The sequence below is a fragment of the Pyrus communis genome, chromosome 14, assembly GCF_041283825.1.
Source record: "Pyrus communis isolate YQ-2024b chromosome 14, ASM4128382v1, whole genome shotgun sequence".
NCBI classification, from domain to species: Eukaryota; Viridiplantae; Streptophyta; class Magnoliopsida; order Rosales; family Rosaceae; genus Pyrus; species Pyrus communis.
The window spans coordinates 18,697,523-18,841,701 of record NC_142578.1 but is presented as its reverse complement, the minus strand read 5'-3'; the positions used below and the strand labels follow the sequence as shown (position 1 = coordinate 18,841,701).

At 36.7% G+C, this 144,179-nt stretch overlaps 8 protein-coding genes, 5 long non-coding RNA genes and 1 pseudogene across 24 annotated transcripts; 9 read left to right on the top strand and 5 right to left on the bottom strand.

Annotated features, from left to right (window-relative positions):
• The first annotated feature begins 31,505 nt into the window (after positions 1 to 31,505).
• LOC137712787 (BTB/POZ domain and ankyrin repeat-containing protein NBCL) lies at positions 31,506 to 34,382 on the top strand. The gene is made up of 2 exons (XM_068451949.2): positions 31,506 to 32,368; positions 33,313 to 34,382. Exons 1-2 carry the CDS (start codon positions 31,871 to 31,873, stop codon positions 34,309 to 34,311), a joined length of 1,497 nt encoding a protein of 498 aa, XP_068308050.2. The 5' UTR covers positions 31,506 to 31,870; the 3' UTR covers positions 34,312 to 34,382.
• A 7,160-nt stretch (positions 34,383 to 41,542) lies between these two features.
• Positions 41,543 to 49,752, bottom strand: LOC137712835 (L-galactono-1,4-lactone dehydrogenase, mitochondrial). 3 transcript variants are annotated; one of them, XM_068452008.2, is made up of 7 exons: positions 48,990 to 49,735; positions 48,301 to 48,551; positions 47,682 to 47,867; positions 44,695 to 45,097; positions 43,499 to 43,639; positions 43,011 to 43,185; positions 41,543 to 41,986 (listed from the first exon to the last, which is right to left on the bottom strand). In XM_068452008.2, the coding sequence occupies exons 1-6, from the start codon at positions 49,647 to 49,649 to the stop codon at positions 43,027 to 43,029; spliced, it is 1,800 nt and encodes a 599-aa protein (XP_068308109.2). In that variant the 5' UTR covers positions 49,650 to 49,735; the 3' UTR covers positions 41,543 to 41,986; positions 43,011 to 43,026. The 3 variants fall into 3 exon arrangements, with proteins under 3 accessions (XP_068308109.2, XP_088540365.1, XP_068308107.2); XM_088684239.1 differs by having other exon boundaries at positions 41,941 to 42,818; positions 48,990 to 49,752; XM_068452006.2 differs by having other exon boundaries at positions 41,941 to 42,270.
• LOC137712836 (uncharacterized) lies at positions 41,730 to 42,325 on the top strand. The gene is made up of 3 exons (XR_011065248.2): positions 41,730 to 41,771; positions 41,851 to 41,950; positions 42,135 to 42,325. It is a non-coding gene; the product is annotated as an uncharacterized LOC137712836 (long non-coding RNA).
• A 9,698-nt stretch (positions 49,753 to 59,450) lies between the features above and the next one.
• On the top strand, positions 59,451 to 60,543 carry LOC148691334 (uncharacterized). The gene is made up of 2 exons (XM_088683988.1): positions 59,451 to 59,717; positions 59,875 to 60,543. Exons 1-2 carry the CDS (start codon positions 59,451 to 59,453, stop codon positions 60,541 to 60,543), a joined length of 936 nt encoding a protein of 311 aa, XP_088540114.1.
• A 9,459-nt stretch (positions 60,544 to 70,002) lies between these two features.
• LOC137713565 (uncharacterized) lies at positions 70,003 to 73,126 on the bottom strand (annotated as a pseudogene). Its single transcript, XR_015955424.1, has 3 exons — positions 72,748 to 73,126; positions 70,913 to 71,177; positions 70,003 to 70,400 (listed from the first exon to the last, which is right to left on the bottom strand). The product of XR_015955424.1 is annotated as an uncharacterized LOC137713565 (transcript).
• Positions 73,127 to 74,068: 942 nt separating this feature from the next.
• Positions 74,069 to 78,696, top strand: LYC (lycopene cyclase). 6 transcript variants are annotated; one of them, XM_088684306.1, is made up of 2 exons: positions 74,069 to 75,833; positions 76,429 to 78,696. In XM_088684306.1, exons 1-2 carry the CDS (start codon positions 74,528 to 74,530, stop codon positions 76,461 to 76,463), a joined length of 1,341 nt encoding a protein of 446 aa, XP_088540432.1. In that variant the 5' UTR covers positions 74,069 to 74,527; the 3' UTR covers positions 76,464 to 78,696. The 6 variants fall into 6 exon arrangements, with proteins under 6 accessions (XP_088540432.1, XP_088540431.1, XP_068308370.2 ...); XM_088684305.1 differs by having other exon boundaries at positions 76,418 to 78,696; XM_068452269.2 differs by lacking the exon at positions 76,429 to 78,696 and having other exon boundaries at positions 74,069 to 74,227; positions 74,476 to 76,117.
• Positions 77,003 to 78,632, bottom strand: LOC137711899 (UPF0481 protein At3g47200-like). Its single transcript, XM_068451056.2, has one exon. It carries the CDS (start codon positions 78,630 to 78,632, stop codon positions 77,253 to 77,255), a length of 1,380 nt encoding a protein of 459 aa, XP_068307157.2. The 3' UTR covers positions 77,003 to 77,252.
• Positions 78,697 to 86,484: 7,788 nt separating the features above from the next.
• On the top strand, positions 86,485 to 87,231 carry LOC148691333 (uncharacterized). Its single transcript, XR_015956041.1, has 2 exons — positions 86,485 to 86,851; positions 86,975 to 87,231. It is a non-coding gene; the product is annotated as an uncharacterized LOC148691333 (long non-coding RNA).
• Positions 87,232 to 87,543: 312 nt separating this feature from the next.
• On the top strand, positions 87,544 to 89,850 carry LOC148691332 (uncharacterized). Of its 3 annotated transcripts, none has more exons than XR_015956001.1 (5): positions 87,544 to 87,651; positions 87,935 to 88,083; positions 88,512 to 88,734; positions 88,817 to 88,900; positions 89,487 to 89,850. It is a non-coding gene; the product is annotated as an uncharacterized LOC148691332 (long non-coding RNA). The 3 variants fall into 3 exon arrangements; XR_015956000.1 differs by having other exon boundaries at positions 87,561 to 87,768; positions 88,544 to 88,734; XR_015955999.1 differs by having other exon boundaries at positions 87,561 to 87,768.
• Positions 89,851 to 91,118: 1,268 nt separating this feature from the next.
• On the top strand, positions 91,119 to 91,868 carry LOC148691331 (uncharacterized). The gene has a single exon (XM_088683987.1). It carries the CDS (start codon positions 91,119 to 91,121, stop codon positions 91,866 to 91,868), a length of 750 nt encoding a protein of 249 aa, XP_088540113.1.
• A 3,215-nt stretch (positions 91,869 to 95,083) lies between these two features.
• On the bottom strand, positions 95,084 to 96,793 carry LOC148691330 (UPF0481 protein At3g47200-like). The gene has a single exon (XM_088684610.1). The coding sequence runs from the start codon at positions 96,530 to 96,532 to the stop codon at positions 95,312 to 95,314; it is 1,221 nt and encodes a 406-aa protein (XP_088540736.1). The 5' UTR covers positions 96,533 to 96,793; the 3' UTR covers positions 95,084 to 95,311.
• A 5,749-nt stretch (positions 96,794 to 102,542) lies between these two features.
• Positions 102,543 to 104,864, top strand: LOC148691329 (uncharacterized). The gene is made up of 5 exons (XR_015956029.1): positions 102,543 to 102,749; positions 102,915 to 103,063; positions 103,525 to 103,715; positions 103,798 to 103,881; positions 104,506 to 104,864. It is a non-coding gene; the product is annotated as an uncharacterized LOC148691329 (long non-coding RNA).
• A 490-nt stretch (positions 104,865 to 105,354) lies between these two features.
• On the top strand, positions 105,355 to 106,086 carry LOC148691328 (uncharacterized). Its single transcript, XR_015956028.1, has 3 exons — positions 105,355 to 105,623; positions 105,733 to 105,804; positions 105,887 to 106,086. It is a non-coding gene; the product is annotated as an uncharacterized LOC148691328 (long non-coding RNA).
• A 7,036-nt stretch (positions 106,087 to 113,122) lies between these two features.
• LOC137712176 (UPF0481 protein At3g47200-like) lies at positions 113,123 to 114,985 on the bottom strand. 2 transcript variants are annotated; one of them, XM_088683853.1, is made up of 2 exons: positions 113,912 to 114,880; positions 113,123 to 113,764 (listed from the first exon to the last, which is right to left on the bottom strand). In XM_088683853.1, exons 1-2 carry the CDS (start codon positions 114,797 to 114,799, stop codon positions 113,360 to 113,362), a joined length of 1,293 nt encoding a protein of 430 aa, XP_088539979.1. In that variant the 5' UTR covers positions 114,800 to 114,880; the 3' UTR covers positions 113,123 to 113,359. The 2 variants fall into 2 exon arrangements, with proteins under 2 accessions (XP_088539979.1, XP_068307401.2); XM_068451300.2 differs by having other exon boundaries at positions 113,123 to 114,985.
• Between the last annotated feature and the right edge of the window lie 29,194 nt (positions 114,986 to 144,179).

The following is a 144,179-nucleotide window of genomic DNA, read 5'->3' as shown; positions in this document are numbered from 1 at the left end:
ATTCCAACATATAGCTAAAAATTTCACAAACTTAATTATTAATCCATCAACAATATACTACTAATAGTTCATCCATCACAACATTCTTCACATTCCTGGGCACATCTTAGATAAAAGTGTTTAGGGTTTGAATTGTATTATTTTATTCTTCTCCTTTGAGGAGGCTAAAATATAAGATACAACTTGTAATACAAGTAATATTAAAAGAATTATAACCAAACTAGGAAACATAATTATATCCCTAATCTAATTTGGGCTCACGCCAACACTCCCCCTCAAGTTGGTGCATAGATATCACCTAGGCCCAACTTGTCGAGTGAGTCTTGAAACCTTCTGCAGAAACTACATGAGTTAAGAACATATGCCAATTGTTCTTCTGTCTTCACGAATGGAATGTCAACCAACTAACATCCAACTTTTCTTTGATTAAATGTCAATCCACCTCAACATGCTTGGTCCTATCATGCTGCACCGGATAGTTAGCTATCTCCCATGCTGCTTGATTATCACAGTACAACATCATAGAACCTTTTGGTTTAAACCCTATCTTAATGAGTAGAATCTGAAGCCATAGAAGCTCACAAATACCATGTGTCATTCCTCTGTACTCAGCCATGGCCGAAGATCTTGCCACCACATTTCTTACTTTTCCATGTCACAAGATTACCAGCTACAAATGTGAAGTATCCCAATGTAGACCGTTGATCAGTAATATATCCAGCCCAATCTGCATCAGTATATCCTTTCACCTCCATATGCCCATGCTTTCTATACATCAACCTTTTTCCTGGAGCTCTTTTTAAGTCTCAAAATCCGCATTACTGCTGCCATATGATCTTCACTAGGAACATGCATAAATTGACTCACCACACTTACTACGTAAGCAATATCTGGCCTTGTAAGCAACAAGTAAATCAACCGCCCTACCAATCTTTGATACCTTTCCTTATTCATAGGGACTTGATCCTGATAAATTGCTAGATGATGATTCTGCATAATAGGTGTATCCACTAGTTTACACCCTAACATACCAGTTTCAGACAAAAGATCCAATACATACTTTCTCTGTGATAAGTATATTCCTTCTTGAGACCTAGCCACTTCAATTCCCAAGAAGTATTTAAGTCCTCCAAGATCTTTCATCTTAAACTCAGAAGACAAATGCCCTTGCAAACGTTCAATTTCCATTGTATCATCACCTGTGACAATCATATCATCTACATATATGATAAGTAGAGTTACCTTGCCATGTTTACGTTTGATGAACAACGTATGGTTTGCGTTTCCCTGTCAATACCTATACTTCTTCATCGCCTGGGTTAATTGCCCAAACCACGCTTTGGATGACTGTTTAAGGCCATACAATGCCTTTCGAAATCTACACACTTTCCCATTGGAGTTTGCAGCGCCATAACCTTGTGGAATATCCATGTACACATTTTCCTCCAAATCACCATGTGGAAAAGAATTTTTAATATCAAACTATCTCAGAGGCCAATCATGGTTCGCATCAAGAGATAATAAAACTCTAATGGCATTTATCTTTGCAACAGGAGCAAAAGTCTCTTGATAATCAACCCCAAAGGTTTGGATAAAACCTTTGGCCACTAGCCTCGCCTTGTATGTATCAATTGTTCCATTCGCCTTATGTTTAATAGTGAACACCCACTTGCACCCCACTGATTTTTTTGCCTTTGGGAAGTGGGACCACACTCCATGTATTATTCTTTTGTAGTGCTTCCATTTCAACTTGCATTGCTTCTTTCCATTTCGAATCTTTCAAAGCTTCCTCCACTCTGGTGGGTATTTTGATGGTTTCTATTTGCTGAACAAATACACAGTATTTTGGTGAAAGTCGATGAGTAGAGACACAGTTTGAAATGGAATACCGCACCTTTCCTTTTGGAGAGTGCCTGTCTGGTGGCCTTCTTCAATTTTGTCGAGGAGGCAACATATAAGATGGTTCAATAATTTCCAAGTAAGTTACTTACCTTGGGAATATCCATTGGATCATAGATTGACACTGAAGAAGTTTGAGAGGGGTTTTTATTGGAATTGTGACAGATAACAGATGGCTAATTTGGGCAATTTGACGCAGCAAGAAACCAATTTGGGTTATTGGCAAACATAAGAGAGGGCCCAAGCCCAGTTTGGTTGTCGGCTGGTGCAAGAGACGACCAAGATAAGATATTCGTAGCAAGTGGCCCACTAGGCGATGTTCTATAATGGTCATGTGGTCTATCTGCAGGCCCGCGTTCATTATCCTCAAATTCCAACACGTGTCTTGGGCCTTCATTATCCTCTAGATCCAGCCCGTGCCTTGGGCCTTCATTTGGGCAGTCAATACTTAAACCAATAGGGATATCGAACCAGCCATAATCTTCACTTACGATTATCTCCCCATGAGGAGTATGGCTGGGAAGAAAAAATAATTCATCTTCAGATAAGATAACATCCATAGTGACGTATACATGTTGAGTATGTGGATGATAACAACGGTAACCCTTTTGTTGGGGACTGAATCCAATGAAAACACACCATACAACACATGGATGAAGTTTGCTTCGTTGATTTTTGTGAAGATGGACATGTGCCACACAACCAAAAACTCGAGGCTTGAGATGAAGGGTGAAGGGGAGCAAAGCATGATCGGCAAGCACAGCCAAAGGTGTTTTAAAAGAGAGAACACGCGATGGCATTCGATTAATGAGATAAACAGCATAGGTGACTGCATCAGCCCATTATGTCTTGGGTGCACAACTACCAAGAAGAAGAGCACATTTAATCTCAAGTATGTGCCGATTTTTTTGTTCAGCAACTCCATTTTGTTGTGGGGTTTGAGGGCACAAAGTTTCATGGAGAATGCCTTTTTCCGTAAAAAACTGAGAAAGTTCCTGATTAAGATACTTACCACTATTGTCTGATCGAAGCACTTTAATAGTGAGTGAATATTGAGTACAAACCATGTGATAAAAACTTCTGAAGAGACTACCCACATCGCTTTTATTTTTCATGAAGTGCAACCAAGTCATTCTGGTCAAGTCATCAACAAATGTTACAAACCAACGCACACCGTGCTGAGTAGTAACTGGAGATGGCCCCCACACATCAGAATGAATTAGCTCAAAAGGAATTGTTCTTCTATTCAAACTCGGGGGATCAGAAGCTTGATAACTTTTGGCTAATGTGCAAACATTACACTTTAATGAAGAATCTGAAATATTACCAAATAATGACGGAAGTCATTTTCTCAAATAACCGAAGGAAGCATGACTAAGATGATGATGCCACAACTGAATGGTCTTCAACTTCCCACTATCACGATCTTGAATTTGATGAACATGGCCCTGTGCAACATCATCAACATAGTACAATCCCCTTCTCTTAGTACCACGCCCAATGATCGCCTGAGTTTGGATATCCTGAAGTAAACAGAAAGACAGAAACATTTGCATAACATAGTCTAATTGCTTGGTGACTTGTCCCACATATAACAAATGGCTAGAGAGTGTGGGAACAAGTAAGCAGTTATGTAAGAAGAGAGTAGAAGTGAGTGCAATCGTACTCGTCCCTGTAACCAGGGCAACACCTTCATTAGCTGTGATAATACTATCCCGTGGTGGTGGTTGTAGAGTTAAATAAAGTTTGATCATAAGTCATATGATCAGTGGCTCCAGAGTCAATGATCCAACTTGTATCAAGATCAACAGATGCAATTAAGGCTTTGCTCGTGTTACCTGGATCATCAGATTGCTTTCGGGAAGCAATCAAATTCAAAAGTGATAGTGATGGGCCCAAATTGTCTGAGTTCGGGTTTAATTCCTGCTTGTTTTCCGCTGGTGGGCTGAGTAAGTCCTTACCTAAGCTACTGCCGACATCATCATCTGTGCGTTGTCCAACCTGGTTGTGGGTTGCAGATGAACCTGCTTGCTGCCCAATTGAACTACGGGTGCCAGACTCGACAAACTCAGTTTCCAAGACTCCTACAGCCTTGAATTCGAACGGCAAAGCCAGATTGGAGGATGCACTCAAGACAAGCGCAAAATCCGATGAGGGAATTATTATTTGGTTGTCTGCCAAGGATGGAATCATAGCTTGGTTGTCATCGTCTCTTGCTTCAAGACACATGGCTTTAGGTTTCATAGGTATCCTGTGCGTTGACCTTCCTTCGGTTAATTGTACAGGAAAAATTGATTTCTGTCAGCGGTGTCTCTTGCTTTGAGACACTGCTGGAAAATTTTCTTTTGATTCTTTTCAGAGTTTTGCAACTACGGTAAAGAGAAAGAGTCAGGATCGAAACTTGCTCTAATGCCAAGATAAAAGTGTTTAGGGTTTGAATTGTATTATTTTATTCTTTTCCTTCGAGGAGGCTAAAATATAAGATACAACTTGTAATACAAGTAATATTAAAAGAATTATAACCAAACTAGGAAACATAATTATATTCCTAATCTAATTTGGGCTCACGCCAACAATCTTACCAAGAACGCCACTTAGCAGTGGGACAATTATTCCCTATGGCTACAGCGATCGCATGCGCAAACTCAAATTGTTCCCTCAAATCATGCAGGTTGGCATTGCACGCGTACACTCTCATCCTTGTTTTTATCTGCCATCCCAACACGAACAAAATTTTGAAGAATAAGGATAATAAAATTGTGAAGAATCAGGACAGCAGAAATGCATATTTATAGGAAGGTTAGGACCTTTGCGCATCGAAGCCTTTGTCGCGCAAACACCTATATTAAATGCGGTATTAATTCCTCGGATTCACCTGCAGTAAATGGTCAAAACTGACAGGAACTTGCTGACAGGCTCATATTTATATATATTTTATATCAAATTCACTTGTCTTTTCTTAGTTAGTTCCTTATATTTTTGAGCTATTTACTTTGTTTTTGTGTTTTGTAGGAGCTGTCAAGCAAAGAAAAGAAAAATAGCATAAGTGGGATTTTAAGTAACAAATTCGTCAAAACTGCCTATGCACATCAGCTGATTTTGGAAGCAAGTTGCGGACAGATCAGAATGAATTAGAGAATGAGCCTTATATGGTTGGAAAGCTATGGATGTCTATTTTCTGGAGCATTTCACGGATTGTTAATATCATTTTTCTACAAGAAGTTATGGCCGTTTTAACACTAAAAGGTTTCCAAGAGGCTGAGCAGTTTGTAACTGACAAGAAAACATTGAAAGCAATAAATCCAATAAATCTAGCAGCCAAAACTGATGCAATCAAGAACAAACCAGCTGACACCTATTCATATATCAGAGTAAATGGAATTAAAGATGAGGATTAAGAGGGAGTAATTAGCATAAAGGCTACCCAAGGAGTTATAATTGTTTCACCATTTCCTCTCACTTATTGTCATCACTAAATGGCTATTAGTGGATGAGTTAAGGAGAAGAAAATGATGCAGCAAGAATTGGTTTAAAAGTAGTGTTGGGGAAGGAAGGAAAGGAGGGAGCCTTAGTTAATTTCTTTCGGTTCTATTTTCTCAAACTCATGTTTATCTTTTGTTTTAACTTAAGAATTGTGTAACTAAATTTTTAGTAGTTAGGGGCTGTTTGAAGCCCCGAATATGATTGCAAGTTTGTTATGACATTTCGTTTGAATTACTTTTATGAATGGATGAAAATTGGTTCACTACTTGTCTCATTGATGAATTCTTTATGTGTTTTCTACGGATGCATACTTAGTAAGCATATCTATGATTCTAATGCTATGAATATGTGTGTGTCTGCCCTTGTCGAATGAGGACCTACATATGTTCTAGAGTAGTACTTGTTAGTTGCGATTAACATGTGAACCAATTTCTAGGATAAGTAAGACAACGTCAGTACTTACGATGCCTTGTGATGACTCAAACTCTTTTCATTCTTAATGATTTCTACTTGTTAAATCTATGAACACGCCATTCTAGATTGCATGTTAGGGACTAAATTAAGTTGAAAATGCCATTCTCTTAACATACTACATAAGAAAGAGTAATAGGTTGAGTTCTAACATTGAGCCAACTTGAGCATCTTCATCCGGAAATAAGAGGAATTTGAATGAAACATAACATGTTTGCATGATTATTTGGTGGTGGATAACAATTCCCCTAACTCGGTTTTCTTAATTTGTGAACTACTTAAAAATCTGTTTTGTCCTGTTTTTGTTCTATTTAATTTAAATAGTTAATCAACTCCAAAAATCCCAAAAAATTTGTGTGAGTGTAGCTCTGTGTGTCTAGTATTTGCATATAAAATTTCGTAGACTTTAGATAAGTGTAAGTCGGTCTAATAATTATTTTTCGGTGACTGGTCAGTAGGGACAGCAACACAGCTTTTGTGACATTTTAAGTAGTTAAATAAAACAATCTTCTGCGGGAAAGACCCTTATTTTCATATGCTACAATTGACAAATCTTAGTGTTAATAAGGAAAATCAATAGGACATTTGTGTGCTACTTTGTGGTGTGCTTTTAATCCTATCAATTGTGCGATGAATCATTGGTCGAGCAGATGCCTCATTTTCGTCGCGCAAGTTTTTCGCACCAAACAAAATTACCCCGCATTTTCTTGCTGACTTTACCCGACGTCAAGAATTATTCATCGCGCAAATTTTTTTTTTTCTCCTATCTTTTCTATTTTGCATCACGAAGTATATTTTTCGTCACTCAAGTACGTCTTGCGTGACGAAATACTCTTCGTTGCGCAAGCTGTTTTTTCTACTAGTGTTGGTGGTAGTGTCAGTACTTGTAATGGATTGAATTCACTTCTAATTATTGTTAGTTCATTCAGAACATGCAATTAAACATTAGACCTAAATATTTGACAACTATCTAATGATATTTATCTTCACTTGTAAGTAAGAGGTCTTAGGTTCGATTCTCGCCAACTGCGAATTTGAATCACATTATCATGGCTAACCCATTGTGAGACTTAGCCCACTCCCCCACTCCCTTTGTATATATAGATAATATTGTTTGTTAAAAAGAAAAAATTTGACAACTATATTTCATTAATGAACAATTAATAACAAAGTTGGGATTTGTTGTAGTAGCATGCAAAGTTTTGGCAAACAGCAGGTTTAATGAGAGCCTTCATTGTATACACAACACTTATTTGCATATTCTTTGCACAGCGAATAAAATCTAAAAGACAACGTAGTAATCGTACGCGCATGTTTCAAAAGTTTTGTTCAACAAAAATACGTGGCACATACGAAATAGCACGATACAAATACCCGCTAAAACAAATTGTGACCTCTAGTTAGTAACAGATGTTATGAAGAAGAAGAAGGAAAAAAAAAAAAAAAAAAAAGAAAAAACCCTAAGGAGAGACGTTTGTGATCGTCAAAAAACGTGTCAGCATTAGGTACTTTAGGTTTCTCTCTGTGCACCAAATTAGGGATGGGAATCCGTCCAAAATAAAATTAGGGTCAGGGAAACAACAATATTCGTTTCAACTTTCAGTCTGCCTGCATTGTCGTTTATTATACAAGTGACTTGACTTCTCCTCCAAAATGAGGTCTGCATTTTGGTGGCCCTTCCACGAACTCCACGATTCATGTCACTAATTGAGGACCATTTTTGTCCTCTAATTCCTTATTTTCATTGTTTCCTCATCACTTACATATATGCACTCTATGGGTATACCAAATTAAAATGTTAAATTATACCCTACAAACAGTTTCCATATTTGTATTCTTTTGTTGGTCTGGAGAAGGGGCCAATCCATAACATATTTCTAAGTTAATAGTATAAAACTTAAACTGTCACCTGTCTAATATGCGTTCATTATCCAACTTGTAAACATAATCAAATCTTTGAATTTCGGTATTTAATTTCGACATGATGTAGAAAGCCTGCATGGGTATACAAGGATTTTTTTTTTTTTTTTTTTAATGACCGAAATGGGAATAAACGGGAAGGTTATTATATCTGAATAATGTGTTAATGGCTAATGATTTAATGGAAGACCATAGGGCTAATTTGCACTTTCAGAAGTTTATGTACAGGCGGCTGTCTGCATATTGCCAAATGCTTGTCATCTTTAGGTCAATCCGCACACCAAGTCAAAGCTGGCCAACCTTCCAATATTGGAGAAAACAAGCGAGAAAGAAAATATCTTATCGGTAACCCATTTGAGAAAGAAAAAAATTTGTCTTCTCGGAACCCTAAGGTTGGGAGGGAGAGAGAAGAGAGATTTGATTGGTGGAATGTGCATTAGAAGAGGATTATAGACTTTGAACTGACTCCAATAACATTCCACCACTAGATATGGAAACGTAATTGTGGATTTTTGACCTTTTAACGTCCACACAAAAAGCCTATTTGTGATTGATCTCACGCACTTCCCAATTATGCAATATTATTCTCATTTTTCCAGAGTACCAAAATATCTAATCACCGAAAGAGATCGTAGAATTTACTAATTGAGGTTGAGGTTTCACTCTAAAATCAATTAATAATAGATAGAAGGAAGCAATTTCAATAAACTCTTGTAAAATATATTAATTTTTTGTTGTGAAATATTTCTTCATAACCTCACATTCAATGAATGCAATCAAATACACACTAGCCCTTAAAATAAAAGCTCTAGTTGTCAACCCTATGCCTTTGATCTAGGGGTTGGAGATGATCCTTTTATATCTCATTCCTCTCTATTTTTAGTTGTGGTCGCTCTCTTGCTCTGTCGATATAATTTTTGTGGTTGTGACCACTCTCTCGCTTTGCCAAGGAGAGTTCTCATATTGTGATCATGATCATGACTTTGGCATATGTTTTTCAGATCTATTTTTATGGTTTGTACGCTTAGCAAAGGATTACGAGGACATCAACATTTGTTGGAAGGGAGTCATAGTAAGGCTTCTTTGCCAACAATTGCAAGATCATCAACAGTTAATGCAATTCTTACCTAGTTGTGCCTTTAGTTCTCCAACTTGAAAGAATTTGTCTTCGTGACTAGGGTTTTGGGTATATGACTAATATCCTTTGTGGTTGAGAAATTGTATTATATTTTTAATGACTTTGTAATTGTAGAGAGATTTTTCAGAGTATCGGAACATGGCCAAGTACAGTAAGTGTCATATAACAAGTGGTTGGATACTTGAAAAAAAAATTCAACAACTTGTATTGTGACACTTAGTGTACCGAGCCATGTTCCCGACACATTAAATAATTTCTCGTAGTTGTGGAGATGTAATGTTTTGACATGCGTGATCCTCTTACATTGTTCTGAAGACCACTTTGACATGTCCATACATTCTTGAATATATTTTTAATGAAATTTATTTTGATTACGTATGATTTATAGTAAGAAAACCCTAGCCGTCTAGAGCAAAAATCAAAGAAAAATTCTCTACTGCCAACCCATACCTTGGCTTTGGGGTTAGCAGCAATCTTCTAGAAAATCATTCTTGGTCTCTTCCTTCTTCCTTTCTGTTTACTTTGTCTGGTGTAGAATTGTCTCCTCAAAACGCTATAGTCACAGTGATAGTTGTCGTTTTTTGGCCCATACACAGTAAATACAAGGTTTGGATCCAGTTATCACCCTCGATATAGATTTGAAGTTGGAAGCCATGGAAGATATCGGATTGCGTCAGGATTGGGTTTAGGCAGAATGACAATATGGACTAACCAGTGTTGGGATATGGTTCTTGGAGTTGGGTTTTTTCTAATAATTTTTGTTTCTTTCTAATAATTTTTCAGGAGTTGTCTTGGAGTTGGGTTTTGACATCTCTCTTTAGGAGAGTTTGTTAGTTTTATTGCTTTCTACAGGAGAGTAGCTAGATTTTATTTTTCATTTTGGTAGGCAACCCCTTTTGAATCTATGTGTGAAGGGTGAAGTTGTTTGATTTGCTGGATCTACTTCACTTGGTGTGGTAGGATTGTAGCGGTGATTAGATGATGTGATTGACTCATGAGTATCGTACTCTTTGTCTCAGTATATGATATGAGATTTTGTTCTAACATGATCTCCCTAGAACACGAGGTTTAACGGTTTTGTTAATCTTTATAATCTTGCGGTTCTCGATGAGATCGGATGAGTGCTTAAAGTATTCTCATTGCTTTGCGATTAGTGATGTTTTATTATAATATTTTTAGATCTAACTTGCTAGACTTCTTTGGGATGCCGAATTATTCATAATATGTATTTATAAACACATACCTTTTTTTTTCAATAAATAAAATATCATACTTTTCTTTAGGAAAAAAAAAATGATGGTTGAAATCATCCGATTTGGTTGACTTTTGAGTATATATCTTGTGTTGTTCGCATTTGAATTCTCTCACTCTCAAAAGTAACAAAATGATTTTTGAAGCTGGCTTTGATCAATCTGGGGATCTTTACGTTTTTCTAGTCTTCTAGACATGACATAACCTGTATGAGGGTCTACTTTGAAGACTACAGACCAATTAAGTTCACTGCTGGATGGTCCATATCCAAATGATTTTTTTTTTTGGTCAACTGAGATTTTCATAAAAGCCTCAGACAAGGCAAGAGGAAAAAACATCAGAGAAATGCAACGTTCCATATCAAAATGATTAATCAGATAAATATTGTCATGTTCGTCGATAAGAATAAGTGAATAATATGTTTTACTCATTCAATGATATAAAGCTGTACAAAATTATGCACATCGGTATACAATGTTACACTTTACGAAGGGCAAAGACAAGAAGTACAACCTTTATTTGTATGCCAAGCCAAGAAAATAGAAAAAGAAAACAAAAATACATAAATTATTGCTCATATATAGTGAAACCAATCGATGATATTGCTGCAATGCCCATTTTAACTAACATATAAAAAATAAAAATTGCTATTAGCATTTTAAAAATCATATTATATACTCTTCATAAGTATAATTTCCTTACTAATTATCAAAAGTTCAAAAATAAAAAATAAAAATTTTAAAATGTCGATAATATATTTTTTTTAAATTAAGAAATTAATTTTTGATACAAGCCGTGTTAGTAAAAAAAATTTTAGTCAAACAAATTACGTTAGTTAAGCGAAGGGATAATGTGAAAAAAAATAATAAAAGGTTGACAAGACCCTTCAATAGACAGAAAGGACCACATAACATTTTCTTTTGTGATGCCTATAGATTTTCATACCCTAATTTTAGGACACCTGCAAAAGGAACGTGTAGATAGAATAAAGGCAATACCATCCATTTTTCGGGAAAGCGACCGCTAATAATACACTCTTGTCTGCGGGGCTTAGATGCATCTCCTAACCTATCTCAAGTTTTAGGACATGTCAAATACTCTCCGAATATCTCGTTTTGTACAGGAAATTAGATTGAAATGAATAATTTTTAAAATTTTAGGTATTTTGAAGGTAAATAGGACTGATTTTTTATTTTAAAAGGATTAAAAAAAAGATTAGACATTAAAAAAAATGGAAATTTTAACAAAAAATTTATAGTACTGTTCACTTCAACGAAAAGTCACACTTTTACACTAAAAAGTCAATCCTGGTACTATTCATTTCACCATTTATTTTGTCATTTTCTTTTTGAGTAATCCATCATCTACCTCTATATTAGCCACAATATTTTTGTTTTTTCTTTTAACATACCTAAAAATAATTATTTTTCCATTCCAATCCTATCCTTCATACCAAAAGAGGCCTGAAAATAAAAAATAGTTTTATAGTACGGATATATCGTTATAACAATACACCACTACCATCACGTATAAATTTATCTTAAAATGACTTTATTATTGATATGAAACATCACGTTAACAATATACTCGTGTTATAAAATGATATCTTCAAACTTACTTTAAGCAAAAGTTCCCTCTTTCACCTGCTGCGTTGAGATAAATAAGTTTGGTGGTCGAGTAGCCAAAATTAGTATCGTGATCAAATAGGATATGAATCATGTGATGAGGTTTTATTTTTTCTGTAAATGGAAGCAATTTTGAAGATGTTTAGTGGACGGTTTATTTATTTATTTATTTATTTTCGGTGAACCGGAGATTTTCATAATCAGGACAAATTGTCAATCTTACAAATGTAGCCCACAGAGAGAGGCAAGCAATAGACAAACTAAAGACATAAACAAGGTAGTGGAGGGGGTACAGAGGGATAGGACGCTGCAACAAATGCTAAAACGTCACTCCCTACACTATCAATTACAAGAAATTAACGAGGACAAAGTAAGCTATTATTGTTCAAAATATAAACCAACGAAGATGGTTTCGGTTAACTTCTTTGACAAGCCTTAGAGTTTGGAAGATGTTTCTATCATGAAAAGGATTTGACAGTCATGGATTTGATATCTGTTCAAAATATGGGCTCAAAGTGCAGGATCCAAGGGTTCGGTAGCTGTTTTAATCAACACAGGATTAAATTCGTTATGTCGTATGGACCGTTGTGTTAACTTGGTCATGACGTTCAGGTTGTAAAAAAGTTAGGGAACTTTGACCGATGCTCAAATTTTAGTAGCTTTTCTAATTGGTACAAGAGAACTTGCATGTTTTAGTATTAGACATATCAATTCAATTCTGTCGCTCATTTATTTTATTAAAAAATTAAAAATTAAAAAAAAGATTATAACTAATATAAAGTATAGAATCCACAGTATAAGTTCATAAAACATTTCTACACATATAGAATTGTCTTTAACGAGCTTTCGTTGTTTAAAATCTTTTTATAATCACTTCATTATCAAATATTTACTAAGAAAATTCCAAATTTAGGGTTAATTAGGGTATTACCTAACCGAGTTTGTTGTTGTAGAGCTTTTGGGTTGATAAATTATCTTACTATTGTACAAATATTAAATAAAAAAGGAATACAATAGATTAGTTGTTCTCTGCGGGTCAACTAAATGTTTTTTTCCCCTTTTTTTTCAAACGAGTCACATGGGCCAAATTGAAGATTTATAATACATAACAGTTGAAATATGATATAACCTAACACGAAAAGCTGTAACATGGTTATGTGACCACCCTAAACCTATGTTTTGGCTCTGCTACTGCTTGAAATGATATATTACATAGGAAATCTTTTGAGTATGTACACATAAACTTTCTCCTAGTTAAGATTTTGACTAAAAACTTGGATTCAGTACAACGCATATTGAGAAAATTCATATGCTCTCGTACCACATTATACATTCACATGAATTTTTTAGTACATATCTAATGATTTTTTTTGTATAGAAGTAATACTGGTTGGAGGAATCAAACTTAAAATTTAAGATGCAAATAGTAAAGCTCTCAAATATGAAAAGTAAAACATACAAATTTTGTTTCATGAAATTGTATATGCAGCAAGGTCAGGAAGAAATGGTTGAGTTCAAGTATGAAAGCCCTTGAATTAGCAATGGAGTTGTGTTACTAATGTTATATTAAACAGTTCAGCTAATTAAGTGAATGTTATTCGTATCTTACAGTTTGCCATTGTTGATATCAAAAGTAAGTACGTAGGTAGTACCAGTGTTGGCAATTGATATTGAAATTTATGTAAATCTTGTTATATGTGGTATGCACTACACGCAACAACAGATGGATTAATAACAGTATAGAGAGAGAGAGAGACAGAGAGAGAAAGAGAGAGAGAGGCACAAAAGGAGTGGTGGGGAGAGTGAAAAGACAAGTCCAATGTCATATCGGAGGTCTTTGGTATCATAAGACAGTAAGTGGGTTGTGCTGTCAATCCAAAGGATTTGATTTTCTCTTCTTTCTATTAGGGGGCAAAACAACAGCTTCCTTTTTTATATATTTTGGCTTGTGTTAATGATGCATAGTTCAATTCCGTAATTAATTAACGATATTTTAATGTGCATCATTTATTTCCATAATTAATTAACGATATTTTAATGTAATTAGACTAAATTACCAAGAGGTGAATTTTTTAGAAATTGTACGGCATTCATTAATAACAAACATAATATGTACATAGATGAAGATAGAGTCCGTAAAATGGATCTCGATTAAAATCTTGTCAGGAATTTTAACCCCATTGAAGGAAAAAGAACGTCACACATCAAACAAATAATTAAGAATTACTATCCTCAAAGAGAAAGTCTGATATTACATTAGGGGGTTCCTCAAACCATATAACAGGGTTGTCAATACTCAAGCTCAAACGTGCTATTCTATGTGCCACCTTATTCTCCTCCCGTCTACTAAATACGACCTTCCACTTGGGCATTGAATGTAGGAATGACAACGATTCGGTTTGGGATGAAAATGTTATATCCATTCTATAACCACGAAAATTAACCATATCCATAATCGCAAATTAATCATCGGAGATTATCCATAACCATACCCACAGGGTAACGTATTCTCCATCGTTAACAATTATATTCATCTTCGTCAATACAAAAAATATATTGGTTCAGTTGACGCATTATAATTTAGTAGATATTAATACCCCCCATTTTTTTTTGGAGTCTAATTTAGAGAAAAAATAGATAGAGAATAGTAAAGAACAATTGATTTTGAACAATAGATGTCTTTCACATCCAACCGAAAAACCTATTATAACTTTTTAATGGCAGTTCCAAAAAAGCGCACCTCTATTTCAAAAAAACGTATTCGTAAAAATATTTGGAAAAGGAAGGGATTTATTCATTAAACATTTGATGTATAAAATGATTCAATGAACGGATCTTGTGGAGTGTAAAAATTAAAGGATTGAATTTAAAACATTGATGATATTGGTTGATCTTTCATATCCCTCATAAGTGTTATTGAATTATCATTGATTTTGATTCAAAACTTTTGAATTTTCCCATAAAATGCAACTCACACAATATGCAAATTTTTGTATTGTCAAGGTGATGAACACACACACACAGATATATATATTCATTATATAATACTATAATATTATATACTATTCAGGTTGGATTCGAGGACGGATATAGATTAGGAACTCTTATAACCATATTCAAAACCATAACTGAATAATATTTATGGTTTTTTTCTCATATCCAAAATATACTCAAATTTTCATACCCAAATCCGTTTTTTATTCGGGAAGTTATCCACAATTATCGAGTTTAACAATTAGAATTGCCATCCCTAATTGAATGAATCATCGTACGATAATTATTTGTAATGTTTCCAAAAGGCGAGGTATCATCTATACCTTCATGTTGCAGTGCCGCCATAACGAGCAGCGCATCACCTTCAAAAACCACGGCCGGAATCTGCTTCTCTTTGACAAATAAAGCCGCGTCTCATGCTGCCATCATCTTGGCCAACAGCGAGGAAGAATTGGCAGCGTGCAGTGATGCCATGGCTACCACAAACTCCCCCTCGTGCAGTGATGCCATGATAGTCACGATTTTATCACAAAAAAAAAAAAAAAAAGCAAAGCATATTACAACTTAACGATCATCATTTGATGAATATGTTGAAAAATAAAAAGGAAAGTCTTTTGGGGAGAGAATTTAATTAGTAAATTTATATGATTTAATTAGGGTTTTGATATATATATATATATATGATTTGATTTGGTTTAGGTTTCCTTGTCTTGTAGACAAAGAATTGTTTTGAATTATTTCCTAATATTTCTCCTTTGTAATCTTATAAATACCTCCTTATAGAGAAGAATAAAGTATTGAAGTTGTATTTAAGAATTGTGAGATTGTAGAGAATTATAAATTTATCCTAAACCGTTTATTTTCAACTTGATATCATAGCAGAGGTCGATTTTTTGTTGAACTTTGCTGTGAATGCTTCCCTGTGGATGCACAAAGCTAACTTTCTCCGTGCATTAATAGGCTATGAACCTGAGGGTGAAGATTGTCTACGATCATTAGAAGAAGATAAATTTCTGCTATCATGAAGAAGAAAAAAGGGAAACAAAAGTGCATGGTTTCGATGCTTTGGAGGAAAGAGATTAGGAAAAAAAAAATTCATGGTAGTATCTGTTTCCTATCATGTAGTTTTTTTGTGTTTTATTTTATTTTTTTCTTGTCAATTTAGGTTGTTTTTTGAGTTTGAAGAAGAAAGAAAAACCAAAAAAGAAGAATGAAAAAAAAAATTAAAGGAAAAAAGAGGTTTGGTGATTGGGGATTCCGAAAAGAGGCATTAATTTCAATTGGGCTTTCAAAAAGATTAGCGTTTGTTCCAACTGAACTTTCGAAAAGAGGCATTAGTTCCAACATATATATAAAGAGATTTATTTATTGGGCTTTTGAAAACAGATGTTAGTTCCAATTAGGCTTCTGAAAAGATTAGCGTTAGTTCCAATTAGCCTTTCGAAAAGAGGCTTTAGTGTGCTCATTTTAGTATTTAACAAATCTCTTACAATTTATTAAACAAAATAAAATGCAAAATGAAAGTTATCTATTTTATGTCTAAGTGAATCGCAACTTAGGCGAGTGCCTAGGCGGGTGCCTAAGTAGTCTAGGTGGGCGCCTCAGTAGGTATAGGTGCCCTTTCTTAATTTTCAAATGCCTAAGCATTAATCGGTGCGGTGGCTAGCCACCTAGCGCCTAGGCGGCATTGGGCGGGGATTTTTAGAACAGTTCAGCACATCAGTGAAGATTTCCGACACGTGTGGCTCACTTAATGCGTGGTCTAATGTGAGGGGAGGTGTTGAAAAATGAAAAGGCAAGTATTTTAGGGATAGGATTTAATTAGTGATTTTATATGATTTAATTAGGGTTTTGATATGATTTGATTTGGTCTAGATTTTCTTGCCTTGTACACAAAAGATTGTTTTGATTTATTTCTTAGTATTACTCCTTTGTAATCTTATAAATACCTCCTTATAGAGAAGAATAAAGTATTGAAATTGTATGTGAGAATGGTAAGATTGTAGAGAATTATAAATTTATCCCAACCCTTTATTTTCAACTGAATAATATTAATAAATGAGTAATGCTATACTTACCATCTATTTGTACTATCTTTCTAATAGAGGTAGGGCCCACCAACAATGTAGATCTTATCTTTATTAGAAATATCATACAAATAGGTGGCAAAAATAACATTTTTATTAATAAATAATGGTCTCTCCCATTGCACGTGTCAGACCTTGTCTCGTGTGGGCAGTACCATGCAAACATGCACATGTCTCTCTTGTTTTTTTTTTTGGATGAAAATTGTGCACCGGTCTCAAATTTACTAGAGGTGTTTGGTGGTAATAGTCCCTATATATGAATCTTAAACCTCCAAAGACCCAACTGACACACTTCCCCGTGCCCACTTTAATCTCTTGTCCATTCTTGCTGCTCCCATCTCATATGCCTCTTCCATGTTTGTTTAACAAGTAATAAACCCAATATAAATAATATTTTGTTGTAGGCCTATTTGACTGAACTGTATTTAGGACAGAGAAGGAGAGGGGCCAGCTGCAACAGAGAGAGAAGAGAGAGATGTAATTCTAAAGTGTGTGTTGTATTACCCCATTGTGCCTTTATTTATAGTAGTAGGGAATGTGTAATCCTTTCCCTAATAGGTTTGCAACTCTAATAGGAATTAAATTACTAAAGGGAATATACAAGATACTCATAGATACACTAGGATTTACACAATCACATTCCTAGTCCAATAGGACTGCAACACTCCCCCTTAAGTCTGTAAATACTCAAACAAAAATCACATCAGATCTTCAGCAGATAAGGTAGAACAATTGATGAAGTCGTCGGCACAACAGGTAAATGCGAGTCTCAAATTTAAAAGAAAGTATGTATTGGTAGTAAAACTCACAAAATCTCGCTATGGTAAAACCCAAGGCAGAGGAAAACCCATAGACTAAGGAGAAAAGTAAGAAGTATGCATAATGTCTTAAACAAACGTCAAATAGGACGAAAGTAGTGAAATCAACGGAGTATGAGCATCCCAGGATGGGTGCCTTGTTAAAACCTCGTTAGGCAGCAAAAACCCAGTGGGAAAAATGCTCCTAATCGTAGGAAAAAGAGTACATTAAGATCAAGTGAGTATGCTTCAAGATACTCCCCATGAGTTAGACATAACTTCCACATAAGAGAACTACAAGCAATTCAACTCAGATAATTTACGCATACCGATTCCTTGGACAAGCTTCTAAAAAGTAGACTTGGACAATGACTTAGTGAAGAGATCAGCTAGATTGTTTTGGGAATGGATTTTCTTGACTTCAATGTTTTGATGTTGTTGTTGTTGGTGAGAATGAAAGAACTTTGGCGCTATGTGCCTGGCGTTGTATCCCTTGATGTATCCTTTCTTTAAATGCTTCCTACATGCTACATTGTCTTCAAAGCTTGTCGTAGGAAGGTCAACAATGGAAGAAAGACCACTAGTGCTTCGAATATGTTCCATGATTGCTCTCAACCAGAAGCACTCATGCGATGCTTCATGCAGGGCGAGAATCTCAGCATGGTTTAAAGAAGTCGCAACTAGCGTTTGCTTGGTAGACCTCTAAGATGTAGCGGTGTATCCAACGGTAAAGACATAGCCCATTTTAGAATGTGCCCTATGTGGGTTAAACAGATAACCAGCATCTGCGTAACCAACGAGGCGAGAATTAACCTGAAGACCGAGGGCGGTGGCGGCGGCGGCTCTTCTTGAGGATTCATGGTTGTAGAATAAGCCCAAATCCATCGTACCTTTAAGGTAGTGAAAAATGTCTTTAACACCATTCTAGTGTCTGCGTGTAAGCGCATTGCTGTATCTAGCCAAAATATTAACATCGAATGAGATGTCGGGTCTAGTGCATTAATCTAAGTACAATAAAGCACTAATTGCACTTAGGTATGGAACTTCGGGCTCCAAAATCTCTTCCTCATCCTCTTTGGGACAGAAATGATCTCGTTTATCATCTAGAGTCCGAACGACCATAAAAGTACTCGGAGGCTTCGCTTTATTCTCATTAAAATGTCGCAACACCTTCTGAGTGCAGTTCAATTGATGTACTAGGATTCCATCCGAACAATGCTCGACTCCAGGCCGAGATAATATCGAGTTTTTCCAAGATTTTTCATCTCAAATTTCAATTTCAAGTGAACGGTAATTTCCTCAAGCTCTGCGGGAGTTCCGAAGAGGTTCACGTCGTTGACATAAACTGGAACGATCGCAAATCCGGAATGTGACTTCTTAATGAACATGCATGAGCATAGTTCGTTGTTCACATAACCCTGACTTGTCAAATATTCACTCAGACGGTTATACCACATTTGCCCAGATTACTTCAATCCGTAGAGTGATCCCCTCAATCTAATAGAGAGAGTATTCCATGGTCTAGAACTATTTGAACCAGTCAATGGAAGTCTTTCTGGAACTTTCATATACATTTTCGTATCTAGATCCCCATAGAGATACGCGGTTACCACGTTCATAAGTTGCTTATTCAATTTTTCAGAAACTACCAAACTGATAAGGTAACAGAACGTTATGATGTCCATTACGAGGGAATACATCTCGTCGTAATCAATCCCAAGGCGTTGAGAGAAGCCTTGCGTTACGAGGCATGCTTTGTATGACATTATTTCATTCTTCTCATTACGCTTCCTCATGAAGACCCACTTGTAACCCATGGGCTTCACATGTGGTGGAGTAGGAGCTCCAGGCCCAAACACCTTATGTTTCGCGACTGAATCAAGTTTGACTTGGATTGCTTGTTTACAGTTTAACCAATCTGTTCTATGTTGACATTCATTCACGGAACGTGGCTTAATGTCATCGCTAAGCATGATGTTGGAAGCAACGGTATCCGCAAATGCATCATCGATAATCATATCATTCCGATTCCAAACCTCATTCAATAATGCGTAATGGACCGAAATATCACGATTCTCAGAAGGCTGGTATGTCTCATCTAAGACATCACCATAATCTAGAATAACCTCATGCGTTGGAACAGATGACTAAGCAATGGTTGAATTCAGACTAGGGTCACTAGTTTGTGCCGTTTTCCTCTTCTGAGGTTATGAATCCTTTGAACCAGAGGGCCTCCCACGCTTCAGGGTAGGAGCAGGTGATTGACTAGTTGCCAGTAAACCATGCTGTGTGGGAGGTGCGGCCACCCCACCCTTGGCGACAGTCCTGCCTTCCACGACGGTGTTACGGCGGACGTTAAGTACGTTCATCCTTGCAGGTGCGTTTGCAGTGGGTATATGTGATCTCATCATCTTTGCTAGATTAGTAAAAGCATCCGACATGCTTTGAGCAATGCTCTAAAGATCTAGAATACGTTGCACTTCAGTTTCAGATTGAGGGGTGAGAGGATCTAAATAAGACATAGTGGGAGTAATCCACGACAATTCGCGGCGTTATAAAGGAACGTTAGTGATCTTATCTCCCTTTAACGACGGAAAGACTGTCTTATCAAAGTGACAATCTGCAAAACGTGTAGTAAAGAAATCTTCTGTCAACAGCTCTAAGTAGCGAATAATGGACGGCAAATCATAACCCATATTTATTCTCATTTTTCTCTGAGGACCCATTTTAATACATAGTGGCGGCGCTATTAGCACATAAAATGCGCACCTAAACACACGTAGGTAAGAGACGTTAGGCTCGTATCCAGTAATCAACTATAAGGTGAATGAGGTTGGGTAGCGGTGGGCTTTAGGCGAACCAACATAGCTGCGTGTAATATTGCATGGCCTCAGGTAGATACCAGCAAATTGGTTCGCATAACTAATGTCTGAGCTATCGTTTAAAAGCTCTTTATGAAAGTTTCTATTAGGCCGTTTTAGGTGTGAACATGGGGTACAAGATGTTCAACATTAATCCCAAAAGACATGCAATAATCGTCAAAAGTCTGTGACATAAACTCTCAAGCATTATCCAGTCAAATTGACTTAATCAGATAATCAGGGTGGTGAGCCCTAAGCTTAATAATTTGTGCTAGGAGTTTTGCAATTGCAGCATTACATGTAGACAATAAGCAGACATGTGACCATCTCGTCGATGCATCAACGAATACCATGAAGTATCTAAATGGTCTGCATGTTGGTTGGATAGGTCCACAAATATCCCCTTGAATCCTTTGAAGAATCTTAGGGGGGTCGTGAATAATCGTTGTAATTGAGGGTTGAATGTTCAACTTCCCTAGGAAGCATGCTTTGCAAAGTGGATGGCCAGGATAAGATGTCAATTGATGCCCATGTGATACTTTAAGGATACAACGCATCATATCTCATCCAGGGCGTCCCATTCGATCATGCCAAAGTAGCAAAGTGGTCTGGAATTCGGCCATAAGGCCGGCCATGTGATAGATCTCAATTGCTCGAATGGTTGTTATGTACAACCCACTTAGGAGACGTTCCAGCTTCTCGTGAATACGTTTTTGGCCATATTCGTAAGAAGGGATACAAAGAAATTAAGAACCATTATCTTCAGTGATTTCAACATGATATTGATTATCTCGGATATCTCTAAAACTCAGCAACGTTCTTCCCGAACGTGGAGAATGGAGTGCATCTTTAATGGTTAATTCAGTAACATTGGACAACATAATATGGGCCTTTCCATATCCTTCTATCATGTTGGATGGGCCTAAGAGGGTTGTCAGAGGTGCATTTTTAGGTACGAAGTTAGTAAAATAGTGTTTCTCACACAATATGGTGTGCATGGTGGCACTACCAACAAGACAACTAACTTCTCCACTAGTCATACATAGAAATAAATTAATTGAATTGGTCATATGTATAAATATAATTCCATTAATTCAATTAATCAATTCGAGAAATAATATCCATAAAATGATTATCCATAATTCAAAACAAACCAAAAACCAAACAAATAATTCCAAACTCCTAGAAAAATTGTCCAAAAATTAAACCATAAACCTAAAAATTTGGTTCTGTTGGGGAGGAGGGGGGTAGGGTTGGGTTCAGTCATTAAGGGTGTAAAACACCCTTAACATGTCTTTAGAAAAATAAAACTGTATTCTTCCAGAGGAGTCGATGCCTCCAAAGTTGTAATATCTTCGAGAAGTTCTACAAGCGTGAAGTTAGACTTACGATGAGAATGATACTTAGCAATAGCCTTGGGGTTAGCTCGGCATACACATGGCCAATGATCATTTGATCCACAAATATAACACATGTCCATTTCAGTGGAAGCCAATTGAATAGTAGATTTTCCCTTGTTCTTGAAGTTTAGGGCCTTAAGGGCAAGGGGTTGGCGCTTCTGGTTCAAATTTCCTCCCTTGGGTAGGCCTCAATTTTGTTAACCTTAGGCCAGTGGTAGGGCTTGCCGCCCATTGCCACGGCCACGACAGGGTTTTCATCGGTTGTGGCTGCTAGAATTGGTCAGATGCACTTCAGGCATAACGTTGGAGCCAGTGGGTCGAGCTTGATGATTCTTCATCAAAAGATGATTCTTCTTTTCAGCAAGAAGTAAAACAGATATCAAATCCGAAAACTTGGTGACCTTTTGTGCCCTATATTGTTGCTGCAGGACAATATTGAGGGCATTAAAGGTCGAATAAGTTTCTCCAAGAGATCATGTTCGGTTAAGTCCTCTTTACAGAACTTAAGTAGTGATCGGATTCTACAAACTTTAGAGTTGTATTCATTCACAGACTTGAAATGTCTTTTTGGTGATCGAAGTGATCGGCCATAGTGAGGCAGAGGGTATGTGGATCCTCCTCTGTGAGGTACTCGGTCTGCAGTGCATCATGGATGTGTCTGCGGATGAAGATCATATCAGTAACTTTATGAGCTTCATCCATAGGTTTATCGTCGATGGATTCCTTGATAGTAGCTCAAAGACTCTTTGCAATAAGGTGGAGCTTCACGTCTTGAACCTACTTCTGGTAGTTTCTTCCATAGACTTCCAGAGCGGTGAAATTGATCTTGTTCAAGTTCGACATGTCCCTAAACAGAGGGTACATCAAAACGTGGTTAGTCAAATGGAAAGCCATTGACATATATCATAAAACATTCGGGTTCTATAGACATGTATTGGTTTAATTTAAGCATGAAAGCTATGGGTTTCATGTGGTAAGTTTTGAATGAAAACTTCGGGTTTCAAAAGCACTAAATTTGAAACTATAGGTTCGATTTAGTTATGAACGTTTAGTTCATATATAGAAGTACCTGCAAGAACACAGAATACAACATACAATAAAGTGTATTGGTTTGTGGATTGCTTCAGGAACCCAAGTGTTAGTGCTTTGGGACTACAAAAGATAGTCAACGGTTCAAAGAAGCGAAATAATTTATTGACTCGTTAATTGCCAAAAAGTAAACTTCAGGCCAATAATTTTGGATTAATTGTTAGATTAATGGACTGCTGGTCACTTTAATTAATTTAATAGATCGGACCATACATGGTCGATTGTATAAGCAAAAATAATTATAACATTCGGGTTACAATTATAGATAATGCCCAAAAAGATAGCATTGGATTCGACAAACCATAGCCCAATTATGGTGGGCATGGGTACCGTGAGTAGGGTAGAGCCCTAAAGGGTATATTAGGCCTTGTGTGGCTACGGAGCAGCCCAAACATGGCTGCAAGCCACGAGCTGTGTGTTTGGGTTTAGCCCAGCAAAGCTGGCTTTGGTTTTGGGCCGGTCAAGGCAAGCCCAGCCTAATGGGCTGGCTTATGGTGATCACATGCCGAGACTATTGGCAAGCCCAGCAAGTAAAGCTTGTTAGAGGTGGGTCGAGTCAAAGGAACGAGCCCAGCAGGCTTCAGGCATGTTGGTGTGGGCTAGGGCTTTAGGCCCGTTTGCAATTCAACTCAGGCCTAGGCCTAGTTGTAGTTTAATGGCAACAAGCTGAAAAGGCTGCTCTAATCAATCCAAGGTGTCGAAAACGACACTGTTCCAAGGGTTTTCTCCATGCGGCTGGGCTGCAGGCCAACGCGGTGCTCCGCCAGTGGTGCGACGATGGTGCCACATAAATCCCAATTTTTTCTTCAAATTGCTTCTAAAATAATTTCGATGACTCACAAATTCCACATATCATAATTGCGTATTGCATGAACAAGTGTATATATTGACAAAATATATGAAACTATATACAATATATATAATTGAAAGGAAAATATAAATATAGGGGGTTCATGCATCATGGGGAATGTTTTCGTACTTCAAGGTTATTTCAAACATCTTAATTTATTTTAGAAGAACCTAATTGGCAGAAAATAATTGAAAGCCTTTTGATATTATAGAAGAGAGCCTTCTCCACGATCCTTCAGTTCCTTAACTTCTGGTAAGAGCGTGTTAATAACGTATTGTATACCTAGTTGACTGAACTGTATTTAGGACAGAGAGGGAAAGGGGCTGGCGATAACAGAGAGAAAAGAGAGAGATGTAATTCTGAGGTGTGTGTTGTATCACCCCATTGTGCCTTTATTTATAGTAGAAGATAAAGTGTAATCCTTACCCTAATAGGTTTACAATTTTAATAGGAATTAAACTACTAAGGGGAATATACAGGATACTCCTAGATAGACTAAGATTTACACAATTCCTAATCCAATAAGACTACAACATATTTGACAGTTTATCTCTAAATACTTTTTTTTGGTTAGCGGGAAATTTGAAGTGTGGCGTGGGGATAACAGATTAATGAATATTATGGTTTTAATTTACTTAATTATAGAGGTCACTTGTATACAATATATATTGAAAATAAGATGGATAATCTGTATTCTTTCCTTTCCTTTCCTTTCACCGTTTTATGCAAATGGTAATCATTATCATAAACAAGGTATATAAAATGATCCAAATACAAAGTTAACACCAACAAAAGATATGGATCAGTTTTACAACAAAATAAAAAGCCTAAAAAAAAGATTTAGACCCAAAATCGAACAAATTTTTTGGAGCCCTAACTACTCCTCAGCTGTAAGAACCCCCACCACGGCCATCAGCAACCAAGGAAGAGGTAAAGAGCAAGCCTCGATGAGAAATTTGTACTCGAGCCAACTTGCGTCATTCTCAACAGATCAAAGCAAGGTCAAAATTGACATTCAATCCACCTGATGGACCATAGTAGACTCGAAGTCTACAAGTGTAGAAGAGTGGGGATGAACACCAACAACAATCTAAGAGCATCTCCAATGGAAGTCCCTATTTAGGGACTCCCACCACCACTTTTGAGTACTCATTTAAGGACTAAAAGGGAATCTTTATGTCCCTAAAGGAATATTCCCTCCAATGGTAGAGTCCTTATAGTATAATCCCTAAATTTGAAGTTCTTATGATAATTTGATTAGGTGCACATTTTTTGCTTATGTTAACCTTTTTTAATTAATTAAAACCATTAAAAGCAAAATCTTCATCAAAATTGTGGGTATCGTTTTCCACTCAAGGTACACATTTTTTTGTTTATGTGAACCATTTTCTAATTAATTAAAAGCATTCAAATGAAAAGCATTAAAAACTACAATTAAGATTGTGAGCCCCGTTTTCCACTCAAGTTTGTCCCTATACAGTCTCTATATGTGAGGACATACACTATGTATCCAATGAGTCCCTATGCTTTAAGGACTCACTTTCCGATCCATTGGAGATTCATTTTGTCCCCATATTTGTTTTATACTCATTTTATACGGTGGTTGTCCCTTTTAAGGATTCCACCGGAGTGAACATAGAGTGAAAATTTTAGGGCATGAGATCTAATGGATGAAAAAAGGGGAAAAGGCAACACTATAGGAAAAGTGAATATTAGGTGCAGTCAACTAGGGGATAATGGAAGAATTCGCCTCTATTAATAAGATACTAGCATATGGGCACACACAAAGTGTGTGAGAAATTTTTTTTTTTTGTTTTTGAAATAGAATGAGAGAGGAAGAGAGTGATAGAGAATGTGGGAGCGAGAATGTTTTTTTTTTTTTTTTTAATTAGAGATATGTTAGGATTACATGTAGGTGAGACTTTGAAAAAAAAAACAACAAAATTTGGTTGTGTGAAATTATATTTTTGCCCCATATTTCTTATCCATGTTCTATTTTAATTAGAGGATTAAACTGGTAATTTTATAGGATTTTGGTTGACAATGAGTGTTTTATTAATTAGTAGAGATTAGATGCAAAAATATTATTTGCCCTTATTAGTTTTATTAGGGGTGTTTAAATCAGCCCTTAATATGGGAACAATTTCCAGCTGTTAATTTCAATAACTAGTAGGGGAAACAACCGCCCCTAATATTTTTTTTTAATTATTTTTTTACATTCCGCCCCTTTTGTTATTAAGATTTAATTATTTAACACCCTAACCCTAGTCCTCAGTATTGCATTATGACTCGCCACTTTCTCTAACTTTTTGGTTTTTTAATTTATTTTAATTTGTATCGCTTAAATGTATCAACACCTAACCTTATGGGAATGATAAGAGCAACTCCACCATGGTGGATTGCTCGGGGGACAGGCCAGAGAAAAGGGCCTGAGGCCCTGTGGATTCGCTCCAACGTGAAGGAGCCCGAGTGGAGGTGGAGGTCCGAGCTCAAGGCCTGTGAAGAATTGCCAGCCCAAGAGCTCGAGTGGGTGTGATGCCAGCACTGACGTCAACTTGGTGTCAGACCCTTTTTTTATTTTTTTCCGTCAGGCGCGTGCACCCCACTTGAGCATGGGGGCGCGTCGCACAACATAATTTTAGAAAAGTCAGCCCACTTTTCAGAATTGAAATGTTACCGTTGGAAGCCACGTGGCTTCCTACGGTCTGTTCGATCTCAACGGCTTTTAATTTGGACAGTTCGATCTCAACGGTAAAAAAAATAAAAAAAAATAAATTTAATATCAACCGTTCAATCTGAGATCGACGGTTGATATTAATTTGCTTTATAAATAAAAAAAATAAAAGAAAAAATAGTTTTAAAAATCTTATCGGAAATCCATCCCCAATAATTATCTTTTCGGATTTTATGACAAGTGGCGCAACGAGACGATTAAAAATCTTATCCGAAATTACAAATAAAATTATTTTGTATTATTTAATAATACTTCGGATAATGACACGTGGCGCAACGAGAACGATTAAAAATCTTATCTGAAATTACAATTAAAATTATTTTGTATTATTTAATAGTACTTCGGATAATGACACGTGGCGCAACGAGACCGATTAAAAATCTTATCCGAAATTACAATTAAAATTATTTTGTATTATTTTATAAATAAAAAATACTAATATTTTATTGTCTATTGCCAGGGCTATTGAAGTGTAATGGTGGAGATGCAAAAGGCGATTACTGTTCATTAAGGGCAGTTACTATTCACCAGGTGGATTGAATAGTGAATAGCCTGGGGGAGGCCTCCCACGTTGGAGTTGCTCTAAGAGAACGAGGTGGAGGAAGAAGGGAATTGACAGATCGAGATTGAGGGCGGAGGAAAAACAAAAACAAGAAAAAACCACAAAAAAGACATATCACCTTATGTTATGCAAATTGGGCTCGATGCTGTGACACTCGACGTTAGTTACCGGGTACTAGATATTTCTAGGAAAGTCATTGGTCTCTTGGAAAACCAAAAAAACAAGCTACCATATTACGTTCAAGCACAAAAGCGGAAATCGTTTCATGGCATCTACATGTTGTGAAATAATTTGGTTGAAATCCATCTTGAATGACTTGGGCATTCTGCATTTATACCCTATCAAATTATATTGTTATAGCCAGGCCGCATTTCACATTGCTTCAAATCCCATCGTCTTCCATGAACGGATCAAGCACATAGAAACCCTCTGTCATCTTATACGTGAAACAGCTCACATATCAACATCCCAAACCAGTAGACAGGTTCACAAAGCCACCTGGACTCTCAAAATTTACTATCTTACTTGGCAAGTTGGAAACATCAACATACATTCCAACTTGAGGGCGAGTGTTGAGAAAAAATGAATGATTTCTATGATTGATCCTCTGACTATTTGCATATACGTTTGCTTCCATAATTGTAGGAATACATGCTGACTTATAGGATCTAGATTGTTTCCTGTATTCTATAAATCCTTGTACCAGTATAATGGAATATACACATTCAACTTTATATATTTTAGTTCATTATTTAACAGAATAAACAATACTTAAAACCTAAGTATGTAGTCATAAGGTGGGGACCAAACCAATTCTATTACATAAGAACGTTATTACTTAACAGAGGTGTTAGAAAGTTAGTTATCCTTAATCAAAGAAAAATAGATATGAAGAACTACCTTAGTAATTAATGAAGCATGTCAATTTCTAAGATGTAACGAAAAATTAAAGAGAGACACCTAATTTCTAAATGCGTATTAAAAGTTTCATGCCAATAAGCTGTTAACATACTTGAGAGCTAGAGACATTTTGGCTTCGACAATAAGGTGTTCATGCAAACGAGATATTACATATCTGTAAGCTCAAAGATGTGACATCAACTCTAAATAATAAGTATTGTCCCAAAATATTTTAGTTCTTCTTAAACCTTTATTTGTAATATAATATTGCATACTTTTAGACTTATTGAAAATTATTATTACGTGAACACAAATTTTCTTAAAATGGGATTAAAAAAATTATAACTGACTCAAGTTGGGACTCTATATAACTGATCAAGTCTATTAACCAAACGACAGATTTTATCCTCTTGTTGAAAATGAATGACGTCCAGAGCATTTCAGATTAAAAATACATGATAGGCATAACACATTATTGGTGTGAACAAAAGTTGGTCAAAGATATTTGATGTGTGGAGTAGTAGCATTGCTTGAGAATTAAAAAGGTGAAGATATCTTTTCAAAAATTCAATGCTTATTTCTTTCACCAAAAATGCAATGCTTTTTTTAATCTGTTGATTTGTTACGTAAGTTGAGTCGAGTTATGTTTACGCGTGAAGCTATCCAAATGATTACTTTCTTGATCATTATTTTCAACCCATAACATTTGGTGGAATTTCAAATAGTGCAGGAAACGAAAGAAGTTTGTATGACATTGCAGTAGCAGCATGTTCATATTGGCATAATCAAGGTTCTTACTGGATGATGTATGTAAATAACATATGTTGAAAGGACACTTGGAACTGCTTGAATGGCTGACAAAGTCTCCCTAGCCCACATTTTCCATTTGATTGAGAAAAAAATGAAATAGTAAAAGCTTAAACAAACACCTAATTTGTTTATACATCTCCAACCAAGGACATTTGGAAAATGTGAGCCCTAAAATTGAAGAAAATAATCTCTAATCAAAGAGCATTTTGCAAATGTGCTTATTTTGCGGGCACAAATGATTTATTTATTTAATTTTTTTTCCTAAACAAACGATATTATCTATACTAAGAGATTCGAAGAGTGGGTTAAGCCTCACAATGAGCTAGTAATAATGTGGTTCAAATTCGCTTTTAATGAGAGTCGAACCTAAAACGTTTCTTTTACATGTAAAAAAGAATATCACTAGACTCTAGAAAAGTTAAAAAGTGCCGGTCCTCAAGCACTAGGGCGTTTTTTTTTTCATGGAGCCACCGCTTGATGGCTTGGTGAAGAGGTGGTGCAGCACATCGCCGAGCATGACTTTTCATGCACACGTGGGAATTAGCCCTCCATAGTTGTAGACGGGAAAAATTAGCGTGCTACTATTCCCAAAAAAATTATATTTAAAGGGCTAAAAATGAGCCCATGACTTTTATTAGCGTTCCATGGTTGAAGATCTCCTTAGTTTTTTCAATATAAAATAATTTGTTTCATTTTGTTATTGTAAGGACTCATTTAATAATCTTGAGTTTTAGTTTTTAGTTTTTAGTTTTTGTGTTTGAGATATGAAGAAAGTATATGGGATAAAGGAGTGAAGAAAAAACGGTGTAAGAGGGAAATGAAGAAATAAAAAGAAACAATGAAAATAAAACCTTGAAAATGAAAACAATTTTAAATTAGTGATTTTTTGCTTTTAGGTTTCACTTTGTGTATCTTTCAAACATAATTCTTCTCCTCTCTCATCCACAATCTTTTCTCCACTCTTCTATTTCTCTTACACTCCCATGTATTTTTCTCATATTATAACACAAAAAGAAAACAAAAAATTAAAAAGGGATCTTTTGATATAGGCGCCTTGGTTTTGAATTTTCTATATCAAACATCCATGCTTTTTAGTGATTTGATTAAACTTTTTTTTGTCATAATTTTGGTGCTATATGCACATTATATCTTAACAAATTTCCTATAATCTAGCATTTTGATTACACTCTCTTCCTTTAGAGATAATTGTAAAAAAAAAAAAGAAAAAAAAAAGTTGGTTAGATTCAATTTATTTTCACAATAATGCTACAATTTAGCAATAATTATCTATGATTTTAAGATATTTTCTTTTCAAAATAGTTTAAAATATTTTTAAATCCCACAAAATCAAACGTACCAAAATAAGTTTTTCTTTTAGTACGTTAAGAGAAAATAGGATTGAGAATAATATAAACATACCAATACATAATGTGTACAAAATAAAACGTACCAAAATAAGTTTTTCTTTTAGTACGTTAAGTGAAAATAGGATTGAGAATAATATAAACGTACCAATACACAACGTGTACAAAATAAAACGTACCAAAATAAAATTAATGTACCAATATTAACAATATGTATCAAATCAAACATACCAAAATTGCAAATAAACGTACCAATTAATGATTTTTGTAAATTCAAACATACCCGCAGATAATATATACATAATGTATTGTACCTAATAATAATTCGTCAACAACTATACTTAAAAAAAAACAGCAAAAAATATATATATATAATTTCATCAAAAAAATTGAAAAAATTACACGAAGCTTTTATGTTGATCAACAACTATTTGAAAGAAAAAAAAAACATTTGGAAAAAGAAATAACATTAAATGTTTGCATAACAAAAATAAAAATAAATAATTGTCATAAAAAAAACATATCTGGAAGAAGAGAAAATATAGTTTAATTACTATATCTCCACTAAATAAGGAAACGTGCATCACGCAGATAAAATGATAAATTCAAAAATTATTTTAATTTAAAAAAAATATAATAATGACATGTAATTTAACTTGAGGTGACTATTGGTCAAAACATTTTAATCAAATTTTTAAAAAGCACAAATGTTTAATTTAAATGATATAAAAAAACGGTAGTGAATTCTAATTTTCTTAATTAAAAAAAAAAAAAAAAACAGTTACTCGAAATGATACGACTAAATTAAAGATTATCCTCCGATTTGAAAGTGCAATTTTGGTTATAATGCTGTAGTGCATGAAAGCAACCATAGTACCATTGGCTACATCAAGTAATGTCCTACTAAGAACAATCAAAAGATTAACTGCTATAAAGGGCAGTCTAAACTTTGCCTTATATGATTGAGAAAGTTAAACATCCAGAGATAATTGAGGCTAAAAGTGGTTCCGACCTCATTAGTCCATTAAACATCTAGCTCCAGTCAACACAAATCAGAAAAATATGATATCCTATTATTCTATATCCCCCACTTCTATAAAAGGGTGAAAATTTTAATTCAATTTTCTGACAACTCATTTTATATTGAGGTAATTACTGTAACTAGGGTTATTGCTAATCATCCATATAAACTATATAATAAACCTTTTGCTGATTTCCTGTTCTTCCATTCCTCTCTACCCCTGACCCCTCCCCATCATTTTCTCCCCTTTCCCATCATTTTTTTTAACTAATCAATTATTTATTCTATTAATGATTTATTTTTAAATACCCCAGCCGCCCAGAACAGCCACCCAATTTGCTCTCTCTCCAAAATATCTACCAACACACACAAACACAATATCACTCCATTGAGACAAAAGAATCTGTCAAAAAACATTAACAGTAGAGAGAGAGAGTTCATCTTCTTCATCACATCCTTCAACAACAAAACCAATTGATCCTGAAAGAAAAAAATTACAGATAAAAATGAACCCATTACTGTTTTAGCCCCTCTTTTCAACAATCCCTACCTTTCTCTCTCAACCCTAAAACAGTTTGTGAATAATTACCACCATATCCAAAAAGCATCATATCATGAGCAGCCTTGAAGAGTCTCTAAGATCTCTGTCCTTAGACTACTTGAATCTGCTCATCAATGGCCAAGCCTTCAGTGACGTCACCTTCAGCGTCGAGGGTCGTCTCGTCCACGCCCACAGGTGCATCCTGGCAGCCCGGAGCCTCTTCTTCCGGAAATTCTTTTGTGGGCCTGACCCACCGTTGGGTCTAGACCCCTCGGGGTCCAGGATGAGTCCCGGTGGCACATCGTCATCGTATCACCGGGGGTCAGGTAGTTCACCGCAGCAGCAGCAGGTGATACCGGTGAACTCGGTGGGGTACGAGGTGTTCTTGTTGCTGTTGCAGTTCTTGTACAGTGGACAAGTCTCGATAGTGCCTCAGAAACATGAGCCGAGGCCTAATTGTGGAGAGAGAGGGTGTTGGCACACGCATTGCACCTCCGCCGTTGATCTTGCCCTTGACACTCTTGCTGCCGCTAGATCCTTTGGCGTTGAACAACTTGCATTGCTCACTCAGGTACCACTAGTCTCTCTAACTTCTCTCTCTCCCCCCTCTCTCTCCCTCTGCTCCCCCTCTTTCTCACTTTTTCTCTTGGTTCTTCTGTGTGTGCAGTCTTATGTTTAGTGGGTTTTGGGAATTTCTACAATTCTTGGGTTTTGATTTTGTATTTGGGAAGTAAAAGCTTTTCTTCTTTTTCTATTATTTTCATTTTCTTTTTGGTACTGGGATTTCTCTCTCTCTCTCTCTTTCTCTCTCTTTCACATCATTTGTTCTTGTTCAGTTATAATTGAAATTGGGATCTTCCCCTTTCCAATCCCAGTTCTTTTTTCCCCTCTCAATTTGTGTTTTTATTTCCTCCATATAAAGTAGCAAAGGCTTAACTAATTTATTTATTTTTTCAAGCATTTGATCCAACCATACTACTTTTTCTTCTATAGTAGTGTGTTAATAATCCATAGGCATCTCTCTTCTTCTTCTTCCTCTTCTTCAGGATATTATTCATGATTAAGGAGCATTACAATCTTCAATAAAAACATCCCAAAAAAATCAGGAGGTTTCTCCAACCAAAAAGACAAAAAATCCAACAAATGTTTTTTTCTTCCTTCTTGATTTCATGTACCATTTCAATTTTCTTGAATTGGGTTTTTTTCCTTTCTTTTAAATGCACATCATGACTTTCTAAATTTAGATCTTGATATCCAGTCTTGTCTTTCCACAGTAAACACTACAAATCCATCCCAAACATTCACTTTCCTCATTTGGTTTAACTGGATAAACGATTACAAAATTCAAGAAAAAGACTCAAACATCCCATCACTTTATCAATACAAATATTGTTAATGTACAAAAAAATCCCAAAAGTGCTTATATCTAATCTATATATCTCAATAATGAAATTCCAACTAGTAGTACCATTAACATCATTATATACAATGTCCTTGTTTTTTTGGGTTTTACAGAAGCAATTGGCTAGCATGGTGGAAAAGGCCTCCATTGACGATGTGATGAAAGTCCTATTAGCTTCCAGGAAACAAGACATGCATCAGCTTTGGACAACGTGCTCTCACCTTGTTGCCAAATCTGGCCTCCCACCAGAAGTCCTTGCCAAGCACCTCCCCATCGATATCGTGGCCAAAATCGAAGAGCTTCGTCTCAAATCCTCCATTGCCCGCCGTTCAATGATGCCTCATCACCACCATCATCACCACCATGACCTCGGGGCAGCTGCGGATCTTGAGGACCAGAAAATCCGTCGAATGAGGCGGGCATTGGACTCGTCAGATGTCGAACTTGTCAAGCTCATGGTAATGGGGGAAGGCCTAAATCTCGATGAGGCATTGGCATTACACTATGCAGTCGAAAATTGCAGCCGGGAAGTTGTGAAAGCGTTACTAGAACTTGGTGCAGCTGATGTAAACTACCCGGCAGGGCCAGCCGGCAAAACCCCGCTTCACATTGCTTCCGAAATGGTGTCTCCGGACATGGTGGCAGTCCTACTCGATCACCACGCTGACCCAAATGTCCGAACGGTCGATGGGGTTACTCCTCTGGACGTACTCCGAACCCTAACTTCAGATTTTCTATTCAAGGGGGCTGTCCCGGGACTAACCCACATTGAACCTAACAAGCTCAGACTCTGCCTTGAGCTCGTACAGTCCGCTGCTCTTGTTCTTTCACGCGAGGAAGGCAACAGCAATGCAAACAACAATCCTAATTCTTCGAATTCTACGGCGATTTACCCACCACTAAGCGATGATCACCATAGCAGTGGAAGCAGTGGCAGCAACATTGGGAACCTTAACTTGGATTCTAGGTTGGTGTATCTGAATCTTGGAGCAGCTCATCAATTGGGGTCTAGAAATATGGAGGGCCATGATCATCAAGATCATGATCATCATCATAGGGCGCAAAGTGGTTGTGACCCATCAACAATGTACCACCACTCTCACGACTACTAGTACTACGTAGCTATATTATTAGCTAATTAAGACTCGTGATCATCACTTATAATAATATTATTATTATTTTATATCTTTTTAATTATATGCATCCCCTCTTGGATGGCGAAGGAGAAAGAGTCGTCAAAATTCATGAAATATGATCTTATTTAGTCTAAGGAGATTAATTAATCGGTAGTGGTTAATTACATGTTTTGATTTCTTCTCTTTGTTTCTTTCTATTGTCTCTGTTTTGTATGGTTGTGTCTGTATTTTTTTGTAGGGTTTTCGTTCATCTTCATATGAAATTGGAGGCATTGGGGTGAATGTTGATGAGACATTTGGAGAATCTAAGATCTTTGCTAATGCAATGCATGGGGTGGATGGAGATCGGAGACGCAGGTCCATCTTTTCTTTTCAACCTCTTTGGTTTGGCCTGTCATCTCCTTTGTATTTATTGATCTATCTAATTTCATCGCGTATTTATTATGCTCCATATATTTTCTTGTCCCCCACCCACCTCTCATCATCCCTCTATGCATATTATATTCGCATTATTCGATATTATTTAAGTTAAAAAAAATATCATCATTTCACGAGCTAAATCAGTATAATAATTCATTATAAAATGTTTCATATCTGACTAAATGGTTGAGGTATTATTATTTTTTTAATTTAATTATGTATATAAATATGAATTGGGTATCATATGGTAGGGGTATCTTGCTAGTTATTTTTGTCTAAATTTTATTAATTTGTAAGGCATTGTTTGGACAAGAGTCACTTGACACAGGGAATTTTAGGGAAATGAGCTGTCTCGTCTCATCCCAATAAGCTGTGTGAAAGAAAGTTTTGTTTAGCTGTGATTTTGGCTAATTAAATTATTTTTAAAAAGGAGGTATGAGAACACATTGCTGTTGGACAAATTGAGTGGTTGTCTTGCATGAATGCAACAATTGAGTGTGACAGCACCCTACAGACTACTGGAGACTACTTAAATATGTATATGTATATATACATATTTATATATATACACACATATAATATTTTTTTTCCATGAAAATCTGTCCCGATTCCCTCGTTTGTAATTCTAAATTTCTAATCCTCTTTTTTGTCTCCCAATACCTTACCGATTTTCTTATATATGCAGAGTTAACATGCATGCTTCCACAAAGCTTACAGCTAAAACCCTAGTTTTTTTATTGTACCATATGGCGGTGACTGGTCTCTTTCTAGATGTAGAACCCTAAATTATTTAGCTACACTGTCGTCTCTCCTGTATTGTACAGGATTCTTTGTTATATTCCTTTTGAAATAATTTTTTGGTTAATTTTTCTGTCTTTCATCAACTTCGAATTAAAAGAAACTAACGATATAATAAAGAAGAAACGGTGTTTCTTGCACTCAGTAATCTATGCCGATTTACTTGGGAAAACTGCCCTACAAATCACAATAAAATCTTAATTATATTTGGTAATTTAGTAGAATAAGGAAGATAAATCATGCCTTAATCTAATTGAGAACTCGTGAGGACCAAATGCATATTAACCACAAAATCAAAACCAACTAAAAATTAGGTTGTTACTCTGGAGTGCTATCTTCATGATATTAGGTTGTTAGCTGATCAAATTGGCGTAGTTCAGTTTCTTTTTGTTCGTAGTTTAAGGGATATGGCAGCTCACAAGGTTGCTGCATTTACTGCTCTGCATGGGATTGGTCCAGAATTCTTGTTTAATACCCTTACAAAGGATGTAAACGTTTCTATTCATTTTTAATAAATTCTACTCTTTTGACCAAAAAAAAAAAAAAAAAAAAAGAAAACCTTAAAATCCATGAACCATTGGATTACTCATTTTCTTGTTTTTGATTGATTAAGTTGTCAAATATTTTAAGCATTTGGATCTAAACTAATATAATCATGTTGTCAATTAGAATTTGTCTGGTATCCTTCTTGGATTCAATTTTTTGTTTTTAAAACTATTGAGTATTAAGTAATTTAACTACATTCATTATTTTCAAAAGAAAAATTAGATCCGAGAAGAAGGAACCATACCCTTAGCTTCCTGCTTGATTCCACCATTTTAATGCATGCGTATGAATATTGGAGAACAATCTAACGATATAATGAGTGTGGAAAAAATAACAAGTGATCTAATAAGTGCATATACTGATATACGAATTGACATTTGAGCTGAAGATTTCGGGTATCAAGATACATATATACATATTTACGATGAGTAATGCTAGGGAAACCATTTGATGCAAGGCATCCAGGGAAAATAGAAGGAACATGGGGAATCACTCAATTAGGGGCAACGGAATTACTTACATCGCTAATTGTGAATTCACTTAACACAGCCAAGCCAAATGCTTGACTATAGAAAGAGGAAACAATCACTCACTTCAATTGCACATAGTGAATATATTTTTCAATTCATTCAAATCTCTCCTTCAAGGCTTTCTAGTACATTATTTATAACCTCTACAAATTAATAGACCTCAAGTTTCTATGATATCCTTACAACTCCCAAAATAACTTGAGAAATTTTTATGGGACAAATATTTCAAACTTAAATATAAGGTTTAGACTTCCAATATGCATGGGTTGTCAATTAACAGACTATAGTTACTACATCACCATCTATTGAAACTATATTTTATAAACCACATAACGTGAATATTGATGATTGAATTATACTTGATTAATGAGGTTATTTTATATTAGTGACGATGATGCTAGAGAGACAATCTACTTGAACAATATTTTTGTAGACAACATAATGTAGCAATCATCAACCGCCACATCATGTGGTCTATAATATGATCTCCCTAACATTTTTTATTGGTAACACATCATATTTTATGGTCTAACTAGGTTGTCTCTCTAGTATTTTTCATTTATATATATTTTTTCTAGCCTTTAGGCATACGTGAATATATTGTTTGTATCTCTCCTTACTCAGTTGTATGTGAATGAAAATGTTTATGTGTTATTATTTCCTTAAATTGTTGTTACAATGGTCACCCTTTCTACTCACTCTAACTAGGCATCAAATTAAGCAATAACTAATTAAGAAACTGAGAGATATTATGTAACATAATAAATAAAATAAAAAAATTGGGGTCAAATAACATGACCAAACAGTACCTGAGCATAGGCTCATCATTTCGTAAGTAACTACGTGAGATTGGATTAGAATGAATAATTTTTTAATTTTAAGGTATGTTTAGAGAAGAATTAAAAAAATATTTCTAATTAGAGGACAAAAGATAGATTAATCATGAAGAAAACTTATATCCTTAAATTTACATGTATGTAATACGCTTCTAATTACCCAAATAAAAAAATTATTTACTTGTATTTTGAATATGCCCTTAAACTAAAAAATTTATATAGTTATCCCAACTCAATCCTACGTACATACTGAAGGAGCACATTGTTTCTTGTTGAAGTGATAATATTACTAATTTTTCTGGACGTATATATGGTGAAGTCATTTCTTGGTCAAAACTGTGTCAGTATTACCAAAAACTTTTTGAATATTATTATTAAACAATTCTCACATGTTAGCATTGAGTACTACGGTATGTGATATTCTTCTTTATTTGTAAGTGAAATATTTTATGTTCGATTCTCGCTAATAGCGAATTTGAACCACATTATTGCTAGTCCATTGTAAGACTAAGTCCGCCCCTCTCCCTTAGAGTAGATAATATCGTTTGTCTTAAAAATAAAATCTATAAATGGGACTTATAGCAGGAATAAGAATGAGAAATAATAATAGAAAAAAGAAATAATAGTAAGAAATTTAATTTTTATAATAAATCTTATTATTAAAGAGATCATTATTGATAGTAGAATAACCCAAAACTTAAGAAATTGCACTTATTTTAATAAAACCGGATTATTCCTACTATTAGCTCTAAAAGTTGGATTTATATGAAGTTTCTCGTTTCTTTGAGGGATAATGCTAGGGAAACCAAAATTTTAAACCAAATGATATGGTTGTGAATAATTAGATTATTAATCAAGCGTCAAATGAAAATTAGTTACTGACATGGTTCGAACCCACGTCGCCATGCAATGGCTCAACTATTTTCCATCACTATGGTAAATGGCCACTTGTGATTATTACGTTGATTAATATGTTTATTTCCTATTAGTGACACATTTTCCTAAAATATTAGTCTCCTTAGCATTATCCTTCTTTGATATGGATAAAAATGAAGAACATTTTGTACGATGTAGATATAAGCCAGAAGTTAATGCAAGAAATTCAACTTTTCTCTTTTTTTTATTTTTTTTATTTTTTTTATTTTATTTATTCTTTCCTTCATCTGTCCAAGAAAATGGTAAGTATCTAGCTCCTAACTAATATTCCGAAATCCTTACACAATCCCCAAAACTTATTTAACTTCTCTGCAACTGACTACCATCATCCATAAGTAGTGATCAATATTGTCATAAAAATTGGTAGAAGCGTGATAAGATTTCTCGTGTTGCACTTCTCTGCAACACGAAGAAGTAAACGTCTACCAGTTATAAGCCTTTAACATTAATGTTATTCTTAACCTAGCTAGCATACATAGCATAGTTACATAATTAGCGAAGTACAAGAAGAAGAAAAAGAGAAGAAAGAAAAAAAACCATGACATTATATTTAATTAGTCATTCTTTGTATCTTATGTAACATCTCATTTTACCATTTACACTGTATTATGTTTGACTTTTACTCCGGTATTCCATTTTTATGTCCCACGTTACTGCATTTTATCAAATTGGTTGTAAGTGACGTTAGTTTCACAGACATGCCAGAGGCTCGTTGATCTTTTCAACTTGTTTTGACCGTTAGAACATCTAAAACTGCAAATATAACCCACGCACGAAAAACAAAACCCCTCCAAATTAAGCAAATTCCCTCCTTGGAAACCCTATGTGGCTACAATCTTCCAAATTGTCACTAAAACCAACAATTTCTTTAGCCTATCTATATATTTACTGATGACAAGACCAAATTAGAGACAAATGCCATGTGGGTAAAACTAAGACTTTTTTAACTTAGTTGGTGGAATGGTGTAAAGTAGGACAGAGAAAAGAACATGAGTAAAGTGAGACAAAATAAAATGTACAAAATAAATAAAAATTTTGTATAGAGAATCATATAGAGATTTTTTTTTTTTTTTTTTTATTTCTTGTGGAACCAAAGAGTGATAACTTACTTTCATGCAGACTAATGGGATGGTAATACCATATGGTTGGAAAAATCAACAGAATGGAAAATAGTTTGACAATGTGCCAATTTGGTATCACTAAATTGCATCAGAGTTTGAGCTGACGTGCATGCCATCCGAACGTAGGGTTTAGCATATTCATGTTGTATAGGGTGTTGCTTCTGCGGTTGCTTGGACATTTGAAAGAACAGAGACCCATCAAGATTTTAAACTAAAAATCCCATGGGACTCGGAGAGGACTTTAATTATGTGTTAAGCATGCAGCCAGCTTAGCTTCTCACTGTGCAATCTGCAGTGATAAAACTAATCAATTTATGTAAAATAAATGGAATTAAAGAGCTTAAAGTTTCTCGCTAGATAAACAATTATCTCTCGGGTCATGGCCTTAGGTCATCTCCAATCAAAAGGGTTAAATATAATCTCGTACAGAATTATAGCCTTGCAAAATATTACTTTTAAATGTACAGTGTCAATGTCATACTCATATATCATCTCTAACCAAAGAGACTAAACATAACCCCCTCAATAATTTATTAGTTTTAAGTTTATATTTTAAATTTATTAGTTAATTGAATTAAATTACCACTTGATGTTTTCAACTTTAGCCGTTGAATTTAAATCAATTATTGCAACTGAGGAGTTGGGCCTTAAAAAATGGTTAAGAGGGGGCTATATTTGGCCAATATGATGTCCTTTCATCCAAATAATGGTCTGAGAGGCTCTATACAGTTATAGTCTAGCCAACATTTGGACTTCATACAGTTATAGTCTAGCCAACAGTTGTTTTTGAGCAAATCATGTTATTTTATAATTTTTGGACCTTTAGCTCTCTCCGTTAGAAGTGACTCGTTAAGGTGCACATGGCGCATTGTGATCGGAGGATTTAAGACCCTTATCTTTTCCCATCAAGTCATTTCGCCGTTTGACTTGGCCGTGATTATAAGGATTACGTTGGGCCAGCCCTGCTACGCTAATATGCCTATCAAGCCTTGATAGTTCTACGGAACCATTTTGGGCTTTGCTAAGCCTTCGATGCCCGCTAGCTTGGCTGAGCTTGATGCCGTGTTGTTAAGGCCATCTTCAATAGAAAAAGTTAAAAATTCAAAAACTAAAAAATTATTTTATTTGTCGAAAAATTCATCTCTAATTAATAGCTAGACTATAATTTTATGGAGCTCATGATGCCATTATTTGACCAAAAAAGGCATCAAGCTGGCCAACGACTAAATTTGAAAACATGCAACGGTAATTTAATTAAATTAACCAATAAATTTAAAGTATAAAGTTTAGAATAATAAATTATTAAGGGGATATAATTCTGAATGGGACTATGTTTAGATCTTTCGGTTGGAGATGACCTTAGTGTCAGTGCAGGAGGTGATTCTTTAGAAACCTGTGCGGAAACGTCCACAGCATTGTCGAAACCATGTTTTACTTTATTCCAATAGAGCATATATTCTTTGTATAAACTACTTGCCGAGTTCACTAATGAAAAAAATTTAGCATTAGTGTACAACTGTCATGTTCTTACACATTTTCTCAACACTTTGGTACTTTTTATTCTCCTCTTGGGCAAGTAAAGAATCCAAATCAAAAGCAACCCCCATCTCTCTCTCTCTCTCTCTCCCTCTCTATTTTTTTTTTATTGAGACTTTCTGTTTGCTTTGGAATTGTATGACGCGGATGAGCCTTGCTTTCTTTCAGTTTTTCTAATGCAAATTTTGGGTCACTAAATCTGTTTGCTGGAAGTGATTATGTAAGGGCTAGAATCACTTTTGACTTTTGAGGCATGAGAAGTGCTTCTCTATAAAATGAGTTAACACTTTCTGATTTTATCGAGAAGCTCATGGGAGGTGGTTCTGCATAAAATCTCCCGAAAGTGATTCTACCCTAAGTTGTTTTAAGGATGCACGACTGACGCCAACTCTTTCCGGAGCCCTTTCTCAAGAATCAAAACCACATGTCAGCTGAGCGGGTCAAAACTAAACCTATGTGAATCATAATATGCTCTTCAAATACATGGACCAACTAGAAGCACTTCACCACCACCTTTAGCAGCCGACCCTTATCCGAATCTTTAATCCAGTATTACAGTGGCCCTCTCTATATATATGCATTCACAGATCAATCACCATAACTTCCACATACAGATTAACACCAGAGTCACCGAGAAAAGTTAGCTTATAGCGTCGCTCGTTTCTTCTCCAAGATGGCCAAGACAGGGACACAAGAGAACCAACCTCCACCAGGTCTCCCATAACACATCCCGTCTTTTTTTGCGCGATAAAATCTCCTTTGGCTCACTGTTTATACTGTTTTGTTTTGAAGGATACCCAACTGCAACCGAGAATCCACCACCTTCCCCAACCGGTGAGAAGTTTAGGCCTCGTACGAAGGCGAAAGGAGAGAGAGGCTTCATTGAGGGATGGTAAGTTTATCCATCAATTTGTATTGTCAATCACCACTGTAGAAAATTTCATGCATCTATGAGCCTCCTATTACCTTACTCAAAAGACAACACTCAAAACTATATCATACAATGAACTAGTACAAAGATTTATGGCAATTTCAAGCTAATCATTTTGTTTCTTTTGTGTTTTGTATTGGTGCAGCCTCTTCGCCTTATGCTGCTGCTGGCTTTGTGAGGAATGCTTCTGAAGTCCTTACGAACACAACTACCATAATAGCTTACTCGTTTTGTATCTCTTCTTATCTTCGGGTGGTTTAACGGACTGTTTCTATTTGTACCTGCATATTCACATTATTGTAATAATATAGCATCATATTTTCATTCCCTAAGAAATTAAGGTTCATTAACTTTTGATCAGTTGTTTGCCATTGGATAGTGCGAAAAGGCCTATCCCTTCATCCTTTCTCCTTATTCTTTAGGAGAGGTTCCTAAACATGCACCACATATAAGCAACTATTTAAGCTACAACATAGTAGATCAACAAAATTTGAGATAAACCCCCCCCTTTGGAATGATTAAAATTATTCTTCACACTATATTTGTACACTACTACTCGGTAAAAAAAAAATGCCACGTACAAATAATAAACACAATCCTGATGGATCAGCCTTTAAGATTGAACGTAAAAATCTAACTCAAAAAAATTTGACAGTTCCCAACAATTTAAACAACCATGCAACTGCTATCGAGCAAACTCAAACTGTATTGCTTATTAGAAGAAGGCGGAAACTTAATTATACTTTTTCAGGCAAGCTCCAGAAACAATACTTCTCTCCAATGGCCATCTAGGCCTGAATATCAAAGTCACTATCTTGGATATCGAAGGCTGTGTCAAAAAGGCTTCTGCTTAGTACCATTATCTATAATCTTTATAATGCACCACACCATATTTCAAGATTCCTCTTAATTTTAAAGTCATATTCTTGAGGCTACAGATGCTCAAGGCAGGTTTGGCAAAAAGATTGGAGATAAAATGCATTCAGATTTGAGTAAAAGAACGCACTAATGAAAAACTAACCAATGAAGGATGGCTCTCAGATGGAATCTGATAATGGGAAAAGCTTTTCCAGCTTGTTAATTGAAAGGATCCTGTTAGGGTCCAACTCCCTTCGAGCTTTGTTGTACGCATCAACTGGAAATCGCTTTCTTAGTCTGTCCTGGAGAGCGGCAAGTTCATCCTTGTCCTTTGGAACCTGCACATGACAAACGTGTAAATGCTTGATAAATATAACACCTTGTATTGAGCCAATTTACAGAGATAAATGGGTGGAATTCCTTAGAGGAGGTTGGTAATTAACAAACAATTTTAATCTACATATACTACTCTAGTTGTTCCCATAGAAAGATTGATTGTTAAGGTTGCATTTCAATGACCCTTTTAAAATGTATGACTTTGTGGGTATAGAATAACAGAAACTTTAAGTCTTCTGGACTTCGTAAAATTAAGGTGGCAGCATCTTTTTATAAAGAGATTAAGAAGATAACAGTGTAAGATGAATTTAGTACCTCAATCTTAGCCCAGTGTTCATAAGCGGAATACTTATCCCACAACTGTGTCTGGGTCAGTCGCCTGTAGTGAAAAAACTCTTCTGTAATTTCCTTTCTTTGGCGGGGATCTGTTGTAGGAAGGTACATGATTATACCAACCTGTTGCAAAATTAAAAACAGCTTTGACATATGAGCGTTGCAGTTGGTAAAACATTTTGATAAGAGAGAAATAATTCTCCAAACATGTATACCATTAAGCCCAAAATATAACTCAATCCAAAGGCTGCTTCTAATGCAGATTTAGAAAGTGATGAAAGAAAAGAGCCACGGGCAACTGAATGTGATTGAAACTTGATGCGGGTTTCAATTTTGGTCAAGCAACCTCTACTGAACCATGGTCCTCAAAAGTTTTACAAATTATTTGTCACCCAAGCCAGATTGAGATCTAAAATATGAACGTCAAATCATTATAGCAGTACTAAATATCTAAGGTAGAAGTGTCAGAACCTCAGTGTAACAGGGAGTGATTACTTATAACTTGGTAAGCATATTGAGTCATGTTCTTGTTTGATGTTTAATAATTAACTACAATTTTCTTGATTGGGGAGGGGGTGGAGGAGTGTTGTATTGAGTGTATCCTGCATTTCTCTTTGAGGTTGTTGAATTAGTTAAAGATCATGTTCACCTTACTTGTATTTTCTTTTATATTTACTGATAAAGTTTGGTCTCTTATACAAACACAACATAAATGTCAAGTAGGTTGAATTCATGTATACATGTTATTGTGACCTATCAAGTGGGTTGCATCATGTCATGTCATTATCATTAGAGATGATGATATCGGCTTATTATATGGGTAAATGGGTTCTGGATACAATCCATTTATTAACAGGTTACACAAGTCGTGTTGTGTTACCTATTCAATAAACATGTCATGTTCCTCTTAGGACCTATGACACAAACACCAGTAATAAGCACGAACTTCATCACTAACTCTCAGTTAAACCTAAAGGGAATATCATAATACTAAACCCCGCAAGATTTTTCCCACCAATTAATCTATCAAGCTTTCCTCAGGTATCACTTAAAATACTCTTGTATGCAGGCTCGACAACTGATTCATCTTTTTATACTACTTTCTTACAGCTTTCTGATTCAAATATGGATAAGAAGTAACTCAAGAGATATACGGAAAAATTGGTTCGTCAAATTACCCATGAAAATACATCTTCCTCTCTTGTGCTTGAAGCTGGACTCATGGGGCTCTTAGTGCAGGCTGTCCAGCGCTGCTCTATTGGGGCAGGTGCAGGTATCTCAACCTTCTCAATGAGCTGCTTTAAACCTTCTATGTATTCAAGGTCTTTCATGCTTGGTTTGGCAAGGGTTCCCGCTGGAAAACATGTCTCTGAAACCCACTGTTGACCACCACAATCAAAACCCAAAATTTCATCACTCCATCCCACTCTGTATCCCTCCGACTTCTTCCAGAACTCAGCCTCAGCTTGGTTAACCTTTACAACGTGATCTTTGTTGAGAGGATCTAGGGCGAGTAGTTTATCTCTTAACTCAGTAAATGAGAGCTCATTTATGTCTACTTCACTCTTATCTGGAACTACTCTGCAAGTAACATGTGTAAATGGTTAATTGCAATGAACAGATGAATCAACATAACAGCAATACAGAGGGGTTTTTTTATATGAAACAAAAAACAATATGAAAGAGATATCACAATGGAGGACCATGTATCCATTTTATGCAAACGCAATAAGAAAAAGAAAACAATACAACTTATAGAAAAAGAAGAAAAAGGTTTGAACCACCTCCTTAAGGGAGCCAGAGATTCCCAAGATGAAAGCTTTAGGACAAAAATCTGATACTGCAATAATAAACCCATCAATAAAATTCTATATTGTTTCCCTGATAGGAGACAAAATGGCCCATCAATCAAATTCTCAAATAAGTACTTTTACTAGAATACACAAAGAATTCTGGAACCAAGATCTTTTATCTTTTCCAAGATACAAAAACAAGATTAAGGATTGAATCAAAGGGAATCCACCATCTCTCTATTACTACGGTTTTAGAAAATATAGACGAAAGTAAAACAATCAATAGAATTTGCGGAGGAAGACACTAGAAGATCACAGATTACAACCATTAGCATTAGATAAAGGGTACAGTATAGGAAACAGAAGGATGAAAGAGCATATTCTGCTACTGTCCTTCCCAAAATCAACTTAAATAAAGATGCAGTCATGATATTCTCAGGAAATAGCCTCCCAAGGACACCTCGGAAATCACCACATCAGACCCTGAATAAGCCCAACTGTTTTCATGCAAATCATAGAAGCTTTTTATCCGATTTTGACACAAAGAATTCTTCTCTGAAAGAAATCCCAAAAACCAACTGCCCAGAAAGAAATATTACTCGTATCAAATATTCTCCAAGGTCATACCCGATTTGATTGAGGCTGAGAAACAGAGTTCCAACTAACCAAGTGACCCTACTACTCTTCCCAAATAAATCTCTCATAATTAACCCACCCCTTTCTTTGGGAATCAAACAAAGACGAATAATAAATGGAAATCCTTTCAAGAAATGCTTCTACTATATTAGCCTCCCCCTTTCTTATGAAAATTAAAATAAAATAAAATAAAATCCACTTGTCCAAGCATCCAAATCTCCCATCATCCTCTCAATCTCTGAAGCCTAAAAACTATCACTTCTAAGGTTTCCTCACAATAATGTTCCCTAAGTAAATTGGAGTAGATTTTGAAAAAAGTATTAAGTTGAGGTTTTTTCTCTAAATCTAGGAGTGAGGTTTTATTTATATGTCTATGTATGGTGGAGGGGGTTTCATTAATTATGTATTAGCCAATTGAGGGTTAGTACAAATTAGAATGACAAGTAGAACGCTGGTGTTGTACTAGTAGATAAGGATTGTTATTAGTTTTTCATTAGCCAACTTGAGGGTCAGTTGTGGCTTAGAATGATACAGTTGCCTACTATATAATATGTGTGCTCCTGTAAACAGACGCTCTCATTGAATCAATTGCTTGATCTCGGATATTCATAGTTCTTGATTTCACTAATGAACTTACGGTAAAAGTTCCCACCATTTCCTGAAGACCATCCCCTATTCTTTCTTACTTGGCCCCATGGAACAGAAAAACCATCATCCTGACAAAACCATACCAACCTAGGACATCGGCTTCTTGGGCAATGATGATTCAACTTCTTCTCCCACTTCCGTACTTGATAGAAATAAGAAATCCATTATTATTCAGCTTCAACTCTGATGACATCCAACTGCTTCCAAACAAACAACTCTCTCCATTCTTTTAATTAATCGCATCAATCAGAATTATTTCCAACAATACTAAACATCTGGAATCCCAAATGAACATGACACTTCCAAGAATTTTTATTTTTCTTCTATGCAACTCTTCAACAAATGCATGTCTCTCCCTATATCGTCTTCTCTCTTTTATTTGTAAAGACAATCAGGAAAAATTAGAAGATAAAGCATATACTCAATACACATATAAGAATGTTGAAAGTAAGTCTATCTCTCCTACTCAGTACAAAATTTACAAAGAACTATAACAATAAAAGTCTATCACTCCTACTCAGTACAAATATTTACAAGAGAGATAGCAATATGCAACGCACACCCACCAACATGCATACAGTGTTCCATTGGATGGGATTTCATGACCTCGGTTGATCTTTGTTGAACAAATCCCAACCAAGGCTAACCATGCTTACTGGAGTACATGTTTATGTGTCTATATTAGTTAGTAGGAGAATATTTTTACTAGTTTATAAGCAGACTCTCAAAGCTTATAGCCAGTAATAAGAAAACAAGAATTTCAAAGTCAATGAAACTGAAAGAGAGAAATGAAAACAAAATGAGCAGCCATTTAAGAACATGATGAAAAAATATTTGTTGCCCATTATGCCATATTGCTCTAGTAGTACTTTGATGCCTTTACTTGATTGTACTTACAACGTACTCCAAGCCAAGGGAATCTAAAGATAAAGAAAAGACAAAATTGATAAAGGGGAAGGATAGACATTCGGCGTATGCTTATATAGGGCTCAAAAGATCTAATATCATCACTTTCTTGTCCTTCAGTTCCACAAGAGCAATTATCTTTCTAGATTATGTGGTCGAGCAAGAACAGTAAACAATTTTACCTGTACTTCTGGAGGCACTCCGTGTAGAGATCTCGGACGTGCTGTATGGATTCATCACTGCTATATTTGGGTTTGAACTTCGGGGGACCTTTCCATTTTGATACAGGGTTACATTTCACAACAACAACAGTGTCGGTATATGGAATATAAAGGTACTTCACATGTTTATTCTCGGATAGCAATTTCCTGAGGAGGGAAAGAAAAATATTTCTTAAACAAACAGATTCTGTAGAGAGAGAGAGAGAGAGTATTGCAGCTAAGCCTCAGTTATCAATGAATTCTGAGATTTAAGAACCATAAGCACATTGGTGCATGCAGTGATCAACAGTTTTTATTTTTCACCACAACATATTGCTCGAGTTCACAAGTCGCTACAATCAAATAACGTTGAGAATAATGTAATTATCTTTCAGCACTCAATCCAAGTGTTTTCACCATCCATTAAAAATGTGTAAAACCCTATTATCAAATTTTATTAGATTGTTGGCTCACTCTATACTTTTCAGCTTCCCATCAATTTGTTGCAATTTGTAAGTATTACTCAGGAGAGATTATGTACTTATTTTTCTGAGTAGAAGACAAATTGATAATTCTACCAATGAAAGGAATAAAGAGTTACTTATGATTTTTCTTGATCTCTGCCATGGTTGAAACAGTAGTGTGCTCCACAAGCTCCTGTCTATCAACACATTGGATGGTGACTTCAGCAACCACTCCAAGGCCACCAAGGCCACAGCGGGCTAAATAAAACAGCTCTGGATCTTTCTCTTTAGAAACTTCTATTGTTCCCTTAGCAGGAGTGACCATTTTCATGCTGATTACCTGCTCATCGATTGGAGGCAATCTTGCACCAGTACCATGTGCACCAACCTAAAACATATGAGCAACATCATATCATAACTATTTAGAAACATTTAAAATCCCTTGATACCTCCCTATATCTTAACTAGATAATTGATCCTCTCCTTTGTTTTCCCTACACTATCCTAAATAGACAAGAAAAAAACATCCGAAAAGTATCCACACATCAGTATCCTTTTATGGGTTTCGGATTATCAAAATTACAAACCCCAACAGAGCAACACATCCAAGAATAAAGATGACTACTTTAAAAATGATCTGGACTACACTCACATATATATATATATATCATTGGATATAAATCACTAAAATACAAAGCTGAAACAGACATAAGTTCAGACCATCTTACTTAGCTGATAATGTAGGAGCAAAATACAGATAAAACCGCTATCGTTTCTTCTCAAAAAAAAAAGTACGGATGAATTCCAATGTGAATGCAAAACCCACCTGCAAAATGCCACCAATCTGCTGCTCCCTAATGGAGGCAAAGTTCTGCAGAGTAATCCCATGTTCCTTAATCCCATCCACCAACTGCTGCACTCTTATCCCAGCCTGCACTCTCACCCTCTTCTTCTCCTTATCCACCTCCAAAACCTTATCCATCAGCGCCAAATTGACCATCCCTGCCCTGGACAGTCCAATCCCATTCGGCGACAATCCGGACCCAACTGGGCGAATCCGGGTTTTCTTCTCGTGGGCATCCTTCACGACCTTCTCCAGCTCCTCAAGCGTTTCGGGCTGGTGGAAAACCCTGGTCTGGACCTCGTGGGTCCCGCTCCAGTTGGAGACTGTGTGGAGGTCCTCCGGCAGCGGAGCATACCGGAAAATCTGGGCTTTTTTGTGCTTGGCGTTTTCGGGGAAAGGGAAGGAGTAGTAGGTGGCGGCGGCGCTGAACAGGACGAGGGCGGTGTAGCCCAAGTACTTGCGGAGCTCGGAGGCTGAGGAAGATGGTGCCGGCGATGACGGCGATGAAAGGGTGGATAATGCGCGTGTTGAGCTTACTGGGTTCAGTGGGTTTTGAGGGACGGTGGTGGAAGCGACGGCTCTCAGGTTGCTGTGGTGGTGGTGGGACTGGACGGAGCGTCCGAGAGTGAGAGCTCTGAGCATTTTTTCGTTTTGTTTTTTTAAATTTTCCTTTTGCCCTTTTTTCGTTTCGTTTTTCTACTTCTTCTGTATTTCTTTCTTTATTTTCCTTTTATCAAACTATTTCTTTTCTTTTGGGGAGATGGTGAGTTTGGGTTTATTCGTCAATGTGAGTTTTTTTTTTTTTTTTTTTTTTTCAAACGATAAATTTTATTAGATTAGTTATCGATAAGATTTGAATAACACCGCCATATAAGAGCTCAACACATTTCCTAGTAAAGAGCCGCTTGGAGTTTTTCTTACTTTTTGGATTTAGACCATTTATAAGATGGAATTTGCTAGTTATATATCCACGTCCATAACTTTTAATTTTTTGCTATTAGATCCTTGTTGGGCGCATCCAACGTTTTATTTTTTATTATTCTTTTTTTTTTTAACAAGCGGTATTATTTAATTAGGAAGCTTTAATGAAAATGATTTGAGCTCGTTGTAGTCATATCGGACTAGGAATGTGTTGTGTAAATCTTAGTATATCTAAGAGTATCTTGTAGTTACCTATAAGAAGTTGATAACCTATTAAAAGATGTAATCATATAAGGGTAAGAATTCTACCCTTCCTACTACTATAAAGACATAAGGGGGTGATACAACACTGGTAAGAATTCTACCCTTCCTACTACTATAAAGACATAAGGGGGTGATACAACACACACCTCAACATTAAATCTCTCTCTTTCTCTCTTGTTGCCGCATGCCCCATCTCTCTCTATTCCTTAGATCGCTCAGTTAATTAGGCCTACAACACATTATCAGCACGCTCTTGCCAGAAGTTATGGAACTGAAGGATCATAAGAGGACGCTAACTTCTACAAATTCTACCCTTCCTACTACTATAAATAAGGCATAAGGGGATGACAAAATACACACCTCAAGATTAAATCTCTCTATTTCTCTCTTGTTGCTGCCGACCCCCTCTCTCTCTATTCCTTAGATCGCTCAGTTAATTAGGCCTACAGTGGAACTAAGTTTATTTAAAAAAAAAACATCTATTAACTTTATTTAATGTAAATGGCTAAAAAATTAATGAAAAATGACAAAATATAATATAATAAAGAAAAATACTTAAACCTCATAACTAAGAATCAACCCCACATGCAAAACCAATTTTTCTTTTTCCAGCAATACCCCTGACAGAAGACCCATTCCGTTAGTTAATCTTACTACCTTATTAAACATGTAATGATCATATGGACTCCACCGTCCCCACAAAACTTTGTTTTTGTTTAAAGGAAACTTCCTTTTCCCTTACTTATGCTCCAATCACCATTCAAATTCAATGATAATGGTTTCTTACTTTCAAATTAACCCAAGGGAATATGTTAGGGAGTTACAATAGTTAATGACACTAATTATAGAATATTGGCCAATTGTCCGTTATGTTGTAACTCTATATTTATGTGTATATTTATGGTTTTTAAGATGTAATCGTAGAGTATTAGCTACTCACTATATATATATATATATATACACTGTATATTGATGGTGTAATAATCAAGGAAAATCAATTTCTACATGGTATTAAGTTTCTAACAAGCCTCGTTTGATCCTCATTCTTTGTGTTCTCTCTCTCATGGTTTCCTCCTCCATGTTTCATCCTCTCTCTATTCCCAACATTTCTCATCTTGTTTTTGTGAAACTCACTGACACCAATTATCTAATATGGGAAAGCCAAGTCAAACCTTTCCTTCTTGATCAAAATCTTTGGTGTTTTGTTGATTGTTTTTTCCCATGTCCACTTGCCACTATTGCTCCCACTTACTCTTCTGACAAGTCCTCTGACCCTCCAACTGCATCACAAGATTCACAACCTAATCCTGATTACTTTTCTTGGTTTCAAACTGATCAAAGTCTGATCAGCATTCTTCGTGCCACGTTGTCTGAAACTATTCTTCTTTAAGTGGTTGGTCTCTCTACCTCCAAGGATATTTAGGATTGTCTTCAACAAAACTTTTCGCAGCAATCTCTTGCTAATGGGGCTTAACTGAAGTTTCATCTTTTCTCTATCACAAAAGGTACCAAGTCGATCTCCGACTACCTTGCTCATGCTAAGAATCTTGCGGATCAACTAATTGCCATCAATGACCCTGTATCCAATTCTGATTTGGTCACTTTTGTTCTTCGTGGTTTAGGTCCCGAATATGGCATGCTTGTTACGGCTATTCTCCATTTCATGCCACTACCTAGTTTTTCTGATCTTCGAGCTCGTCTTTTATCCTTTAAGGCTCAACAAGAGTTGACCGTGCAGATGACTGCCAACGCTCAATCAAGTACTTTTCTCTCTGCTCTTAATCCACGCAGACCCTGCACCCCTTGAACCCGTGTTCAACCCACTTGTTTTCCTGCTGTTGCCTCTGCACAGGGATATGGTCCTGTCCGCCCGCCACTCAACCCGGCTCATTCTCAAGGCCTCTTAGGTCTTTCGCCTCCTCTTCGGCAATGCTAGAATTGCCGACAGCATGGTCATCTTTCTACTCGGTGTCCTCAACCTCGTGCTTTTGCTGGTATGTATATTGCCTCTTCAACCGACCCCAATTGGTACTTTGATTCTGGAGCTACCAATCATATGACTCATGATGCACGCTCGGCTTCTACCTCAATTCCACAATCTTTTTCTGACCAAGTTGTTATTGGTAACGGCACTTCCCTCCCCATCACTCATTCTGGTAATGTCTTTTTCACTTCTGGTACTTATGTTTTCCATCTTTCCGGTGTCCTTCGTGTTCATTCCTTACATAAAAATTTGTTATCCGTTGCTCAATATACTAAAGATTCTCATGTTAGCATTACATTCTTTCCATGGGGCTATACAATTCATGATTTAACCACTGTAGTTCTTCTTTTTCAAGGCCAATGTAAATATGGTCTTTATCCTGTTCTTCCAACGCTCTTGTCTACCTTACCGGTTGCACTTGCTTCTGTAGTTGTGTCGTCTTCCGTTTGGCATCATCGTCTCGGCCATCTGTCCAATAAAGTGCTTCGCACACTTGTTTCTCAGTCATTTTTAGATTTTAAATGTTTGGCAAATCAATTTTGTAGCCATTGTGCCTTGGCCAAATCTGTTAGGCTTCCTTTCTCTTCTAATGAACATAATTCTGTTGCTCCTTTTGAATTAATACATTTAGATGTTTAGATGTCTCCAGTTATTTCTACTTCTGGGTTCCGTTATTATGTTTTATTTACAGATGATTATACTCGTTTCTCTTGGATTTTTCAAATGCATCTCAAATTTGAAGTCTTTGGTCATTTTTCCAGTTTTGTCATGTATGTCAAAAATCAATTCTCTTTGTCCATTGAACAAATCCAAAGTGATGGGGGTAAGGAATATGATAACTTCCAATTTAAGCAATTTTGTGCCGCTAATGGAATTGTGCATCATTTTTCTTGTCCACACACACCTCAACAAAATGGTTTGGCTGAACAAAAGCATCGTCATATCATTGACATGAGTCATACTTTTCTTCTTACTGCTCAAATGCCTCATCATTTGTGGGCTAAAGCCTTTTGTACAATTGTTTACTTAATCAATCGACTTTTGACTCCATTACTTGAATAGGCTTCTCCATATCAAAAATTGTTCTCTCACAATCCAGATTACTCACTCATTTGGACATTTGGGTGTGTATGTTACCCATTTCTTGGTGATTATGTTTCTAACAAATTACAACCCTTCTATCTTGAGTGTGTCTTTGTAGGTTACAGCTATCGTCATAAAGGTTACCGCTGTCTACATCCTCCTATGGGTCGACTTTACACTTCTCGTCATGTGAATTTTCATGAAGCCAAATTTTATTTTGGTGCTGCTGACCGTTCCACATTTTTCATGAGCACCGACTTTGTCCTTCTATCTGTTGACTTTTGCTTGGACCGAAATTCTTTTCCAAGGCCCACCACTACAACACAAGACTTAAGTCATATTTTTGTCTCAACTCTAATTCATTAATCAGACCAAACTCCCAATCCCATTAACCAGACTTTTCAACCCGTGCCTAGCACCCAGTCTCTCCCCTCTGCAACTTCTTTAGAACCCATCTTGTATCTACCGCCTTCCAGCACCCCTATTCCTGATACATCACCGTTCCCATGAATCTCCAGCCATCTATCTTTTATTTAAACTCGTTCTAAATCAGGAATCTTCAAACCAAATCCCAAATATGCCAATTTCTCCACCCATTACCATCTCTCTCACGCCCTGACCACACTACTCGCCTCTAATGTTGAACCCACATGCTACACTCAAGCTGCTCGATCTTCAGCATGGAAGCAAGCCATGCATGATGAATTCAATGCTCTTCTCAAACAAGGTACCTGGTTCTTGGTTCCTCCATTCTCCACACAGAACCCAGTTGGCTGTAAATGGGTTTTCAAAGTCAAACGGCGATCCGATGGCACTGTTGAGCATCACAAAGCACGTCTTGTGGCCAAAGGATTTCACCAACAATATGGGGTCGATTATTTTGATACATTCAACTCGGTTATTAAACCAATTATGATTCGAATCGTGCTTAGTCTTACAGTTAGTTCCGAATGGTCCATTCAATAACTTGATGTTAAGAATGCTTTTCTCCATGGCGCCTTATCTGAGGAAGTTTATATGAAAAAACCGCCTAGGTTTGTTGATCCCAGCCGACCAAATCATGTCTGCAAACTTCACAAGGCTATATATGGTCTTAAACAAGCACCTCGTTTAGTTTCAATGTTTTGGTTCATTCTTGATTTGTGTTGGTTTTACTCAAAGCCGCTCTGATGATTCCATGTTTGTATATTAGGATCAGTTTCATAAGATGATTTTGCTTTTTTATGTTGATGACATCGTGCTCACAGGTAGCAGTCAGTCCTATTTACAAGCTTTTATCAATACTTTTGGCATTGAATTTGACATCAAGGACCTTGGTCGACTTCATTACTTTCTTGGTATTGAGGTTACATATGAGAAAGGTTCTATTCATCTTAATCAGGCTAAATATGCTCTTGATGTCCTTCAACGCAGTAACATGTTGGCATGTAAACCGGTTTCTACACCCATGTCGTCTAAGAGCAGCCTTTCTCGCACTCATGGTACTCCCCTATCAGACCTCACCCCATATTGACAGATTGTCGGTGTTCTCCAATATCTCACCATAACTCGTCCCGACATTTCATATGTTGTACAACATGTTTCTTAGTTCATTGGATCTCCCACTGATGTTCACTATGAAGCAGTCAAATGCATCATACGTTATCTCAAAGGTACACTTAAATATGGCCTCCCTATTCGCTATTCTACGAATTCTTCATTTATTGTTGCTTATTCAGATGCGGATTGGGCAGGTTGTCCTGATACCCGCTGGTCCACTACTAGGTATTGTGTCTTTTTCGAACCTAATTTAATTTCATGTAGTGTAAAGAAGCAACGTACTGTTTCATGTTCAAGTGCCAAAGCTAAGTATCGAGCCTTAGCCTATACATGTGCAGATACTATATGGATTCAAGGTCTTCTCTATGAACTTCGCCATTCTCTCACACATCTAATTATTCTTAATTGTGACAATCTAGCTGCCACGTATCTTGCTGCCAACCTGTTTTTCATGCTCGCACCAAACACATTGCTATTGATTATCATTTTGTTCGAGAACATGTCACTTCGGGCAGTCACCGAGTTTGCTTCATCCCTTCTACTTATCAACTAGCAGATGTTTTTACCAAGGGATTGTCTGCTGATCGTTTTAGGCGTCTTATTTCCAAACTTGTCTCTTCGCCAGTGTCAAGTTTGCACGAGGATGTTAGGGAGTTACAATAGTTAATGACACTAATTATAGAATATTGGCCAATTGTCCGTTATGTTGTAACTCCATATTTATGTGTATATTAATTGTCTTTAAGATGTAACCGTAGAGTATTAGCTACTTACTTTTGTGTGTGTGTATATATATATACACTGTATATTGATGGTGTAATAATCAAGGAAAATCAGTTTCTACAGAACGAAATTGGGCTTGTCCAACGAAGGAGAAACCCGTGGAGCTCCAAAATTAGGTGGCCGATCGAACCTAGCTTACTCTTCCTCACCCAATCGCCGTTCCTCATAGCCAATGCAACGAAAATGATATCCTATACGAGTGAAGCGCCTTATATTCCACCGACCTCGTCCGCATCTTTCGACCATTTGTCATGTCAGCAACCTCGTTGTTGGAATCAAACCCTCGCTCTTCTTCGTCTTTATTGTAATTACTTCCTCCTCGGCTTCGATCACGGCGTGGTTGCCAGAAACTCGACTAGGCTTATGGCAGATCTCAATGAGATGCTCGAGAAACTAGTTGACGCTATACTTGTGAATGTAGAAGTGGAGATGAGGGAGGCACCAACAAAGGCTGTTATGGCTAAGTGCAGAGAGAAAGTTGAATGAGCTAAGGAGGAAGACGACGAGTCCATCGAAAGACGGACTCTGCGCACATTTTGATCGATTAAGCTTTTTAGTCAGTGTGAGAGCTGAGGACGGAAGATGAGTGAGTGTTTGAATTATGGAGGTCGATTGGTAGACTAGATTTTATAGAGAACCCAAGGGTCTAAGGGTGGAGCTCGGACTTCAAGTCAATGTATTAAAGATCACTTGTTACTTGTGGAACCTACGTTCCATGTGGAGTAATTATGTTTTACCAACTATTTGAATTGAGTTAATATTTGTTTAGACATAAGCCTTTTTTTTTTTTTTGGTAAACTGGATTTATAACCAGGGCAAAGCCAAAAAATTACAAGGAGTTCCACGCCAAGGAACAACCAACAAAACATAATACAAATAAAGTACTTCAAAGTGATATAGGGAATAAAGACCCAACACAACCACACCATTGTGTCACCCTAAATCACTCAATCCTAAACAAGATTTAAGGCGAACATGGTAGACCATCCTTGTTCAATATATAAACTATCGAGATCCATAACCTGATGAGAGGTACTAATCTCATTTTCTTGTTAATTACTTATTTCAAATTAATGTTTGCATGCTTGTGATCCATAAACTTAGTAATGTTTCTATAAGAAAATTATTTTGTTTTCACTGCACTTGATCACTACTAGTTTTTTAAGATCAAGAAATAGTTTAGTTTTAGAAATAGTATGTTTTTGCACTACTTTTCTAAAAAAAAAAAAAAAAAACTGGTTCGTTAACTGCGTGTTTTTTTTTTCCTTTCCAAAAATTGTGTGGGCTATTTTGGTTCAGTTTCATAAATAGTGTGCGATTTTGCAGTTGTCCAGAAATAATGTGCATTATCTTTGTTCAATTTCAAAAAATATTGTGCATTATTTTGCTATATTTCTAGAAAATATTTATTTTGTTCACTTCCAAAAATAATTTGGATTATTTTGATTCAATTTCAGAAATAGTATATATAATTTTTGTTCAATTTCAGAAATAATTTATGCTATTTTACTATAGTTCTAGAAATAGTGTAGGTTATTTTGATTCCATTTTAGAAATAGTGTGGATTATTTTGCAGTAGTTCTAGAAATATTGTGGGTTATTTTGGTTTAGTTTTAGAAATAATTGTAATTTAGTTGTAGTTCTAGAAATAGTATAGGTTATTTTGGTTTAGTCTCAGAAATAGTGTGGGTTATTTTGTTTTAATTTCAGAAATAGTATAGGTTATTTTGGTTTCGTTTCAGAAATAGTGTAAGTTATTTTGGTTTAGTTTCAGATGTAGTGTGAATTATTTTTCTGTAGTTCCAGCAATAGTGTGTATGTTATTTTGGTTTAGTTTCAGAAATAGTATGAGTTATTTTGTTTCAGTTTTAGAAATAGTTGTAGTTTTGTTGTAGTTCCAAGATTGGTATGGGATACTTTGATTCAATTTTAGAAATAGTGTTAGTTATTTTGTTGTAGTTTCATAAATAGTGTGGGTTATTTAGGTTCAAATTCAGAAATATTATGGGTTATTTTGGTTAAGTTTCATAAAAAGTGTGGGTGTTTTTGGTTTAGTTTTAGAAATAATTGAAACTTAGTTGTAGTTCCAGAAATAGTATGGGTTATTTTGGTTCAGTTTCAAAAATATTGTGAATTATTTTGTTTTAGTTCTAGCAATAGTGTCAGTTATTTTGGTTTAGTTTAAGAAATAGTGTGGTTATTTTGTTTCGGTTTTAGAAATAATTGTAGTTTTGTTGTAGTTCCATAAATGGTATGGGATACTTGGTTCGGTTCCAGAAATAGTGTTAGTTATTTTGCTGTAGTTCCAGAAATAGTGTAGGTTATTTTGATTCAGTTTTAGCAATAGTTGTAATTTTATTGTAGTTCCAGAAAAATGTGGGTTATCTTGGTTCAATTTCAGAATTAAAGTGGGTTATTTTTGCTGTTGTTCTACGAATAGACCTAGACATTGTGTCCCATCTTCACCAAATACTGGAAACGGATAAACCTATCATCCAAATACTCACCAAGCAAACTCCAGCAAATATTTTTCCAATTAATTTTTCTCAGCTATCATCCAAGTACTAAAAATTAATCACTTCCAAATGCAAATCCCAAATCCCAAATGCAATCTTGCAAATTCAACTAGACTACCCATCCTGACATTATTTTGTCGTGATGACTACTCGAATAGCATTGCTTTTTGCAGAAGTATGCATTTTTTTTAATCAACAATTAAGATGAATGGACTTTAAAAGACACAAAGAGGTTAAGCCACAAGGAAATTGGATGATTTTGATAAGCTATTTAAGATTTGTATGTACTAGCAAAATAATTAAAATAAATTTTAAGAGAAAATTAGATAATAAAAAAGTCATCCCTCATATTAAAGAGGAGGTGCTAGATAATGAAGCACTTAACAAACTGAAAAGCAAAAAGCATGAAGAAACAGATTTGACCGTTTGTTCAAGCTCTCGAGTCTCGACCTCCTTTTCGATCACTTGCCCTTTAAACACAACAACTTCAGCTTCCTGGCCACCGCCATCTCAACCTTCATCATTAATTCGATTGGAGAAATTCAATAACAAAAACAAAACCATAAATTGTAATCAGAAACGAAATTGCATATGCAAATCTCTTAAACAAGAAACTAATCAAACGAGAAAGAGAGCGTGTTATATTGACAGGAAAGACTGAGCTCTAGAGGCTCAATACTGAGACGCTTACCCATGCTTATCGGATTTAATCGATTCAACTGATTCGAGAAATGGTGGAATTTGAATTGAAAACTAAAAACAGGGTGGAAAAATCGAGAGAGGGAGAGAGAGGCACAAGTTTGATAATACTAAAATAAATAAAACCTACAACTAGGACAAACACATGTTAACAATATATAATGAATGGTCAGATAGTGTGCCATGTGTCAATGGATTCATAAGTTTGTTATAAGTAGGTTAAGGCAGTTATAAGGTGACTTAGTGAACAAGCTAGATAGGAGAATATATAACAAATGTAATGACTGAAATTCGACATACAGAAACTATTACAACAAGTCATTTCTCTCTCTCTCTCTCTCTCTACATTTCTCTTCCTTATCTCTCTAAAACCTTCTTCATCATTTATGCATTATTACATTTCTGCAACATAATATGTTGCTTTAAATGGTATCATTCGCCGATCGAGCTCTTCTTGCTTGAAAGGTTATCTCGATCTTGGATTTTGTACTTCCGCCGCTCAAGATCTTCTTCTTCTTCTTCTTCTCTGTTATCTTGGATTTCTGGGTTTTGGAACTTTAATAGTTTCCCTATCTCGTGATTATTCGTCTTTACAATCGTGTTCGCCAAGTGTTTGATATATTTCCTGTGTGAATTTTTCTTCAACAAGCTACAATGGTGATTGCCAACCAACTACAAATTGTGCAATCGCCAATCACCTCTCTTATTTCTACTATTCCTACGTCGGTCACTGTCAAACTTGATGATTCCAACTATCTTACCTGGCATTTTCAGATGCAATTGCTACTTGAAGGTCATGGAATTATGGGGTTCTTGAATGGTTTTCATCCTTGTCCTGTAAGGTTTATTTCTTCTGGATCTGGGAAGTCTTATGTCGATTATGGGGATTCATCATCAAGAACTGAAACAGATGCATATAAGGTCTGGAAAATGCATGATTGAGATGTAGCTTATTACTGTCACACTTTCCCCATCGACTGTAGCGCGTGTCATTGGCAGCATAAGTGCTCGAGAACTGTGAATTCGGCTCAAAGAACAATTCTCCATTGTTACTCGTGCAACCATACTCCAAATGAAGTCTGAGTTACAAAATATCAAGAAAGGCCCTGATTCCATATCCCAATACTTGCAGCGTATCAAGGAAGCTTATGATTATTTGGCAGCCGCAGGAGTGCATTTCAAAGATGATGATATTGTCATCTTAACTCTTAATGGATTATCAGGAGAATATAATACCATCAGATCCATCATTCGAGGTCGAGAGAGTGTAATCTCTCTCAAGGACCTGAGATCTCAGTTGCTTGCGGAAGAAGCAATGGTTGAGAATACTGTTGTTACACCATTTCTTTCTGCAATGGTGGCCAAGAATTCTGAATCTGGTTCCAAGCATTTTGGTGGTCATAATCAAGGGAGTTCTTCAAGTCAAGGGTATTCGAGCACTCAGTCTTCTGGTTTTTCTGGTACAACCACTCAGCCTATTTACTTCAAGAACAATTACAACAAGAACAAGGGCAGAGGTAAATTCAACTATAATACTAATTCTCGATTTGGGAATTCTAGAAATGTCTACAATACTTCCGCTTCCGGTATTCTTGGTGCATCTCCATCACATTCAACCTGTCAAATATGTGGAAAATTTGGTCATCTTGTTGATACATGTCGATTCAGAAATACTGATGCTGTTGTAGTTGAAGGATATCAGATTTGTGGCAAGAAGAATCACACTACTCAGTTTTTCCATTTTTGAAATGCAAATATTTCTGGCACCACCCCTCAAATGACTGCAATACGTGTAAACTCCTCACCATCCACTCCAACATCAAATGCTTCTTCTCAGTAGTTCTGGCTTACAGATTCAAGAGCAACAAATCATCTCACTACAGACTTGCAGAACCTTTCTTTGGCTACTCATTTCCTATCCACAAAGACCATTCAAACTGCCAAAGGTGCAGGTTTATCAATTTCACATATTGGTTCATCTGTCATTCATGCACCTACTAAAAAATTGAAGCTTAATTGAGTGTTATATGTTCCAAGAATTACTCAGAATTTGTTATCTGTACACAGAATCTGTCTCGATAATAATTGTTGGCTAATTTTTTATGCTTTTAATTTCTGGATTCAGGATAAAGCCACAGGGGAGGATTCTGTACAATGGGCAGTGCAGTAATGGGCTATATCCAATACCAATATCAAAACCAATTGTGCTCAAGCATCAAAGATTTAAAGCTGCATTTCTCAGACAACAAGTGCATTCCAGTTTCTGGCATAACAGACTAGGTCACCCCTCTAATTCCATTGTCTCCACTATACTTAGAAAAATCTAATATTTCAGTACCTTTTGATGTATTACCTTCTTTGTGTCAATCATGTTTACAAGGAAAATTCAGCAAGTTACCTTTTTCCCCATCTGTGTCTAAATCTGTAATTCCTTTTGAAATAGTGCATTGTGATGTATGGGATCTTGCTCCCTGTACCTCTATTGATGGTTATAAACACTATGTGACATTCATTGATGAATGCACTAGATATTGTTGGCTATTTCCTTTGCATAATAAAAGTGAAGTCTGTTATGTGTTTATTAGGTTATATCAGTTCATTTTCAATCACTTTGCAGTCTCTATTAAAACCTTACAGAGTGATGGGGGTGGGGAGTATACATGTAATGTTTTTCAATCCTTCTTGATAGATAAAGGAATCACTCATCAAATATCATGTCCTCATACTCCAGAGCAAAATGGACATGCAGAAAGAAAACATAGGCATATTGTTGACACCTCAATCACATTGTTACAGAATGCACACCTACCAGCATTTTTTTGGTCTTTTGGTTGTCAAACTGTAATATACCTTATCAACAGGATGCCTTCATCAACTATAAATAACCAGTCACCATTTGAGGCTCTTTTTCAATTTGTTCTAGATGTTCAACACTTAAGGATTTTTGGTTGTGCATGTTTCCCATTATTAAAGCCTTATATTAGTAGCAAACTACAACCTAAAACCAAAATATGTATTTTTCTGGGATATGCATCTAAGTACAAGGGATATATTTGTTTTGAAGTTAGCTCAAAAAGATCTTACATCTCGAGACATGTTATATTTGATGAGTGTGATTTCCTATATTTTTCTCTTGTCCAAAAGTCATATATCCATTCACAGAAGTCTAGTTCTGAAATTCCAGTGAGTTCAGTATTTGTTACTAGTAAAAATACAATTGTTGGCGCACCATCAAATCCTTTTGTGTCTAGTCCTAGTGTTACACCTAGCTCTGCCAATGCCAGGTTTCATAATTCCCCAAATACATTGGATTTATCTCAGCCAACATCAACAGAAGACACAAGACAACCCATTACTGGCACTTCACCTTAGTGTACTTCCTCTGCCATCCTTGTGGTTCCTGAGTTTCAACCAGAAACTTTACAAGTATTTCTTCCTATCCCTCCATTGAACTTACACCATATGCAAACACGATCAAATAGTGGAATTGTCAAGAAGAAAGCATTCCTTGCCATGGCCTCTGAGAATGCAAAAGTGGATTTATCTCAGATTGAACTAGTTTCTTACAAATCTGCTCTGAAATCTCCAGTATGGTTTAAAGCTATGGAGGAGGAAATACAAGCGTTACATTCTCAGCAAACTTGGTCCTTGGTTCCTTTACCATCAAACATAAATCTTGTGGGGTGCAAGTGGGTCTTTAAGATCAAGAGGCATGCCAATGGAACTATTTCCAGATACAAGGCTAGGATTGTGGCCAAGGGGTTCAATCAAGAGGCAGGTATAGATTATGGTGAAACATTCAACCCTGTAGCTAAGCCTACTACAGTGAGAATTGTTATTGCAGTAGCTACACAGTTTGGTTGGGGTTTAAGATGGCTTGATGTCAAAAATGCATTTTTGCATGGAATCTTGCAAGAAGAGGAATACATGGCACAACCTCCTAGTTTTGTTGATTCTATCTATTCATCATCAATATGCAAACTTCACAAGTCTTTATATGGTCTCAAACAAGCCACAAAGGCATGGAATGAAAGGTTTACTAATTTTCTGCCTTCTCTAAGGTTTCAAACAACTTATGCAGATACTTCATTGTTTGTCAAACACACTGATTCTAGGGTTGTCATCCTCCTCTTTTATGTGGATGATATAATCATCACAGGAGTGCAACAACTATTATCCAAGAAGTCATTTTTGCATTGGCAACCAAATTTGATATCAAGGATCTAGGCTCCCTCCATTATTTTCTTGGAATTCAAATTACACAAACTGCAGAAGGGTTATTTCTATCTCAGCATAAGTATGTTAATGATCTATTGACAAAGAAAGAAATGCATCAATCAAAGCCTTGTGATACTCCTTGCTTGCCTCAGAATCGGTTTCTTAAAGATGATGGAACACCATTTGATAATCCTGCATTATACAGATGTATAGTGGGATCATTACAATATCTCACTTTCACAAGACCTGACATTGCATTTTCTGTGCCTCAGGTTTTTCAATTTATGCATTGTCCCATAGAGTCACATTACTTGGCTGTCAAAAGAATATTACGATATCTTAAAGGGACTCAACATTATGGTATTCAATATGTGAAAGGAGAGTTAGAGTTGAATGCATTTAGTGATGCTGACTAGGCAGGGGATCCCAATGATAGAAGATCCACAACTGGATTTGTTGTTTTCTCAGGGACCAATCCAATCTCGTGGTCATCCAAGAAGCAAAATACAGTATCTCGCTCATTAACGGAAGCTGAGTATAGAGTAATTGCTACAACAGCTACTGCGATCGATTGGATAAAATAGATTCTTGCATTTCTACAGATTGATATATCAACTCCATCAACAATGTTTTGTGATAATTTATTAGCAATTGCTCTTACTTGCAATTTAGTGATGCATCAAAAAACCAAACATATTGAGATTGACGTGCATTTTGTTCAAGAAATGGTTGCTAAACAATTACTTTACATGCAGTTTGTATCCTCTACTGAACAATTTGCTGATATCCTGACAAAGGGGCTGTCTGTACCATTGTTTCGCGCTCATTGTTGCAATCTCAGGCTTCGTGATCCTCCTCCTGAGCTTGAGGGAGGATGTTAACAGTATATAATGAATGGTCAGATAGTGTGTCATGTGTCAATGGATTAGTAGGTTTGTTATAAGGAGATTAAGGCAGTTATAAGGTGTCTTAGTGAACAAGCTAGATAGGAGAATTTATAACAAATGTAATGACTATAATTCAACATATAGAAAATATTACAACAACTCATTTCTCTTCCTTATCTCTCTAAAACCTTCATCATCATTTCTGCATTATTACATTTCTGCAACATAATTTGTTGCTTTACACCACAATTAGGAAATCTTGGGTCTTCTCTATTAAGCTGTATGCATAAAAAAGTTAATAGGGACGAAGGCTGCATTTGGATCATAGAATAAACATACTTGTTGAAGTTGAAATTACTTTGAGCCATTTGCATTTGGAGATGTGAAAGCCCAAAGGAAAACAATAGGCAATCAATTTGGACCAATTGCTGTGAAGTATGTCGGTGATGATCCAATGGGACATGCATAAACAGATGATGAAGGATGTATTTGGTAATGCTTGGACTGCTTGCACCTCAGGTACGGCAGCGATGATCCAACTCTCTAGATTTCTTCGACGAAATGTAGATTCGGAAACTCATACGACATCTCCGCTACTTTCCAAACCTAGATCTACTCCTATTTATCACATCCATCAGGATTTCTATCACCATTTTCAGAGTTGGACGAAGAAGAAGATCGGATGATGGCAGATGTAATGAGAAAATTACAGAAATTAATATGAGTTTATAGACTTTCTCTCTGCATATGAAGGAAACAGACTAAATAAACGAGTGAGAAAACTTGACGTTAGGAGTACTTGGAAGCTCGATAAATTATTTTGGTTGGGCAGTTTTAGTGGGCTGATTTGATATTAAGTTTTGTATTAACCATTAAATAAACTTATAACATGATTTTTTTTTTTTTTGTTAAAATCTAAAGTTTTTGTTGATGCATAAAATCGGGTCGATCTTGGACCAATGTAAATCCGACCGTGAATCACACAAATGCACAAGAACACAAAAATATATCGTGGTTCACCTCAAGTTGATGTTATGTCCACACTGGTGTTGATTCCATTTCACTATGTAAATGAATGTTGAATATACATGGAGGCTATAGAGGCAATGTTTGCTCTCTTTGCTATTCTGTTTGCTCTCCCGTTTCCCCTCTGTTTATTTCCCTTGTCTCTCGTCGAGTCTTCTCTCATTTCTTAAGTGAGTGTGAGGGAGCCCTTTTATAGAATAAGGGTTTCCTCCCCTCTTGCATGAATCATGGACTAAGTAATGAAGCCCAAATAATGAGGCCCAATATATGGTACAACAGAAGTCCCCCAAGTCTTAAGTCAAGAGAGTTTTTTGGTTGGAGACTTCAAATTCAATCCATGTGAGGGCTGAAGTGACTAAGATGTCATCCAGAACTAGTACTCGACATGAGACGGTGCTTAACGTGAAGAAATACTCAGCTAGAGGTAGCACTCGTTGCAAGGCTGCTCGGCTAGAGGCAATGCTCGCGGCGAGGCGGTTGCTCGGCTGGAGGCAATGCTCGTTGCGAGCCGGCTCGGCTTGTGGCATTCTTCATTGCGAGTATGCACTCGACATTAGTGTGCGCTCATTATGAGTTAACTTTTGACATAACTCGGGTCCGTTTGTCGGGTTCGCATATTGGGTCTATGTGTCGAATCGGCGGATTGAGTCCACAAGTTGAGTCTTTGAGTCGGTGCCATACGTAGGGTCCACAAGTTAGGTTCGTGAGTCAGGGTTTGAGCTCAAGGGTGTCCAAGTTTAACGGTGTCTAATCTCGTAAGTGCCCGAACGAATGGGTGTCCAAACTCACGAACGTCCAAGCACATAGGTGTCCAAATGAGCGAGTGTTTGAGCAAGCGAATGTCTGGTCAGACAAAAGATTATTGATCAGACTAAATCTTTGTCACCATAAGAATGCAGCTAGTCAGTCTATAAGTTGGTAGGCTTCTTTAATCAGTCACAATGTTGATCAATAGAGTCTGTGCCATGAATCACCAAAGTTATGTCACCTTAACATTCAAATAATAAAAAGTGTAATTTGGTCAGACTTGCCACGTATTATGAGAAATAGTCATGTGATAAACCATAAATAAGATACAAAGACTAGTGATATTATAACAAAATTAAGTAACGTGCGAACAACTAGTATGCGGCCTGTAATGCTGCTCCTAGTGTATGTGGCACAGACAGCAAATAATAAAATAATATGAGCTGCATGCAAGCCGCAAGCGTCTGTTGATAAGTTTGCAAACAAGAGCCGCCAAAACAGTATTTATAATATAATCATTTCAAAGGAAAAGTAAAGACATCATGCAGACTAGCTTGTATACTTTCGGCTGCCAACTCACATCCATTTTCAGCAAATAAAATAAAATAAAGGAAAAGTAAAGATATAATCATGTTTGTTGGGGAATGATTGTTCCTTTATTTGACCCTTTTTTTCAAAGGCAGAGAATTTGGTTATTTGCTACGACTCGTTGTTTTTTGGAGAAAGTGGAGCACCATTTATAAAATAATTAAGAAAAAACATAAAGAAAGATAAAGTCTTATCTTCTTCGTGAGTGTTTCCACCGGTGGATGGTGGTGACAAGGGTTCAGCCCCCACTAGCAAGCCTTTTGAGTGTGGTCAGGATCCGCTTTGTCAGGGTGACGGTGACGAGGCCCTTGCGGAGGTCGTCGAGGCCAGGGATCGTGAGAAGGAGCACCATGATCGCCTGAGCAACCTGTTGGCACTGTCTTCTCCATGATCACCAGGTCCACGGGGTACACGGCAAGAAACTACGGGCTTACCACCGTCACTAGGTTCGCCAATGGCTGTACCATGCGCTCAGCCCTTTGGTTTAATAATATAGGTACTCTTTTTCTATTTCTTCAACTCTTCGGATGATGAGAGACTCTTCTCCCCAGCACCCACAAAAATGAAGACAACTTAGCTATTGTTCTTTTGGTAGTATATAGAAGTGTAGGTGTTTAGGAAAGCTAGCTGAAGCTTCTTTTTGTATTTAAACTCAAAATGAGTTCTTTCTCTGTAGATGGATGGATTGGCTTTTTTCTTAGCTTGGTTGTTTTTCTTTGAAAAAGAAAGTGATTGTGTTTCTTTAAGCTAAAGAGAGAGATTATGAGTAAAGATGGGGTCTGCGAAGGTTTTCTGGAAAAGCCAAAGAGGGAGGTTTTGGGTTCTTAGGTTGTGCAGATTCATCGGTGGAGGGTTGTGGTGAGGTTGTGAGGGTTTCACTATGTTGGAATGAAAAAAATGAAAGAGAACCGACATGACTTTTCGTATTGATTCCCACAGACAGCACCAAATGTTGATGCACAAAATTGAGTCGATCTTGGACCAATGTAAATCCAACCGTGAATCACACAAATGCACAAGAATACAAAAAAATATATCGTGGTTCACCTTAAATTGAGGCTACGTCCACACTGGTGGTGTTGATTCCATTTTACTATGTAAATGAATGTTGAATATACATGGAGGCTATAGAAGCAATGTTTGCTCTCTTTGCTATTCTGTTTGCTCTCCCATTTCCCTTATATCTATTTCCCTTGTCTCTCGTCGAGTCTTCTATCCTTTCTTAAGTGAGTGTGAGGGAGCCCTTTTACATGAATCATGGGCTAAGTAATGAAGCCCAAATAATGAGGCCCAATATATGGTACAACAGTTTTCATGCCCTTTTAGTTAGTTTTCCTTTATTAGAGATGAGGGAGGATAGACTAAGCCTCACAATAGGTGAGTCATAATAATGTGGTTCAGAATTTTCTTTGACGAGAACTGAACCTAAAATCTATCACTTACATGTGAAGAGGAATACAACTAGACCGTAGTACTAAGTGGCTCCAATGTTTTATTTATATCAATTAAAATTTAATGTAATTAAGGAAATACAAAACAAATTTGGATATAAACAAAAGTTGATCCGATCGGATTTAATTAAATATATTGTCATATTCTACATTTTATAATAGCATTATAACTTAAAAATATCGTAATCATGGTATTCCTTTTCATATGTAAGTGAGAAGTCTTAGGTTTTGTAATACCCTGATTATTTTTAAATATGTGATTTAATTATGAAATTCAAATGGGGCAAAAATGTGAAATCCCGTTCCTGGATGTTATTATTAAATTAAGTATTTCATTGTCGTATTCGTAGTTACAACACATGTATATTTACAGCAAATACTTTTTCGATATGTGGAAAAGACATAAATGCTCTAGCTGGCTAAACTGAAATTATACGAGGACGTATTTTATCCCTATATGCTTCATTGTTATATTTTATCCTTATATGCTTCATTGTCATTGTTATATTTTATCTACAAATGTGTAGGCGAAAACCGTTCTCGAAACGGAGTTATTGTCATATCCTGGCCCGAGCCCCCACCACATCCCGAGTTTGACTCCACCGTAGCACAATATTGTCTTCTTTGAGCCCCGACCATGCCTTCATGGTTTTGTTTCAAGGAACTCACACGAGAACTTCCCAGTGGGTTACCTATCCTGGGATTGCTTTTTTGCGAACTCGCTTAACTTCAGAGTTCCTACGGAACTTAAAGCCAGTGAGCTTCCAAAAGGTCTCGTGCTGGGCAGAGATGGGAATATACATATAAGGCTTACAAGATCCTTACCTCTGGGCGATGTGGGATCTTACAATCCACCCCCCTTAGGGGACCGACGTCCTTGTCGGCACACTTCCGCCCAAGGATTAGCTCTAATACCAAATTGTCACATCCTGACCTGAGCCCCCACCACATCCCAGGCTCGACTCTACCATAGTACGATATTGTTCGCTTTGGGCCCTGACCACGCCCTCATGGTTTTGTTTCTGGGAATTCACACGAGAACTTCTCAGTGGGTTACCCATCCTGGGATTGCTCTCGAGCGAGCTCACTTAACTTCGGATTTCCTAAGGAACCAGAAGCCAGTGAGCTCTCAAAAGGCCTTGTGCTGGGTAAAGATGAGAATATACATATAAGGCTTACAAGATCCTCACCCCTGGGCGATGTAGGATCTTACAGTTATAAAGAATAAGATATAAACGAGAAAATAGGAAAGGAGGGAAATAAGAAAAGGGGTTGCCCAATCAGAAAAAGGAAAAGTGAGAAAGGAGAGAGGAAAAGAACAAGAAAACCGGATCCCCCTTGACCTGGTCTTGACCTGGTTACTGGCAACTTCTCCCGTTGCCGTTTCCGTTGGTTTTCCGGTGAGTTGGAGCCACTTGTCACCACCACCATACTCATCAACCTTCCCTCTTCCATTTCCACCCAAAAACCGACATGATTTGACCTCAGTTTCGTGAAGTTTGCACCGATGGGCTTCGTGGGTGCACGACGACGATAGGCCGTTTCTAAAGGGTATTCCATTGACCATCACTACCATTAGACATCTCTTGAACCGAGGAACAAAGGCCAAACAAGTTTGGGGACGATGAAGCTGTAGATTCGACAAATTAAAGAACACCAACTTTAGGGTTTTTGATGGATCGAGACCAATTTCAGGTGTTTTTCGACCGAATTGGACTTTGGCCCAAGTATTACAATTACCATCTGCAAGTACCACAGTGATGGAAAAATGTTAAGCCCTTGCATGAAGAAAAAAAAAATACAATTAACATCTGACCGTCCAAATAATATATGTGTTAAATACAATTAATATTATAGTCAAATTCCTAAAATTGAATCGTATGTAGGTTGTGTTTTATATTTTTTAAATTATATATATATATAAAATTATTTTTTTAAATGAAGACAACTAGTGACAAGCCACGATTATCCACCCCTTCTAAGGGCCGGAAAGACTATTATTGTATTGTTATTCTTTAATGTCCAAACACATTTTGATTCGTAAAACGAAAAACTGTTTGGCCAAATGTTACCAAACACGATAAAAATTTGGAATTCAGATTGGATTTTAAAATGCCTCACTGGAACAATCCAAAATGCACCCATTAACAATTACTACAGATGAGGCCTTGGCCAACATATCTGAGCATTACCGCGTACAAAATAAACACAAAGGAACGAGGAGAACTCTCTCAAACACAGAAGGGAGAATCTAATTAGGACATAGAACCGATAAAACGAAACAAGGCCTCGACGCAGTAACAATTTTAATTTACTCAACACTACAGAGTATTATTCTATACAAAGCATGCATATGTATTCATAGCCACTTCTCAAACCGAGCTTATTGACGCCTGAATCCCAATTACTAGGGAAGGACCGTTTACATAGTACCAAATTAGGACACATACTCTCTTGATGTCCATCTCTCCTCATACCTTCCAAATGAGTAGGCTGTTGACGGAACCTCAAGCATGGGCAGAGGGTTCAGTTCGATGCCATATTCTGTTAGTGGTCTATGCTCAAGAACATCGTCGTGATTTTTTACAAATTCAGGAATCTCAACCTCTCCCTTCTTTATGTCATCCCAAAGGTACTGCAGGCGGCTTTCATACTTGATTTTCCAATTAGGCTGCAAAGAAAGAAAACTTTTAGGACAAACATGTACCGAGGCCGCATCCTGCTTCTCAAATTTCATTGATAACCATCACTCATTCTCTGTTGATTGTAACTTGGACATGGGATTGACTTGGGAGATAATTACTTAAAGGAAATAAAGTCATTTGAGGGATACCTACATGACTGCATACTATAGTGTAGCTCAAATCCTCAAGTTCTTATGAACCGACCCCCAAGATAACAAAAAATGATTCTATCCTACTTATATCGAAGGCGGAAATGTTTAATTTTTGTTCAATGAAGTAAATAATCACCAAGTTTCAAGACAGTATTTAGTTAAGGGTAGTGCTATACACACCCCTGTTAAATTTTTGTCCATTTATCTTTTTCAATTCATTCAATCTGACGGCCGGAAACTGAGAGAGGTGTGTGCGAGGTAAAAATAGGTGTGTGAATAGCACTATCCTTAACTAACATATGCCTATATTAATGAGAAATCAGTATTGTTATAGTATATATCCAAACTATATGAAATACTCACCCTCCAGTTAAGAAAAATCGGCCAAGAGTGGCAAAGACAAGTCTTGATCGGAGACCAGGGTGAACGAAGTACACAACTTGAAGCATGTCCTTCAAATATGATGTAAGGTATTCATAAAGCCACCTCAAGATACTTATGCCAGGGGAGTTATCCTCCTTTTGCACAGTACTATGCATGTAAACAATGGAGTATGGCCCTTCTGGAAGCTCACTGCATAATTTGTGGAATATATACCTCTTCAACCTATCTGCACTCACGACTGGAGCTGCACAAAGATAATCCGACAAATTAAAACACAAAGGTAGAATAAGGCAAATAAAACAAGAGATTGTGAATTTTTAATTTTCCTGCCAAGACAAAATTCAAAAGAAATTGATCTGAAAGAAGCCACTTTGGAAGAAACACAAGTGCTACAAAACGTTGTCAAAAAGGGATGCAATTGCAATATATGTGTAGAACTCAATTTGCTCCTCCCAAACCCGATCTTGAAATACTCTCAGAATCTAAAACTCAAGTTACTCAACTGACAACAGTACATATGTCCAACACCAGCCCGTTAACTTGGATTATCCCCACACCTTAAGAATTCAATATTGAAGGGTACAAGAAGGGAAACCTAGCCTTTAGAAATCGATCTAGTCATCTCTTTCAATTTCCCAATAACGTCAAAACTCAAAACCACTTTGTTCTGCTTGAATTATGGGGACTGGTGGTTTATGCTCTACAGGCTAAAATAAGGACTTCAAAATTTAAAAATGCTATAGAGTGTGCTATTCAACACATAGCACAGTTTCAGTAAGCTTAAGGGCCCATTTAATGAACATTTAGTGTTTAGTTTTTACATAATTCAAGAAAAAAACAGTCATTTTAACCCACACTGTTGTTTAGACATGCTTAATGTTCATAGTTACTTTAAGGGCCCATTTAATGAACCATTTCTTATAGACGCCACTTATAAGCTAAACATAAAAATACAAACAACGAAACCAAGAGACGCAACATTTTATACACGTCTAGTCTCTAGAATTGTTTTGGAATGGATAAACCACTATATTATGGTCTATTAAAGGCAGAGGTGAACGAAGATTTTTATTTGAAGGAGATTAAGAGGGGACCGGAGACAAAGGAAACTTATCCCTTCTAATCCTATCATTTTGTGGGATAGGAATGGACAAGTGTCCTTAATGATTGATTTATCCTCTACCTCCAAGTTAGGCACAACTTTTTCATTTCTTCCTTCAACATATCTTTAATATAGTGGGTTATACATTCAAGACAGAAAGGCCTCGTTTCATGAGTAAGATTGGATTGGATTGGAATAAATAACTCCGTAATTTCAAAGTACGTTGGGGGAGAAATGAAAATTTTATGTCCAGCTAGACGGTAGAAGATAGATTACTTATCCATTCCAATCCTTCCCAAAATGGTAGGATTAGAAGGGATGAGTTTTCTTCATGTCTAATCCTCTTCTAATCCCCTCCAAATGAAAAATCATTCACTTCAGCCTCCAATATGCCTTAAAAGTAGAGAGCTACGCATTCCAATCCAATCCAATCCTACATACCAAACCAGCCCAAAACGAGGCCAAAGGGGTTTAACTTGACAGAGCACACCAAAATTAATAAACCCCAATTACAATTACCCAAACAAACGCAAAAAATTTAAGAAACCAAATAAACCCCAGATGCCAAATAAACTAGAACATGCTATTTAGCACTTAACTCAGGTATGGAGAGCTAAAACTTCGCATTTCAGCAGAGAAATCAGTGTTCATTCAATCGGCTAATTTAACAACAAATAAAGCAAACAAAGAGTGTAAGGATCTGCTTGTTTACCAGGAAAATATTATCCCACGATTCGGAAAATCCGATTTCCCAACTTGTCATGGCCTTGGACACGAAAGAACTGCAAAAGCTCGAGGTCGGAGAAGTCCTCGTCGGAGATAAGGTTCTGAGGGCAGTTGTACCAATTCTCTTGCTCTTCAATCTCTCTGTCTTGGTGGTTCAAGAACGGCCGCGCGTCTATGCCGAGATCGGACGCTAGAACCACCACAGAGAAGTCCTCTCCGGCGGCTGAGCTACCCATATCTGATTTTTATTGGTTTTCGCTAACTTTCTCGCATTTTTCTCTCTTTTTCTCGCAGTTTGTTTCTGCTTCTTTTTGCGTTTCTGTGTGGTACTGCCTTGGTGAGATTGGACACGTGGGCTGATGCGATTAGGTTTTTAGATCTAATAGATGATCGTGCGCAGGCAGAAATTCAGGGGTTGAAGTTGTAACCGGGTTCATGTAGCTTTGGGCACACAGGGTTACTATTAAAGTATAATCAACATGTTTTTCAGTTTTCAAATTGGCTCAAATGTTAAAATGGTCTTGTGTTTTAATTATTGGATCAATTTAATTTTTATGTTTTTAATTTGACTAATTTGATCATTATTTTATTTCCGTTAGTTAATTAAAGACATTTACATGTAATTTTTGTAAAAAAATTAGAAATTAATATATACTTATTTATATAATTATAATTTATTTGATTTAAAATATTTCATTTTGAAATAAAATTAAAAATTAAAAGAACAATTATTCTCCTCTCAACTTCTCGATTTTCTTCCTAACATGACTCTCTCTCTTTTCTATCTCACAACCTTAATTATTTTTTCAGATTAGAAGTTTTATCTCATATATGTGTTATTTCACATTGATTTGCATTTTTATGTAAAGAGAATGGGTAATTATATTTCATATAATTTTTCCTATGAATTTTAAAAAAATGATTGAATGAAACATCATCCATTGGTTGAAAGAGACAAATATGAGGACTAAATTAGCCAAGTCAAAAATACGAGGACTGAATTGACCATATAACTATAACATATAGACTATTTCGACATTTAAATTTCTTTTTAAAAAGAAATTGGTTGAAATGTCCTTAATTGGTTAACAGATAAAATATGAGGATAAAATAAGCCAAATAAAAAACACAAGAATTAATTTGGGCATATAGCTATGACACATTAACTATTTTGATATTTAAGCATTTCAAATTTATGTCTTTAAATTTAATATTCGTAGCCTTGCTCTTTGTTTAATGATAATGTTTTGTTTTTTTAATTATAATAATTTGTTAAAGGAAGGAAAATTGAAGAAGAGACAAATGAATATCACAGGACGCGTGTCCCAACTTGGACGAAGAACAGTGGACGTCCACCACAAACCCACGTGAGCTTGTCGTCCTTGAGGTTGAGGACCGGCCACACCCACACAAGCTTCACCTTCACAATATCTCTTGGGAACTTTCTCATCTCTCTTGGCTCTTCGGTAAGCAATCATTTCTCTGCTCTTTCAATTCACTGATGAGCTTCCTTCTTTGTATATTTTCATACTTCTGTTGTTCTTTCTAAATTCCCAGAAAATCTTTTCGAATTGTAAGGATTGTTCATGCTTTAATACTGCTCTTCTAGTAGCTCTTCCTGTGTCTGTATGTGAAATTCAGTTTCTCAGAGAAAACCCTTATCAGAAATCGGGTTCTCAGTCGATAATTCTTCACACCCAGATTGTATTTTCAGGGACTTGTTGTGTCCATATTAGAGAGATATTCGGTACAAGTGTTGGAATTTCATGGATACATTGCTTAAAACGCATAACAAGCTTGCATTTTTGCACCCAATTCATGGGTTTTCGGAGAAATTGAGTAGTTCAAGCTCTTCGAAGCTTCGCAACGAGGAGTTTAGGTATGGCCTTAGGAGGTCTCGTGTGAACTTGAGTAGGGGTGGTGTTGTTAAGGCTAGTAGCAGTGCTCTTCTGGAGCTTGTGCCGGAAACTAAGAAGGAAAGTCTTGAATTTGAGCTTCCTTTGTATGACCCATCAAAGGGTCTTGTTGTGGACCTTGCTGTTGTGGGCGGTGGCCCTGCTGGGCTCGCCGTGGCACAGCAGGTTTCGGAGGCAGGCCTTTCTGTTTGCTCGATTGACCCGTCTCCCAAGTTGATTTGGCCCAATAATTATGGTGTTTGGGTGGATGAATTTGAGGCAATGGATATGCTTGATTGCCTGGATACTACCTGGTCTGGTGCTGTTGTGTACATAGACGAGGAATCAAAGAAGGATCTTAATAGACCTTATGGAAGGGTTAATCGGAAGCAGCTTAAGTCGAAAATGCTGCAAAAATGCATATCAAACGGTGTTAAATTTCACCAAGCTAAAGTTACTAAGGTTATTCATGAGGAGGAAAAATCACTGTTGACTTGCAATGACGGTGTCACAATTCAAGCTTCTGTGGTTCTCGATGCAACTGGTTTTTCAAGATGTCTTGTACAGTATGATAAGCCATACAATCCAGGTTACCAAGTGGCTTATGGGATTTTGGCGGAGGTCGAAGAGCATCCATTCGATGTTGATAAGATGCTTTTTATGGACTGGAGAGATTCGCACTTGAACAATAATATCGAACTGAAGGAGAGAAATGGTAGGATCCCTACTTTCCTTTATGCAATGCCTTTTTCATCCAACAGGATATTTCTCGAAGAAACTTCCCTGGTAGCTCGGCCTGGCTTACCCATGAAAGATATCCAAGAAAGGATGGCTGCTAGGTTAAAGCATCTGGGCATAAAAGTTAAGAGCATTGAGGAGGATGAGCATTGTGTCATCCCAATGGGCGGACCGCTCCCAGTGCTCCCTCAGAGAGTCGTTGGAATCGGTGGTACAGCAGGGATGGTGCACCCTTCAACTGGGTATATGGTGGCACGGACTCTGGCAGCGGCTCCTATTGTTGCAAATGCAATAGTTCAGTACCTTGGTTCAGATAGAACACTTTCAGGAAATGAAGTGTCCGCAGAAATTTGGAAAGATTTATGGCCCATACAAAGGAGGAGACAAAGGGAGTTCTTCTGTTTCGGTATGGCTATTCTGCTTAAGCTTGATTTGAAAGGTACTCGGAGGTTTTTCAACGCTTTTTTTGACCTAGAACCCCGCTATTGGCATGGATTCTTGTCATCTCGACTGTTTCTTCCCGATCTTGTATTTTTTGGGTTTTCACTGTTTTCTCATGCTTCTAATGCTAGTAGAATAGAAATTATGGCCAAGGGGACTCCTCCTTTGGTAAAGATGATCAACAACTTGATACAGGATAGAGATTAGGATGACTGATATTATTTGTAATATGAAAATTATGTTGGTGAATTTCCATATCAAAGATACTTACTGTTGCTAATAGTCGTCAACCAACTATTATGAATTAGCTACTCTTCAGAAACAAAAATAAACCATCTATAATGCTGTTATATTCTTACGTCTAACCCTTAGCTCTTGTAGAAACTCTTGTGGATATAAATGGCCTTAAATATTTCTGCTTTCACTGTAATCTTGTCTTACATGCAAGCCACCGTTGTTTTTGTTTCATACTGTTCCATTTATTAAGGTTAGATTTCTTCGTTTAGGATTTAAGGGGGTTAAAAGGGGGAGATAATACTCTTATTACTGTTACCTTGATATTATTCACCTACAAATTATCAGTTATGGGTCAGGTTTTCAGGATAGAGCTAGAAGTGACTTAAGTTGATCTGGAGTTGGAAGGGCCACAAAAAGTGGTTCATATAAAATGAACGCAAATTGTTCACTGTTTGTTGTATGACATCACCTATGAAGAGCCAGTTAGCACTTGCAGATCAAGTTTTGAAGAAAGAGTATAACTGAAATTAGTTGTGATCTCAAACCGCGGCAGAAATTAGTTAACATAGAGAAGTTAAATCGTAGAAATTTGTTTGATTCCAAAACTATAACAGTTTGGATGTCTTTAGTACATATATTTACAGTAAACAAGATACAAATTGTTCTTTTGTATAGTCCTATAAGCATAAAGTATAACTATAGAGCTTCATTTGCCCTGATAGGTGATCTTAAAATGTTTTGGATTCAGAACTATCTTTTTCTTGAGATTGGGATAATTGAGGTCTTATGGAACTTAAAATGTAGAATTGAGCTGATTCTGGTTCAGCTCTGAATGTTGCGCACGTAACTAAGTTCTGTAAAATGTTTCTGGAAACGCTTATAAAAAGTTGCTTCCAATGTGTAACCTGCTAGTTATTTTGGAGCAACAGATAAATAGGAAACAGCAGGGAATCACATTGTTTATTACATGAGCGTACAAATACGCTTGTCACACACAAAATTCAAATACACGCTGACAAAGTCCAACAAAAGTAAGATACTTATTTTGTCATACCAGCACAAAGTGAAGCAAATGAGAAATGAAAAGCCAGGGTTGTCTGGACCCTGAACATACCAAATCAGCAGACCCTTGAAGAAAACACGTGTGAAAGAAACCTTATGTATTTCTATTACCTTTATCTCACTTAAGTTTCCACCGCTTTTTCAAGTTCTGGCATACGACATCACAGGGAGACGGTGGAGAATGGACTGCAAACCAAGTCTGGATGCCGGTTAACCCAAGTGCTGCTAGAACACCCACGAAAGCCAGGAAAGTCCAGGGGCTACTGAAATGATCGTGACAGAATTGAGACATCCAGGTCTTCCACTTGTTTTTGTAGTGTTTTTCTATTTCGGCTTTGACATCGCGGTATATGTCAGTGTTAGGGACCAAGTCAGTGCCAATCTCATTAAAGAGCTGAGCCACCTCCTTATCACTCCCCAGTAAGTTGTAAAGTACACCGGCTGACCTTAGCTTCTTAACATCATCTGCATGATCAATGAGTGCATCAAGGAAGCTGATGTAAGAGGTGACCGCAAAATCATTCGGGAAATCATGACACATTTCATATGCTATCAGATTCATGAACTTAGGCCCTGTTGAGTCATCTACTGATATTGCAGGAAGACGGAGTAGTCCTGCAAAGCAATGAGAATTAAAAGATATGTCCCCCAAAGAGCTACTGTCACTAACCGTAAAATCGATCCCGGCTGCATTAAGCTCTTGTACATTGCGAAAAGATTGTACGGAGTCTTCTTTAGCTTGCTGATTGGAATTTTTTGGTGGATCTTTATCTTGATTATTGGGATTTTTTTTTGTAACTAGCATTCTTGTTCGGAGAAGGTCAAGAAGATGAGCGGGCTCTTTTTCCATGGTTATTGCTACGTTTGGTTCCTTCTGTTCCGGCTTTTTTGATTGCTTCTTTCCAGGTGCACTAATGTTCGCCTGAACGTAAGTCTCGATTGAGTTCTTCAACTCCCCGTGTTTGTTGCTTGAGCTCATCAACAGCTCGAGGACTTCATAAGGGACTTGGTTCTCTAGCAAGAACAAGTCCTGTTGTGCAAAGGCTATCTGGTCCCTTTTGATCGACAATTCTTCCAACTTTTCATCCACAAAGGACTGTATGAATTGTAAGGTTGAACACCCATCTAAGAACAACATCCAAGCGAGGGCCTCATCATCATAGTGCTGTGTCGCTTCCTCAGTGTAACAGCCCCTTAGATCTTTGATCCTCTTCTCAATCACATGATACACATCTTCATCTTTTTGCTCAGTGTAATGAAGAAATCTTTTTGTCAACATAAACTTGAAGTCCTCTGCCAGCTCGCACCTTGAATTGCCATGATGGAAAGGGCCTATTGCTACGGCCCTCGGCTCGTAAAACTTCTCGAAAGTTTTGGGATTGCGGAGCATGAAGGGAACCTTTTGGATCTTTGGTTTTGAGCTATATATTCGAATTTCTGGTGCTTCCCTCAGTTTTTTGAATCTCACCTCCATAGAACTGGTTCTAACCTCCCCCATGGAAACTATGCTTTATCTCAGGCTATTTTACCAAGTACCCTTCTAAACAACTCTGGCTGTTTTTGAATACTTATGTTAGTTTCTGCATTTTATAGTATATGTTTACTTTAGAATCTCAGCTTTAACAAATAATATAGGTTCTAAAGCATTTGCTCAGAGATATTTGGTTCTGAACTTTGCTGAGCAACAGGTAATGACTTTATCTGCATGGAGAGGACTTACATACTACGGCACGCTACTCTGGCATTTCAGACCAATAGCGCAATGTCATGTATGTTTTAGTTTTACTTGATGACATTGCATTATTGACATGAGATGTTACAGTGGTAGTGTACGAAGGGAAGTTTAGAATGGTTTGTGGAAGCTTTTACACATTACGAGGAAAAACTTTGGACTATGACTTTAACTTCATTGCAAGTTTAGCATATGGAACGATCACATCTGTGGAAGTAACTTTGAACTATGACTTTAACTTCATTGCAAGTTTAGTACATAGAAGGATCTTATCTGTGGAAAAACTAAAGCTTTGGGAGACAAAAAAGTTGATGCTGGCAACTTTATTCTCGTACACTAGCTTGTTTGGTACAAACACTGCAAAAGAACAGCTGGTTATGCCTTGCCATGTTTCTTCGACTTACCTACCTCAGTCGCCACATGGATACCAATTGTAGTGAACAGGTTCACCGCAACGCACTGTACCATTCTAATAATTTCATGTCACATAGAGAAAAACTAACATGTCACATAATATTATAAGCCTGAGACACTACAGTGGTTGTAAACCCGTCGCATATAAGCCATCTCTTTCATATGAAGCATAATCTTAATTTGCCCCACGAAAAAGAAAAGAATGGGATTACATGGCAAGAAAAAAAATTAAAAACTACTCAAATTATAATTGTTTTTCAGTTTGGGATTTGACTTTTTATTTTGTGTCAATAAACATGGCCTTCACCATCCTCCTTGCACCATTCTTCATTCCTTTTCTTTCTTCGTCTCTGTATAGTTGATTTTCTAGCAGCTACATGGCATGACATTGACGGTGAGTAATTGATAACATGATAGTTAAGAACCCTTTATAACCATTTCATTTTTAGCCTAAAAAAACAATTTTAATTTTCTGAATGATGTCGAGCAAAATAAAAAGAACAAAAATAAAATGATTATCAAACGAGCTCCTAGCTGCCATGTTATGCACTCACCAACAATGTCATGCCTTATATACAACTGCTAGCAAATCGGCTAATGTAATGAGTTACTACTAAGTTTGGAAAAGAAGAATTGGGACATGTGATCTTGTTGTGCTTGTAGAAACTCTTGTGGTAAATCATTTCAGTTTTTAAATATATGACGCTGTAATCTTGTTGTGCTTACATGCAAGCTAGCGTTGTTTTTGTTTCATATTGTTCAATTTATTAAGGTTAGATTTCTTCGTTTAGGATTAAGGCTAGTTAGCATTTGTAGATCAAGTTTGGAAGAGAGATTGTAATTGAAATTAGTTGTGATCTCAAACCGCTACGGAATTTAGTTGAAATGATTCTGGTTCAACTCCGAATGGTGCGCACGTACGTAATTAAGTTTTGTAAAATGTTTATGGAAATGCTTCTAAAAAGTTGGTTCCACAAAATTAAGATACGAACAAACGATATTATCTACATTAAGGAAGAGGGTGTGGACTTAGCCTCACTATAACAACCCATCCCCAATAATTATGATCTTTATAATTTTAATAAGTGAATTAACAAGAATGCCCTTCGAGGCAAAGTGTTGACCTTTGTTGACTGTCGTGTTGTGTCACGTAAGGTTCGTTTTCTTAGCATATATTCGTAGTACTCATCGCTATGGACGCATGGGCGCAAACGGAGCACAATTTGGAGTTATAACGAGAGAGTTATTAACGTTTAAAATTAGGAAAATTACTGTAAATTTGGCCTTTATTAGAAGGCTCCAGATTTCTAGAGCAAATATAGGTCAAGCCACGTGTGTGGCTGGGATGGAAGGAAGAAAGTAAGGGACGGCTAGGATGAGAAGAAGGGGAGAGAAAGGAGGAAAGGGAATGACCAATTAGAAAGACGAACAAGGAGAGAAAGGAGGAAAACAAAAAAAAAAAACCACCCTTTCTTCTTGGACCCGTGCCCATGGCACCCAAACCGTTCGCCCGGGGTTATTCTGGCCAATTTCTACCCATTTTTCTTGCGATTCATGCCAAATTAACTGTTAGGAAATACTCTATGACCTTCCCTCTATCAATTACAAACCAAAATTTATGGAGTTTGGCTTTGAATTGATGAAAACCACACCCATGGGCGCGACGAAACAGTGTCTTCAATCCTCCAAATCTGAAATGATTTTATCTAATTACCTCCACCAAAATCCTTCCCTAGATGGTTGGAACAAAGCCCAAACAAGTTTTGGAGCATCGGGTTCGATTTGAGGACGAATTGGAGAACACCCACATATAGGGTTCCGACGGGTTTGTGGTGATTTGAGGTGTTTCCCGGCCAAATTGGCCTTAGTCACAGGTATGAAAGTCGCTCCACTCATTGAGATCTTCATTTTTGTGAATTTTGAGACTTTTTAGAAATAATTGAATTTTCTGGTGGGTCGGAGCGGCCGACCACCACCGGTGGCTGATGCGAGAATTATACGCACACAAATTAAACCCTCTTTTTGACAATTGTAGTAAGTATGTAAGTAGGGATCGTTCTGGACCGGGGATTAGGAGGGATTGTTAATCACTTGGATTTGACTCAAAAACGCTAAAAACACAATCTAAAACACTATACTAGACTCAAAGAATGCAAAACTAAACTTTAAAACACTAAGACAAACCAAAGACTCAAAATGCTTTAAAGCATAAACTAAATTGATTTCTAACTAAATTGAACAATAAGGTAAAGGGGGATTTAGGTTTTGATTAAACTAAATGACAGATTGTAAATTAAAGCATAAGGAAATGAAGTAAACACAAAATGAATGAATCAACAGCTAATAAAAAGAGATAGCACAAATGGAGATGAAGCTAGAGATTCGATTTCACCATTGCTAAGCCAAGTCCATGCTTGTTAAGTCAGATTATACTCATCCCTCTACTTATTTCTTGGGTTTGTTTCACTTAGATATGATCAGCCATATGATGTGTGGATTTCATCAAATGTCTCTAATCATGAGCCTAATTGTGATGTGCAACTTTGGTTCCTAATCAAGACTATGTAGTGCACAAGAAACTTTCACAAAACCAAAGGGAACACTCGGCAGGATGTTTGCAAAACATTCCCTTCATTCATTCACATATCTACCAAGATTATGCATGATGTGTGCTTTAATCTTGGCTAAACAACCTGTGGTTAATTCAAATGATGATCAAGCATTAAAATCAACACACAAAGTCACAATTAAATCGGAGAATGAAACAAGAAATAGATAGATTAAATGAGAATTCCGAATTAACTACATGTCAATCTTGCAAGGCTACATCGAATCCCTAGAGAGAGATTAGTTACACTTCATGTTTACAAAAGGTTTGACATAAAAATATATAACATGAGTGAACATAGGATTAAGAAGAAAGAACCCTTGAAGCAAAACTGATGTCGAAATCCTTTAAGAAATGGGAGAGTGTATCTAATGGAATGAAGCCGAGAGGAAGTTCCTCATGGTACAAAACAAAGAGAATCAAAGAAACACCTAAACATTCCAACAACTCAAACTTGAATTGTATGAACGTTTAGGCCCTCTTATCTTCCTCTTCGTCGTAGCACAAGGTCTAAGGGATGTTGTTGGTGTGTTGAATGGATTGGGGAATTATGGAAATGGATGAGGAGTGGTGTTTGGATTATAAGGGAAGATTGGATGTGTTTGTGGTGTGTTGTGTATGAAAATGAGATGTGTTTTTTGTGTATGAATGCATGGGTTTTTATAGGGGGAATGGGAGAATAAGTGGGTGATTGTTTAAGAGTGAATGTGGTTGTTATGATTGAGAGTGCATGTGGATGAAATAATGATGGAAAAAGAGCTAGGTTGTTGGTGTGTGAATGCATGTGTTGAATTGGTGGTGCAATGATGAAAGAGTAAGTGCATGTGTGTGTGAATGGTGGTGCAATGATGAAAGAGTAAGTGCATGTGTGTGTGAATGGTGTTTCTTGATGGTTTTGGGGTTGTGATGCATGTGAATGCATGTGGCTAAGGGCTGTTGACTGGGCTAGAGGTTTTGCATGGCTCAAAGGATTGTTTGATTGGGCTAGGCCCTTTGTTTTATGTCCAAAGTGCATACAAGGCTTTCAAATTCGTCCAACACTTTGGCTCCAAGCATATGCTATCCATTCCAAGCCCAATTTTGCTCCAAAATGCTCCAAAATGCATCTTTTTGCTTCCTTAGCCATATGAACCTAAAAACACACGAAAATGGCTTAAACTACTAAAACAATTATGAATTAACAACATAGATGCACGAAAACAAGCTAAGTAAGTCGCCTAAATATGCTCCTATCAGTGGCGGCGCATCCGGTAGCGCGTGGCTAGTGGGCCACCAATGTCATTTTACGTTAAATCGATATCTTGATTTTAGATTTGATGTCCATATGTTATGACTTTATTATGTGAACCTAGTTTGATTAAGGTGCATTAATGGGTAAAAATATGAAACGACGATCCGACCGTGGGATCGTCACCAAACTTTATTATGTTATAGTACATAATATTTGAGAATCATAGGGACTGACGGATCGGGAATCCGATATACGGATCTTCCCGAATTGGAATTGTAAGTTAATAAAATAAAACGTTAACCGCTAATCAGTTTTGGAAATTAACGGAGATCCGATCGTTGGATCGAAATGAAATTTTAATATGTTATTCTAGAAACATAATGTGGATCTTTGGAAGTTGCAGATTGGAAATTTGATATGCAGATCTTTCGGATCGAGTTATACAGGGTTGTGGACCCTACCATTGATCTTTGATCGACGGTTGACTTGTGGTCAATGAGTCTCAAACTATTTTAGAATATCCTTGAGGGTGTGCCTTATGCGAATTATGTATTCTATTGATAAGAGTTTTGAGATGTGATTCGATAATTGTTATAGGCGCCAATCGTTCGGGACGTTTCGATGTGCGTGCTAGTGAATCATAGCGTGGACTCTAGGTGAGTGGATCTTTTCCTTCTTATCATATGTATATAATTGATAGTTCCGCAAACATTTCTAAATTGATTTATGCATGCCACATGCAAATAATTAATGTGAACTACGAATGGCTTGATCCCTATTTAGGGTACGTAGGCAGTTTAACGAGACATTGGATGCTTCCATATAATAAATGAGACTAAATAATTGGGACAATAGCCTTGTTGGGGAATTGAGCAATGTGAGGGAGATTGGTGAAAAATGTGAGATTTAACCTTATGTTTTGGTGGTGAAATGTTGGTTATAAATCAATGTTTGAAGAATTGAGAAATTGAAGTAAGGAAACGTAAGTAATGATAGTTAATTAAACTAGTGTCTAGTTGAGCTTATCACCGATAATTATTCCCAAAACTAAGTAGTTTAGAAGTGGGGCGTTACAGATTAAGCATTTCACGCTATGTTATATTATATATATTTGGAAGCACTATGAAATGTTTGGGTTTAGATTGTATCATGGCATATTCATACGTATATTACCTGAATCTAATTATTGTGAATGCTTTGAAGTGCCAAATGACGTTGCGGACACTCAGGTAAGATTCAGGTAAGTACACTTTGATGATAATGATGGTAGTGAGTACGATTGTGTTGAGATATGTTAGAGCTCATAAACCTGCACCTCGGTGTTAGTGCTCCCGTCCGTGGCCAGGGCTTAGCCTTCACATGATCGATCACCTTCTGCACCACACGCTCACCTTGGATCCAAGGTAGGTGCCAGCCTATCGTACAGACCACATTAGGTGGTTCCGACTCGTAGGTGACTTGCGATACTTCGCACAACCTTCACGTGATCTTAGCACTTGAGCGTATTTATTTACATCCATCCTATCGTACAGACCACTTTAGGTGGTTCCAACTCGTGTGCAGGAATTGATTGATGAGCTATATGTGCTAGCAATGGTTGATGAGATATGTGATGAGATATGGATAAGTCGTACAGGTCACTATAGGTGACTCCGACTTATATGTGCTAGCAATGATTGATGAGATATGTGATGAGATATGGATAAATCGTACATGTCACTATAGATGATTTCGACTTATATGCTAGCATTGATTGATGAGATATTGATTTGCCGTACAGGTAACGTGAGGTGACTCCAGCTAACATGTCAATGAGATATATATGTTTATTGAGATCTATGGCATGATATTCATGTGGACTTTGTTATTCCGTGTATAGGATTGAGATAGCTATGTATTCTATTTTCTGGGAAATTATACAGGTGTTACGGCGAGGGGCTACTACCTTTGGTAATTGAAATTGGTTTGCAAAGTTTTGTTTCACTCACTCACATTTTCTATTTTTGTACCCCTCCATGTTCTAACAGCAGGGTTCCGTATTGACGAGGATTCGTGGCACTTTTCAGTACATATGTCTTCTTATGATGGTATAATAATTATCTTATCTTACTGTACTATACTTATGCTCTGTATCACGCGTGAAATGGGTCTAGACCCGCTCACCGCGCACTCGTGTACTTAATCACTTTTAGATTTTAATTTATTTACATTTATTACATAATCACACTCATGGCTTCGTCACCTTCCAGGTGTCGGCCAAAATTCCAACTGCACGTTGACAAAGTCTGCAACAAAATTAAGACACTTATTTTGTCATACCAGCACACGGTAAAACAAATGAGAAATGAAAAGCTAGGGTTGTATGGACCCTGAACATACCACATCACCAGACCCTTGCAGAAAACATATGTGAAAGAAACCATATGTATTTGTATTACCTTTATCTCACTTTTGGTTCCATCGCATTTTCAAGTTCTGGCATATGACAACACAGGGAGATTGTGAAGGCTAAACCAAGTTTGGACGCTAGTTAAGCAAGCCAGGAAAGTCCAGGGGCCACTGAAATGATGGTAAAAGAATCGAGATATCCAGGTCTTCCACTTCGATTCGTAGTGATTTAGCATGTCAGCTGTGATATATGTTAGTGTTAGGAACCAAGTCAGTGTTAATCTCATTAAGGAGATAAGCCACCTCCTTATCAGTGCCCACCGACTGACCTAAGCTTCTTTACATCTTCTTCATGATCAATGAGTGCACCAAGGAAGCTGATGTAAGAGGTGACGTCAAAATCATTGTGGAAACCGGGACATATTTCATATGCTATTTGAGTCGATATTATAATATATATTTTACTCTAATCTTAGTAATAATTTATTAGTTATTATGTGTGAATTTTGATACTTTGAATTATCTTTAATATTAGAAAGCCAGAAGAAGAGTTTGGTCTCTTAAAGCTTCACAAAAAATAATTGGACTATAAAGCCCCTCAAACAAAAAAAGCCATAACTAGCCGAAAATAATACAAACAAAATAACAGGGATAATTTTGTCATAAAAAAATAAATTAACAAAATAGTAGAAGCAGTTTCTTCCCACTACTAGGGGTGGGTTCAAAAAACCGAAAACCAAACCGAACCGAGGCCGAAAAAAATCGAACCGAAAAAAAACCGAACCGAAACTACCAAACCGAACTAAACCGAATTTGGTTGGTTCGGTTTCGGTTTTTGAGGTTTGGAAACCGAACCGAATTGAACCGAATCGAAAAAAAATCATATATAAATACTAAAAAATACATGTTGCCGTCAGGGTTTGAACCCTTCCCCTACGGGTTGGGGTTGGTTGTTGCAAGCCAACTTGACTGTAGGCTTTATGTTGTTATAATTGTACCAGTAATTTATTTATAGGTTTCTTATGTTTAATGCTTTATAAAATTTCTTAACTTTACAAACCCTAGCTGTCTCACTCCCATTTCATTTCAGATCTCAAACACCTCTCTGTTCCATCCGCTGCTTCCTCTTTGCCTTTGCTTCCTCTCTTTCTCTCTCTCTCTCTCTCTCCCTCCCTCTCCCTCTCCTTCCTCTCTTCCTCCAAATCACTCTCTCTCCAATCTTCTCATGTCCTCCTCGCGGATTCCTTCTTCCAAACCATGATTTTCCCTCGCCCTTTTCGAGATCCGACAAAAAGAGGAATTGAACGAGCTTGTGACGATCATGGCTATATCGCTGCAACAAAGGTTGTGGTTTTATTTATTTGTCAGTTCATAGGTTTTTAATTGTATGGTTACCCATTTGAAATTTATGTAATTTAAGGTGAAAAAGTTTGTATTTGTCTCTAAATATGTTTTGGAAATTTCTAGATCTATTGTGGACTTGACTATGAATTTGAATGTGGGCACTGGGCATGCGCTATTGAAGTCCGATTATGGTATTTAGAAGAACCCAATTGCTTCTTTTTTTTTTCGATTTGCATCGATCAGTTAATTTGTTGAGTTATTTCATGATTTTGTAAATTTTAAAGTTTTTGAATTTTGAATCCTGGCGATGTACATTTCCTTGAAGAATATATGTTTATGTATTTGCTTAACTTTTGAAAATTTGAATTCGTTCTGCTTGATCACAAGTAGTTGAATTACTTGAATATATTCAGGATTTTGAGGCTCTCAATTCTCTGATATATGAGAACTGGGAGGTTGATAGGTAGGTTCCTTCCATTTACATCATTTAAAAATAAAAATAAAAAACCGAAAAAAACCAAAACCGAACCGGAAAAAACCGAAACCGAAAAAAACCGAACCGAAAAAAAACCGAAAAAAAAATGAACCGAACCGAAATTTCGGTTTGGTTTCGATTTTGGCAAAAAACCGAACCGTTTTGAACCGAACCCACCCCTACCCACTACCTTGCGAGAAGAACACGCGTAATGGAAGGAAACTGCAGTTTTCTTCCAACTGTACAAGGAACCGCACCAGCAGAAATACAAAGGAGTTTTCTTCCCACTAATTCACTCAGAACCAGCCGCACCAGCAACTTTCATGTAAGCTTCGATCTTCCTCTCACTCTGTCTCAGTTACCCATTTGTTGTTCATCTGGATCCTGCTTTGATTAAGCTATTTGTGACTGAAACTGTCGCCTTCATTGCCATCTTCTCCAGGTACCCAACTTCCTAGGGTTCATTTATGGTTTTTTTTTTTTCTGTCATTAATTTGGAATGGTGACTATCTTACGCAATGGGTGAGATTGGGCATCTACAGAGCCACGTAAAATCCCCAAGTCCAGTTCTGATTTTTCACTCTTTTCATTTTCTTTGTTCCTTGCAGATTCGTGAAAATGATTGGGACTACAATGTTGAAACTTTGAAAATTTCCTCATTAGTTGCTCGGACTTTTGATTAGCATATATTTCGATTCTCACTCTTCCCGGAGATTACATCTACTTCAAGTCCCATGTCCCTCTTCATAAGATCCCAGTACGTTTCTTTTCACCTCCATTTCTCCATTACCCTTTCGAATTTCTCCATTTTTTTTTTTTCTTTCTGATTTTGTTCTTGGGGTTTAATTCTTTAGTTTGATTTTACTGCTGGATTTTTTGTTCTTTTGGGTTTAGTTTCACCTTTTTATAAAACCCAATTGTATGATAGTTCCTATGCTTGTGCATAGTTTTGTATTTCGACTGTATTATGATATGGGTTTTTTTTTCTAATTTGCTCAATTGTGAGTTGAGGTTCTGCATGTGCAGCTTCTTATGTATGTACCCTTTTTTAGCTGTAAAGCTACATGATTAATCAATTTTAGGTCTGTTGATAAGCAGGTTTCTGCTTATTTTTGTTTTCTTATTGATAATTGGGTTTACATTTGAAATACTGTGTATGTTTACATTGAAATACTGTGTATGTAGATTGGTATGAATCAGTGGCCATACTATTTCAGTGTTTGTTGGGGATGAGAGTTGAATCATAAACCGAATAGCAGGAGTTTTCGCCACGAGAGGTTACAATATCGAGTCTCATGTTGTTGGTTTGAACAAGGACAAGGCTCTCTTTACCATAGTTGTGTCTGGGACTGAAAAGGTGTTGAGGCAGGTTGTTGAATAGCTCAACAAGTTGGTGAATGTGATAAAGGTTAGTGGATGTCTTTAGTATTTCGTGTAAAACCTTTTGGTAGTTTCTGCATTATCTTCACTTATAATTCTGCTTTTATCAGGTCGAAGACATCTCAAGGGAGCCACAAGTAGAACGTGAACTGATGCTTATCAAACTTAATGCATAGCCAAGTATCTGTGCAGAGGTAAAATTTTCGATCATCCAACCAATATTTGGATAATCGTTCTAATATGTTTAAATGATCCACCCCTAAGAATAATCATCAGTAATATGTGGTTTTAATTCATCTGTATAATCATATATAGCTAATTTTAAAATGTAATTTTCGCCAGTTATACATCATGTTGCATTCTATTGTATATCTGTGTTTTCGGCCCTCTATTGCGTGTGGACTAGGCTGTTGTTGGTGTGATGACCTTGTTTTTGTATTTGTCATTCTTAATTTGGTTAGATGGTAGACAATCACACAACATGTTTAATATTTACTTTGAATGCCAAATGCAAACCTAAAAGCCTTTATCATCCCAAATGTACGAAATATTTAAGTCTGTTTAAATATGCCTCCAAAAATTTTGTTCTTTCTTATTTTATCGTGATTTTTTTTTTTCTCAATTCAAGATTTCAACATATCAAGTATGGAGGAAAAGCAATATGTCAGAGGTTTTTACCTTATCTGCATTATTTCTCTTCTATATAGATGATTTATTTTTTCTTCTTTTCAAAAATAAAATAAAATAAAATCCATTCTCTTTGGCAATTTCTCAATGTAGGTCGGCAATGAAGAAGTTCACTTCGGACAAACAAATGTTCACAATTCTCAACAACCAGACCAAAGGTATCGTAGGAGCAATCAACAAAGACAAAGACGACAATCTATGGACTCATCACAGCGGGCTCGAATTTCAATGCGACGACGTGCCAGTTATCAAACCTGATTGAACTCAGTAAATATAGTACAAAATCAAACGGAAGTAAACCAAGAAGACATAGGACAACATTGGCGGGTAATATGATTTCTACTTTTTTTGTCTCTAATAATTATATATTTGTAAATCCATACATTGTATGAATATTTTTGTGTGAACTATTAAGATACATCTATTAAGATTGAACGAGTAGTGATTTTAGGTTGGAGTTTGTACATTTCTATGTCGAATGTAATATGCCTTTGTTGATATCTTTTACAATGATTTTTTAAATCTTTCCATTGTAACGGTTAATTGAGAATTACTGTGAATTCTGGAAATGTTATAGGATAGGAATCGTGCAACTTTACTGAGACAGGTCTGATTGGTGGGATACGGGTTGGGATGAATTGGTCTACTTTAAACTAATTTTATTTTACCACTATTATTGTATTTACTCTTTAATAAACTAAGTCTACCGTAAACTATTTTTTTTAATTTTCCAATCAAAAAAAAAAAGTATGTAGGTACTTAAATATGTTATATGCTTATTGATATTTTTCTTGCACCATTACGTTTCTTGGTTTAGAGCAACAAGATGCATATGCTACTAATGAGAGACAAGGCCAACGAAAACAATGGCAGGATCAACAACGTATGAGGCGGAATTCAATGAGTTCAAGGCAAAGGCACGATTACTTAGCATGGTGATGATCCAATTATCGTGTTCAACAAATTCAACGCCCAAACATAATGTAATTTGGTGGCGATACCGATCAAGTTCAACACCCTAACATAGTGCAATTCGATGAAGGCAATAGCAATCATGTTGAACAACTCAACACAGTGCCGTTTGGAGAAGGTAGCAGCAATCAAGTTCCAAGAACAATGCGCTTAACTCATATAAGGCAAATTGCCCGATCGAATAGGGCACACTTGCCTCAGGGTGGACTTATTCAAAGTTTTACTAATAATGGTAATCGCACAAACTACCATAGTACAACTTTGAAAAAGATAAAAATCAATATCATCATTACTTGAAACACCAATTATTACCTTACTTATATTTCATTTCATTATAACAGAAAACACAACAGGGCAATCATTCCGTTCGAATACTCCAATGAATCATTCTTATCCACCCATCATCAATGAAGGTATCAGTTTTTGAATATTAATACCTATAAATTCAACTATGCTCGCTAAATCATAAAACACCTTTAATGTTTCCTTTTGAAGCAGGTGATTTTAATCTCATTAATGAAAGGTCATGATGGGAGGACAATTTCGACAAGTTCTTCCAATTGTTCCAAAAAGTACAAGGTCTGAATTGATGCAAGCAAGTCTGATTAATGCTTTAGTTTGGGAACATGTAAAAATTATTCATCTTAGGCACAACATGAGATCCATCAATGATCAAGATTTTTAAGAGTTCTTACTTCATGTCGGTAATGGGGAACAAGAAAGATAGACAACATGATGCAATTACCATCATATATGGTCATTCCATGGAATGGTGAAGAATCAATTGTCCAATTGCTTAATGAAGTTTTCCCCGATTTGGATTGTCATGTATGTGATGCAAGATACTTGGTGGAAAGAGCAATTATAACTCCAAAAAATGAGGATGCTGACAAACTCAATAAAATGATCATCGATAAATTTGCGGGGACTGAACATATCTTATACTCTTTCGATTCAGTTGAGGACGATGTGAGAAATTTGTATCAACAAGAGTTTTTGAATTCAGTCTCACCTGGTGGAATGCCCCCTCATCAGTTAATTTTAAAAAAAGGTGCCCCGATAGTGCTTTTGAGAAATATTGATCCGAAGATGGGGTTGTGCAATGGTACAAGACTGGCTTGCCATGGAGCTTACAATAATCTAAGTGATGTCGAAATCTTATCTGTACAATTTGCTAGAACTAGAGTGTTTTTACCAAGAATCTCTTTAAAGACCACAGAAAGCACAAGACTCCCATTTCAAATGATGAGAAATCAGTTTCCAGTGAAGTTGAGTTTTGCACTAACCATAATTAAATCACAAGGGCAGACAATACCAAATGTGGGTATTTATCTACCAGATCATGTATTTAGTCATGGACAATTGTACATGGCTTTATCAAGAGGAGTTTCGGCGTCTACAACAAAAGTCTTGGTAAAGAAAGGAGAATTACACGGTCATGAAGGAGTCTTCACAAGAAATGTGGTGTGCAAAGATATTTTGCTTCCCTCGAACTCAAAATAAGGTTATATTCTTTCTTTTAATGTTTAATTCCCTTTTTCAACTTTTAATGCAATTCAATTACAAATAATGCTAATATTTGATTTTAACCAAACGCATTAAATTTTCAACAGGACGGAACAATATGAGCTCATGATATGTTTTGCTGTCAAGTGTATCAAGGTCAATTGAAGTTCTTGGATTGTTTTTATACTCTTTATTTAGCTTTTAGTTGCAACTAAATTATAAGGATCTTCTTTGTTATTTATTACTTTTTTTTTACACATTCTAGATAAAATACTTTAAATCCCTGCCTATATTATTAGAGATGATAATCGCCCTTATTTTATGTTTCTATACATTGAACCAATCCTCACTTATAAATACATCTAAAAAGAATTTGATCCCTTTTTATATGGAAGTATACTGTAAAACTGAAATTTATGAATTGCACACTAACCATTCCATATTTTTTTTGCTTGCTGATTATTATGGTATGAACAACCTGAAGGTTGGACCCAATAAGTGAAATTAAAGGAAAAACACAAAATGGAGAACATAATAAATCTCTCTCCCTCTCTCTCTCATGCAAAATGTCAAATATCTACACAACCTACATATACATTTTTCATAAATTTCATTTTTTTTGTACAATGGGCGGGTGCAAAAAATACTAAGTTAGATGATTGAAAATACTAAGAAATTGTTGTGATGGACACACACCCACAATTTATAAAATAATCACTTAAGAAATATAATAATATCTAAAACAACACATCTTTGGGGCGCGTAGTGCTCATGATGCAAAAATGCATCTTGCACGCACGTTAGTGCATGCAGAGAAGCTAGTATTTCTAATGTAGGACATTCAACTTCCTATGGAGGAAAAAATGATCAAACGGATGAATTTTGGAGTAATTCCAATTGGAGGATGTTCGCGAGTCTTTTAAAATGGTTGTATCAAAGTTTCATATTTTTCTACTTGGCCGTTTGACCGTGGTGATGAAATAAATGCTGAGCGCGCAGCTTTCCCAAATTGATGTTTTTGGACGTTTTGGGTATGTTGGAGGTCAAGAGGGTATATTTTGAGGAAGATTCCTTCTGAGGATTTGTAGGGGGCGACTTCAGCTTTCAAAAGAGACCTTTTGGGACCAAATCGTCAACAGTCTGATTTTCTGAGAAGTCCGAATTTTAGTTCAAATAGGAAACCTTTTTATTTTCTGTTTTATTATTTAATTATGTTTCCTAGTTTTACTCTAAGACTTTTTAGCGTTTTATTTTGCATTAGGATAAATAAGATATTTAGCCATTGGAGGGGAAAAAAACGCACGCACACTTTAGAGAGCTTTTGGATTCAAGTTTATTTTCAAGGTGTTTTCGATCTTTGTTTTTAATAATATTTTGTTTATGGTCGTTAGTAACTAAATTCTGTTTGCTAGAGCAAGGCCACAAGTCTTAGCAAGAATATATAGTTTCTTTACAATGTGCTTATGATATTATGCTTCCAGGTTTGAATTATTAATCAACGGTTTAAACTATCTACTTATTTTAATGCTTAGCTACCATTAGAATCTTTAGAAAAGTAATTTGATGCAATTTTGATCGGTGGTCGGTTCTTGAAATTGACGAAGGCTTCTTGTGGTTAATATGTGCAAGTTCACTTAAGATGAATACCACATCTTAAGGGTTGTATGGTTTTTCAAAAGATTTTACAAAACTTAATGAGTCATGCATATTTAGATTTGATCTGAATACCACAGACGGGTTGCATGTTTGATATACGCTCTATGTTGGGGGTCCAAGTAGGCATATTTTAGGAAAGCCTAACCTTCAAAATATGCATGTGTAATTCATAAATAATTGGAAAAACTACATAGGATTGTTATGGTGACAGTGGAACCCTAGACTTTTACAATTTAATTTTCAAAAACCGTTTTCTTTTAGTTTATTTTATTTTGTCACTTTATTTAATTATTTTCTATTAAATTCGTTTTTATTATTTTAATCACAAAATCACCTTTTTCTCAAACTTTGTTTTAAATAATTAATTAAAATTTGATTTAACATAAATTATTTATTCAATCCCTGAGGAGAACGACCTTGCTAGAGTGATCCATACTACAATTACATTATACTCTTACAAGTATTTTAGTGTTTTTATTCCTACTTGTGCAGGTGGTAAAAATCCGTATCACTATCAAATTCATGAACTTAGGCAATGTTGAGTCATCTACTGATATTGGAGGAAGACAAAGGAATCCTGCAAAGCAACGAGAAACAAAAGATATGTCCGCCAAAAAGCTACTCTTACTACACTTAAAATGGATTCAGCTGCATTAGGCTCTCGTACATTGTGAAAAGATTGTACGGACCGGTCTTTATCTTGATTATCGGGATTTTTGGGTATGCCTAGCATTCTTGTTCGGAGAAGGTCAAGAAGATGAGTGGGCTCTTCCCCCATGGTTATATCTAGCACTCTCGTGGATATAAATGGCTTTAAATATTTCAGCTTTCACTGTAATCTTGTCTTACATGCAAGCCACCGTTGTTTTTGTTTCATACTGTTCCATTTATTAAGGTTAGATTTCTTTGTTTAGGATTTAAGGGGGTTAAAAAGGGGGAGATAATACTCTTATTACTGTCACCTTGATGTTATTCACCTACAAATTATCAGTTATAGGTCAGGTTTTCAGGATAGAGCTAGAGAGTTGGAAGGCCACAAAAAGTGGTTCGTATAAAATGAACTCAAATTGTTCACTATTTGTTGTATGACATCACCTATGAAGAGCCAGTTAGCATTTGCAGATCAAGTTTTGAAGAAAGAATATAACTGACATTAGTTGTGATCTCACACCGTTGCAGAAATTAGTTAAATCATAGAAATTTGTTTGACTCCAAAACTATAACAGTTTGGAGGTCTATAGTACATATATTTACAGTAAACAAGATACAACTTGTTCTTTTGTATAGTCCTAGAATCATAAAGTATAACTATAGAGCTTCATTTGCCCTGATAGCTGATCTTAAAATGTTTTGGATTCAGAACAATCTTTTTCTTGAGATTGGGATAATTGAGGTCTTACGGAACTTAAAATGTAGAATTGAGCTGATTCTGGTTCAGCTCCGAATGGTGCGCAGGCAACTAAGTTTTGTAAAATGTTTCTGGTAACGCTTATAAAAAGTTGCTTCCAATGTGTAACCTACTAGTTATTTTGTAGCAACAGATAAATAGGAAACAGTAGGGAATCACATTGTTTATTACATGAGCGTACAAATACGCTTGTCACGCACAAAATTCAACTACACGCTGACAAAGTCCAACAAAATTAAGATACTTATTTTGTCATACCAGCACACAGTGAAGCAAATGAGAAATGAAAAGCCAGGGTTGTCTGGACCCTGAACATACCAAATCAGCAGACCCTTGAAGAAAACACGTGACCTTATGTATTTCTATTACCTTTATCTCACTTAAGGTTCCACCGCATTTTCAAGTTCTGGCATACGACATCACAGGGAGACGGTGGAGAATAGACTGCAAACCAAGTCTGGATGCCGGTTAACACAAGTGCTGCTAGAACACCCACGAAAACCAGGAAAGTCCAGGGGCTACTGAAAGGATCGTGACAGAATTGAGACATCCAGGTCTTCCACTTGGTTTTGTAGTGTTTTTCTATTTTGGCTTTGACATCGCGGTATATGTCAGTGTTAGGGACCAAGTCAGTGCCAATCTCATTAAAGAGCTGAGCCACCTCCTTATCACTCCCCAGTAAGTTGTAAAGTACACCGGCTGACCTTAGCTTCTTAACATCATCTGCATGATCAATGAGTGCATCAAGGAAGCTGATGTAAGAGGTGACCGCAAAATCATTCTGGAAATCATGACACATTTCATATGCTATCAGATTCATGAACTTAGGCCCTGTTGAGTCATCTACTGATATTGCAGGAAGACAGAGTAGTCCTGCAAAGCAATGAGAATTAAAAGATATGTCCCCCAAAGAGCTACTGTCACTAACCGTAAAATCGATCCCGGCTGCATTAAGCTCTTGTACATTGCGAAAAGATTGCATGGAGTCTTCTGTAACTTGCTTATTGGAATTTTTTGGTGGACGTAGCATTCTTATTCGGAGAAGGTCAAGAAGACGAGTGAGAAAAGATTGTACGGAGTGGTCTTTATCTCGATTATCGGAATTTTTTTCTGTACCTATCATTTTTGTTCGGAGAAGGTCAAGAAGATGAGCGGGCTCTTTTTCCATGGTTATTGCTACGTTTGGTTGCTTCTGTTCCGGCTCTTTTGAGTGCTTCTTTCCAGGTGCACCAATGTTCGCCTGAACGTAAGTCTCGATCGACTTCTTCAACCTCCCGCGTTTGTTGCTTGAGCTCATCAACAGCTCGAGGACTTGATAAGGGACTTGGTTCTCTAGCAAGAACAAGTCCTGCTGTGCAAAGGCTATCAGGTCCCTTTTGATCGACAATTCTTCCAACTTTTCATCCACAAAGGACTGTATGAATTGTAAGGTTGAACACCCATCTAAGAACAACATCCAAGCGAGGGCCTCATCATCATAGCGCTGTGTCGCTTCCTCAGTGTAACAGTCCTTTAGTTCTTTGATCCTCTTCTCAATCTTATGATGCACATCTTCAGCTTTTTGCTCAGTGTAATCAAGAAATCTTTTTGTCAACATAAGCTTGAAGTCCTCTGCCAGCTCGCACCTTGGATTGCCACGATGGAAAGGGCCTATTGCTACGGCCCTCGGCTCTTAAAACTTCTCGAAAGTTTTGGGATTGCGGAGCGTGAAGGGAACCTTTTGGATCTTTGGTTTTGAGCTATATATTCGAATTTCTGGTGCTTCCCTCAGTTTTTTGAATCTCACCTCCATAGAACTGGTTCTAACCTCCCCCATGGAAACTATGCTTTCTCTCAGGCTCTTTTACCAAGTACCCTTCTAAACAACTCTGGCTGTTTTTGAATACTTATGTTAGTTTCTGCATTTTACAGTATATGTTTACTTTAGAATCTCAGCTTTAACAAATAATATAGGTTCTAAAGCATTTGCTCAGAGATATTTGGTTCTGAACTTTGCTGAGCAACAGGTAATGACTTTATCTGCATGGAGAGGACTTACATACTATGGCATGCTACTCTGGCACTTCAGACCAATAGCGCAATGTCATGTGTTTTAATTTTACTTGATGACATTGCATTATTGACATGAGATGTTACGATGGCAGTGTACAAAGGGAAGTTTAGAATGGTTTGTGGAAGCTTTTACACATTACGAGGAAAAACTTTGGACTATGACTTTAACTTCATTGCAAGTTTAGCATATGGAACGATCACATCTGTGGAAGTAACTTTGAACTATGACTTTAACTTCATTGCAAGTTTAGCACATAGAAGGTTCATATCTGTGGAAAAACTAAAGCTTTGGGAGACAAAAAAGTTAATGCTTGCAACTTTATTCTCGTACACTAGCTTGTTTGGTACAAATACTGCAAAAGAACAGCTGGTTATGCCTTGCCATGTTTCTTCGACTTACCTAACTCAGTCGCCACATGGATAGCAATCGTAGTGAACAGGTTCACCGCAACGCACTGTTCCATTCTATTAATTTCATGTCACATAGGGAAAAACTAACATATCACATGATATTATAAGCCTGAGACACTACAGTGGTTGTAAACCCGTCGCATATAAGCCATCTCTTTCATATGAAGCATAATCTTAATTTGCCCCAAGAAAAAGAAAAGAATGGGATTACATGGCGAGAAAAAAACTTAAAAACTACTCAAATTATAATTGTTTTTCAGTTTGGGATTTGACTTTTATTTTGTGTCAATAAACATGGCCTTCACCATCCTCCTTGCACCATTCTTCATTCCTTTTCTTTCTTCGTCTCTGTATAGTTGATTTTCTAATAGCTACATGGCATGACATTGACGTTGAGTCAGTGATAACATGATAGTTAAGAACCCTTTATAACCGTTTCATATTTAGCCTAAAAAACAATTTTAATTTTCTGAATGATGTCGAGCAAAATAAAAAGAACAAAAATAAAATGATTATAAAATGAGCTCTTAGCTGCCATGTTATGCACTTACGAACAATGTCATGCCTTATATACAACTGCTAGCAAATCGGCTAATGTAATGAGTTACTACTAAGTTTGGAAAAGAAGAATTGGGACATGTGATCTTGTTGTGCTTGTAGAAACTCTTGTGGTAAATCATTTCAGTTTTTAAATATATGACGCTGTAATCTTGTTGTGCTTACAGGCAAGCTAGCGTCGTTTTTGTTTCATACTGTTCAATTTATTAAGGTTAGATTTCTTCATTTAGGATTAAGGCCAGTTAGCATTTGTAGATCAAGTTTGGAAGACAGATTGTAATTGAAATTAGTTGTGATCTCAAACCACTGCAGAATTTAGTTGTGCTGATTCTGGTTCAGCTCCGAATAGTGCGCACGTACGTAATTAAGTTTTGTAAAATGTTTATGGAAATGCTTATAAAAAGTTGGTTCCACAAAATTAAGATACGAACAAACGATATTATCTACATTAAGGAGGAGAGTGTGGATTTAGCCTCACTACGACAACCCGTCCCCAATAATTATGATCTTTATAATTTTTAATAAGTGAATTTACAAGAATGCCCTTCGAGGCAAAGTGTTGACCGTCGTGTTGTGTAATGTAAGGTTCGTTTTCTTAGTATATCTTCGTAGTACTCATCGCTACGGACGCATGGGCGCAAACGGAGCGCAATTTGGAGTTATAACGAGAGAGTTATTAACGTTTAAAATTAAGGAAATTACTGTAAATTTGGCCTTCATTACAAGGCTCCAGATTTCTAGACCAAATATGTGTCAAGCCACGTGTGTGGCTGAAATGGAAGGAAGAAAGTAAGGGACGGCTGGGATGAGAGGAAGAGGAGAGAAAGGAGGAAAGGAGGAAAGGGAATGACCAATTAGAAAGAGGAACAAGGAGAGAAAGAAGGGAAAAAAAAAAAAAAAAAAAAAAACCCTTTCTTCTTGGACCCGTGCCCATGGCACCCAAACCGTTCGCCCGGGGTTATTCCGGCCAATTTCTACCCATTTTTCCGGCGATTCACGCTAAATTAACTGTTAGGAAATACTCTATGACCTTCCCTCTATCAATTACAAACCAAAATTTATGGAGTTTGGCTTTGAATGGATGAAAACCACACCCATGGGCGCGACGAAACCGTGTCTTCAATCCTCCAAATCTGAAATGTATTTATCCAATTACCTCCACCAAAATCCTTCCCTGGATGGCTGGAACAAAGCCCAAACAAGTTTTGGAGCATCGGGTTCGATTTGAGGACGAATTGGAGAACACCCACATATAGGGTTCTGACGGGTTTGTAGTGACTTGAGGTGTTTCCCGGCCAAATTGGCCTTAGTCACAGGTATGGAAGTCGCTCCACTCGTTGAGATCTTCAAATCTATGAAATTTGAGAATTTTTAGAAATAGTTGGATTTTTTGGCGAGTCGTAGCGGCCGACCACCACCACCGGTGGCGGCGCGTGCGTGGCGCATGGCCAGTGGCCGCCAATGTCATTTTACATTAAATCGATATCTTGATTTTAGATTTGATGTCCATATGTTATGACTTTATTATGTGAACCTAGTTTGATTAAGGTGCGTTAATGGGTAAAAATATGAAATGATGATCCGACCGTGGGATGGTCACCAAAATTTAATATGTTATAGTACATAATATTTGAGAATCATAGGGACTGACGGATCGGGAATCTATCATACGGATCTTTCTGAATTGGAATTGTAAGTTAATAAAATAAAACGTTAACCGCTAATCAGTTTTGGAAATTGGCGGACATCCGATCGTTGGATCGAAATGAAATTTTAGTATGTTATTTTAGAAACATAATGTGGATCTTTGGAAGTTGCGGATTGGAAATTTGACATGCGGATCTTCCGGATCGAGTTATATAGGGTTGTGGACCCTACGGTCGATCTTTGATCGACGGTTGACTTGTGGTCAATAAGTCTCAAACTATTTTAGAATATCCTTGAGGGTGTCCCTTATGCGAATTATGTATTCTATTGATAAGAGTTTTGAGATGTGATTCAACAATTGTTATACGCGCCAATCGTTCGGGATGCTTCGATGTGCGTGCTAGTGAATCATAGCATGGACCCTACGTGAGTGGATCTTTTCCTTCTTATCATATGTATATAATTGATAGTTCCGCAAACGTTTCTAAATTGATTTATGCATGTCGCATGCAAATAATTAACGTGAACTACGAATGGCTTGATCCCTATTTAGGGTACGTAGGCAGTCTAACGAGATATTGGATGCAGCCATATAATAAATGAGACTAAATAATTGGAACAATATTCTTGTTGGGGAATTGAGCAATGTGAGGGAGATTGGTGAAAAATGTGAGATTTAACCTTATGTTTTGGTGGTGAAATGTTGGTTATAAATCAATGTTTGAAGAATCGAGAAATTGAAGTAAGGAAACGTAAGTAATGATAGTTAATTAAACTAGTGTCTAGTTGAGCTTATCACCGATAATTATTCCCAAAACTAAGTAGTTTAGAAGTGGGGCGTTACAGATTAAGCATTTCACACTATGTTATATTATATATATTTGGAAGCACTATGAAATGTTTGGGTTTAGATTGTATCATGGCATATTCATACGTATATTACCTGAATCTAATTATTGTGAATGCTTTGAAGTCCCAAATGACGTTGCGGACATTCAGGTAAGATTCAGGTAAGTACACTTTGATGATAATGATGGTAGTGAGTACGATTGTGTTGAGATATGTTAGAGCTCATAAACCTACACCTCGGTGTTGGTGCTCCCGTCCGTGGCCAGGGCTTAGCCTTCACATGATCACTCACCTCCCGCACCACACGCTCACCTTGGATCCAAGGTAGGTGTCAGCCTGTCGTACAGACCACATTAGGTGGTTCCGACTCGTAGGTGACTTGCGATACTTCGCAGCCTTCACGTGATAGTAGCACTTGAGCGTATTTATTTACATCCATCCTGTCGTACAGACCACTTTAGGTGGTTCCGACTCGTGTGCAGGAATTGATTGATGAGCTATATGTGCTAGCAATGGTTGATGAGATATGTGATGAGATATGGATAAGTCGTACAGGTTACTATAGGTGACTTCGACTTATATGTGCTAGCAACGATTGATGAGATATGTGATGAGATATGGATAAGCCGTACATGTCACTATAGGTGATTTCGACTTATATGCTAGCATTGATTGATGAGATATTGATTTCCCCATACAGGCCTTATGAGGTGACTCCAGCTAACGTGTCGATGATATATATATGTTTATTGAGATCTATGGCATGATATTCATGTGGACTTTGTTATTCCGTGTATGGGATTGAGATAGATATGTATTCTATTTTCTGGGAAATTATACAGGTGTTACTGCGAGGGGCTACTGCCTTTGGTAATTGAAATTGGTTTGAGAAGTTTTGTTTCACTCACTCACATTTTCTATTTTTGTACCCCTCCAGGTTCTAACAGCAGAGTTCCGTATCGACGAGGATTCGTGACACTTTTCAGTACAGATGTCATCTTATGATGGTATCATAATTATCTTATCTTACTGTACTATACTTATGCTCTGTATCATGCGTGAAATGGGTCTGGACTCGTTCACCGTGCACCCGTGTACTTAATCACTTTTAGATTTTAATTTATTTACATTTATTACATAATCACACTCATGGCTTCGTCACCTTCCAGGTGTTGGCCAAAATTCCAATTGCACGTGGACAAAGTCTGCAACAAAATTAAGACAATTATTTTGTCATACCAGCACACGGTAAAACAAATGAGAAATGAAAAGCTAGGGTTGTATGGACCTTGAACATACCACATCACCAGACCCTTGCAGAAAATATATGTGAAAGAAACCATATGTATTTGTATTACCTTTATCTCACTTTTGGTTCCATCGCATTTTCAAGTTCTGGCATATGACAACACAGGGAGATTGTGAAGGCTTGACCGTAAACCAAGTTTGGATGCTAGTTAAGCAAGCCAGGAAAGTCCAGGGGCCATTGAAATGATGGTAAAAGAATCGAGATATCCAGGTCTTCCACTTCGATTTGTAGTGATTTAGCATGTCAGTTGTGATATATGTCAGTGTTAGGAACCAAGTCAGTGTTAATCTCATTAAAGAGATAAGCCACCTCCTTATTAGTGCCCACCGACTGACCTAAGCTTCTTTACATCTTCTACATGATCAATGAGTGCACCAAGGAAGCTGATGTAAGAGGTCACGTCAAAATCATTGTGGAAACTGGGACATATTTCATATGCTATTTGAGTCTATATTATAATATATATATATATATATATATATATATTTTACTCTAATCTTAGTAATAATTTATTAGTTATTATGTGTGAGTTTTGATACTTTGAATTATCTTTAATATTAGAAAGCCAGAAGAAGAGTTTGGTCTCTTAAAGCTTCACAAAAAATAATTGGACTATAAAGCCCCTCAAACAAAAAAAGCCATAACTAGCTGAAAATAATACAAACAAAATAACTGGGATAATTTTGTCATAAAAAAATAAATTAACAAAATAGTAGAAGCAGTTTCTTCCCACTACCTTGCGAGAAGAACACGCGTAATGGAAGGAAACTGCAGTTTTCTTCCAACCGTACCAGCAACCGCACCAGCAGAAATACAAAGGAGTTTTCTTCCCATTAATTCACTCAGAACCGGCCGCACCAGCAACTTTCATGTAAGCTTCGATCTTCCTCTCACTTTGTCTCAGTTACCCATTTGTTGTTCATCTGGATCCTGCTTTGATTAAGCTATTTGTGACTGAAACTGTCGCCTTCATTGCCATCTTCTCCAGGTACCCAACTTCCTAGGGTTCATTTATGGGTTTTTTTTTTCTATCATTAATTTGGAATGGTGACTATCTTACGCAATGGGTGAGATTGGGCATCTACAGAGCCACGTAAAATCCCCAAGTCTAGTTCTGATTTTTCACTCTTTTCATTTTCTTTGTTCCTTGCAGATTTGTGAAAATGATTGGGACTACAGTGTCGAAGCTTTGAAAATTTCCTCATTAGTTGCTTGGACTTTTGATTAGCATATATTTCGATTCTCACTCTTCCCGGAGAATACATCTACTTCAAGTCCCATGTCCCTCTTCATAAGATCCCAGTACGTTTCTTTTCACCCCCATTTCTCCATTTCCCTTTCGAATTTCTCCATTTTTTTTTTTTTTTTTTTCTGATTTTGTTCTTGGGGTTTGATTCTTTAGTTTGATTTTACTGCTGGATTTTTTGTTCTTTTGGGTTTAGTCTCACCTTTTTATAAAACCCAATTGTATGATAGTTCCTATGGTTGTGCATAGTTTTGTATTTCAACTGTATTATGATATGGGTTTTTTTCTAATTTGCTCAATTGTGAGTTGAGGTTCTGCATGTGCAGCTTCTTATGTATGTACCCTTTTTTAGCTGTAAAGCTACATGATTAATCAATTTTAGGTCTGTTGACAAGCAGGTTTCTGCTTATTTTTGTTTTCTTATTGATAATTGGGTTTACATTTGAAATACTGTGTATGTTTACATTGAAATACTGTGTATGTAGATTGGTATTAATCAGTGGCCATACTATTTCAGTGTTTGCTGGGGATGAGAGTGGAATCATAAACCGAATAGCAGGAGTTTTCGCCACGAGAGGTTACAATATCGAGTCTCATGCTGTTGGTTTGAACAAGGACAAGGCTCTCTTTACCATAGTTGTGTCTGGGACTGAAAAGGTGTTGAGGCAGGTTGTTAAATAGCTCAACAAGTTGGTGAATGTGATAAAGGTTAGTGGATGTCTTTAGTATTTCGTGTAAAACCTTTTGGTAGTATCTGCATTATCTTCACTTATAATTCTGCTTTTATCAGGTCGAAGACATCTCAAGGGAGCCACAAGTAGAACGTGAACTGATGCTTATCAAACTTAATGCATATCCAAGTATCCGTGTAGAGGTAAAATTTTTGATCATCCAACCAATATTTGGATAATCGTTCTAATATGTTTAAATGATCCACCCCAAAGAATAATCATCAGTAATATGTGGTTTTAATTCATCTGTATAATCATGTATAGCTAATTTTAAAATGTAATTTTCGCCAGTTATACATCATGTTGCATTCTATTGTATATCTGTGTTTTCGGCCCTCTATTGCGTGTGTACTAGGCTGTTGTTGTGCTCTGCATTGGTTATGTATTGTAGGCTTTGCTGGTGTGATGACCTTGCATTTATATTTGTCATTCTTAATTTGGTTAGATGGTAGACAATCACACAACATGTTTAATATTTACTTTGAATGCCAAATGCAAACCTAAAAGCCTTTATCATCCCAAATGTACGAAATATTTAAGTCTGTTTAAATATGCCTCCAAAAATTTTGTTTTTTCTTATTTTATTGTGTTTTTTTTTTTTTTCCTCAATTCAAGATTTCAACATATCAAGTATGGAGGAAAAGCAATATGTTAGGGGTTTTTACCTTATCTGCATTATTCCTCTTTTGTATAGATGATTTATTTTTTCTTCTTTTCAAAAATAAAATAAAATAAAATTCATTCTCTTTGGCAATTTCTCAATGTAGGTTGGCAATGAAGAAGTTCACTTTGGACAAACAAATGTTCACAATTCTCAACAGCCAGACCAAAGGTATCGTAGGAGCAATCAACAAAGACAAAGACAACAATCTATGAACTCATCACAGCGGGCTCGAATTTCAATGCGACGACGTGCCAATTATCAAACCTGATTGAACTCAGTAAATATAGTACAAAATCAAACGGAAGTAAACCAAGAAGACATAGGACAACATCGGTGGGTAATATGATTTCTACTTTTTTTGTCTCTAATAATTATATATTTGTAAATCCATACATTGTATGAATATTTTTGTGTGAACTATTAAGATACATCTATTAAGATTGAACGAATAGTGATTGTAGGTTGGAGTTTGTACATTTCTATGTCGAATGTAATATGCGTTTGTTGATATCTTTTACAATGACTTTTAAATCTTTCCATTGTAACGGTTAATTGAGAATTACTGTGAATTCTGGAAATGTTATAGGATAGGAATCGTGCAACTTTACTGAGACAGGTCTGATTTGTGGGATACGGGTTGGGATGAATTGGTCTACTTTAAACTAATTTTATTTTACCACTATTATTGTATTTACTCTTTAATAAACTAAGTCTACCGTAAACTATTTTTTTTAATTTTCCAATCAAAAAAAAAAAAAAGGTATGTATGTAGGTACTTAAATATGTTATATGCTTATTGATATTTTTCTTGCATCATTACGTTTCTTGGTTTAGAGCAACAAGATGCATATGTTACTAATGAGAGACAAGGCCAACGAGAGCAATGGCAGGATCAACAACGTATGAGGTGGAATTCAATGAGTTCAAGGCAAAGGCACGATTACTTAGCACGGTGATGATCCAATTATCGTGTTCAACAAATTCAACGCTCAAACATAATGTAATTTGGTGGCGATACCGATCAAGTTCAACACCCTAACATAGTGCAATTCGATGAAGGCAATAGCAATCATGTTGAACAACTCAACACAGTGTCGTTTGGAGAAGGTAGCAGCAATCAAGTTCCAAGAACAATGCGCTTAACTCATATAAGGCAAATTGCCCGATCGAATAGGGCACACTTGCCTCAGGGTGGACTTATTCAAAGTTTTACTAATAATGGTAATCGCACAAACTACCATTGTACAACTTTGAAAAAGATAAAAATCAATATCATCATTACTTGAAACACCAATTATTACCTTACTTATATTTCATTTCATTATAACAGAAAACACAACAGGGCAATCATTCCGTTCGAATACTTCAATGAATCATTCTTATCCACCCATCATCGATGAAGGTATCAGTTTTTGAATATTAATACCTATAAATTCAACTATGCTCGCTAAATCATAAAACACCTTTAATGTTTCCTTTTGAAGCAGGTGATTTTAATCTGATTAATGAAAGGTCATGATTGGAGGAGAATTTCGACAAGTTCTTCCAGTTGTTCCAAAAGGTACAAGGTCTGAATTGATGCAAGCAAGTCTGATTAATGCTTTAGTTTGGGAACATGTAAAAATTATTCGTCTTAGGCACAACATGAGATCCATCAATGATCAAGATTTTTAAGAGTTCTTACTTCATGTCGGTAATGGGGAACAAGAAAGATAGACAACATGATGCAATTACCATCATCTATGGTCATTCCATGGAATGGTGAAGAATCAATTGTCCAATTGGTTAATGAAGTTTTCCCCGATTTGGATTGTCATGTATGTGATGCAAGATACTTGGTGGAAAGAGCAATTATAACTCCAAAAAATGAGGATGCTGACAAACTCAATAAAATGATCATCGATAAATTTCCGGGGACTGAACATATCTTATACTCTTTCGATTCAGTTAAGGACGATGTGAGAAATTTGTATCAACAAGAGTTCTTGAATTCAATCTCACCTGGTGGAATGCCCCCTCATCAGTTAATTTTGAAAATAGGTGCCCCGATAATGCTTTTGAGAAATATTGATCCAAAGATGGGGTTGTGCAATGGTACAAGACTGGCTTGCCATGGAGCTTACAATAATCTAAGTGATGCCGAAATCTTATCTGTACAATTTGCTGGAACTAAAGTGTTTTTACCAAGAATCTCTTTAAAGACCACAGAAAGCACAGGACTCCCATTTCAAATGATGAGAAAGCAATTTCCAGTGAAGTTGAGATTTGCACTAACCATAATTAAATCACAAGGACAGACAATACCAAATGTGGGTATTTATCTACCAGATCACGTATTCAGTCATGGACAATTGTACGTGGCTTTATCAAGAGGAGTTTCGGCTACAACAAAAGTCTTGGTAAAGAAAGGAGAATTACACGGTCATGAAGGAGTTTTCACAAGAAATGTGGTGTGCAAAGATATTTTGCTTCCCTCGAACTCAAAATAAGGTTATATTCTTTCTTTTAATGTTTAATTCCCTTTTTCAACTTTTAATGCAATTCAATTACAAATAATGCTAATATTTGATTTTAACCAAACGCATTAAATTTTCAACAGGACGGAACAATATGAGCTCATGATATGTTTTGCTGTCAAGTGTATCAAGGTCAATTGAAGTTCTTGGATTGTTTTTATACTCTTTATTTAGCTTTTAGTTGCAACTAAATTATAAGGATCTTCTTTGTTATTTATTACTTTTTTTTTTACATATTCTAGATAAAATACTTTAAATCCCTGCCTATATTATTAGAGATGATAATCGTCCTTATTTTATGTTTCTATACATTGAACCAATCCTCACATATAAATACATCTAAAAAGAATTTGATCCCTTTTCATATGGAAGTATATTGTAAAACTGAAATTTATGAATTGCACACTAAGCATTCCATATTTTTTTTGCTTGCTGATTATTATGGTATGAACAACCTGAAGGTTGGACCCAATAAGTGAAATTAAAGGAAAATGTAACAACCCGTTCCAAATTTTACGTTTTTATTTTATTTGAAAAACGTGAATTTACAAAATTGCCCTAGAGGTAAGGACTTTGACTTCTGTTGACCATCGACTTTGAGAGATGTGGGACTTATTCTTTTAACATATCCTCGTAGTACTCATTGGTATGAACGTATAGACGAAAACCGTTTGCGAGTCCGGATTATAACGGTATACTTATGGACGTTTGAAATTGGTTATTTAAATATTTGAATTCCCACCTTGTGGGATTAGTGGACCAATTAAATTAAAGGGACAAGGAACCAATTAGAAGAGAGAAGTGAAGCTTGCAGCCAATCAGAAAGAAAGAAGAAAAGAAAAGAAAAAAAAGGGGGGAAAGCTTCCCGTGCACCCATACCCGCACCACCGCGAGTCCATTTTCCAAGGCCGATTCCGGCCAACTCCGGTGGAGTTTTTCAATGCCACCACCACCATCTTGAAGCTCTCATTCCCCTCTACAAAACCCACCCAAGAACCACCTTGATTAACCATGGTATGTGGCGGTTTGAGGCCACGAAAGTTGACGAAAATCAATGGTGCTCCGGCCACCCTTTTCGATTTTCCGGCAAATCGGCAAAGCGATGGCCGATGCCACCACTTGGGCTTTGTAGCCCATCATCCCAGGAGCATAACCCAACCAACCTTGACCCCGTTGGACCACCGTAGACGACGAATCGACGTCGGGAAGTTTTAGGCACCCGCCGGCTTTGTGGGCAAAATTGACCATCTTCCGTCCACTTTTGGACTTCGTGGAAGGTATGAAAGTTGCTCCACTCACTGAGATCTTCATTTTTTGTGAAGTTTGAGAATTTTTGGAAATAGTTGGATTTTCCGGCGAGTCGGGGCGGCCGACCGCCACCCGCGGCGGCGCATGCGGCGGCGCGTGGCCAGTGGGCCGCCAATACTATTTTTAGGCTATGTCAAATTTCTTGAATTCAGTTTTGTCATTTGAATGACGTAGGTTGATAGTTGGAACCTAAATTCGTTACAATACGTTACTTGATAAAAATGTGAATCGACGATCCGACCGTTGGATCGTCACCAAAATTGGATACATTATACTACGTAATATTTAAATATCATAGGAATTTATGGATCGGGAATCCGACTTACGGATCTTCCTGAATTGGATTTGTAAGTTAGTAAAATAAATGTTCACGGCCACTTGTTTTAGGCAATTGGCGGAGATCTGACCGTTGGATCGTAATGAATTTTTAATATGTTATTCTAGAAACATATTGTGGATCGTTGGGAGTTGCGGATTGGAAATCTGATATGCGGATCTTCCGGGTCAAGTTATACAGGGTTGTAAACCCTACCGTCGATCTTTGATCGACGGTTGACCTGTGGTCAATGGGTCCCAAACTATTTTAGAATGTCATTGAGGTTGTGTTTTATGTGAATTATGTATTCTTCGGATAAGAGTTCTGAGATGTGATTTGATAATTGGTCACAGGGACCAATCATTCAGGACGCCTCGATGTGTGCGCTAGAAAATCATAGCATGGACTCCAGGCAAGTGGATATTTTCCTTTTTATCGTACATATTGTTGAGAGTTCTATCGACATTTTTAAATTGATTAGGTATATTACTTTCATATATAATTATTGTGAATGCTTGAAGTACTATATGAACTACGAATGGCTTGATCCCTGCTTAGGATACGTGGGCAGTCTAACGAGACGTTAGATGCAGCCATAAAATATTTGAGACAAAAGCCTTGCTTGGGAAATTGAGTAATGCGAAGGCAATTGGTAAAGGCAAGTTTTAGTTTTATGAATTAGTTAGCTAAATTAGTGTTAATTGGGTCGTCATAGATAATTATCCCTGAAAATTAGTAGTTTGGGAGTAGGGCGTTATTGATTGTACACTTCTCACTGTATTGTTTATAATTGAAAATGCTACGATATGGTTGAGTATTAGATTGCATCATGGTATATCCATATGTATATTACTTGCATATAATTATTGGGAATGCTTTCAAGTGCAAAGGTGAACTCAGGACACCCAGGTAAGTTCAGGTGAATTTATGGTATTAGTTGAATCGATTGAGTTATAGCATGACTACAGTTATGTGTTAGGCAACTTTGATACTATCATACTGGTTGCCATAAGTTCCACATGTTATATTGAGATGCATTGAGAGCTCATAAACCTGCACCCCGGTGTTAGTGCTCCCGCCCGTGGCCAGGGCACAGTCCTTCACGTGATGTTCACCTCCCGCACCTTACGCTCACCTTGGATTCAAGGTAGGTGCACAGTCCTGTCGTACAGACCACTTTATGTGGTTCCGACTCGTGTGCATGTATACGTATTGAGCTATATGCTAGCCAGGATTGATGAGATATGGATAAGTCGTACAGGTCACTATAGGTGACTCCGATTTATATGCTAGCCATGATTGATGAGATATGGATAAGTTGTACATGTCATTTTAGATGACTTTGACTGATATATCACTTTGTATTGATTTAGTTCATTTGGCCTACTTATTAATGTATGGTGGAGTTGATGGCAAACCGTGGTTTTGGTCATTTCTGAGTATGGTTTGGATATATGTATATATGTTGTATTGTCTTATGGAAAACGATACGGGTTTTACATTTAGGGGCATTACTTTTAGAGAGGTAATAACTTTGGGAAGCTTGGTTTTATTGCTTACTCACACCTTCTGTTTGGTGCCCTCCAGGTTTTAGTTGCTGAGTTTGTATCGACAAGAATCTGTGGCGAATCTTAGTATTGATGGATATTTCTGAGGGTATGATTCTTACCCACACTATTGTACCTTACTTATGCTCTGACATCGCGTGTGAAATGGGTTCGCTCCCACTCGTAGCGCACTCTGGTACTTAGACACTTTTAGATTCAAATTTATACACTTTTTATACACTATCACATTTTATGGTTTCGCCACCTTCCAGGTGTTGGCCAGCACAGCTCAATTCAGGGTCCAAGTGGACTTTCTGGGTCGGGGTGTGTCAAAAACCACAAAATGGAGAACATAATAAATCTCTCTCCCTCTCTCTCTCATGCAAAATGTCAAATATCTACACAACCTACATATACATTTTTCATAAATTTCATTTTTTTTGTACAATGGGCGGGTGCAAAAAATACTAAGTTAGATGATTGGAAATACTAAGAAATTGTTGTGATGGACACACACCCACAATTTATAAAATAATCACTTAAGAAATATAATAATATCTAAAACAACACATCGTTGGGGCGCGTAGTGCTCATGATGCAAAAATGCCTCTTGCACGCACGTTAGTGCGTGCAGAGAAGCTAGTATTTTTAATGTAGGACATTCAACTTCCTATGGAGGAAAAAGTGATCAAACGGATGAATTTTGGAGTAATTCCAATTGGAGGATGTTCGCGAGTCTTTCAAAATGGTTGTATCAAAGTTTCATATTTTTCTACTTAGCCGTTTGACCGTGGTGATGAAATAAATGCCCAGCGCGCAGCTTTCCCAAATTGATGTTTTTGGACGTTTTGGGTATTTTGGAGGTCAAGAGGGTATATTTTGAGGAAGATTCCTTCTGAGGATTTGTAGGGGGCGACTTCAGCTTTCAAAAGAGACATTTTGGGACCAAATCGTCAAAAGTCTGATTTTCTGAGAAATCCGAATTTTAGTTCAAATAGGAAACCTTTTTATTTTCTGTTTTATTATTTAATTATGTTTCCTAGTTTTACTCTAAGACTTTTTAGCGTTTTATTTTGCATTAGTATAAATAAGATATTTAGCCATTGGAGGGGAAAAAAAACGCACGCACACTTTAGAGAGCTTTTGGATTCAAGTTTATTTTCAAAGTGTTTTTGATCTTTGTTTTTAATAATATTTTGTTTATGGTCGTTAGTAACTAAATTCCGTTTGCTAGAGCAAGGCCACAAGCCTTAGCAAGAATATATAGTTTCTTTACAATGTGCCTATGATATTATGCTTCCAGGTTTGAATTATTAATCAACGGTTTAAACTATCTACTTATTTTAATGCTTAGCTACCATTAGAATCTTTAGAAAAGTAATTTGATGCAATTTTGGTTGGTGGTCGGTCCTTGAAATTGATGAAGGCTTCTTGTGGTTAATATGTGCAAGTTCACTTAAGATGAATACCACATCTTAAGGGTTGTATGGTTTTTCAAAAGATTTCACAAAACTTAATGAGTCATGCATATTTAGATTTGATCTGAATACCACAGACGGGTTGCATGTTTGATATACGCTCTATGTTGGGGGTCCAAGTAGGCATATTTTAGGAAAGCCTAACCTTCAAAATATGCATGTGTAATTCATAAGTAATTGGAAAAACTACATAGGATTGTTATGGTGACAGTGGAACTCTAGACTTTTACAATTTAATTTTCAAAAACCGTTTTCTTTTAGTTTATTTTATTTTGTCACTTTATTTAATTATTTTCTATTAAATTCGTTTTTATTATTTTAATCACAAAATCACCTTTTTCTCAAACTTTGTTTTAAATAATTAATTAAAATTTGATTTAACATAAATTATTTATTCAATCCCTGAGGAGAACGACCTTGCTAGAGTGATCTATACTACAATTACATTATACTCTTACAAGTATTTTAGTGTTTTTATTCCTACTTGTGCAGGTGGTAAAAATCCGTATCACTATCAAATTCATGAACTTAGGCAATGTTGAGTCATCTACTGATATTGGAGGAAGACAAAGGAATCCTGCAAAGCAACGAGAAACAAAAGATATGTCCGCCAAAAAGCTACTCTTACTACACTTAAAATGGATTCAGCTGCATTAGGCTCTCGTACATTGTGAAAAGATTGTACGGACCGGTCTTTATCTTGATTATCGGGATTTTTGGGTATGCCTAGCATTCTTGTTCGGAGAAGGTCAAGAAGATGAGTGGGCTCTTCCCCCATGGTTATATCTAGCACTCTCGTGGATATAAATGGCTTTAAATATTTCAGCTTTCACTGTAATCTTGTCTTACATGCAAGCCACCGTTGTTTTTGTTTCATACTGTTCCATTTATTAAGGTTAGATTTCTTTGTTTAGGATTTAAGGGGGTTAAAAAGGGGGAGATAATACTCTTATTACTGTCACCTTGATGTTATTCACCTACAAATTATCAGTTATAGGTCAGGTTTTCAGGATAGAGCTAGAGAGTTGGAAGGCCACAAAAAGTGGTTCGTATAAAATGAACTCAAATTGTTCACTATTTGTTGTATGACATCACCTATGAAGAGCCAGTTAGCATTTGCAGATCAAGTTTTGAAGAAAGAATATAACTGACATTAGTTGTGATCTCACACCGTTGCAGAAATTAGTTAAATCATAGAAATTTGTTTGACTCCAAAACTATAACAGTTTGGAGGTCTATAGTACATATATTTACAGTAAACAAGATACAACTTGTTCTTTTGTATAGTCCTAGAATCATAAAGTATAACTATAGAGCTTCATTTGCCCTGATAGCTGATCTTAAAATGTTTTGGATTCAGAACAATCTTTTTCTTGAGATTGGGATAATTGAGGTCTTACGGAACTTAAAATGTAGAATTGAGCTGATTCTGGTTCAGCTCTGAATGGTGCGCAGGTAACTAAGTTTTGTAAAATGTTTCTGGAAACGCTTATAAAAAGTTGCTTCCAATGTGTAACCTGCTAGTTATTTTGCAGCAACAGATAAATAGGAAACAGTAGGGAATCACATTGTTTATTACATGAGCGTACAAATACGCTTGTCACACACAAAATTCAACTACACGCTAACAAAGTCCAACAAAATTAAGATACTTATTTTGTCATACCAGCACACAGTGAAGCAAATGAGAAATGAAAACCCAGGGTTGTATGGACCCTGAACATACCAAATCAGCAGACCCTTGAAGAAAACACGTGTGAAAGAAACCTTATGTATTTCTATTACCTTTATCTCACTTAAGGTTCCACCGCATTTTCAAGTTCTGGCATACGACATCACAGGGAGACGGTGGAGAATAGACTGCAAACCAAGTCTGGATGCCGGTTAACCCAAGTGCTGCTAGAACACCCACGAAAACCAGGAAGGTCCAGGGGCTACTGAAAGGATCGTGACAGAATTGAGACATCCAGGTCTTCCACTTGGTTTTGTAGTGTTTTTCTATTTTGGCTTTGACATCGCGGTATATGTCAGTGTTAGGGACCAAGTCAGTGCCAATCTCATTAAAGAGCTGAGCCACCTCCTTATCACTCCCCAGTAAGTTGTAAAGCACACCGGCTGACCTTAGCTTCTTAACATCATCTGCATGATCAATGAGTGCATCAAGGAAGCTGATGTAAGAGGTGACCGCAAAATCATTCTGGAAATCATGACACATTTCATATGCTATCAGATTCATGAACTTAGGCCCTGTTGAGTCATCTACTGATATTGCAGGAAGACATAGTAGTCCTGCAAAGCAATGAGAATTAAAAGATATGTCCCCCAAAGAGCTACTGTCACTAACCGTAAAATCGATCCCGGCTGCATTAAGCTCTTGTACATTGCGAAAAGATTGCATGGAGTCTTCTGTAGCTTGCTTATTGGAATTTTTTGGTGGACGTAGCATTCTTATTTGGAGAAGGTCAAGAAGACGAGTGAGAAAAGATTGTACGGAGTGGTCCTTATCTCGATTATCCGAATTTTTTTCTGTACCTAGCATTTTTGTTCGGAGAAGGTCAAGAAGTTGAGCGGGCTCTTTTTCCATGGTTATTGCTACGTTTGGTTGCTTCTGTTCCGGCTCTTTTGAGTGCTTCTTTCCAGGTGCACCAATGTTCGCCTGAACGTAAGTCTCGATCGAGTTCTTCAACTCCCCGCGTTTGTTGCTTGAGCTCATCAACAGCTCGAGGACTTGATAAGGGACTTGGTTCTCTAGCAAGAACAAGTCCTGCAGTGCAAAGGCTATCTGGTCCCTTTTGATCGACAATTCTTCCAACTTTCCATCCACAAAGGACTGTATGAATTGTAAGGTTGAACACCCATCTAAGAACAACATCCAAGCGAGGGCCTCATCATCATAGCGCTGTGTCGCTTCCTCAGTGTAACAGTCCTTTAGTTCTTTGATCCTCTTCTCAATCTTATGATGCACATCTTCAGCTGTTTGCTCAGTGTAATCAAGAAATCTTTTTGTCAACATAAGCTTGAATTCCTCTGCCAGCTCGCACCTTGGATTGCCATGATGGAAAGGGCCTATTGCTACGGCCCTCGGCTCGTAAAACTTCTCGAAAGTTTTGGGATTGCGGAGCATGAAGGGAACCTTTTGGATCTTTGGTTTTGAGCTATATATTCGAATTTCTGGTGCTTCCCTCAGTTTTTTGAATCTCAACTCCATAGAACTGGTTCTAACCTCCCCCATGGAAACTATGCTTTCTCTCAGGCTATTTTACCAAGTACCCTTCTAAACAACTCTGGCTGTTTTTGAATACTTATGTTAGTTTCTGCATTTTGTAGTATATGTTTACTTTAGAATCTCAGCTTTAACAAATAACATAGGTTCTGAAGCATTTGCTCAGAGATATTTGGTTCTGAACTTTGCTGAGCAACAGGTAATGACTTTATCTGCATGGAGAGGACTTACATACTATGGCACGCTACTCTGGCATTTCAGACCAATAGCGCAATGTCATGTGTTTTAATTTTACTTGATGACATTCATTATTGGCATGAGATGTTACGATGATAGTGTACGAAGGGAAGTTTAGAATGGTTTGTGGAAGCTTTTACACATTACGAGGAAAAACTTTGGACTATGACTTTAACGTCATTGCAAGTTTAGCATATGGAACGATCACATCTGTGGAAGTAACTTTGAACTATGACTTTAACTTCATTGCAAGTTTAGCACATAGAAGGTTCGTATCTGTGGAAAAACTAAAGCTTTGGGAGACAAAAAAGTTGATGCTTGCAACTTTATTCTCGTACACTAGCTTGTTTGGTACAAACACTGCAAAAGAACAGCTGGTTATGCCTTGCCATGTTTCTTCGACTTACCTAACTCAGTCGCCACATGGATTGCAATCGTAGTGAACAGGTCACCGCAACGCACTGTTCCATTCTAATAATTTCATGTCACATAGAGAAAAACTAACATATCACATGATATTATAAGTCTGAGACACTACAGTGGTTGTAAACCCGTCGCATATAAGCCATCTCTTTCATATGAAGCATAATCTTAATTTGCCTCAAGAAAAAGAAAAGAATGGGATTACATGGCAAGAAAAAAAAATTAAAAACTACTCAAATTATAATTGTTTTTCAGTTTGGGATTTGACTTTTTATTTTGTGTCAATAAACATGGCCTTCACCATCCTCCTTGCACCATTCTTCATTCCTTTTCTTTCTTCGTCCCTGTATAGTTGATTTTCTAGCAGCTACATGGCATGACATTGACAGTGAGTGAGTGATAACATGACAGTTAAGAACCCTTTATAACCATTTCATTTTTAGCCTAAAAAACAATTTTAATTTTCTGAATGATGTCGAGCAAAATAAAAAGAACAAAAATAAAATGTTTATAAAACGAGCTCTTAGCTGCCATGTTATGCACTCACCAACAATGTCATGCCTTATATACAACTGCTAGCAAATTGGCTAATGTAATGAGTTACTACTAAGTTTGGAAAAGAAGAATTGGGACATGTGATCTTGTTGTGCTTGTAGAAACTCTTGTGGTAAATCATTTCAGTTTTTAAATATATGACGCTGTAATCTTGTTGTGCTTACATGCAAGCTAGCGTCGTTTTTGTTTCATACTGTTCAATTTATTAAGGTTAGATTTCTTCGTTTAGGATTAAGGCCAGTTAGCATTTGTAGATCAAGTTTGGAAGAGAGATTGTAATTGAAATTAGTTGTGATCTCAAACCGCTGCGGAATTTAGTTGAGCTGATTCTGGTTCAGCTCCGAATAGTGCGCACGTACGTAATTAAGTTTTGTAAAATGTTTATGGAAATGCTTATAAAAAGTTGGTTCCACAAAATTAAGATACGAACAAACGATATTATCTACATTAAGGAGGACAGTGTGGATCTAGCCTCACTACAATAACCCGTCCCCAATAATTATGATCTTTATAATTTTAATAAGTGAATTTACAAGAATGCCCTTCGAGGCAAAGTGTGACCTTTGTTGACCGTTGTGTTGTGTCATGTAAGGTTTGTTTTCTTAGTATATCTTCGTAATACTCATCGCTACGGACGCATGGGCACAAATGGAATGCAATTTGGAGTTATAACGAGAGAGTTATTAATGTTTAAAATTAGGGAAATTACTGTAAATTTGGCCTTCATTACAAGGCTCCAGATTTCTAGACCAAATCTGTGTCAAGCCACGTGTGTGGCTGGGATGGAAGGAAGAAAGTAAGGGACGGCTGGGATGAGAAGAAGAGGAGAGAAAGGAGGAAAGGAGGAAAGGAGGAAAGGGAATGACCAATTAGAAAGAGGAACAAGGAGAGAAAGAAGGAAAACAAAATAATAATAATAATAATAATAATAATAATAATAATAATAATAATAATAATAATAAAAAAGACCCTTTCTTCTTGGACCCGTGCCTATGGCACCCAAACCGTTCGCCCGGGGTTATTCCGGCCAATTTCTACCCATTTTTCCGGCGATTCATGCCAAATTAACTGTTAGGAAATACTCTATGACCTTCCCTCTATCAATTACAAACCAAAATTTATGGAGTTTGGCTTTGAATTGATGAAAACCACACCCATGGACGCGACGAAACCGTGTCTTCAATCCTCCAAATCTGAAATGATTTTATCCAATTACCTCCACCAAAATCCTTCCCTGGATGGCTGGAACAAAGCCCAAACAAGTTTTGGAGCATCGGGTTCGATTTGGGGACGAATTGGAGAACACTCACATATAGGGTTCTGACAGGTTTGTGGTGATTTGAGGTGTTTCCCGGCCAAATTGGCCTTCGTCACAGGTATGGAAGTCGCTCCACTCATTGAGATCTTCATTTCTATGAAATTTGAGAATTTTTAGAAATAATTGAATTTTCTAGCGAGTCGGAGCGGCCGACCACCACCACCGGCGGCTGCGCGTGCGGTGTCGCGTGGCCAGTGGGCCGCCAATGTCATTTTACGTTAAATCCATATCTTGATTTTAGATTTGATGTCCATATGTTATGACTTTATTATGTGAACCTAGTTTGATTAAGGTGCGTTAATGGGTAAAAATATGAAATGACGATCCGACCGTGGGATGGTCACCAAACTTTAATATGTTATAGTACATAATATTTGAGAATCATAGGGACTGACGGATCGGGAATTCGATATACGGATCTTCCCGAATTGGAATTGTAAATTAATAAAATAAAACGGTAACCGCTAATCAGTTTTGGAAATTGGCGGACATCCGATCGTTGGATCGAAATGAAATTTGAGTATGTTATTTTAGAAACATATTGTGGATCTTTGGAAGTTGCGGATTAGAAATTTGATATGCGGATCTTCCGGATCGAGTTATATAGGATTATGGACAGATCGACGGTTGACTTGTGGTCAATGAGTCTCAAACTATTTTAGAATATCTTTGAGGGTGTGCCTTATGCGAATTATGTATTCTATTGATAAGAGTTTTGAGATGTGATTCGATAATTGTTATAGGCGCCAATCGTTCGGGACGCTTCGATGTGCGTGCTAGTGAATCATAGCATGGACTCTAGGTGAGTGGATCTTTTCCTTCTTATCATATGTATATAATTGATAGTTCCGCAAACATTTCTAAATTGATTTATGCATGTCGCATGCAAATAATTAATGTGAACTACGAATGGCTTGATCCCTGTTTAGGGTACATAGGTAGTCTAACGAGATATTGGATGCAGCCATATAATAAATGAGACTAAATAATTGGGACAATAGTCTTATTGGGGAATTGAGCAATGTGAGGGAGATCGGTGAAAATTGTGAGATTTAACCTTAAGTTTTGGTGGTGAAATGTTGGTTATAAATCAATGTTTGAAGAATCAAGAAATTGAAGTAAGGAAACGTAAGTAATGATAGTTAATTAAACTAGTGTCTAGTTGAGCTTATCATCGATAATTATTCCTAAAACTAAGTAGTTTAGAAGTGGGGCGTTACAAATTAAGCATTTCACGCTATGTTATATTATATATATTTGGAAGCACTATGAAAAGTTTGGGTTTAGATTGTATCATGGCATATTCATACGTATATTACCTGAATCTAATTATTGTGAATGCTTTGAAGTGCCAAATGACGTTGCGGACACTCAGGTAAGATTTAGGTAAGTACACTTTGATGATAATGATGGTAGTGAGTACGATTGTGTTGAGATATGTTAGAGCTCATAAACCTGCACCTCGGTGTTAGTGCTCCAACCCGTGGCTAGGGCTTAGCCTTCACGTGATCGCTCACCTCCTGCACCACACGCTCACCTTGGATCCAAGGTAGGTGCCAACTTGTCGTACGGACCACATTAGGTGGTTCCGACTCGTAGGTGACTTGCGATACTTCGCACAGCCTTCACGTGATCGTAGCACTTGAGCGTATTTATTTACATCCATCATGTCGTACATACCACTTTAGGTAGTTTCGACTCGTGTGCAGGAATTGATTGATGAGCTATATGTGCTAGCAATGGTTGATGTGATATGTGATGATATGAATAAGTCGTACAGGTCACTATAGGTGACTCCGACTTATGTGTGCTAGCAATGATTGATGAGATATGGATAAGTCGTACATGTCACTATAGGTGAGCAACTAGTGCAGGTAATGACTTAATCTGCATGGAGAGGACTTACACACTCCAACACGCTAATCTGGCATTTCAAATCAATAATGCAATGTCATGTGTTTTAGTTTTACCGGATGACATTAGGTTATTGGCATGAGATGTTACGGTGACAACTTACGAAGGAAAGGTTAGAATGGTTTGTGGAAGCTTTTACACAGAACGAGGAAAACTTTGGACTATGACTTTAACTTCATAGCAAGTTTAGCATATAGAGAACGACCATATCCGTGGAAATAACTTTGAACTATGACTTTAACTTCTTTGCAAGTTTAGTATCTAGAAGGATCTTATATGTGGAAAAACCAAAGCTTTGGGAGACGAAAAAGTTGATGCTTGCAACTTTATTCTCGTACACTCGCATGTTTGGTACAAACACTGCAAAAGAACAGCTGGTTGCCATGTGTCTTCGACTTACCCAAGTCAAGACTCCACATGGGGAGCATTTTGTACGGAGCAGGTTCTCCGTGGCGTAGTATTCTGATCTGATAAATTCATGTTACATATAAAGAAACTTATGTATCACATGATAGTATTGGCGTGAGACACTACAACACTGTAAATCCATCGTAGATAAATCATTCTTTTAAATACAAAGCATAATCTTAATTTGCCATCAAAAAAAAAAAAAAAAAAGAAAAGAAAAGGAGGAGATTATATGATAAGAAAAAAAAATTAAAAACAACTCAAATTATAATTGTTTTTAAAGTAAATTATACTTTACCATCTTAGGTTTGAGATTTATTATAACCTCATACAACATCTTCAAAACATTTCACTTTCATACCTCAAGTACTATTTTATTTCAATATAATACATCTGTTACATTTTTCATCTATTGTTCCGTTAAGAGTTGACGTGGCAAACACATTTGTACCACGCGGCTACGAAATGTATGCTATGTGACAATAATAATAATTTTTTATACATTAAAAAATTATTGATTAAAGAAAAGTACAAAAAAAAAAACATAAAAAATAAAAACGCAGAAACCCATCGCTTCCCCACAACACCCCCTCCCCCTCTCCCCCACTCTGTTCACCTCCCCCAACCGATCCGTCTCCAAACCCATTTAGTCCCTTTCGCCGTCCTCCACCATCAACCGAACCCAACCCATTCCCCTTCCACGCGGAGAACCTCGCCGCTCTTCTCCTTCTACATCAAAATCCCACTCCCCCTAATCTCCCGAACGTCCCACTGTTTCTTCCGCCCAATTCTCCGCTTCCCTAAATCTCAACCGACCCCAATTTGTACCGGCACCAGCAGCTTCTCCATGGACAAAAGACTCGACCTTTGCACTCTGGCTCTCTCCAACGACTCTCCGTCGCCGTCGTCTCCGGCGGTTTCCAACAAAGCCAAAAGGAAAGCACGGCGGGAGTCTCCCGAGGGGGTCCTGAAGCACAAGCTAGACATGTGTTCCAGGCACGGGCAGCTGATCCAATCTCTGAGCCTTTTCGACGAGGTCAGGAGCAATGGGGTGCCGCTTGGCCTGCACCATTACAATGTTCTGCTCTACCTTTGCTCCTCCAATGGCGGCGGTGATGACGGTGATGTGGGTTTGAGAATTTTCGCCAAATGGTTGAGGGCGAGGCTGGCGATCGCGGCGGAGGACTGAGATGGGAAGCAATTGGTGATGGGGATGGGGGAAGGGTTGGGCTCGGGTGGGAAGACGATGGGGATTTCTGTGTTTTTTATTTTTATTTATTTTTAATTTTTTTAATATTTTAAAATTTTTATTATGTGGTAGACACGTCAGCACAAATGTGCTAGACATATCAACACAATGGGGATCCTGTATTTGCCACATCGTATTTTAACGGTTTACTTAACGGATTTTCTAACGGATATATAAAATTGAAATAAAATTATAAGTAAATGTATGAAATTGAAATGTTTTAAAGATGTTGTACGAAGTTGAAATCGACCCAAAAGTTGAGGGGATAAAATGTAATTTACTCTTTTTAGAGTAAATTATACTTTACCACTTTAAATTTGAGATCTATTACAACCTCATACATTTTCAAAACATTTTTGTGTCAATAAACATGTTTTCCACATTTCTTTCACCATCCTTCTTGCACCATTTTTCATTCCTTTTCTTTCTTCCTCAATTTTCTGGCAGCTACATTGCATGGCATTGATGGTGAGTGCGTGATAACATGACAGTTAAGTGAATGCTAATATGATATGTTAAACTCAACTCAATAATGAGAGAGATGGATTTCATTAACATTTACACAAGAAATAGAAGCAGACTAAACAGAGTAGGACTAGGACTTGTCTTCTCCAGGCGTGTCCTCTGTGTTGTCCTTGTTAGAATAGGATTGTGGCTCATCAGAAACAATAAGAACTGATGTTGGTTTATCACTCCCTCACAAACGATCTGTGCGACCTTGGACGGGAAGTTTGGACAGCAAGAAAGCAAAGCGAACAACAAACAGCCCTTTGGTTAGAGATCGGCCAACTGATCTATGGAGGAGACATAACCAACCAAAATCTCCTTACGAGTAACCTTCTCACAAATGTAGTGATAATCAACTCTGACATGCCACATGCGTTGTTGATAAACAAGATTTGAGGCAACAGAGATGGGGCTAATATTATCACACTGTAACCGAGGTGGAGCAAGAGGAAGATGAAGCTCACGGAATACTGTGCGATACCAAGAGAGGAACTCAGTCAATAAACAATGCGATGAGTGGGAGTGCCTTTGAGATAACGCAAAATACGTTTAACAGCAACCCATTGAGTTGTTGTGGGCTTATACATAAATTGACAAACTTGATTGACGGCAAACATAGTATCAGGACGAGTGAATAAGAGATAGTAGATAATGCAAGGTGCCAACAACACTACAAAACTCATTGATGTCAGACAAGGGCTCGCCATCATTCATACTTAGGCGACGACCACTGATTGCAGGAAAAGAGATTGGTTTGCATTCCAGCATCTTGGTGTATTGGAGAAGATCAATGATATACTTTGTTTGAGTGAGATGAAGACCAGTGCTAGTACGATGAATTTCCATGCCCAAAAAGTGATGGAGGGGCGTAAGGTCCTTTATGGAAAACAACATTCCCAACTGATGAATTAAACGAGTGATATGCGACTGCTATGCCATGTAAATCAACAAGTAGATAACCACAAAGCCATCAAATAAGGTGAACAATGATGAATCAGCATGGGATGAGATGAAGCCCAAGTTTTCCATATGTTGAGAAAAGCATTGAAACCAAGGACGAGGAGATTGTTTAAGACCATACAGAGACCGACGAAGTTGACAAAAATGTGAGGGACGTTGGGGGTCAATGAAACCTTGGGCTTGCCACATATATACTTCTTTATTCAAAAAGCCATGGAGGAACGCATTTTGTACATTAATTTGCCGAAGTACCAATTGAAGTGAATGCAATGGAATAATTAAGTTGATAGTTGCATGATTAACGACGGGACTAGACATCTCACCGTAGTCTAATCCTTCTTGTTGATCCAACCAATTAGCCACTAACCGTGCATTGTAGCGCTTAATTGATCCATCAGAACACCGATTGACTTGTAAACCATTTATTTGGAAGAATATTCATATTGGTGCGAAAGGGAACCAAAGTCCAACTGACATTCCTTTGCAGGGCATTAAACTCGTCAACCATAACGCTGCACCATTCTGAAACTTTATTAGCCTGACTAAAACATGTAGGCTCAACCAAGTAGTGATCAACATTAGTAGCAAAAGCATATATTGAATTAGATTTACAAAGTAGTACTTACCTCGGGAGTAGATGAAACCGGTGCAGAGGAGCGTGCATTTGGCAGCATGGCTGAGGGAATGACGTATCATGAGCGGTAGAAGTCAAAGCATATGGCTGGGTTGTAAGGATAGGAGATGTTGTCTTGGGTCTGCGGGTATAAACTAGTAAGGGGTGCTACTGCTGGGTGGCAGGGGAATTAGGAGGCTCGGCTGGGACACACAGAGGCTAGGGCGGTGCAGCTGGTTGTGGGAAGGATGCAGGGGTGTAACAGTTTGGGTTGTTGGCCAATTTCAAGGACGGGACCCACATACGAGGAGAGTGACGATGACGAAGTAACAATGGATTCTTGATATGGAAACCTATGTTCATCAAACACAACATGCCGTTTGTGCGAGAGTAGTACTAGATTGGTGACCTTATAGGAAGTCCTCCTGTTGCATTCTCCCAAAAGAAAAAAAAATGAAAAAAAAAACACACATGCCGAGAAAGAAAAACACGTCCCATAGAGGGATCTAAACAGCTATAACCATGGTGATTTAATGAATATCCTAAGAACACACAATGTTTGGAACGAAATTATAACTTCTTATTATGATTATTATATGGACGCAAATAGGGATAACATGCACAACCAAAAACCTTAAAAATACATATGTTGAGGAGTTTTAAGAAATAATATATTTTTCATAAGGGGAAATACGTTCTAAAATTCTAGTAGGCAACCAATTAATTATATAATTTGAAGTGTGAAACACTTTAGCCCAATAAGAAGTGGGCAAATCTGACTGAGATAAGAGAGTAAGTCCATTTTTGACTAAGTGTATATGTTTACGGTCGGCTAAACCATTTCGTTCAAGGTGATGGGGACAAGTGAGACGATGTAAGATGCCATGTTCATTAAAAAATTTCAAAAAGAAAGATTAACAAATTCCCCACCCCATCCATTTGAAAGGCCTTAATTAACATTGGACATATTTTCAGCCAAATTTTTGAAAGTAACAAAGGTCGAGAAAACATTAGACTTTAAACGTAACAGATAAAACCATGTATAATGAGATAAATCATCCACAAACACGACATAATAGTTAAAACCAGAAATAGACAGAGATGGTGAAGACCAAGCATCAGGATAAATTAATTCCCGAGAAGAAGACGTATAAGTAGATAAAGAAAATGGTAATTTAGGACTTTTACCTAAGGGACAATATTGACAAAATTGACTAGAAAATGAGCCTTGAATTGTCAATTTATTTGCAGAAATTAAATGTTTTAAAATTGAAAAGGAAGGATGTCCTAGTCTAGAATGTCACAAAGCATCAGTTACACGTTCATCTAAGAAAGCAAAAACAATGAGATGGATGAGAGGGACGGCATGGGTAGCATCCATTGTTACTCTGGCCTTGTAAAAGGGGTCTTCCCCATCCATGAATCCTACACATGATAAAACTTGGGATGTAAAGTAAAGAAACAATTATTATCATCAGAAAAGCCTTTCAAGGAGATGACATTAGTAAAGGCTTGAGGATAATAGCGAGTATTAGGCAAACGAAAGGAAACATATTTAGTTTGAAGATACGAATCACCTATTTTGGATATTTGCAAACCTGGACCACCATGTACACCACGAATTTGGTCGGTTCCATGACACTCACGAAGATTTTAGGTTTGTGTCATGTCATTGGTTATGTGAGAATTGGCACCATTATTGAATAGAAGGAGCAACAGTAGAGGCATGAGAAGAGGGTGCAACCATATATGCTTGAAGATGAGATGAAGGAACTTGTTCTTTATATGACATGTTGAGGCAATTGAAGCAATCAATAGTCGAGTGACTAAAGCGTTGACAAATTTGACATTAGATGCGTCCCGAAGATGAAAAACCTGAAGACGAAAAGGTATGACCATTGGAAGTGGGGCCGGACCAAGGAGAACATTAGATGATGATGAATTGCCACGGAAAGGGGCTGAAACGAAGAAGAGGCATGTGAGAAACCTGAGTCAGGAGAGTTACGAGAAAAACCACCCCCACGTGAGTAACCACCACAGCGACCGCCACGGAACTGACCACCATGGCCTCGGAAGCCACCACGAACAGAAGCAAAGGCATAAGTGCCAATATCCGAGGGAAGAGAGAAAGTATTGTGACATTGCTCTACGCTTAATAATAAAGCTTCTAGAGTGTTGTAGGTGATAGCAGTGTCACAGGCTTGTTCAGAAGCAACGGTAGTCTCATACTGAGGACCAACCTTGCTCATAATAATAACGACTAAATCAGATTCTGAAACAGGAGCCTTAGAGAGGGCAAGATTGTCGGCGGTGATGTTAACCTGATCAGGATAATCGACGATAGAAAGATCACCACGAGAAGTATTCATCAGTTCGGTGCGCATCTGAATAATACGATTCTGAGATGTAGAAACATATCATTCTTGGAGAGACAACCAGGTAGAGGCAAAATCAATCTTGTTGACGATCGCAGTAAGAACCTTAGGGGGTAAGAGAACTAGTAATCCAGGAGAGAATCATCTGATTAGTTTGTATCCATTCGTTGTATAAATGATTGACTTTGTCGGTGATTTTACTGTTATCATCAAGTAGAAAAGCAGCAGGGTAAGATGAGTCGCCGGTGACATAGGAGAGCAAATTACGACTTCGAAGAAGAGGGAGAAACTAGGCACGCCATAGAGGATAGTTGTTGCAGTCGAGCATGATGGTGAGAAAGTTGGTTACCGAGGGAATGGAAGTAGCAGCAGTAGAGGAGGGCGCCATATCAGTGAAAAAAAATATTAATTGACCTTGAACCTTTGTCTTTAGACTCGGGCTCATAATACCATGAAAAATAATTTGATATGTTTGTAAACTCAACTCAATAATGAGAGAGTTGGATTTCATTAACATTTATAGGAATACAGAACTAATCAATATAAGATTAGGAGATTAGAATACAATCATAATTACACAAGAACTAGATGCAGACTAAATGGACTAGGATTAGTACTTGTCTTCTCTAGGCGTGTCCTCTGTGTTGTCCTTGTTAGAATAAGACTAATGCTCGTAAAAAACAATGAGAACTGATGTTGGTTTATCATTCAGAACCCATTTGATAACCATTTCATTTGTAGCCTGAAAAACAATTTTAATTTCAATGTTAATTTTCTGAATGATGTCGAGCAAAACAAAAAGATTAAAAATAAAATGATTATCAAACAAGCTCTTAGCTGCCATGTTATTTACTCATTAAAAATGTCATACGCTATATATAACTGCTCTAAAATCGGCTAATGTATTGAGGTACGACTAAGTTTGGAAAAGAAGAATTGGGTCATGTGATCTTCTTGTGCTTGCACAAACTCTTGTGGTCAATTATTTCAGTTTTAAAATATATGACGCTGCAATCTTGTTGTGCTTACATGCAGGCTAGCATTGTTTTTGTTTCATACTGTTTTATTTATTAAGGTTAGATTTCTTCGTTTAGGATATAGGGGTTAAGGGGGAGATAATACTATTATTACTGTTAACTTGATACTGTTCACCTATAAATTATCAGTTATATGTCAGGTTTTCCGGATAGAGCTAGAAGTGACTCAAGTTGATCTGGAGTTCAAAGGGCCACAAAAAAGTGGTTAAGATAAAAGAACTCAAATTGTTCACTGTTTGTTGTATGACATCACCTATGAATTGCTGGTTACCATTTGTAGGTCAAGTTTTGAAAAGAGATTATAACATAAATTAGTTGTGATCTCAAACCGCTGCAGAAATTAGTTGAGCTGATTCTGGTCTGGTTTAGCTCCGAATGGTGTGTATGTAACTAAATTTTGTAAAATGTTTCTGGAAACACTTATAAAAAGTTGCTTCCAATGTGTAACCTGCTGGTTATTTTGTAGCAACAGATGAATAAGAAACAGTAGGGAATCACATTGTTTATTACATAAGCGTACAAATACACTTGTCACACACAAAATTCAACTGCACACTGACAAAGTCTTAAATTTGTCATACTAGCACATAGTAACACAAATGAGAAATGAAAAGCTAGGGTTGTATGGACCCTAAACGTACCAGATCACTAAACCCTTGCAGAAAACACATGTGATAGAAACTAAGTGGCCGGATCTCTTTTGTCCAAAAGGGGGCCGGCCACACCCCTATAAATAGCCCTCATTTCTCCAAAAAACCTAAGTCCAATTCTCTTTTAAATTTTCCAAATTTCTCTAAACATTTTTCCCTCAAAATTCTAACTTTAGCATCGAAGGTTCTTCGGCCAAAGCCCATCTCCCTCCCCTCCCCCCAATTCATTGTGGGCATATGAGACTCTTGGTCTTGACTTAAGATGTTAATGGTTGCATGAAATGGAATTTTGGTCCAACTCATTGTAATTAGTGAGAACATTTTTTTGAATGTAATGGAATTTGGGGTTCAACTCATTTCAATGTCCTCTCTCACTGCTAGTTAGTTGTGATTATAACTGAAATTAGTTGTGATCTCAAGCCGCTGCAGAAATTAGTTAACATAGAGAAGTTAAATATCGTTGAATATCGTCCCCTTCTTCCTCCTTTTCATTTTTTCCTCAACTCCTTCCCCGTTTGCTTTGGATCACCAGTTTGAAGATCAACATTCTGAAGAACTCCAATTCGAGGAGGAAGAGCTTGAAGGTGGTTCATTTTTAAATTATTATGATTATTAATTTTAGTTTCTATTTTGTATTCTAAATAGTTTTATGCTTAAATTGAAAATTTATTTTTGTTTCTTGGTTTTTAATTGTTTTTTTTGTATTTGTGCATGTTGGATCTGAAGAGTAAGGACACTGGAAATCGCAGATCCATAATTTTTTAAAGGTATAAAACCTGAGTTTAATCTATAGAGATTAGAGCCTTAATGTTGAAGTAGTAAAGTATTGGAGCACTGATCTGATGGCAAGCATGGCAGCATGGAGTTGCTAGTATTATATATGGCACTATGGAGCTACAACATATGTGGTCTTCGACAAAGGCAAGCACAGGAAAGCATGGAGGATGAATTTTTGTAAATTATATGGAATGTTAGATGTAAAACATTTGTATATTATGGCACTATTTTTCTTTTGAATTATTTTGATTATTGTTTGTTTTGGCCTAAAATTGAAATTTATTATTTCGATTATATAATTTTTTTGAGTTATAATTATTTGAGAACGAATACAGAAACAGATTTCGACTTTTTTTTAAATTATTATTATCAAAGGTGGTGTCGCTTTAAATTGTCACTAGTTTGCATATTTTATTTATTTAATTGTTCTCTAACGTCGCTTTAAACCGTCACTAGTTTGCATATTTTATTTAGTTAATTGTTGACTAGCGTCGCTTTAAACCGACGTTAACATCAGCGTCGCTTTAAACCGACGCTGCGTAGTGGCGGATTAAGCGAACAAAGCGACGCTGAAGCCCTTTAGTGACGGTAGCAATGGCGTCGCTATTCCAATCCGACATTGCAGTGTTTTATGTCGGATTTTTGCCAAATTTCCGACAGAAATCGGGGTTTCTTGTCGGTTTTTGGTCCGCCGGTGATAACCTATATTGTAGTAGTGTATAACAGTTTGGAGGTCTTTGATTTTCTCTGCCTGCTCATACTTTGCGTTACCATGGTGGTAAGGACCAAATGCTATTAGCCTTGGCTCGTGGTGCTTGTCGAACTTTATGTGATCTCGTAGCATGAAGGGAACCCTTTGGATCTTTGGTTGGGAATTTTTTTGTTCCTCAATTGTTGGTCTTACTTCTTCCGCTGCTTCACATAATTTTTTGATTTTCTCCTCCCTTCTGGTTTCTATTGCCTCCTCATGGATCGTATCTTCAGGTTGTTCTTGATCTCCTCCGCTTACTTGTCCAGTTCTTTTTTTCGTAATACGCCTCACGGACAACTCCTTCATGGAAACTACAATTTATCTTTTTCGGACATTTTCAAAGTGCTCGTCGAAATAGCAAGGGAATTCGATGTGTTTTTTTAATTTTTTAATTTTTTAATTTTTAATATTGCTCGGCCCAAATGATCTGTGGCAAGCTATATACTAATTGTAGCCTTTATATGCATTATATATATAGTATAACATGCAACAGAAATTCATCACTTGAGCTTCAAGAAAATAGAAGATTGATGAACAAGAGAGATGTTAATTTGTGAAAGGACAAGGACACTTTTGCCTGACTTTATTTGCATGGGAAGGTTGGTATATATGCCAACAGTATCCTCTCCGAATTCTTTTAGTGAGGATCCTGGGAATCCGTAAATCATATTTATTCATCGTACATCGTGCAGTCGGTTTTTTGTCAAGTACTGTTTGTATTTAATTTTAAATAAAAATATTTAAAATGATTTTTGACCTGCACGATTTACGATGACCAGATATGATTCACGGATCCCCATGATCCTAATAAAGAGGATCCGACGAGGATCCAGATTCATATATATATGTGTACAATGTAGTACACGATTAATTAACAAAAAAAAAAATGTAGTATGCGATTTATGTGGTAGAAGTAGGGGTGGGCACTTGAAACCGAAAACCGAAACTGAAACACGAATCAAATCGAACCACACCGAACGGTTCGGTTTTGCGGTTTTGAAACGGTTGTGGTTTTGAAACCAAACCACAAAGTAGGAAACAGTTTGGTTTCTGTTTTGGCTTTTGAAAACTGCACCAAAATCAAAACCGCAGCTCAAATTAAATGTCATCTTTTATATGCTTGTTTGTTAGAATCCATACATTTAGTATTGGACTCAACCACACCAGAATGTCATTCCTTTCCACCCATATTCTAGTCGATAATTATCACTGATCAACGCAGCTTTTTGAAGAGGAAGAGCTATCTTGCATTTCTTTAGGAAACTAAGTAGTAGATTAACAAAATCATCCCCAGCTTCTCCATAACAAACCATATTCTTAGATTTGATACAAGCAAATATAATGTGTTGACTTATAAACAATTTTTCCATCCTCCTCATTTACGTGTTCAATGTAGGTTTTATTATGCTAATCAGCTTTTGCTGCAAAATACAAATCTCCTTCGTGGCCAAGTGAAAACATGTAGACAAACCTATTTTATTAATTTTCAGCATAAATTAACACTTGCATTAGATATATGTAAACATGTATTGTTTGGAAAATTAGACTGTCTTATGCTTAGATAGGTGTAAATTTTAAACTGTACATTTTTTTCTCAAAAACCAAAAGTTTGGTTTCGGCTGAAACCGCACAGTCAAAATTTTCGGTTTTGGTTGCGGTTTCACTCAAAACTGCACCGAACCGAACTATGCACACCCCTAGGTAGAAGCCCTTGTCTCCATCACAAAAAATTAAAGGTCAGTTGTTGGATGGAAAAAAAATTTCAATGTAATAGGAACATGGGGTAACACAAGACTTGTCATTATATAAGTAGCATGAAAGTTTTATTTTTTTTATTGTCTTTCCACTTGGATAATAACATGTAGTGTACCACCTTTTGTTCGGGACACACTGAAAAATTTCTTGCGTTCGGATCAAACACATTCTAATTAAAGTAATAAAGTAGTACTGGTCATGATTGCCCTTACTGACATAAAAAATTATTCCGATGGAAAAGGATCATCGCCGGATCCTTTTCCTAGAGATCCTAGGAATCCTGTGATCGTGACCATTCATTGTATATTGTGTAGTCATAAATCATTCCAAAATTTAAAATTAAATATAAATAGTATCTAATGAAAACTGACCACACGTTGTACAATGAACGATTACGATCACGAAATCCCTAAGATTCAAAAAAAAAAAGATCCGGCGATGATAGTTTTCCTATTCCGACTTGCTGATACTTAGTTGGGACTCTTGGGATAGGAATTAAAAGAATGAAAAGCTATAGTCCTATGTAGGACATGAATATCAATGTGATACACATGACATGACAAGTATAGTTCCATAAAAAGCTTGTCCGATTGACTTGTTGATAAATAGCTTTATTACAGTTTAATGATATTTTATTTTAAGTTTGATTCATGTAAATGACGAGTTTGATATCAAATTATTATGTGTATCTCATTATGTGGTTTAACTCAAATCTTCTTCCTCTTACTCAATTATAGCACATCAACTAATGGAGCCGCTAGGGAAATTTTATAACTAGAGTTTTCGGTTATCTTATTAAACAAAACTATTATAAATAATGTCATGACTAATAAAAAATCATTACGCTTGATTTTGCACTAAGTATTCCGTTAGGTCCAAGCACTCCATATCTTTTCTTATAGTCTCTTTCAGATTCTTCCTAGGTCTTTCTCTACTTTTTTTTTTACTTGAGCCTCATTCTCATAGTCGTATCTTCTAATCGGAGCTCCTGTAGGGCTTCGGTTTATGTGACCAAATCATCTTAACATATTTTCTCTATCTTATCTTTAATTACGGCTACTCTTACTTTACGTCGGATACCCTCGTTCTTAATCATATCGTTTCTCGTGTGCCCACACATCCAATTAAACATTCTCATCTCCGCAACACTTATTTTTTGTGTGTTAGTTGTTGACCACCCAACATTTTGTGCCATACAACATCACTGGCTGTATTACCCTTCTATAAAATTTTCTCTTACATAAATTATTATTCCCACTTGCTGATACTTAGTTAGGAGTCTTGGGACAGGAATGAAAAGAATGAAAAGCTATTGTCCAATGTACGACAGGAATATCAACACATGACAGGTATAGTTCCATGAAGAGCTTGTCCGATTGACTTGTTGATACAAAGTATTACAATTTAGTAGTATTTTATTTTAGTTTGTACATGAAAGGTTTTAAGTTTGACTTTTATAGATGACGAGTTTAATATTAAATTATTATAAGTAATTTATTGTAAGGCTTAGCTCAAATCTTCTTCTTCTTACTCATAGTGTAACAATTCAACCGATGGAGCTGCTGGGGAAATTATACCATTACTAAAATCCAAACAAAAAAAAACTGTTCATTAACAGTGCATGGGCGGAACTGCCCTCTAGTTCCTTTATGTTCTGATTTTTTTTTTTTTTTTTTCATTTGACCCTTTCGCTAATAGTGTAGCGGCATAAATGCCCTTCGATTTATTTTACCATTTTACCCTTTCATTCCACGCGTCTGTCATCAGTTTTCCTTTTGGTTCGAAGTTGTTGCCCTTTTTTGGGAACTCGGATCCCTAAAAACTTAGCTTAAGGATTAAATGATCGGGTCGTTAAAATTTGATCAAACGGTTAAAAACAAAGAATATCTCTAAAGTTATAATAATTATAATCGTTTAATCAAATTTGAACGATCCGAATTATTTGATTTTTAGCTTAGATTTTGGAGATCGGAAGAGGATCTGGGTTCCTTTTTTCCTCCTTCGCACAGTGGAATGACGTGCAGCCTGTCCACGCATCCATCGTCCTCGAAAGGCTCTGCTTTGACTTCTTCTCGACTTTTCCTGTGATTCTCTTTCACTTTGCGGTCTTCTCTCCTCTCTATCATCTCTCATTCTTTCTCTGACTCTCCTTCTCTACTGAAAAAGCCCTAATGTTTCATCTTCCCCTCGTCTATTTCTTCGTGTAATTACCAGGTCAACTCAAATTTTGGCAGTATTTATTCCTAAATCTCCTGGGAGATTGTGATTTTATCCTTAAAACTGCTGCGAATTTTTGTGTTTCCATCAATTCTGACGACAGTTGCCTTGACGTTGGTCCCAAACGGTTTCTCATCAACTCATCTACCGAATCCACAGAACCAACTGCAGCTTCATTGACCGAATGAGCTGGTGCCTATACAGCCTGCTTGGAATTTTTCTTCATGGATCTGTTGAGTGATTTCTTCAGGAAATCCTAAATATTTCTTGGATGATCTGGATGTATGTCCGTGTGGAAATATAAATGTTAAATTTGAAAGTATATTTGGTTGAAAGATTGGTTTGTATTGAATTGGAATGATATATTGATGTGTTGCTAAGAATACAAGATAAAGCCTCTCTTATAGTGAAGTCGACAAGGAGGTAAAAACGCAACAAGCAATCAGTTTTGCCTTCAATCACTCCACAATTTAAGGAGAGAAAGTAGCCGAAAGTGAAAGGAAAAATAAGGAAAAGAAAAGTGGTGATGAATATAGTGCTTAATAATAAATGTATATGGCTTCTTCTATATGTTGTTCTCTTAATGGATGTTATTTTTTGTATCTCAGAATTTCAATGTATACAGAAGGAACAACCCTTGGAACTCATTCCAAAGCCTCCCCAGAAGAGGAAGTGGAGGGATTCATTGCATGTAAAATTTTGTAGAACTTGGCTTCCAGTTTTTCAGATAAAGTTCTCACTTTTTCCTTCAACAAAACAGCTAAGATTCCAAATTCATTCAACAATTTACTAATTTTATGTGTTTTTTTATTTAGGCTTATTTTCTTATAACATTTGACCCAACTAGCATATATATTCACTTCGTGGATTGTTGTCCGCAAGAGAAACTTACAGATTACTTCATTTCATTGGGTATTTAATTTTACCTTCATCCTTGCAATTTGTATTATTTAGTGAAATGACACAGGCTTTCTTTTTATGCAGAAACCTTCGCTCTAACCTGGAAATTTTCTATACGGCCGACTAATCAATGCCGACAGGTAAGGGTATAGTTGGTTGTAAACACTTCTTCAATATTCTTGGATATATCCTGACAACACTGAAAGTAATTATAAAAAAATTAACCTATATTTAGAAGATATGTTTACAAAATACATATTTACGTTCATATAATTTGTCATTACTTACCGATGATTTATGTTGTTTTAAGAATTATGTGTGTTGTAAATAGTGATGAGTGTTTACGGTTTTGCTTATACATTTTAAGGTCTTGGAAAAATCTGTATGCTTACTTATTAAATTTATTAGAAGTTTTAATGAATAGTGGTTTCCTTCTGATTGAAGTTCGAAGCCATTGTTACTTTTGATTTTTGGAGTGTTTCTCCAATTGGGAATTGACTACTTTTTATTTGGTTCTCTTCTCGGTAAAAAAAATTTAGCCGTTCTAGGTGATTATTCAACCAACTACTTCCCAGTATTACCCTTGATGCTGATTTATCTGAAGTATAATGATTGGACACAATTAGAGGTCAAAATTGACAAAATGGGTTGCTAAACATTTTGATCCCACTACAGCCTTGCTAAAGATTTTATTTAGTAGCAAATTTACAAAATGGTCTTTTCAAATTAATTAACCATCTCCTTACAAATATATTAACAAACATCTACACGCACATGCATTTAGGTTGAAGCACAGTTAAGAAATCTTGAAACGAGGGAACTCAGTTATTTTACAGGATCAGCTTAACCTGTGATTATATACCTACATTTTTGACAAAACCCGGTTGAAAATTTTCAGTTTATTATTTTATTTATTTTTATTTAGCTTCGTTTTTATCAATTTTTTTTATTTAGTTGAAAAATTAGACCTTTATTTATTTGCTTGGTGTCACATCCCGACCCGGGTTCCCACCACATTCCGAGCTCGACTTCACCGTAGCACGATATTGTCCGCTTTGGGCCCCTACCACACACTCACGGTTTTGTTTATGGGAACTCACACGAGAACTTCCTAGTGGGTCACCCATCTTGGGATTGCTCTCGCGCGAATTCACTTAACTTCGGAGTTCTGATGGAACCCGAAGCCAATGAGCTTTCAAAAGGCCTCGTGCTAGGTAGAGATGGAAATATACATATACAGTTTATAGGATCCACTCTTTTGGGTGATGTGGGATGTCACAACTCTTCTGGGTGATGTGGGATGTCACGATTCACAATCCACCCCCCTTAGGGGTTCGATGTTCTCGTCAGCACACTTTCGTCCGGGGATTGGCTTTGATACCAAATTGTCACATGCGGGCATGGGCCCTCACTGCATCCTGAGTTCGATTCCACTGTATCACGATATTGTCCGCTTTGGGTTTTGACCACGCCCTCACGGTTTTATTTCTGGGAACTTACACGAGAACTTCTCAGTGGGTCATCCATCCTGGGAATGCTCTTGCCTGAACTCACTTAACTTCGGAGTTCTAATGGAATCTGAAGCCAATGAGTTCCTAAAAAACCTCGTGCTATATGAAGGTGGTCATGTACATATAAGGCATAGAGGATCCTCTCCCCTCTCCGTTGGTCGATGTGGGATGTCACACTTAGTGTAAGTTTTCTATTGAGGTTTAAATAAGATTGTTGACATTAGTTTTGTTACTTTGCAGCGGAGTTTATTTTCATTTTTAGTGAACAAATTCCAGTTTGCAACGCTTCATTTCCTTGAATTGCAGGTATTTGACTGTTGCGTATCTAAATTTTCCACTCCAATGATTAAAATGAAGCTTTTGTAAACTGGGAAGAAGCCATATATTGTTTCGATCAAATAAAACTATTCCTTCCTAGCCATATTGTTTTTGTGGCATAAAACTACTCCCACACGATCAAAGTATATAGTAGATACATAGGTAAAAGATACCTTGGAAATAAAGTATTGTACATAATATTAATAATTAATTAATTAATTGATAAAGTTGGTGATGGTGTTTTAAGGCTATGCAAACTAAATTTGTTGTGGGTAGACTCGAGTTTGGGTAACAACCACAAATTTTTATTTACTTTTCAAGTTTTGCTCATTGCAGCTTCAAGTTTTAGGTATTTTAAGAATGACCTTTCCTGCTTTTTTACGATTTTGTATCATGTGGTATGAATTAATGCTCTCTTTTGTGTTCCAAATGATTTTACATTGCTTGGTAAAAGGAATTGTTAAACAATGTGGTCAAGTTTTTCAGATTGTTTTCAGATTGTAAAATTCAATCATACTTTATTTTAAAGTGATGCGTTTTAGATACTGTGCTCTTCAACTAAGCTGTTGCAAAAACTGTTGTATAAAACTTTTAGCTGTTGAAAGTGTTTTATCCATCCTAACAATTAGTCTATTAACTTATGCCTAATTTGTTAATCCCTTACCAAAATAAACAAATCATTTTAGTTAATATTTTTTCATAAAAATAGTCCAACGTTTCATAATCTTTCTTTTCGCTTGCAATGTGGAAAGGTTGTTCATTATCATTGGGTACGATTGCTTAAATTTTCAATTCATTGTAGCTGGATTGAAACAATATTTCCTAATATTTTTTACATGTAAATAGTCCAAATTTGTTTTAAATGATATTAATCTTCCATGACACAATTTTTTATACAATTCAAACATAATCTTTCATACAATTTGTAATCCCGCAACAACACGCTGGGTACTATTTTCAAGTTTTATAACTAACTTTATGTGGATCAAACACATTATAATTAAAGTAAGAAAACTACTACCCCTGGTAATGTTCCCTTGCTGACATAAAATATTATTCCGACTTGCTGTAATTGGGAGTCTTGGGATAGGAATTAAAATACTGAAAAGCTATTGTCTTATGTACGACAGGAATATCAATGTGACACACATGACAAGTACAGTTTCATGAAGAGCTTGTCCGATTGACTTGTTGATAAATAGCATTACAATTTAATGATATATTACTTTATTTATATGTGAAAGATTTTAAGTTAGACTTTTATAGATGACAGGTTTGATATCTAATTATTATGAATATTTCATTGCATGGCTTTGCTCAAATTTGGAGATCTTTTGATGATAGCCTATTTAGATGTCATATATAATATATCAAATTTTTATTTAAGGGCCGATGTGGCCAATTGAAATATATATGCTAAATCTTCTTCATTTTCAATAGATGTGTCAAATATCTATTTTAGTAATATATTGGGCCCCATAGTTACATTAACTATTAAAAAATAATTAAAATTGATTTTAGTTTTTATTCTATTGATTATCAATGGGTATTAAAAAATAAAACTAAAGCCATTTGACTTCATCTTTGTTTGCTGTAAAAAAAAGATAATTAGAAAGCAAAAAGTCAAATGACTTGGCAACCACGTCAATTATGACATCTCCCTTGGCGACAACCTTGATGTCTTTTAATCATAATTAGCGTATTTAACATCATTTGACATCTTTTTTGGAGATGATCTAATATCATTCTTGAAGATCTTGTTTGGAGGCTTTCTCCTTTACCCATACGCTTCCTTATATAGTGTTCCATGATGCCCTAGGTCTTCACCCATTCTCGTCAAAATATCTTCTGTTTGTGGCTACAATTACAAGCTCTCACATTTACTAGATTTTTCACCATACAATAATTATTCTAAAAGCTTTAAGTCTACAAACCAATAGTAGGCTGTCCGATAACATGTCAAAGTAATGTCGCTTTATAGAATCCATGTGAATTATCAGATTATGGCCCAAACAAAAATGCAGCGAAACCAATGTTGTTGTTGCACTTTCATTGTTTCCCTTTCTAAAGTATCATTATTAAATTTTATTATTATATTTTGTTCAATGTTATAAAAAGTTTCATAACACGCAAACAAAAAAATGGCACATGAACCACATAGTCAAATTGATTCCACCAAATATTTGATTGGAAATTTAATGAGTGCCAAAATGTTAATTAAACTGTTGAGAAATGATGCATAGTCATGATTGTTTTTCGTCATTATAGTTAAGCTCATTTGCATGGTTGTTTTTCAGAGCATCTCCGATGGAAGATATAAAATGTCTTTTTTTAAACAATTGATATTATCTACACTAAGGAGAGGGAATGAGCTTATCCTTACAATGAAAAGATATAAAATGCCTTAAAATGGACATTTTACAATTTTTGACATAAAACTCTCCAATAACAAAATGTAAATTATTCATCTTTAACCAGATGTAAATTAAAACCTTTATATACTTTTTTTCTTTCTACCCGACCTTTTATTAACAGTAGTGCAGAGAAGCACAGAAATGCAGAAAGAGAATAAGATATTAATAGTAGTGCAGAGAAGCACAGAAATGTAGAAAGAGAATAAGAGAAAGAGAGAGAGAGGGAGAGAAAGTAATTAATTACATTGATACTGAATTAATTTTTACAACTATGAGAATACAGTTTATATAGCCATTATGACTAACTTGCAGCCTAAGCTATTTAACTAACTAATTTTGGTAACAACTCTAACAACCTTTTGGATATTGTCAACATTCCCCCTCAATCTCAACTGGGATTGCCCAGTTTGAGATTGAAGTAAACCATCCAGCAATCAACTTCTTACAATCATAGAAATCAAGAAACACAACCTTCTTTGGCAATTGGCCTTCAATGAAGAAAGGGAACAAGAACTGCACTCCGGCAATCGACCTTAATGGAGTTGCATACAATAACAACACACAAAACTTTTCAAGAACGTTACTCCGGCTATCGGCCTTTAAGGAGTAACACACAATAACTAAGATAGAACTTTTCACTCCGGCTATCGGCCTTATGGAGGAAACAAAATGCATTCAACACACTCTTGGCAATCGACCTTTTTCGAACAAATTGGCATACAAGAAACGCCATCAAAGAAGCAAATTTTCTCAGGGAAGAACTTTCTTGCGCAATCTGCTTGGAGATTTGCTTTGAACCAAGTACTACTCCTTGTGGGCACAGTTTTTGTAAGAAGCACTTGCGAGCTGCTCAGGTACTAAAAATCTCGAACATGTATCCAAATATCTCTGGGGCCTTTTATCGAACACCTCACATTCATGTTTTCCACTCCATTTTTTTTTTCGCAGTTTAAGCTGTTGAGGCAGCAACAGGTGATGAAGGAGCAGAATGCGGCGGTCTGGGGAGCACAAACTCGATATCCTCCGGCGCAGACTCAGCCGCAACCCCACCTAAACCACTAAACCAGAGCGAGAAACAACACTCCCAACATTCTCAATGCTCGACCTCTGGGTTTGTCGCCATCTGCATGACCGCCTCTGCAACAAGCTCAGCAGCAGCAACAGTACAACAAAACCCCGAAGGAGCACAAGATACAATATCACAGAAAACCCAATTAACAGACAATCTTTTAGACAACAAAAAATCCCGGCAATCGGCCTTAGGGAAATACAATCAACAATTTCATAGCAACTGAGAAATGGCAATTGGCCTTAAAGATTCTCAAATATGGCATTCGGCCTTGAAGTCTTAACAAATTTGAAGTATACAGCTATCGACCTTGACACTTCCAAAATTCCCAAGAAAATTCTCACTGAGACATTATCACAAACAGTTAATATGCTGGAAAGAAAACTAGTAATCTAAGACAAAACCTGAGAACTTGAATCTTGAAACCCAGAACACAATTCTTACTCTCGCTTTCTTCACCTCTCCACGATCTCAATCTTCAAATCCCCAAATCTCTAAATCCCTAAATCGATCATCATCCCACAAACTCTGCGATTAGATCTTGTCGACAGAAAAATCAGAGAAGAAAGATGAAGATCACGGCTTTGCTGGTCCTCAAGTTCAATCCGGAACAATCCGACCCGATCATCAGAAAACGCACTCGAACATCCAAGCTTGTACGAAAACTCGTTCACCCACAGCGGAAGAGGATCACCAAAGATCAATCCATGGCTCTGATACCATATTAACAGTAGTGCAGAGAAGCACAGAAATGCAGAAAGAGAATAAGAGAGAGAGAGGGAGAGAAAGTAATTGATTACATTGATACTGAATTAATTTTTACAACTATGAGAATACAGTTTATATAGCCATCATGACCAACTTGCAGCCTAAGCTATTTAACTAACTAATTTTGGTAACAACTATAACAACCTTTTGGATATTGTCAACACCTTTTACCCACACCCTCACCACTAGGCTATCCCTAGTGGCTTAGACCTATATATACATTTTTTTTTTTTACATCTTTTGGTGATAGATTTCAGTAATTAAACAGAGCAAATTTAATGGGATCGCTCCTATGAGAGTTAGGGATGGGTTAAAAAAACTGAAAATCGAAAAAACCGGACCGAACACCGATTCAAAACTGAAAAACTGAAAACAAAAAAAAAAACAGAATCGAAAAAGGAAAAATTGAAACCAACCGAACTTTATTGGTTCAGTTTCGGTTTTGGAGGTTTGGAAACCGAACCAAACCTAACCAAATCCCTTTACAATTTATGAATGTATGCCCATGATGTTTCTTTTGTGAAACTTTATTGCCAAGTTTGAAACTAAGCCTAGGGCATTTTTAAGGAGCATACTTGGTTCAATTAGAGAGGATATTCCATTGGTTATAGAAGAAAGTTTTGGAAGGCTTTGGAACTTGGAAGAGCTTCTCCATTTGTTTGCTTTTGGAATGGATACGATGATCATTTTTCTTTGCAATTGAGGTTGTTGATAAAATATAATTGGTTTATATGATCTTGTATATGTACAACCACCTTCCCACTTTCCCCATTTTCTTATTACTAGTATATCAATGCAAGCCTCTTTTATACATTCCATATTAAAAAAAGATCAAGTTTTATAAAATAAAAAATAACCGAAACCGAACAAAAAAAAAAACGAAAAAAACCAAACCAAACTGAACCGAATGAAATCGAACCCACCCATAATTAGAGTAAACATGCCATGTATGTAAAGGGATTCCTATTTTTGTTTTTTTTTTTTAATTGGGGATTAATTGTGGGGCCACTCCACATCGAACTTCAACAATCCGAATTGTCTATTTTGTAAGTCTCAATTTATAGATCATTGAAGTTTGGCATGATATGAGTCCGACAACTAATTTCCATTTAAAAAATAAATTGGGATCCCTTTCCTTAAATGATTCGTTAGACCATCTCCAAAGGAGATGTCAAATTTTGAATATAAAATTTAAATTTTGACAGCTTATGTGGCACTTTGACATCTTTTAAAGTTTTGTTTTCCAACCGATATGTCAAATTAAATTATTATTTTATTATTTTATAAAATAAATTATTAAACTAATTAAAATTTAATAAAGGACATTTAAAGTTTAATCAGTAATCTGTTCACCTTCCTTGATTGAAAAGAAGAAAAAAGTAGGATAATTGCATTGGTTAACTTAACATTAATTATAATAAAATATTAAACTAATTAAAAATTAATAAAATACATTTAATAATTAATAAAAAAACATTTGAAGTTGCTGTCAAATTTGATACCAACCTCTTTTGTTGCCAATCCATGTCATCACCACATAGGATTTGACACTTCGGTTGAAGAATATTAGTGTGGTCTTTTTTTACTGTTATAGCTGATGTGTACATTTTAGCATCTCCTTTGGAGATGCTCTTAGAATATAATTGTTTATCTCAAACTTTAGTCTTTTGAGGATTGTTTGGCTGCGAGTATTGCCACGACGACGCCCACTCGTTAACATACTCAATTAAGCAATAAGCACATTTATTTAAAAAAGTAACCACATTTGACAACAAGAACAAAGAGAACATAACACATTCAGAAATTTAAGTGCCAATCCAATCAATCCAACAATCCAAAATCTGATACTGTGAATGGTAAGTATTTAAGCAACAAAGTAGACAAAAAAGACAAACATAATATTGTGAAAGGACAAGCTCTCTATGTTATGTGAGAAAGTAGAGATAGGAAAAGCTTAATACTACTACTCCACTTTTTTTTCTTTTTTTGGAAAACTAGAGATGTATTAACTAGGGCAAAAGAAGCCAAAGAGAACAACGAAAGCCTAACAAGAGGCAAACAAGCAAAAAACAAACTGGAAGAGCAAGGGGTAAGAAGACCGGACACTCGAAACAACCTCAAAGCGTCCCCCCTTGCACCACTAACACTAACTTAAGGTGGACATGGTAAGCCATCCTTATTCAGCACATGCATTAGTGAAGATGGGGGCCTAGCAACCCAAGACACGTCACACATCTCCACACAACTATGCGACGCCAAATGGTCCACCGCTAAATTGCCTGATCTTGGAATCCAAGGCCAGCGACAGTCCTGAAAGGCTTCCCCAAACTTCAAACACCTCGCTAAAATGGGAAAAGCCTCCCATATGCCATTAGAGAGAGATCCCCGCAGACATGAAATAGATTGTTGAGAATCAGATTCAAGAACAACATGTGTCTGACCCAATTCATGACCCAACTCACAACCATACTGCATAGCCACTGCTTCAATAGCGGCTACACAAGACGCACGGAGGCTTTTTCTGGTAGCGGCAAGGAAATTACCAAAAGAATCCCGAATCACAACTCCTACATAACCACCCCCCGTGCTTGCATCCCAACTAGCATTAACATTATTTTTTAAAAAGGGAAGAGGTGGTGGCAGCCAACTAACTTGCCCATCACTTTGAGAATGCATGTGCACACTGTGGACCGATGAACACGGCTTGGCAGTAAGGAAACCAGCTACACTCGTGGAAATATTGGAAAGCACTTGGAACGGGTTAATAGGTTTGCGTTGGAAGAGGATCCTACACCTAGCTTTCCAAATATGCCAACAGGAAAATGCAATGTAAGACATAACCCGCTGTAAATCCTCATTTGAGTGAGCATGGACTTGAAAGAGAGAACAAGCCAACTGCCCCATGAAGTAATAGCGTTCCTGTCAACCCGACAAGTTAAAGCTCCCACAAACCAAATAGCTGCAACCCAGGGACATAGGAGAAAGAGGTGCTCAACGGACTCATCATGGATATGACATAAAGGGCAAGTTGGTGAAGCTGATGAGTACCGATGATAAAGAGCAACCATCATGGGTAGGGCACCATGCAAAGTCTTCCACATGAAACATCGAAGTTTAGGGGGAGTATGGAGCTTCCACACCCACTTCCATAAAACCGTTGGAATAGTGATAGCCAAGGAGGAGGCATGAGGAAGCAACTAAGCTATCATTTAACCATTGATCCCCCATTCTATTGCAGAGTAGACTCTTAATGATATTCATGGCAGAAAATGCTCTTTCCATTGAAACAATTGCAACCGGTAAAACCAAAGTCAATTCAATAAGTAAATACATATATTGAAATACTCAATGCAACCATTTTTCCACCATTTTCTTAGCAAGATCACTAATGCTTTGCAATTGAGAAAAGTCACTTCTCGAATGCATAGAGTAAATATAAATATCGAGTTGATTTTCAAGTGCCGACAGGTCTTGCTTCGTAAAATCTTAAGGGTACAATTGAGCAAGGAGAATTAGCTTTTCTTTGTCAAAAGCTACAAAAGAACCATTTGGACTCAAACTAGCCAAACATATGAGCAATTCGGTACTTGTCTCATTGAAGCGATCATTTAACTCTGTAAGTTGGGAATCAATGGCAACAAAAAAAAGCTCAACTTTGTAACGATGACGATTGGTCTTTTTGTGGGTATTACAGCGCGACCTCCCTTGAGCTACATATGCCTCATTCATGTTAATAACCTCAATATGATGTTGGACACACAATGACGATACTTTGTCAACCAAAAGATCAAGCCCCTCATCATTCCTCATGTAGTAGTTGTTCTTTACATGTGTTGACTAAATCTCTTGATCATTTTTTTGTAATGCTTGTGATAAATCATTCGTGATTCCCAATATAGATTTCATAAAAAATAGGAGAAACACTAACTCAAAAGATTGTATGTTTCTCAATAACCTATTTGCTTCAGTGATATGAGCATATTTAGGCGACTTACTTAGCTTGTTTTCGTGCATTTATATTGTTAATTCATAGTTGTTTTAGTAGTTTACGCCATTTTCGTGTGTTTTTAGGTTCATATGGCTAAGGAAGCAAAAAGATGCATTTTGGAGCATTTTGGAGCAAAATTGGACTTGGAATGGATAGCTTATGTTTGGAGCAAAAGGAATGGACGAAATTGAAGGATTTCTAATCCATTGCAGCCACATGCACATTCAATCATTCACACCAAAACCTTGCACATGCTTTCCCATTTCATTATTCATTCACTTTGCAGCCACCATTCACTCTTTAATCCACATGCATTCATCATCATCATTCACCACACCTTGCAGCCACATGCATTCCCCTTTTATATTTGCAACCCACATGCACTTCCCCCTTTATCATTTCAGCACATGCACTTCCCACTTCATCATTTCAGCCACCAAACATCCACATGCATTCATCCTAGCTGTTTTGCACATGCATTCACTTAACCTAGCTGTCATGTTCCCTCTCCCATCCAAACCTAGCTGTCATGTTCCCTCTCCCATCCATTCATCTCCCTATAAAAACCATACACACTTCACACAACATTCATTCACTCTTCCATATTCCAGAAATTCGTCAAAACCTCTCCACACCCTTGCAGCAGCCACCAAAACACTTTTCTCCTCCATTGCA

Excerpts from the sequence above, each read along its gene's own strand:
- LOC137712787 (XM_068451949.2), top strand. The coding sequence starts at position 31,871 with ATGAGCAGCCTTGAAGAGTCTCTAAGATCTCTGTCCTTAGACTACTTG. Across the intron at positions 32,369-33,312 it reads AACTTGCATTGCTCACTCAG|AAGCAATTGGCTAGCATGGT; the intron begins GTACCACTAGTC and ends TGGGTTTTACAG.
- LOC137712835 (XM_088684239.1), bottom strand. The coding sequence starts at position 49,649 with ATGCTCAGAGCTCTCACTCTCGGACGCTCCGTCCAGTCCCACCACCAC. Across the intron at positions 45,098-47,681 it reads GAGTGCCTCCAGAAGTACAG|AGTAGTTCCAGATAAGAGTG; the intron begins GTAAAATTGTTT and ends TGTTACTTGCAG. Across the intron at positions 43,640-44,694 it reads AGGAAGATGTATTTTCATGG|GTTGGTATAATCATGTACCT; the intron begins GTAATTTGACGA and ends ATTTTGCAACAG.
- LOC148691334 (XM_088683988.1), top strand. The coding sequence starts at position 59,451 with ATGGTGATTGCCAACCAACTACAAATTGTGCAATCGCCAATCACCTCT. Across the intron at positions 59,718-59,874 it reads CTGAAACAGATGCATATAAG|TCTGAGTTACAAAATATCAA; the intron begins GTCTGGAAAATG and ends CTCCAAATGAAG.
- LYC (XM_068452269.2), top strand. The coding sequence starts at position 74,528 with ATGGATACATTGCTTAAAACGCATAACAAGCTTGCATTTTTGCACCCA.
- LOC137711899 (XM_068451056.2), bottom strand. The coding sequence starts at position 78,632 with ATGGGGGAGGTTAGAACCAGTTCTATGGAGGTGAGATTCAAAAAACTG.
- LOC148691331 (XM_088683987.1), top strand. The coding sequence starts at position 91,119 with ATGGTCATTCCATGGAATGGTGAAGAATCAATTGTCCAATTGCTTAAT.
- LOC148691330 (XM_088684610.1), bottom strand. The coding sequence starts at position 96,532 with ATGTTGACAAAAAGATTTCTTGATTACACTGAGCAAAAAGCTGAAGAT.
- LOC137712176 (XM_068451300.2), bottom strand. The coding sequence starts at position 114,799 with ATGGGGGAGGTTAGAACCAGTTCTATGGAGTTGAGATTCAAAAAACTG.